Raw genomic sequence first — 122981 nt, forward strand, 5'->3', positions numbered from 1 at the left:
TTGAATGAAATGTATTCAGAGCGTGCAAGGTAGCCACACCTGCAGAGCGTGTTACACGACTGAATAAGGTAAGCCTGAATACCAAATACTGAGAAGTGCACAGCAATGACGTGCATAGGAAAGGCATACATTCCTATGTCGGAATCAGGCCCATGGTGAAGACTGTCAAAAAATCCATTAACAATAAGAACTATCTGGTTGAAAGGTCAGTTTACATTTTAGTTTATTGTTATCTGTTCATCTTATTAATAGTATAGTGTCAAGGACAGTGCAAATGCATTCACTCATTACTATACTTTTTTCCTTTATTGTAATGTATTTTTATGGAGATTACATATTTCCATTAGTGTTGAGGACAGCTCATACCTTGGGTTGATTGTTAAGGCTTAGCCCAGCTGCCTTACTTGGAAATGATCATGCATAATAATTATCTGCTGAACAATTTGATGGGGTCAGATGAACTGTGTTGAGGCACTAATAACATACTGTATATTCACAATGCACCTGACCTGAGGGCATGATGCCCCCACGCCTCAGGCTGTATAGTGATAGCATCCAGGTCAATCTAAAGTTACACCCATTATGGAACAGTTTATCTTTAATGTTACTGTGCACCCACAGGTCTAGATTGATCTTCATTGTAGTAAATAAAAATGGACAGACCACTCCAAAAGCGCCTTCCTTGGTTTTCTTTCACTTTTTTAATCCTATGTCTAATCATCCAGCAAAGTTTCATGTACAGCTAAAAAGTGTCAGTACCCCAAGCTTCATATTTAGTCCATTACAAAATAAAGAACACTAGCTATAACATTAAAACATAACAAAAATGCTTTGACTAAGTTATTTGAATGCAGCCATACATTGAAAATTGACAAAAAAACTGTAGTAAAATATAAAAATCTAGAAGTATAAATAGAAATTTGGTCCATTGTCTTGGTTGCTATAATATTATTTACATATTAGATGTATTATTTCATGCCATTGTGCATTTTTTACTTAAAAAGCTCACCGTTGCTACAAACAAAAATAGTATTTACATTGTCTAGATGGAAGAATGAGTTGCTCAATGCATTGACTCTACAAAAAATAGGCTAACATAATATGTTGTTTAATGTAAAAGTTGCGTTTTTTTTTATAGCTTCCTGCCAATAAATACGAAAGTTTAGGGAAAACAGTTAGTGAAGCAAATATCTCAAGACGGAAGTATCGACAAAACATCGGAAAGGTAATCTACAATTGTATGAACGCCGTTAGAAGTACAAGATGAATATACAAAGGCACACATTACAAGGTCGTACGGTATCATGTCCACCGGTCAGGAAACTGCCATTCAAAGACGGAGAACAGAAGAGGAGAAAAAAGGGAGGTGAAAAAGGCAAAGCTGCTGTCTTTAAAAACTGAACACAGTGAGACAGGCAAGAGTCCATACTGGCAAGTTAGGGGCCCCATTGCCATGGTTACACCAGGGACTCAAGGCTCTCGGCTGAGCTGACAGGGCCCCCTGGGACTGTTCCGTTGTTGTCAGAGGACTGGAGCGTCCTCTCGTCCTCCTGTGTGCCAACCAGGCTCAGCATGGCTTTGTACAGGAACTGGTACTGCTCCTGAATGACAGAGAAATAGAGAAACTGTGCTGTTGAAGAGAGAATGTTTCAACACAAAATGGCTGCTGTGCATCACTCAGGTACAGTCAGTCGGTGCTTCAGATTGACTTACTACATCAGTGAAGGTCCCGGGCCTCATGAGGTTGGTCATCTTGGCCACCTGGTACACGTCCATAGAGCTCTCCAACTCTAGTTGGAGCACCAGAGTAGACAGGGCACAGAAGGTTCCCGCAGTAACACCGCCAACCCTGCAAAATCAGACCGCCGCTGTGAAGTGCCTTTAAAACTGACCTCATTTCTGGACATATTAGCCAGGGGCTAAGCCAGCTTTAGATACTTTGGGCTAATTCCAAGACATATTTGGAAAATGTTACAAACTGGAGCATAGAGCACTAATCCTGTAAGTATTTACTGAACCTTTACAGTATTTACAGTAAAACCCAGGATTGAGCGCCATAAAATAGTATTGAGACAGGATTGTATAAATAGGCCTGGATCAGTGCAGCATTTTAGTTCCAAGAAATATTAAGAGTATTGGAAATGTGGACATATCTTCTTATCCTCTTAGGTTAAGGTCTCAGAGTGGATCATCTTGAATCTATTACCAGTGGCCAAAATAAAAAAGAGAAGGGAAAAAAGGGATTCAGGGGTTTTGAGCCTGGTTCCAGATGGGTGAGATTTTGACATTTGGGACTATTCCATTGGTTCCAGGTCTTGAAAATGGTTTAGAGTGGACATCATTACCTAATTTCACAGATAAATAATCAATCAGTAAATCAATAGGTCTTACTCGTCATGGACCACCATGGGGCCCTCCTTGGAGGAGCTCTCCTCCCTCACCAGACTGAGCAGTTCAAAGTTGCTGCTGATGGGGCTGTCTGGGTTGGGCCAGCGCGGCGCCCGGTAGTGCCTCACCTCCAGAACATAGTCATCCTGGCCCAGAGGGGGACAATAACACACAATCAGAGAGAGTGAGAGATAGAGAGAGTGTGTGAAAGAGAGAGCGAGAGTGTGTGTGTGTGTGTGTGTGTTGAAAGTGGTCCAGTGATTGGAGGTACAGATGGTTGAGTGAAAACTGTGTGAAAAATAACAGCTGTGCTCCATTGAGGTGTGGGGAACGTGTATTGAATTCTATTTTCACTCTTCATTTGGTTTCACCATGGGCCAAGATCCAGGGAAATATGAGCAGAACAACTCCTAAATGGAAAAATCAAGTTGCTATATATTCCCTCTGTGTAACAATAAACAGTGGTTTAATGTTTTTTGGGTATAGACACAGTGATAACATTTGCTGAGCACTAGCGACTGGTCCATAGCGACTGGTCCATAGCGACTGGTCTTTTCTATAAGGCTGTTATTTTGGGCTGATCGCACAGTGTGTGGCTGATCTTCCTCTCCAATGTAGTTAGTGTATTCTAAGTACACTACCAGTCAAAAGTTTGGACACACCTACTCATTCAAGGGTTTTTTCTTTATTTTTTACAATATTTTACATTGTAGAATAATAGTGAAGACATCAAAACTATGAAATAACACATATGGAATCATGTAGTAACCAAAAAAGTGTTAAACAAATCAAAACATATGTTGTATTTGAGATTCTTCAAATAGCCACCCTTTGCCTTGATGACAGCTTTGCACACTCTTGGCATTCTCTCAACCAGCTTCATGAGGTAGTCACCTGGAATGCATTTCAATTAACAGGTGTGCCTTCTTAAAAGTTAATTTGTGGAATTTATTTTGATCCAATCACTTGTGTTGTGACAAGGTAGGGGGGGTATACATAAGATAGCCCTATTTGGTAAAAGACCAAGTCCATATTATGGCAAGAAGACTTCAAATAAGCAAAGAGAAACGACAGTCCATCATTACTTTAAGACATGAAGGTCAGTCAATACGGAACATTTCAAGAACTTTGAAAGTTTCTTCAAGTGCAGTCGCAAAAACCATCAAGCGCTATGATGAAACTGGCTCTCATGAGGACCGCCACAGGAATGGAAGCTTCTGTGTAAGGGCTATTTGACCAAGAAGTAGAGTGATGGAGTGTTGCATCAGATGACCTGGCCTCCACAATCCCCCGACCTCAACCCAATTGTGATGGTTTGGGATGAGTTGGACGACAGAGTGAAGGAAAAGCAGCCAAAAAGTGCTCAGCATATGTGGGAACTCCTTCAAGACTGTTGGAAAAACATTCCAGGTGAAGCTGGTTGAGAGAATGCCAAGAGTGTGCAACGCTGTCTTCAAGGCTAAGGGTGGCTATTTGAAGAATCTCAAATCTGAAATATATTTTGATTTGTTTAACTGTTTTGGTTACTACATGATTCCATTTGTGTTATTTTATAGTTTTGATGTCTTCACTATTATTCTACAATGTAAAAAATATAAAAAATAAAGAAAAACCCTTGAATGAGTAGGTGTGTCTAAACTTTTGACTGGTAGTGTAGCTGATCATGCTATTGTGACTGATCTGTGTGAGATCAAGCTGATCTCCCTGGTCTTATTGATCTCCCTCAGCTGATCTCACCTGTGTAGCCTCCAGGACGTAGTCCTGCACCACCAGCATCTCCTCGTTGGCCAGACACACTTGGTTCTTGCTCCGCAGGGTCACTGTGAACGCCTCACAGCTGATTGGCTGCTCCTTGCGGGGCCAGTACACGTATGGCTCCTCCCCCTCTGCCTGAGAATACAGAAAGATGTGATAAGGACTTTCTATTTGAGGCACAAAATGGATGCCTGCACACATCAGCAGTTTTGTGTCCAGGACAGATAGATACCCACCAGGCTTGGTGTTCCCGGTGTTACTGGTGTTCCCGGCAGTGTGATGATGACCTGAGCGTTGTGATCCCAGATCATCCTCCAGAAGTCTGTCACCGTGCCGGCCAGTGGGTTCTGGGTCACGATGAACTCAGTGCTCTGCCGGTACCCCTGGGGAACACAACCGGTGGTATAAACAGTCAGACAATTTAGACAGGTAACCAAAAGTGGAATTTACTGAAAATGTGTTACTTCTATGTGGTAAGTATCTGCATCTTAGTGGAGGCTGCTGAGGGTAGGATGGCTCATAATAATGGCTGGAATGGAGTGTTATGACTGGAATGGAGTAAATGGAATGGTATGAAACACATAAAAAACATAAGTTTGATACCATTCCATTGACTTCATTCCAGCCATTATTATGAGCCGTCCTCCCGTTAGCAGCCTCCACTGCTGCATCTGATTATTTTATGTAGAATGGTTGGGTTCTTACCGTGAGGTATGAGGCGTTGATGTAATCTGATGTAGTTTCTCCCACCACCGTAGACAGACACACCCGCGACCTTTCAACTGGAGACAAAGCCACACAATGTTAAACTTCCTCATGAGGTATAGAGAATGTAATTTTGTATAATATTAATATTAGAATGATTAGCTTTATTAAAGCAGTATTACTTAACCATAACTACTGCTTATATACACAACATGATTTTGTCACACACATTTGCCTTACATCAAACAAGAGCAAAACGGTGCCCCAAGGTTTATGTTCTCAAATAACTTTTTTACTTCTTTTTTATAACAGTTTTAGTTGAGGGGTTCAAGTGTGGGGGAATTTTGCTAAATGTTCTATTGAAAGTGACAATGTTGAGGCCGGGTGCGGTCTCATTGTCTACACACTGTTAAAGGGATTTTACATTTTTATGTCTCTGCGTCCAGTATGAAGGAAGTTTGAGGTAGTTTCGTGAGCCAATGCTAACTAGCTTATCGCAAAAAACTGGAAGTCTTTGCGCTAACGCTAGCTAGCATTAGCTCGCAAAACTACCTCTAACTTCCTTCATACTGGATGCAGAAACATAAAAATGGTATCCACACATTCATCTGACTCTGGAGAAGTAGATACATTGCCAAAACTGTTCAATGTATGAACAAACCTGTCTGGAACTCACCAGGTATTAAAGAGGAGTTTCTGTTCTTCTCTCTGTTGCACTCTTTAAGGGCGGCCGAGTAGTCACACTGTTTGGCATTGGACTGGGATATCAGCTGTAATCACATTGAGTACGGTTACATGCACACAATAATCGGATTATTGTGAATAGTCAGATTCATATAATAGTTTGATTTAAACGTTTACATGTTTTCGAAGAAGAACGATTTCCCTAATAATCCTGTTTACATAAACACATATGAAATCAGACTACCTGATGTGACTTTGATAAATGCAGAAGATCGCCAATCTAAATAAATGTTCTACCACAGAGACCATGTTATTTTTGGGAAGCCTATTTGATTCTGAGTTCGGACATTTAAAGTTTGTATGTGAAAATTATTTCTAAGATGCATACTTTCGGTTTTTCAGAACTCACTTCACTCGTGCGAAAGAGGGAAGCTTCACTCACGCTGCTGGTGCTAGCACACGTGCAGATCAAATACACCAATGGAACTCCGATTAAGCTGCTTACATGTCCTAATCATTTGAAAGATTGCTCAGAAAACCAGGTGTTTTAATAGGCGTATACTTACTTCGATTATGACCTTACTCCGATTAAGATAAGCAGAGTAAGGTGTTTAATGCCATATTTGTCTTACTGCCATAATCTGTTTAATATTGAATTATTAGTATGCATGTAAATGTACTCAGTGGCACCAAGTGACAGATTAACTGTTAGTATTTAAACATCTGCCAGCGGTTGCAACTGCTCTTTTCAAAGGACAAAGAAAGACAATTGATGTGAAAAAAAAACTACAACTGTCTTTAAACCCCTTAGACACATTTTCCTTCAAATGTATGTTTTACTTTTAGTTACGCCCTTTATGTCCTACTGGAGTTCTTATGGAAAGTTTACCAGTTGTACATTTTTCTGTAATGCAAATACTTGCTCTATGACTTGTTATAAGCTGTTATAAGCATGTGTCTTTACCTTAAACTGTTTCTCCAGCTGTGTCCTGCCAGAGGGCCCTGGGGTCAGAAGGTCATTGACGTAGCTGTGGATGAGGCTGGAGGAAACCTCCGTCTCCTTGCCCAAGATGGCCTCCACCAGGGCGTCGTGGATGAACACATACTGCTCCTGAACGCACAGGGAAAGTAGGGGTTGAAGGCCTTAGCTGGGTGTTGTCATTCATACGGTTCTGGCAAGGTAACAGGACAACTGATCATAGTAGATCTACTGTTTTCTTGTTGGTATACATTTACGTATTTACGTCATTTATGTATCAGATCCCAGGTATCAGACCTGGGATCAAAAAGTATTCTTTCAAATACTTTAGAAGCATTTATTTGAGCTTTTCTGGCGCAATGGCACCAATGGAAAAGTCCCAAAAGTGCAACCCCCCCCCACCACCCATCTGGCTGAGCTCTCACCTCTGTCTGAACTAGGTAGTTCCTCTGTGTGCGGATGTGTTTGAGGAAGCCCATGATGTTGACAGTGCCCTCTTGTTTGATCTGCTTCAGCATGCTATCCAACACTATGTAGGTGCCAGTCCTGCCTACGCCCGCACTGGAAACACACGTAGAGGTACACAACTTAGTTTACATTTAAGTGCCACATTTCAATGGAGAATTGTGAAGAAGTTGGATAGAGCAATGTTCTTATATAGATTCTGAATCCTGGTATTTTGAAATAATGTTCCATGTTGACCTTCTCAGCTGGAATAGGTGAAAGCAGCCACGGAATGCATGTTAAGAGATTGCATTTAATGGAGGATAATGTCCATTCTATTCTATTGCTATGCCAGTAAGAATGTAAATGTACTTCCTAAATTGAATCATTCACATATAGTAGATGACCCATTTTTTCTTGACTGAATTGAATTAGTAATTTTGGTTTGAAAAAAGGGCATTGACCTCAAAGCTATTCTATACATTCTGCAAATCTATGGCTTCCTACCTGCAGTGTACTACGACAGGCCCCATGTCATTTGTCCTGGCTTTGGAGGACTTCTGGACGAAGGTGAGCACGGGGAGGGTGTACTCAGGCACACCCATGTCTGGCCACTGGGTGTAGTGGTACTGTGTCACGGTCCGCTCGTTAATCCGCCCCTTCAGTGAACCCTGGGGTTGATGGGAGGAAACAGGAAGTGGTGAACAGGATGAGACACAAAATGACTGTCAATTTGACACTTCGGATTTGTGAGTTCCATAAGAAATTTCCAGAAACTAAAGTTCTAATGATGTAGCGCTTCAACTGGCTTGTAGGGTAGGTGCAACCAAAGTAGATACATGTGAGGAAGTAGAGTTGAAACTATTACTGGTGAATGAGGTAAATAGTGTGGCCTCTAACCTTTTGGACCTTGGTGTTCCTGAGGGTGAAAGTTCTCTGGGTGTAGTGGGCCAGAACCTTGCTGCTCTTCACCGTCACCAGGAAACCACCATACTCATCCTGGCTCTCCAGGGGCCAGTACTGGTCACACTTCCTCTGAGAGACACAACGAAACACTTTAGAATACTTAGAATAAGCATGAATAAACTATTTATAAACTATTACTAAATATGTATAAGCATTACAACATTGCAATACTTCAGCATTTATAACATATATCATAAAGCACATGCATAAGCAGTTTTAATGTCCCCAGTCTCTCACCCGTCCCTTCTCCACCAGGTTGGTAATCATGATGATAACGCCCACGTTCTGCTCCCACACCATCCTCCAGAAGTCCTCGGTGCTGGACTTGAGAGGGCCCTGGGCCGCAATGTAGGCCCTGGACTTGTTGAAACCCTGCGGAGGGAAGGGAGGGAGGGGAAGGTAAAGAGAAAGAGAGTGAACAACAGATTAGCTACTGACACATCAACAAGACATTTGCCCTTCTAACACTACTAACATCTGATGTTATTGTGCAGATAGAAATGCAACAAAATGGATTACGTCAACGTAGTTTGCGTTAATGTAATCTCCACTCTTCCCATCTTTGTCAGCCTGGGTTGAGAGTCTTACTCGGCTGTGGTCATCTAGGAGTAGAGGAGGAAAGAGATAAGCTGGGTGCATTCAAGAATGTATGTGTGTGTACATGTGTTTGAAGGTGCATGTTTGACTTACAGGCCAGGATATTGATGTATCGGTTCTTGTTCTTGTTGTCTGGATGGTTGGAGCCGTCTGTGGTGATACCCAGGTCCACCGTGCACACTTGCACCTCCTAAAAAAACACATGACCTTTATCACTCCACCCCTAACATCCCACCATCCTCCATTACTACGCAGCCGAACACAAATGTGTCATCATGCATGACAAAAACGTCAACATGGGCAGCTGGAAATGTGACAAACATCTACACAAAATTACTACAGAAATAATCGACTCAAAAGAGAAAAGGGAGACACAGCTTACCTCGTAACACTCTTTCAATATCTAATGGGGGGGGGGGGGGTGAGAATGCAAAAAGCACAGCAATGAAATGTCATGACACACAGTGAGCAAAAAAGTCCAAATAAATAACAAGAAAACGGTTTATGGGCAAATCTCAACTTAAAGACACTGTTCATGCGATAAACAGGGCTTCGAAAGTGGCTTTCAGATTCACTCCATGTACCATGTTAATGTCCTTGTATCAGCTTTGACTTACAAACCTATTTTTGTGTTATTGACAACATCTACACATGTATGCATTTACACAGCACTGATAAAATGCCAAGCTGGATTTAATATGGTAAGCAATGGTAAATATCCAGTTTAACCTATCTTAACTTGAGCCAGAGAAACATCCAAATCCATGCATGCAGTGTAGAATATGATACATTTATAAGTCTCAGTGGTAAGGACAACAGACATGGCTCCTCAGAGGAATCTGGGCCTGTAGCATGTAGCATGAGAGAGAGTGTGAGTTTGAATGGCCATCACAGTGCATAGCCTACTGCCCCATAAGGTTTCTGCATGCTGACCTTAAAATAATGACAGCCACCGTGTAACATCGCAAACGACACATAACAGTTTCGCAAGATGGATACATACAGAAAATCTTAATTAACAACAGGTAGACAGCTGAATTGAAACATGTAACCAATAAATACTAGTTGTTTTTGTCATAAACTATATCCTGTGAGAGATCTGAGGGAGCAAAGGGTACAGAATGTGACAGCACACCTCAAACTCCCGGGAGAATGCGTTGGTGTCGTGGAGCTCCTTTACGTGCTTGACAAACTGCTTCAACGTAAGGGCTTCATGTTCATCTAAAAGCAGAGAGCAAAGGTTATTGATATGATCAACAAAAGTCCTTTATCAGAATGAAAGTTTGAAACTTCATACTCCGGCAGAAGCAGTTGTTGAGTGAGGTAGTGTTAATGACAGAGGTAGGCTTGATGAAAATGGAGAGCATAAACAGATGGAGAGGACACCTGTCCATGTGGCTCTGTGCTATTTAACACTTTTATCTCTGTGTGTTGCGTGAGAGTGTGCTCGTCTCAGAGGATGGTTACCTGTAGCTGTATGCATGGGTGTGGGTGGAACAGATATGACTCTGGGGGATGTGTTGTCCTCTATATAGAAATGGGCAGTCTGGAAACACTTTCTGTGGAAACAAATGTACGATGACATAAGTCAACAATACACTTGTAGAACTGCAAGTGTTGCCAGTTTCTTCTGTCTCTGTGACCAATTGCCATTGCTATTGCACTTTTTGTCCCAAAGATATATAGTTTTTTTCCATCTCATCTAACGCAAAAGAGGTATTTGTATGCGTTGTTCTCGTTTGGTGAAAATGTTGTAAAAGATTCTGTGACAAAAACAATAATAATATTGGTGTTATGATTGAGTAAAATGTAATAAAAAGACAATAACTGTAGATATATTTTTGAGATGTAAAAAGATCACGCTCAGAGACAAGAACAGCCTAAAAACACTTTTGTTGTTGTGTTTTTTAAGATACAAAGACAACCACAGATGTTGGAGAACACATGGTAATCTGTCCGTAACATAGAAAAAAAAATCCTTCTTATCTCGGACACGTTTTTAACAGGATCACGCATGCGTTTCTTTCTGATGAGCCTGTGTTCAGCTACCCCAAAATGGACATCACCACACAGATTACTCTGGACGACAAAACCAGCAAAGAGATGTCTCCAGTAGATAACATGTGTGCGTTTCTAAAAGACGTCCCCACTTTGCTAAACCCAAGTGCACAGCTGTGGGGTGGCCAAATGAACACCATGTCACCAGGGGAAGTACAAGGACGCGACACGGAGGGGATTACTGCAATTTAGCCTCGCGCCACTCATCTTACAAGACGCTGACACGACGCCTTCATGTCGGACATAATGAGGCGCAGGCCCTTTCCCCCTCCTACCCCACCCGAGGCCCTGTTCCCCAACCACTGGACGACCCTGAGCCACAAGCTCAACACTCTACACTCTGAGTGGGGTACATCTCTCAGCTTTAATCCCTCAGCAGCACCAAGATTACTACAGGTTTAACATGAAAATACAATAACAGGGCAGAAAACATGAACAATATGTCACGTCTCCAGCCCAGTGGATGAGAAATATACAGTCTTATGCGGCTAAAGTGTTTACATTTTTGAAAGCGTGTCCTTGATTGGATTGCAGAAGTTGGTTATTTTATTGTGCGACTGGTCAGTTTGCCACCACAGCGAAAATAAGTATTTTTCTATGATCTCACAGTATGGACAAAATGTATTCATACCTAGAGACGCGCAACTCTGAATGCTGGCAGTTATGTGTAAGTGAACCTACCCAAACACAGCAAAGCTCATGTGAAAAGTCAGACATCAAATCGAAGCCCTAGTGAAGATATTGGATGTGTCATGGGGAAGTGTGTGAGAGTGAGAATGAGATTGGGCCCGTGCCACAGAAGATTAGGCCTCCCAGTGAGACAGACAAATATGAGGTTCTTAAGGTCAACCCCCTCCCCCTTTGCCACCACCCGCTTCACTCCACCCGTGCCCCCTGATGTCTGGGGACCAACCAGACCCACTCCTCGGCGACAGATGAATAACAATATGACAGGTATCAGCCCTGGGGCAATTCCCCACAGCTGTCCCATAGGGAGGAGGCTTACTGGTGCCAGTGTGTGTGGAGCCTATCAATGCAGAAAGGAAGCTGTTGTTCATGTCGCTTAGCTGTCCGATTATACAGATGATGCTTGGGGTCAGGGGGGTCAGTGGGGAATCGATGGGAGAGGATTTCTCAACATTTTTAATTTTTTTATTTAACCTTTATTTAACTAGGCAAGTCAGTTAAGAACAAATTCTTATTTACAATGACGGCCTACACCGGCCAAACCTGGACGACGCTGGGCCAATTGTGCGCCGCCCTAAGGGACTCCCAATCACGGCCGGTTGTGATACAGCCTGGAATCAAACCAGGGGGTCTGTAGTGACGCCTCAAGCACTGAGATGCAGTAAACATCATCATAATACTCATCATCATCATTAGCTCTAATAATAATAATAATAATGGATCTAATAACAATCATTATGGATCTAATAATAATGGATTATGGATCTAATAATAATCATTAAGGATCTAATAATAATGGATTATGGCTCTAATAATAATCATTATGGCTCTAATAATAATCATTATGGATCTAATAATAATGGATTATGGCTCTAATAATAATCATTATGGATCTAATAATAATGGATTATGGATCTAATAATAATCATTATGGATCTAATAATAATGGATTATGGCTCTAATAATAATCATTATGGATCTAATAATAATCATTAAGGATCTAATAATAATGGATTATGGATCTAATAATAATGGATTATGGATCTAATAATAATCATCCTCCTTCTCCTCCACCTGCTCCACCTGGTCTTACCTCCAGTAGATGAGGATGCCCACCAGGATGATGAGTCCTATGAAGGTGAGGGTGGAGACCACCGCCAGAGGGACCACGGCCCTCCTCTCCCTATCCCTGGCCAGACCCACCCTGGACTCATGGCTGCTGTTACTGGCCTCTGTAAGTGGGTTGAGAATAGATAAGGAGGGGTCAATGGATGAGGAGTGAGCTAATGTTGACTATTGAGACACACGACACAACTCCCACAACAAATCATTCACTCAATCAACTACTACATATTGACTCACGAACACTTCAGTAGTAAATCAACACACGCACTCATCGACACTCAATACCCAAGAACAAACATTGCAAAGGTTGAGCAAGTATTGCAATATAAACATATGTCATTTCACATAGAGGTGAGACAGCACTTGGCAAGTGAAACTTGAGTTAGCATCAAACTACTCTAGCATTTGAACTACATGTATTATCATTTTCAAACCAGTGAAAGGATAGCTATGTTGATAAAAAAAACTGCACCTTTAAAGAATAGTCCAACGTACCTTTATGTTCTAATACATAGAATAATTCAGAGCTCCTGCTTGAACTACGTAGACTTGTTGACTTCAATTTGAAACGCTACAGTAGACCTGTGCTTTAACATCTTTATACCCATTCAGCTAACAAATCTAAACCTCTGGCAACCTCTCTAAACCTTATACAATGGCGACAATGGATGAAAGTGAATACAAATGCTTTCACAAAGTTAACATGCACTAAAAGGTTAGTTCATGAGTATGGCTCGAAGCTTAAAGCACACAATGGCTTACATCTATGGGATTCTCAATGCAGCAAAGGTATAAGAAGTGTGAATGAGTGGAGACCATAAAAACCTATTGGCAAAACTGTTTTCTACCCGCTTCTAATGCAAAGGCTTGAATGCAGATAGTCGTTTCTATTGATGAGCTGTTTTGTCTGGGGTCTGAATATTGATAAAGATATGGGATATTATAGAGGATCTTCAAGGTCAAAAATCTGAAAAGATTCTAAACAGGGGCCCTGAGACTGTCTTAAGTGTTTTGTGAACTACATAGACTGTTTAATGGGGAATTAGACCACTCGTGCTCTGCTAAGGCAAACAATCTATTTCGGTGCGAGTTGTGATTTGCAAGAGATCTGCTGCCCTCTACTGGAGATGAAGTGCTCTAACCAATGGTGTTCACATGATGTTAGAGCAAATAAACAGTGGAGACAAAGGCATGTGCATGTAAATAAATATAACAGAAAACATGTAACAAAGAACACTGAAATGATGATGAACATGGACTTGATTGTGAACTTTGACATGAACTTGACACAGTATAGCTGCCTGGATCTAAATGGTTAGGTCTACAAATCAGAATGTATAAAAAAGTGATGTCTTTCTTCTACAAATCAGAAAGGCCATGATGGTGAACACACACACAGGCACAAACACGCACACTCGCACACACACTTTCTTATTATGGGATTTTAGTTATCGTAGACAGGTGGTGTGTTAGGTGATGTGCCTCCTAAATTCCAGAGTATTTCCTGTTCCATTGGCATCATGGAAGCTGTAGTTTTCCCCCAATCCAACAGGTGCAGCACTGTGCTTTGCCTTGATGTACGGGGAGATGTTGCCCCCTTGTGGATGGTTCTTTACCTGCGACTGGCTCCTCCTCCTCAGAGTCTCTCTCTGTGCGCTCGGGGATACTGAAGTCTGAGGACATCTCGTTGTCGAATGGGCTCTCGTCCTGTCCCGAGCCACTCTGCTCCTCCCCACCTAGCGACCAGGCCACCGCCGCAGTTACCGTGAATACTGTTGCTGTGCTCCCTGCCATCTCCGTGGCGACGGCACTGCCGCTCTCACTCTCAAAGTAAAACGCAGAGGAGCGTTCTTCATTGTCGGCATCCGTAGAGGCGGCGACCTCAGAGGTGAATGGGGGGGGGACGGTGGGGATGTAAGGGAGCGTGCCCTCCCCCGAGGCTGAACTCTGAACCCTGTCCCATTCCTCATCTAGCTCGTCCTGGGCTTCTCCCAACAGGGTCGAGCCAGACGCACTACTGTCTACCGTCTGCAGATCAGGGGTGAGGGTGGGGGTGACGGGGGAGGCCGTGGAGGAGGAAGAGGAGGAGGGGGCGGAGGTTCGGATTGCCGAGACCCAGCGGTCCTTGGAGCGGGACGGCGTGGCTGTAACAGAAACGTGCAGGTCACTATGGGAACCAGAGAGAGGAGGATGAGGAGGAACAGGAGGAGAGGAGGAGGAAGAGAAGAAAGGCTGACCTCCAGACGGGTTGGTGGAGCCCGCCAGAGATGAATGGATGAGATGGTCTAAGTCGCTACCGGAGGAGTAGAGTGCTAGGCTAGCCGCCCCCCAGTCAGACGTGGGCAGGGGGAGGTGAGCAGAGGCATGCAACCAGGAAGAGGACGAGGAGCCATCCAGCGAGCAGGTACACAATGACTCCACACCATTGCTAGCTACCGTGAACCCAGCGCCACCATCAACGACCCCCGACAGAGAAGACTCTACTACACCGCCCGTAGCATAACTAGAGTCCCCCAGCCCGCCAGACACAGAGTCAGTGAGGCCCGGGGTGGCCCTGGACAGAGAGAAGTCACTAGAGAGGAGAAGAGAAGGCTGCAGGGAAAGAGAGGCTGCAGGGAGCGGTCTAGAGGCTAGCTCAGACAGGTCTCGCTCGGCGGGCGTGTCAGGTAGAGTTTGAAGGGGGGGAGTGTCACTAAATAGTGGGGGGTCACCCGAGGCCATGGACGAAGAACCAGACAACACATCGCCATCACCACTATCATCATCGCCATCATCACTAACACCACGAGAGACTACTGTCTCCCAACCAGACAGGGGGTGTGAGGGGTGAGGGAGGAGAGACAGGGTGGGGGAGGAGCGTGAGGAGGGAGTGAGGAATGAGTCACCACTAGACAACAGTGCGGTAGCAGCATGCGGGGAGTCCCGAGCAGGAGGGGTCACAGACGACACAGGTCTAGACGAAGGAGGGACATGCAGGCAGGCTGTGGGGGCGTTGCTAGGGGTGGAGCCGGGGTAACCAGGGGTCGTCGTGTCACACACAGGAAGGGTGGAGGGGAGGATCTCACCGTTGAACACCGGCTGCGTGGTCTGCGAGAGAACGCTGCCGAAGGAGGAGGCAGTGGACGAAAACAAGGGCATGCTGGGACTTGTAGGCTGTGGTGGTACCCCCTGAAAGAGGGAGGGGGAAGAAGTGGCCACGGTCCAGCTTTCCGGAAGAGGGGTGGCCATGGAAACACTGCTGCCTTTGCCGCTTGGGACGGTCACGGGGCGCCCCATCCCTCTGCCCTTCTCCTTTCTGCTTGAGGAAGTGGTGATGTCATCAGTGCGAGACAGCGGCATGGTCGCTGTAGTGGTATACTTCTGGGTACTCCCCCTCCCTCTGCTGCCTGGTAAGACAGCCCCCTCTGCTGGAGCGCTGGTCGTGGTGCGGTCCCTTACCCTCGGCTCCGTGGATGTATGGGATCGCTTGGGCTGAGTGGTCTTGAAAGGAGACCCTGGAGTGATGGTTCTCCTCTGGACAGAAGGAGTGGTTGTTCTGATACCAGGCAAGGGGAGGCTTGGTGGGCCAGTGGTTGTTTTGGGCCTGGTCCTCGTAGAGCTTGGGGTGGTCCAGTCCATGTCATTGTCCTGGTCTTCAACCGGTTCAACCGGGGGTCCATAGTCCTCCTGGTGGGGAAATACACACAGTCACACACTACATATACTGATGCCTTGTAATGAGACACTACTCCTTGTCCTATGTCCTACGTTTAAATGAATGTTTTTATTGCAGTGCGCTACAGACAGTATCACCACATTGCATTATGAAATAAGCAAAATGTATGTTATATTATACTTACTTCCTCTTCAAATCCAGTAGAATCTGGATCAGGGGTGTCCTCTGAAAATAATCACAGATGAGAGCGTTAGAAACATTTTGGAAACAATAAAGTACCTTCCCTATGAGCAAAATATGTTTTTGGGAGGTAGAAAATATGTTTTTTCAATGTCTTGTGCTCACTGGGTTACTGTACGTATGTTCATACAAATACCTAATTAAGACTGATACTTGATATCTCTCAACATATTATGGTCAACAGTCTGACAAGTTACGAAGATAACAGCCTAGACATTGTTTTGTGTGATTTTTTTGCTTCTGGCTTCAATTTAGGGCTCTAATCAATCTGTAAAACTGAAGCATTACAGATTCTGCGTTATAAATTGAAAGGTAATTTCCGATTGAGCCGACATATGCAGCGTTTACCGTGAATGCAGTCTCCGCTAAAGCAGGAACATTGCCTTTAAATTTCAATCATGCTGTAAAGCTTCCACGATGCGGATTGAAGAGAGCCCTTAGTTACAACTTTGACAATTAGTAACAATGACATTATAATCTGAGATACTGGTCCCATTGACAAACCCAACGACGTTCTTACAGACAGACACTTTACTTTAAACGTAAATTAAAATGTAACTGAAAGAATAACCATAAGGAGACACTCACACACACAAACAGGTTGAGTATATGTGAAAACCATTCTGTTTTTGATGGTAGGTTTTTGATGAATTGGGTGCAACACTGTATTTTAATTCACAGATTGGTCTTCAGGTCCAGGATAAAAGCTTGACAAAAATCTTCGGAAGCTTGATATCCACATCTTTCAATGGGTCCACAGTATATGAAGCGGCAAAAAATTAGATAGTATGAACCTATATTAGAAATCTTTGTGAATATGTTGCTGTCTCACCAGGTGAGGTGAGGTGAGGTGAGGTGAGAGAGAGAGAGAGAGAGAGAGAGAGAGAGAGAGAGAGAGAGAGAGAGAGAGAGAGAGAGAGAGAGAGAGAGAGAGAGAGAGAGAGAGAGAGAGAATGACAGGAGGGAGAAGTTATCCACAGGTAGTACTTCCGGGTCAGCACAAACTGAGTGTTAACACACCCATGCACATGCACACACAGGCCCACGCACACATCCTCTTACCTGGATGGGACTAAGTTACACATCATGGAGGCCTCAGGCCAGATCAGAGTGGGTTTGTAAAGCATGAGGTGGGTTTTTAAAAAGTTAAGTGGAGAGGGAAGGGATGAATGAATGAATTCACAAACGCGATTCACAAATGTGATGTTTTGTCACCACAATTGTCACAGCGCATTCGGTCACACAATTGTATCAAGTCATTTGGATGAGTGTACACAATTCATGCACATCGAAATATGATACAGAGGATTTTTAGCAAGACAAGATGTGTTTATTATAAACGTACAATTCAGCAGATACAGAGTACCCATCATTTCATACAAATGCTGCACATAAGCAAACATCCTCTTACTGTGACAGGAGGAAAAGATGCCATTTCAAAACAAAAGTGCAATTTTTTGTATTTTGTGTGACATAGAAGGGACACATGGAATCATCTTTGACCTTAACCAAACAGATTGAGGGGGTCATTCTTCGTCTTAGAAATCAAAGCACATTTGAAAAAGGTACAAAGAAAGGCGGACAGAAGATTTGACCAGAGACAGAGTACACTACACGCAGTACATTTACTGTGGCACATAGAGGAACTGTGTGCATGTTTAAAGGAACAGAACTGGACAGAGAGAGAAGACACAGTGAGACTGAGGGGTGGGGGGGGGGGTGCTTCAAATCACAAACAACATCATACAGGGAGCATGGCCAAGACGGCTGGGGAAACAGAAGTGTCTCTGGAAACCAGTGACAGTTCGGTGGGTGTGAAATGTGTGGTCATTTGTGGACATACGTGGACACCAATCTGAAACCACGACAGAACTATATCTTAACTTCTTCAGAATTCCCAATCTGTTAATTCTCTATCTGAGAAGCCTTCAGGGCATCTTATCTGCAAACTGACTGACTAGACTACACTAGTGGTAAGTGTGACTTTGCTGTTAAGACCTACCATTAAAGCGATACAGTAAAGGGAACTGGTTTGCAAATGATCAACCATCTATGTTTGGTCTCTACTCTCTATATCATCAGAACGCTACGGCAGAGTATACCCCCTATGTACGGTCTGTGTAGACGTATTGACGGTCGCGGTCGCTCTTACCGGGGTCGTCGATCGGCATGTCGACGGTCAGCTGCTCGCTCACGCGGCCGTACAGACCGTTGGTGCAGACCGCCATGACCTGAACCACGTAGCTGGTGTTGGCCATCAGGTCCTGCAATATGGCCCCCTGGGGAAAGACAGGGAGAGGGGAGTACATGGGATTTAGGGTGGTGGTGGTGATGGAGATGGAGATGTGGAGGGTTATACCTTTATAGCATCTGTTCTTGCATTCAATCATACTATGGTTCTTTAGTTTCTTTGTTTGTTTCTTCAGTCATTCATTCCTTAATTTGTTCATTCACACAAACCTTCCAAAATGTGATTGACAGGGTTTGGTTATCAGCGTGTGTTAGTTTGCTGAGCTCCAGCTCACAAGCATTAGTTCCGTGAACCACCCCCGCTACATACAGTTGAAGTCGGAAGTTTACATACACCTTAGCCAAATACATTTAAACTCAGTTTTTCACAATTCCTGAGATTTAATCCTAGTATAGATTCCCTGTCTTAGGTCAGTTAGGATCACCACTTCATTTTAAGAATGTGAAATGTCAGAATAATAATAGAGAGAATGATTTATTTCAGCTTTTATTTATTTCATCACATTCCCAGTGGGTCAGAAGTTTACATAAACTCAATTAGTATTTGGTAGCATTGCCGTTAATGTCACGAGTTACAAAGCCAGAACCCAGAAGCAGACCAGGACAAGGTAAGTTGAAACGAAGGTGAGTGTTTATTTACAAATTCAAGAGTGATGCTGAATAATCCAGGGAACAGAGCGGGCGGCGTTGATTAGTTGTTGGGGGTGCAGTGGTTGATCCAATCATGGCTCGGCAGCCGCCGACCACCAGGCAGAGGTTGGATGAAGGTTCCGGACGAGTGATGTTCATGGCTAACGATCCGGCAGGGAATGGATGTTAGGCCAGAGCCTAAGAAGGGTGATGATCAGGACCAGGTGTGCAGATTGCTGATGGGATGCAGGTGCGGAAATCAAGAGAGCTCCCCGGAGCGTTCCAGAACCCTCGGGAAACTGGAGATCCCGAGCAGAAAAAACTAGTCCACAGACAGGACCCGACTCAGACTGCCGGGATCGTTACAGTACCCCCCTCCGACGCAACGCCACCGGGCGGACTCCCGGAGCGCCAGGATGGAGGCGGTAGAAGTCACGGATGAGGTCAGCATCTAGGATCTGTCGCCGCGGAATCCAACTCCTCTCTTCAGGACCATACCCCTCCCAGTCCACGAGATACTGGAAACCCCGGCCCCGCCGTCTGGAATCCATGATGCGTCGCACCGTGTAGGCAGGACCACCTCCGATCATCCGAGGAGGAGGAGGAGGAGGCGGAGGAGGCAACAGAGGACTGAGGAAAACAGGCTTGAGGCAGGAGACATGAAAGGTGGGATGGACTCTGAGCGTCCTCGGGAGTTTGAGTCGAACTGCCACCGGGTTGATCACCTTCTCCACCACAAACGGACCAATGAACTTCGGTAACAACTTCCTAGACTCAGTCCGTAAAGGAAGATCCCGTGTGGCCAACCAGACCCTATCTCCGATGGTGTAGGTGGGAGCGGGGATCCGGCGACGATTCGCCTGGAGCTGATACCGGTCCGAAACTCTAAGGAGTGCCTTTCTGGCCCGATGCCAGGTCCGGTGGCAACGACGAATATGGGCCTGAACAGAAGGCACTGAGAGCTCCTTCTCCTGAGAAGGGAACAAGGGAGGTTGGTAGCCATACAGGCACTGGAAGGGAGACATCCCAGTGGCAGATGTAGGGAGAGTATTGTGGGCATACTCAACCCAAGGCAACTGAGAGACCCAGGAGGTGGGGTTGGAAGAGGCCAGGCAGCGTAGCGTGGATTCCATCTTCTGGTTGGCTCTCTCCGCCTGACCATTAGATTGGGGGTGAAAACCAGATGTGAGACTGACTGTAGCTCCAATGGCCAAACAGAAGGACTTCCAGACAGCAGAGGTAAACTGAGGGCCACGGTCGGAAACGAGATCACTGGGCAACCCGTGGACCCTGAAAACCTCCCTAACCAGGATCTCGGACGTCTCCGAGGCAGAGGGAAGCTTGGCAATTGGCACAAAGTGGGCGAACTTGCTGAATCTGTCCACGATAGTCAGAACGACCGTGTTCCCCTCAGAAGCGGGCAACCCAGTGACAAAGTCCAGGGGCCAGATGCGACCATGGTCGCGGGGAATAGGAAGGGGGTGAAGTAGTCCAGAGCTGGGCCGATTGGTACCCTTATTCTGCGCACACACTGGACAGGCAGCAACATAACCCCGAGTATCCTCGGCCATGGCAGGCCACCAAAAACGTCTGCGAAGAAACGCCATCGTCCGAGCCACGCCAGGGTGACAAGCCATCTTGCTGGCGTGGGACCATTTGAGGACCGCAGGACGAACCGACTCAGGCACAAACAACCGACCGGGTGGACCGTTACCGGGACCGGGCTGCGTCCGAAGAGCCGCCATCACCTCCTCCTCAATCTTCCACCTAACAGCTCCCACGACGCAGTTCCGGGGGAGAATTGTCTCGGTCTTGGACCCACCCTCCTCCGTCTTGGAGAACATCCGAGACAAGGCGTCCGCCTTGCCGTTCTTAGATCCAGGTCGGAACGTCAGGGAAAAATTGAATCGTCCGAAAAACAACGACCACCTGGCCTGACGGGAGTTGAGACGTCTAGCCGATTGCACGTAAGCAAGATTCTTGTGGTCAGTCCAGACAATAAACGGTTGCTCCGCCCTCCAACCAGTGGCGCCACTCCTCCAAGGCAAGTTTCACCGCGAGAAGCTCCCGGTTACCCACATCGTAATTCCTCTCCGCAGGCGAAAGGCGACGAGAGTAGTAGGCGCAGGGATGGAGTTTACTGTCCGTGGAGCATCGCTGCGACAGGATGGCGCCAACTCCCACATCAGACGCGTCCACTTCAACGACGAACTGACGGGCCGTGTCCGGTTGAGAGAGAATCGGTGCGTTGGTGAATCGCCTCTTCAAATCCAGAAACGCTCGATCCGCCTCCGGATTCCACTTGAAGTTCCTGATACTGGAAGTCAAGGCAGTTAACGGAGCGGCCACACGGCTGTAATCCCGGATGAATCTGCGGTAGAAATTCGCAAACCCCAAAAATCTCTGGAGCTGCAATCTCGTACCGGGCTGGGCCCATTCCAGAACCGCTCTAACCTTCTCCTGGTCCATCCTAATCTCTCCCCTGGAGATGATGTACCCGAGAAAGGATGTCGTGTGGGCGTGAAACTCGCACTTCTCGGCCTTCACGAACAGGCGATTCTCCAACAATCGCTGCAGAACCTGCCGGACATGCTGGACGTGGTCGGAAGGTTCCTTCGAGAAGATCAGAATGTCATCCAGGTAAACAAACACAAAGAGACCGATCATATCTCTCAGGACGTCGTTCACCATACTCTGGAATACCGCTGGAGCATTGGTCAGTCCAAACGGCATCACCTGATACTCGAAGTGACCCATCGGTGTATTGAAACCCGTCAACCACTCGTCTCCCTCTCTGATCCGGACCATGTGATACGCATTGCGTAGGTCTAGCTTGGTGAACACCGTAGCACCCTGTAAGGAGTCGAAGGCAGAACTCATCAAGGGCAGGGGATACTTGTTCTTGACCGTGATGTCATTCAACCCCCGATAATCAATACACGGTCGAAGAGAGCCATCCTTCTTACCCACAAAGAAGAATCCTGCCCCCCAGGGGTGATGACGAGGGACGAACGAGACCAGCAGCTAGGGACTCCTTGATGTAGGTCTCCAAAGCCTCACGTTCAGGGCGGGAGATACTGTATAACCTTCCCTTGGGGTAGACAGCTCCAGGGAACAGGTTGATGGCACAATCATATGGTCGGTGGGGAGGGAGTGACAGAGCCTTCTGCTTACTGAACACTTCCCCCAAATCGTGATATGTCTCGGGAACCAGGGACAAATCTGGGGGTTTAGCCTCAATCACCTGACTGGGAACCGAATGGGGACAGGCAGTCTTGAGACAGTTAGCATGACAATCAAGGCTCCAACTCGTTACCTTGCCCGTCACCCAATCGAACGTGGGATTGTGTTCCTTCAGCCAGGGGTATCCAAGGACCAGAGGAACATGGGAAGACGGCAGAATGAAGAATGAAATCATCTCCGAATGATTCCCCGACAACAGCATCTTAACCGGTTCAGTCCTCATCGTGATACGTGCCAGACTACTGCCGTTCAGAGTGGTCGCTTCAATGGCTTCCGGCAATTGCTCCTTGGAAAGCCCCAGCTGTTCCACCAACTCGGCATCAAGAAAGCTTCCATCGGCACCTGAATCGATAAAAGCGTTAATCGCTAAGCTCTGATTCCTGTTCACAAGGGTAGCCGGGAAACGGGGTCTGACAGAGGTACTGAGAGGTTGAAACTGGCTCGCTAAAAGTCCTCCCAACTTTAGCGAGCCGGGCAGTTTGACGACCGCCGGGAACAAGTGGAGATGTAATGTCCCGAGCTACCACAGTAGAGGCAGCAGTTGGTCTTACGTCTATGTTGACGCTCCTCCTTGGTTAACCCGTGCCGCCCCACTTGCATGGGTTCAGAATCGGGAGAGAGGACCTCTCCACTAATCCTTTGTGGTGGAGAATGATCGACGTGTTCTGGTCCACCACCCGACCCGACTGGGAACTGAGAAGCTGATCGACTGGACGGACCCCATTGCTTCTCCCTCCTTCGCTCTCGGACTCGATTATCCACCCGAATAGACAAGGCTACCAAGCTGTCCAGGTCACTAGGCTCCGGATAGGAGATCAGCTCATCCTTGAGCTGCTCCGACAGACCCTGGTAAAAGGCCGCTTGCAGAGACTCCTCATTCCACCCACTCTCCACAGCCAACGTCTTGAACTCGATCACGAAGTCGGCCACGCTGCGAGTTCCTTGGTGGAGCGAAAACAGGCGCCTAGCTGCGTCCCTCCCTCGGACGGAATGGTCGAAGAGCTTCCTCATCTCGGCCGTGAACCCCTGGTATGAAGCCATGCAGGGGTCTTGTCGTTCCCAAACGGCTGAAGCCCACTCCAGCGCTCGACCACGCAGCAACTCAATCACAAAGGCTATCCTAGCCTTGTCTGTGGCATAAGAGTAGGGCTGTAGATCGAACACTAACCCACACTGCATAAGGAAAGAACGGCATCTTCCCAGCTCCCCCTCATATTTATCCGGCGTCGGAACCTTGGGCTCACGGAAGGACACCGCTTCAGACGCGGCAGGCGAGATGGGTGAAACCGGTAGTGGATCCTCCACCGGAAACTTGCGCTGGTTCTGGACCTCCGTCAGACCGGTAGAAAGGTTCCGAACTGCCAACGCGATCTCCTGTAGCTCCGTGCTATGATGGCCCAACATCTTCTCCTGATGGGTAATGGCATGGCGAACAGAGTCCAGGTCCGCTGGGTTCATTACTGGCCGGATCGTTCTGTCACGAGTTACAAAGCCAGAACCCAGAAGCAGACCAGGACAAGGTAAGTTGAAACGAAGGTGAGTGTTTATTTACAAATTCAAGAGTGATGCTGAATAATCCAGGGAACAGAGCGGGCGGCGTTGATTAGTTGTTGGGGGTGCAGTGGTTGATCCAATCATGGCTCGGCAGCCGCCGACCACCAGGCAGAGGTTGGATGAAGGTTCCGGACGAGTGATGTTCATGGCTAACGATCCGGCAGGGAATGGATGTTAGGCCAGAGCCTAAGAAGGGTGATGATCAGGACCAGGTGTGCAGATTGCTGATGGGATGCAGGTGCGGAAATCAAGAGAGCTCCCCGGAGCGTTCCAGAACCCTCGGGAAACTGGAGATCCCGAGCAGAAAAAACTAGTCCACAGACAGGACCCGACTCAGACTGCCGGGATCGTTACAGTTAATTTTTTTTACTTGGGTCAAACGTTTCGGGTAGCCTTCCACAAGCTTCCCACAATAAGTTGGGTGAATTTTGGCCCATTCCTCCTGACAGAGCTGATGTAACTGAGTCAGGTTTGTAGGTCTCCTTGCTCGCACACACTTTTTCAGTTCTGCCCACAAATCTTCTATAGGATTGAGGTCAGGGCTTTGTGATGGCCACTCCAATACCTTGACTTTGGTGTCCTTAAGCCATTTTGCCACAACTTTGGAAGTATGCTTGGGGTCATTGTCCATTTGGAAGACCCATTTGCGACCAAGCTTTAACTTCCTGACTGATGTCTTGAGATGGTTCAATATATCCACATAATTTTCCTTCCTCATGATGCCATCTATTTTGTGAAGTGTACCAGTCCCTCCTGCAGCAAAGTACCCCCACAGCATGATGCTGCCACCTCCGTGCTTCATGGTTGGGATGGTGTTCTTCGGCCTGCAACCCACCCCATTTTTCCTCCAAACATAAAGATGGTCATTATGGCCAAACAGTTATATTTTTGTTTAATCAGACCAGAGGACATTTCTCCAAAAAGTACGATCTTTGTCCCGGTTTTGGAGCAGTGGCTTCTTCCTTGCTGAGCGGCCTTTCAGGTTATGTCGATATAGGACTCGTTTTACTGTGGATATAGATACTTTTGTAGCTGTTTCCTCCAGCATCTTCACAAGGTCCTTTGCTGTTGTTCTGGGATTGATTTGCACTTTTTGCACCAAAGTATGTTCATCTCTAGGAGACAGAACGCGTCTCCTTCCTGAGCGGTATGACGGCTGCGTGGTCCCATGGTGTTTATACTTGCTTACTATTGTTTGTACAGATGAACATGGTACCTTCAGGCGTTTGGAAATTGCTCCGAAGGATGAACCAGACTTGTGGAGGTCTTGGCTGATTTATTTTGATTTTCCCATGATGTCAAGCAAAGAGGCACTGAGTTTGAAAGTAGGCCTTGAAATACATCCACAGGTACACCTCCAATTGACTCAAATTATGTCAATTAGCCTATCAGAAGCTTCTAAAGCCATGACATCATTTTCTGGAATTTTCCAAGCTGTTTAAAGCCACAGTCAACATAGTGTATGTAAACCTCTGACCCACTGGAATTGTGATACAGTGAATTATAAATGAAATAATCTGTCTGTAAACAATTGTTTGAAAAATTACTTGTGTCATGCACAAAGTAGATGTCGTAACCGACTTGCTAAAACTATAGTTTGTTAACAAGAAATTTGTGGAGTGGTTGAAAAACAAGTTTTAATGACTCCAACCTAAGTGTATGTAAACCTCCGACTTCAACTGTAAATGTCCCTCACCACATCCTGGTCTCCATCGGTCAGGTACTCGAAGGCTGGAGGGTCCTCTCCCTGGGCCAGCTTGTAGGTAACTGAGTACTTCTCTATCCCGGCGTCGTACACCGCCCGTGGCCGCTCCCACATCACCAGCAGGCTGGTCAGGTTATGGGGGTCTGCCTGCACGTTCTCCGGCTCTGAACTGCAGACTGACAGAGAGAGAGAGAGAGAGAGAGAGAGAGAGAGAGAGAGAGAGAGAGAGAGAGAGAGAGAGAGAGAGAGAGAGAGAGAGAGAGAGAGAGAGAGAGAGAGAGAGAGAGAGAGAGAGAGAGAGAGAGAGAGAGAGAGAGAGAGAGAGAGAGAGAGAGAGAGAGAGAGAGAGAGAGAGAGAGAGAGAGAGAGAGAGAGAGAGAGAGAGAGAGAGAGAGAGAGAGAGAGAGAGAGAGAGAGAGAGAGAGAGAGAGAGAGAGAGAGAGAGAGAGAGAGAGAGAGAGAGAGAGAGAGAGAGAGAGAAATAAATCCAAATTATTTTAGATTCTTAAGAATTCAACGTAAAATAATCACTTGCAGTGGTACAAAGAAATGTGTAGAATAAATGTCAAACTTCATTCCTGGCACCAAAACCAGAATATTTGTTCTCAATTTTGCATGGGGGAATAATGGTCATCACAACTGGGTGTTTCTTCCGTTAAGAGGGATAAATCTGTGCCTCATGCCTGTGTCAAAGGTCACCATCAAAGATTAGTGCTCCGGCACTAATGCAGCTCACAGACACACTGAGACCCTGGGATTAACACAGATTAGAGGGGGGAGAAAGAGATTTAAATCAATTAAAATGAGACCTGAGACAATGGCCAGGGACAATAACTTAACTGTTGACACATTTCCTACACGATCTACGCTAAAGCCTGCACTTCAGTTGACTTAGTCACTTATCATCTTTGCCCAGAAGGGTCATAAGGGCGTCACAAGAGTAGACCATGGAAATCATTTGGGGTGTTTTTCATGTTTTTAATGATGCTGAGGGGCTTAAGAAAGAGAGACTCACATTTGTACTAACTCCTTTTGAGCACAAGAGGGCAGAGAGGAGCAAAGAAACAGCAGTCTTTTTCAGTCTTTATTTTATTTTGTTGTGACGTGCATCTCACACCTATTCATGTACATAATATATCATATTCAATGCGCTGTATCCATTTTCCAAAGACGTTTGGAAAGTGCTCTATGAAAGTGAGGGGCCAGCCACAGACTCTGAGCAGGTAACCTAGCAACACCTAGCGACCACCATAGGGGAGAGAACTTCAAACTGAGAGACTAATATCAATGCTGGCATGACACGTAAAGTAGGGAGAGAGATAGAGAGAGATGCGAGAGAGAGAGGGCTGTCCCTAGTGTATTAGCCTGGTGCCTAAGCAATTAAATTCCCCTTTCAAGGATATAAGGAGAGTCTGGGTATAATTAAGAGAGGCACACACACACAGATGCTGACACACATGCTGTCTTATATTGAATGCCTGCCAGCATGCCACATGCTAGTTAAAGTCCTGATTAATGCTGATGTCTAACCAGTCGAAAACACACATCAAACTGCCATCACGGCTTTAGAAGGGTCAGGAACCAGTATGATCCATTAAATGAGCTCTGTGAGACAGCCACAGTGTACAGTGTATGTGTCTGTATATATGTGTGTGTGTGTGTGTGTGTGTGTGTGTGTGTGTGTGTGTGTGTGTGTGTGTGTGTGTGTGTGTGTGTGTGTGTGTGTGTGTGTGTGTGTGTATGTGTGTGTGTGTGTGTGTGTGTGTGTGCGTGTGTGCATGTGTGTCACAGATTACATTTGCCCATAACAAGGTGCAGGTTCTCAGTTGGGTTACCAGTACTTGCCTCGTATGTATCAAAATCCACCTATGACATTTTAATAGGCCACCAAAAGTGTCACAAATATATTTGGGATGTTTGTTATTGGTATGATGCTACGTTCTGCTCAGAATTAAATATGCTATGCTCTGCTGCAATGACAATGTAGGCTTAATACATATTAATGCTCTATTTCTCTGTGAGTTACTTGACAGCCGACTTTTTTCCAGCCCAGCATTAACAAACCTGAATCTATTCATCACCTAATCATCAAGACCATGATTAGTTGAATCAGGTGTTAGTGCCAAGAACCAGGAGTGAATACGACAGATGGTTGGATGGTTTATTGGAGACAGACAAGACAGACAGACAGACAGACAGACAGACAGACAGACAGACAGGCAGGCAGACAGACAGGCAGACAGACAGGACAGACAGGTACATACTGGGAGTGAGGACCTCCTCTGTGCCGGTGTAGGAGGAGAAGGCCTGGCCCATGAACTGCTGCTGCTGCTCCCTGTAGTTGTTCTGCAGGTAGTCCATCAGCATCACGTAGCCCGCCTGCTGCATGGTCATCACCTCACAGAACATCTCCAGCTACAACACAATGCAATGAACAGTTATAACCTCTTATGACCCCTCATAGCATAACCTCAAAATAATGTCACAGAGGAAGTCTGCTACGTGGTCATCACCTCACAGAACATCTCCAGCGACAACACATGCATCCAACACATTCATAAACACATTATTACATAGCTATAACATGTCTTAATGTTATATAGCCTGCTATATGGTCATCACCTCACAGAACATCACCAGCTACAATACAATACAACCAACACATTCATACAGTACAATGCCTCTGTGACTTCTAGGAAGATTTTATCCCACTTAACCCCAACATTTATCCAGGTTTTAGCCATCATTGTAAAGCCCTAGTTATTTTGTTGCTTTGACAAAGTCATTTCTGAAGATTGTTATTTATTTTATGTGATTAGTGATTCCTTTACGTGTGTCCCTCAGTTTAAGGTCGACCCTGTACGTGAATTGAACTCTCCTTTAAATATGGTGAAACTTTTCCTTTTTAAATATTTATTTCAAAATATATATTGAACATCTAATAGTAAAATCATAGTGTAAAAGCAGGTGAGCTGGTTCTACTCTTTTTGGCCATTTTCTGGTGTTTTGTGGTGGAAAAATGAGAGGGTCGAAAATAACAGGTCAACCCTGTTACCTACCCATAGATAGATAGGCTAGAAATGTTTTAACAATGTAATTTTTTGGTGAAGCTCGCGTTCAATTGCCACTCCCTGTTGCACACAACAAGATTATATTCCCCCTGTCAGAAGGGGATTTATGGCTGATATAAGTTTAAATCGTCAATCCTCTTATGGTCAGCCCTGTTACTTTATTTGGCACTTAGTACGCACTTACTATAGTCTTTTTTTATTTATTTAACCTCTTGAGATTGGAAAACTAGTTTTTTATTAAATTGAATATGTGCTCTTTATGACAGAATGTTAAAATTAGGTGAAATAAAAATTATTATAATTTTTTTACCAAGTTACACTTCTCAAAAGGCACTGAATTGGAGGCACGACCCACATACTAGCAAATTACTATTATCATCAATTTTCACATAGACCTTCAAAACTACGGGTCATACAGTATTCAGTCCTCACACAGCCTAACACACAGGCCATCAGTAACAATTTGTTGTAAATAAGAACATTGTATATACAAATTTGATCTTAATTGACTGGTAAAAAAAAGGAAAAGGAAAAATAAATAAACACATGCTAGACACACGCATGGATGCATGTCATATACAGTGCATTCTGAAAGTATTCAGACCCCTTAACTTTTTTCACATTTTGTTGCGTTACAGCCTTATTCTAAAATGGATTAAATCATTTTTTTCCCTTAATCAATCTACACACAATACCCCATGATGACAAAGGAAAAACACGTTTTTAGAAATGTTTGCAAATGTATTAAAAATAAAATAAAAAAATATCACATTTACATAAGTATTCAGACCCTTTACTCAGTACTTTGTTGAAGCGAATACAGCCTTGGGTCTTCTTGGGTAGGATGCTACAAGCTTAGCACACCTGCATTTGGGGAGTTTCTCCCATTCTTGTCTGCAGATCCTCTCAAGCTCTGTCAGGTTGTATGGGAGCGTCGCTGCACAGCTATTTTCAGGTCTCTCCAGAGATGTTAGATCGGGTTAAAGTCCGGGCTCTGGCTGGGCCACTCAAGGACATTCAGAGAATTGTCCCGAAGCCACTTCTGCGTTGTCTGCGCTGTGTGCTTTGGGTCGTTGTTCTGTTGAAAGGTGAACCTTTGCCCCAGTCTGAGGTCCTGAGCGCTCTGGAGCAGGTTTTCATCATGGATCTCTCTTTACTTTGCTCTGTTCATCTTTCCCTCGATCCTGACTAGTCTCCCAATCCCTGCAGCTGAAAAACATCCCCACAGCATAATGCTGCCAATACCATGCTTCACCGTATGGATGGTGCTTGGTTTCCTCCAGACGTGACGCTTGACATTCAGGCCAAAGAGTTCAATCTTGGTATAATCAGGCCAGAGAATCTTGTTTCTCATGGTCTGAGAGTCTTTTAGGTGCCTTTTGGCAAACTCCAAGCGAGTGGCTTTCATCTGGCAAACCTTTGACTGGTACTGTACATACCTACATACACATACATACACACATATACAGTTGAAGTCGGAAGTTTACATACACTTACTCGTATTTCAACCACTCCACACATTTCTTCTTAACAAACTATAGTTTTGGCAAGTCGGTTAGGACATCTACTTTGTGCATGACACAAGTAATTTTTCCAACAATTGTTTACAGACAGATTATTTCACTTATAATTCACTGTATCACAATTCCAGTGGGTCAGAAGTTTACTTACACTTAGTTGACTGTGCCTTTAAACAGCTTGGAAAATTCCAGAAAAGGATGTCATGGCTTTAGAAGCTTCTGATAGGCTAATTGACATCATTTGAGTCAATTGGAGGTGTACCTGTGGATGTATTTCAAGGCCTACTTTCAAACTCAGTGCCTCTTTGCTTGACATCATGGGAAAATCAAAAGAAATCAGCCAAGACCTCAGAAAAAAAATTGTAGACCTCCACAAGTCTGGTTCATCCTTCGGAGCAATTTCCAAACGCCTGAAGGTACCACGTTCATCTGTACAAACAATCGAAAGCAAGTATGAACACCATAGGACCACGCAGCCGTCATACCGCTTAGGAAGGAGACGCGTTCTGTCCGCTAGAGATGAACGTACTTTGGTGCGAAAACTGCAAATCATTCCCAGAACAACAGCAAAGGACCTTGTGAAGATATTGGAGGAAACAGGTACAAAAGTATCTATATCCACAGTAAAACAAGTCCTATATCGACATAACCTGAAAGGCCGCTTAGCAAGGAAGAAGCCACTGCTCCAAAACCGCCATAAAAAAGCCAGACTACGGTTTGCAATTGCACATGGGGACAAAGATCACACTTTTTGGAGAAATGTCCTCTTGTCTGATGAAACAAAAATAGAACTGTTTGGCCATAATGACCATCATTATGTTTGGAGGAAAAAGGGGGCTGCTTGCAAGCCAAAGAACACCACACCAACCGTGAAGCACAGGGGTGGCAGCATCATGCTGTGGGGGTGCTTTGCTGCAGGAGGGACTGGTGCACTTCACAAAATAGATGGCATCATGTGGAAGGAAAATTATGTGGATATATTGAAGCAACATCTCGAGACATTCGTCAGGAAGTTAAAGCTTGGTCGCAAATGAGTCTTCCAAATGGACAATTACCCCAAGCATACTTCCAAAGTTGTGGCAAAATGGCTTAAGGACAACAAAGTCAAGGTATTGGAGTGGCCATCACAAAGCCCTGACCTCAATCCTATAGAAAATGTGTGGGCAGAACTGAAAAAGCGTGTGTGAGCAAGCAGGCCTATGAAAACCTGACTCAGTTACACCAGCTCTGTCAGGAGGAATGGGCCATTGTCCATTTGGAAGACCCATTTGCGACCAAGCTTTAACTTCCTAACTGATGTCTTGAGATGTGGCCAAACAGTTTTGTTTCATCAGACCAGAGGACATTTCTCCAAAAAGTACGATCTTTGTCCCCATGTGCAGTTGCAAACTGAAGTTTGGCTTTTATATGGTGGTTTTGGAGCAGTGGCTTCTTCCTTGCTGAGCAGCCTTTCAGGTTATGTGGATATAGGACTCATTTTACTGTGGATATAGATACTTTTGTACCTGTTTCTCCAGCATCTTAACAAGGTCCTTTGCTGTTGTTCTGGGATTGATTTGCACTTTTCGCACCGAAGTACGTTCATCTCTAGGAGACAGAACGCGTCTCCTTCCTGAGCAGTATGATGGCTGCGTGGTCCCATGGTGTTTATACTTGCGTACTATTATTTGTACAGATGAACGTGGTACCTTCAGGCATTTGGAAATTGCTCCCAAGGATGAACCAGACTTGTGGAGGTCTACAACTTTTTTCTGAGGTCTTGGCTGATTTCTTTAGATTTTCCCATGATGTCAAGCAAAGAGGCACTGAGTTTGAAGGTAGGCCTTGAAATACATCCACAGGAACACCTCCAATTGACTCAAATGATGTCAATTAGCCTATCAAAAGCTTTTAAAGCCTCCAAACGAGCTTCAATGCCATACAACAATCCTTCAGTAGCCTCCAACTGCTCTTAAACACTAGTAAAACTAAATGCATGCTTTTCAATCGAACGCTGCTGGCACCCGCCCACCCGACTAGAATCACCACTCTCGACGGGTCTGACCTAGAGTATGTGGACAACTACAAATACCTAGGTGTCTGGTTAGACTGTAAACTCAACTTCCAGACTCACATAAAGAATCTCCAATCCAAAGTTAAATCTAGAATCGGCTTCCTATTTCGCAACAAAGCCTCCTTCACTCATGCTGCCAAACATGCCCTCGTAAAACTGACTATCCTACCGATCCTTGACTTCGGCGATGTCATTTACAAAATAGCCTCCAACACTCTACTCAGCAAATTGGATGTAGTCTATCACAGTGCCATCCGTTTTGTCTCCAAAGCCCCATACACTACCCACCACTGTGACCTGTACGCTCTTGTTGGCTGGTCCTCACTACATGTTCGTCGTCAAACCCACTGGCTCCAGGCCATCTATAAATCACTGCTAGGCAAATCCCCGCCTTATCTTAGCTCATTGGTCACCATGTTACGGTTCGGCACTGTTGGTCCGGTTCCCGCTTGTTTCCCTTTTCCTTTTTCCCCTGTGTGTGTGTGTTGTCTGTGTCTGTCTCCCCCTGCTGTGCAGCCCAGTCAGAGGATCTAGGTCAGGGGGCGTGGCCATTCTCTCTCATGCTCCGTTACTTCCAGCTGCGGCTCATTGTCATCAATCAACCAGCAGTTATCTACCCGGGCTGGACACCTCTCCAGCGCCAGTTCGTTCCTACACTACCTGTGGTAACTTGGCCCCGTACAGCAATCTCAGTCTAGTTGTTACTATCTCAGCATTATAGTTGTTTCTGCCACGTTTTGTAACCTGTCTCTCCTTCGACCAGATCCCGTCTGTTCCTGCTGCCTGCCTACCTGCCATTCCCACGCCGCAACCTGCTCATCTGTTGTCTGATATCCTCGTCATCCAGCTCTCCGGACTACTGGCTCTCCCCCCACTCAGCTCCTACCCCGGTCTGAAGCTATTCCACCCTGAACTGTTTCTCTCTGCCAATTCACGCTGAATAAACGACATCCTAATTCACCCTCTGTTGTCCGTGTGTCCGTCTCTGCACCTGAGTCCCCCACCAAGCCTAATAGAACGAACTGGCCAAACATGGACTCAGCAGAGATGCCACATGAAACAACGGGTGATGGCGCATAACGCGCCCTCCATTCACAGGGAATGTTATTGGGACAACACGACCAACTCATCCGGACTCTTGTGGATAACAACCAGCAGTTGTTGGATCAAGTATCTCATCTCACCTCTCAGGTAGCTAACCTGGTAACACTCACTACCCTTCCTCCCTCTGCTTCTCCTCCGCCTGTTCCTCCTACAGTGGCTCCAGGCTCGGCTTCCGCTCCTGCCCTTCGGGAACCCCCTACAACCTCACCCGAACCTTTCACCGGGGACCTGAACAAATGCCGTGGTTTCCTGCTTCAGTGCCGCTTGGTGTTCCAACAGAAGCCCCTGTCTTTCTCCACGGAATCCTCAAAGGTACATTACGCACTGGGGTTAATGAGGGGCAAAGCTTTGATTTGGGCAGAAGCGGCTTGTTCTACTCAGCAGATTGCCAGCCTGTCGTTTGACGATTTTTCCTCTCAATTGAAAGTTGTGTTTGATCACCCGGACCATGCCGGGACCGCCACAAAGAGACTATTGAAGCTACGACAGGGCACGGGTAGCGTGGCTGAATACGCCATTGATTTTTGGACCTTGGCAGCCGATTCCAAGTGGAATGACGAAGCTCTTCAGGGAGCGTTTGTTAACGGTCTAAGTGACACGATTAAGAATGAACTAGCTGTTCGTGATGAGCCTGCTAACCTTCATGTTCTCGTTTCCCTTGCTACACGAATAGACAACAGGCTACGGGAGAGGAGACAGGAGAGGGGCGGTCGGGTCCACACCGCAGGCGGGGGGCCCCTCGCTTTCTGCAGCCCGAGCTACACCACCACTCGGACACCGCCCACACACCGCAGCGGATCCCTCCACGGAACTAGACGAGCCCATGCAGCTGGGCCGTGCTCGTCTGTCCCCTGCCGAAAAGGAACGGGCGCATGCGGGCTGGTGAGTGCATGTACTGTGGGGACCGCACTCATTTCCTGGTTAACTGTCCGGTTCGCCCAAAAGACCAAGCTCGCAGGTAAAAGTGGGCATACTTGCGAGTGCTACACCTGACTCAATGCCCACAGCACCCCGTCTAGTTATCCCAGCTACAGTCCAGTTCAGGAATCTATCTCTCCCACTAGCTGCTCTCATCGACTCTGGTGCTGAGGATAGTTTCCTTGACGTTAACCTGGTCACTCAGGCTGAGATCCCTGTTAAGCCCCTGCCTAAGCCTATAACAGTAACCGCTATTGACGGCCATCAGTTTGCCAACATCACCCATCAAACTGTCCCCGTTTCTCTCATGCTGTCCGGCAATCACAAAGAAACCATCCAGTTTAAAGTAGTCTCCTCCTCGGCCTCCCCCCTTATCCTCGGTTTCCCTTGGCTTAGCATTCACAACCCCCATATTGACTGGCAAAACCACAAAATACACAGTTGGAGCACTCACTGCCATTCTGTTTGCCTTGGGTCGGCTATTCCGCCCTCGGTAGGTTCCCCTGCTTCCCCTGTCAAAACCCCAGACCTCTCTTCAGTCCCTGAGGAGTACCTGGACCTGGCCGAGGTATTCAGTAAGTCCAAGGCACTTTCATTACCACCTCATAGGCCATACGATTGCGCTATTGAGTTACTGCCTGGAGCCCCTTTGCCGTCCAGTCGGCTTTTCAATCTGTCCCGTCCTGAGAGAGAAGCTATGGAAACCTACATAGGCGACTCCCTAGCCTCTGGCATCATTCGTCCCTCATCTTCCGCTGTTGGTGCTGGGTTCTTTTTGTAGAGAAGAAGGACAAAACATTACGCCCCTGCATTGACTACAGAGGACTTAATAACATCACAGTCAGAAATACGTACCCCCTGCCTCTCATCAACTCAGCATTTGAACCCCTTCATGGTGCCACCGTGTTTACCAAACTCGACCTACGTAACGCTTACCACCTCGTTAGGATCAGGCCGGGAGACGAATGGAAGACTGGGTTCAATACCCCTCTCGGACACTTTGAATACCTAGTCATGCCATTCGGTCTCACTAACGCCCCAGCAGTGTTTCAGGCCATGGTTAACGATGTGTTGAGGGATTTTCTACACCGTTTGTGTTTGTCTATTTGGATGACATTCTAATATTCTCTAAGTCACAGGATGAACACGTCTCCCACGTCCGTCTGGTTCTCCAACGCCTCATGGAAAATAAACTGTATGTGAAAGCAGAAAAATGTGAGTTCCACCGGCAGTCCGTCCCCCTTTTTGGGCTTTATTATCGAGCGGGGACAAGTGTCACCAGACCCTGACAAGATCAGAGCGGTTGTGGAGTGGCCCACACCCACGTCTCGGAAGCAGCTACAACGCTTCCTGGGCTTCGCCAACTTCTACCGCCGCTTCATCAGGGGTTTCAGCCGAGTGGTTGCCCCCCTGACCAAGCTCACCTCCCCTAAGGTGCCATTCCTGTGGACGCCTGAGGCCGAGTCAGCTGTGAGTACATTGAAGGAACTGTTCACCACCTCACCTGTTCTTATTCATCCAGACACTAGTTTGCAGTTTATTGTGGAAGTGGACGCCTCTGATTCGGGGTGGGGGCAGTCCTGTCACAACGTTCCCCACGGACCAGAAGCTCCATCCTGTGGCCTTTTTCTCCAGGAGATTGACCCCTGCTGAGAAGAACTACGACGTGGGTAACCGGGAGTTGCTTGCTGTCAAGTTGGCGTTGGAGGAGTGGAGGCACTGGCTAGACGGAGCAGAGCAACCCTTCATAGTCTGGACAGACCACAAGAACCTGGCTTACATCCAGTCATCCAAGAGGCTGAACTCCCGTCAGGCCAGATGGGCTCTGTTCTTCAGCAGGTTCAAGTTTATTTTAACATATCGTCCTGGCACACGTAATGTCAAGCCTGATGCTCTCTCTCGCCAGTTTACAGACAATGAAGACTTCAGCAATCCTGAACCTGTTCTGCCCGCTTCCTGTTTGGTGGCGGCTGTTCACTGGGAAATCGAGTCCCTCGTCCGATCGGCACAAGAGTTGGAACCTGGACCGGCCGATGGCCCCCCGACCTTCTCTATGTTCCCGCAGCCGTGCGGCCGCAAGTGCTCAACTGGATCCACACCTCACGATTCTCCTGCCACCCTGGTATGAACCGTACACTGTCGCTACTTAAGAGGCACTTTTGGTGGCCATCCGCCGAGGCTGACGTCCGGGAGTACGTGGCGGCCTGTTCCATCTGTGCCCAAAATAAGGCTTCCCACAGGGCTCCTTCGGGCCTGCTGCGGCCTCTCCCAGTCCCGAGTCGTCCTTGGTCTCACGTGGCCTTGGACTTCGTCACTGGACTTCCTAGGTCTGAGGGTAATGACACCATACTCACCATCGTGGACAGATTCTCTAAATCTGCCCATTTTGTTGCATTACCAAAATTACCGTCTGCCAGTGAGACAGCCGACCTCTTTGTCCTACATGTATTCCGTCCCCATGGAATACCTGTGGACATAGTGTCCGATAGAGGTCCACAGTTCATTTCTCGGGTATGGAAGGAGTTTTGTTCGGCTCTGGGTGCCTCTGTCAGTCTCTCATCAGGTTTCCATCCCCAGTCCAATGGCCAGACTGAGAGGACCAATCAGGACCTGGAGGCTGCTCTACGCTGTGTGACATCCCAGAACCCGTCCACCTGGGCCAAACATCTCCCGTGGGTCGAATATGCCCACAATTCCCTCACCTCATCTGCCACCGGCCTCTCACCTTTGAGGCGGCTTTGGGGTACCAACCGCCATTGTTCCCGTCTCAAGAAAAGGAGTTAGCCGTCCCGTCAGTTCAGGATAACCTTCCGCCGCTGCCGCAAGGTGTGGGTGGACACCCGTGAGGCCCTTCTACGGACAGCAGAGCGTAACAAGAGGGTGGCGGACAGGCACAGGGTAGTCGCTCCCCCAGTTCCAGCCTGGTCAGCGAGTCTGGCTCTCCTCCAGCAACATCCCCCTGCGCACTGACTCCCGTAAGCTGTCGCCCCGGTATTTGGGTCCTTTCGAGATCGACTCCATCATCAACCCTTCGGCTGTTCGGTTGAAGCTTCCCCAGGCCATGAGAGTCCATCCTACATTTCACGTGTCCCAGCTGAAGCTGGTCTCCTCCAGCCCTTTGTGTCCGCCTGTGGATCCTCCGCCACCGCAGATATGTGATCGACCATCCAGCCTACACGGTGCGGAGACTGCTGGACGTCCGGAGGCGTGGTAGAGGGCTTCAGTACCTGGTGGACTGGGAGGGATACGGTCCCGAGGAGAGGTCCTGGATTCCCGACGATTTATACTGGATCCGCAGCTGGTGGCTGACTTCCATAGGGACCACCCTGACAAGCCGGGTGGGTCGCCGGGTGGCGCCCGTTGAGGGGGGTACTGTTACGGTTCGGCACTGTTGGTCCGGTTCCCGCTTGTTTCCCTTTTCCTTTTTCCCCTGTGTGTGTGTGTTGTCTGTGTCTGTCTCCCCCTGCTGTGCAGCCCAGTCAGAGGATCTAGGTCAGGGGCGTGGCCATTCTCTCTCATGCTCCGTTACTTCCAGCTGCGGCTCATTGTCATCAATCAACCAGCAGTTATCTACCCGGGCTGGACACCTCTCCAGCGCCAGTTCGTTCCTACACTACCTGTGGTAACTTGGCCCCGTACAGCAATCTCAGTCTAGTTGTTACTATCTCAGCATTATAGTTGTTTCTGCCACGTTTTGTAACCTGTCTCTCATTCGACCAGATCCCGTCTGTTCCTGCTGCCTGCCTACCTGCCATTCCCACGCCGCAACCTGCTCATCTGTTGTCTGATATCCTCATCATCCAGCTCTCCGGACTACTGGCTCTCCCCCCCACTCAGCTCCTACCCCGGTCTGAAGCTATTCCACCCTGAACTGTTTCTCTCTGCCAATTCACGCTGAATAAACGACATCCTAATTCACCCTCTGTTGTCCGTGTGTCCGTCTCTGCACCTGAGTCCCCCACCAAGCCGAATAGAACGAACTGGCCAAACATGCCCTCGTAAAACTGACTATCCTACCGATCCTTGACTTCGGCGATGTCATTTACAAAATAGCCTCCAACACTCTACTCAGCAAATTGGATGTAGTCTATCACAGTGCCATCCGTTTTGTCTCCAAAGCCCCATACACTACCCACCACTGTGACCTGTACGCTCTTGTTGGCTGGTCCTCACTACATGTTCGTCGTCAAACCCACTGGCTCCAGGCCATCTATAAATCACTGCTAGGCAAATCCCCGCCTTATCTTAGCTCATTGGTCACCATAGCAGCACCCACCCGTAGTCTGCGCTCCAGCAGGTATATCTCACTGGTCATATCCCAAAGCAAACACCTCCTTTGGCCGCCATTCCTTCCAGTTCTCTGCTGCCAATGACTGGAACGAATTGCAAAAATCTCTGAAGCTGGAGACTCTTATCTTCCTCAATAACTTTAAGCATCAGTTGTCAGAGCACCTTACCGATCACTGCACCTGTACACAGCCCATCTGAAATTAGCCCACCCAACTACCTCATCCCTATATTGTTATTTATTTTGCTCTTTTGCACCCCAGTATCTCTATTTGCACATAATCTCTTGCACATCTAGCATTCCAGTGTTAATACTATTGTAATTATTCTGCACTATAGCCTATTTATTGCCTTACCTCCATAACTTGCTACATTTGCACACACTGTATATATATTTTCTGTTGTATTTCTGACTTTATGTTTTTTACCCCATATGTAACTCTGTGTTGTTTTTTATTGCACTACTTTGCTTTATCTTGGCCAGGTCGCAGTTGTAAATGAGAACCTGTTCTCAACTGGCTTACCTGGTTAAATAAAGGTGAAATAAAAATAAAAAAATTTTTTTAAAGGCACAGTCAACTTAGTGTAACTTCTGACCCACTGGAATTGTGTTACAGTGAATTATAAGTGAAATAATCTGTCTGTAAACAATTCTTGGAAAAATTACTTGTGTCATGCACAAATTAGATGTCCTAACCAACTTGCCAAAACTATAGTTTGTTAACAAGAAATTTGTGGAGTGGTTGAAAAACGAGTTTTAATGATTCCAACCTAAGTGTATGTAAACTTCCGACTTACAGTACCAATCAAAAGTTTGGACACACCTGCTCATTCCAGGGTTTTTCTTTATTTTTACTATTTTATACATTGTAGAATAATAGTGACTACAGTCATGGTCAAAAGTTTTGAGAATGACACAAATATATATATTTTTTCAGTTTTTATGATGGCAATTTGCATATACTCCAGAATGTTATGAAGAGTAATCAGATGAATTGCAATTAATTTCAAAGTCCCTCTTTGCCATGAAAATGAACTTAATCCCCAAAAAACATTTCCACTGCATTTCAGCCCTGCTACAAAAGGACCAGCTGGAGCTGGAGATCACTCTGTCATGCTGATTGAGTTAGAATAACAGACTGGAAGCTTTAAAAGGAGGGTGGTGCTTGAACTCATTGTTCTTCCTCTGTTAACCATGGTTACCTGCAAGGAAACACGTGCCGTCATCATTGCTTTGCACAAAAAGGACTTCACAGGCAAGGATATTGCTGCTAGTAAGATTTCACCTAAATCAACCATTTATCGGATCATCAAGAACTTCAAGGAGAGAGGTTAAATTGTTGTGAAGAAGGCTTCAGGGCGCCCAAGAAAGTCCAGCAAGCGCCAGGACGTCTCCTAAGGTTGATTCAGCTGCGGGATCGGGGCACCACCAGTGCAGAGCTTGCTCAGGAATGGCAGAAGGCAGGTGTGAGTGCATCTGCACGCACGGTGAGGCGAAGACTTTTGGAGGATGGCCTGGTGTCAAGAAGGGCAGCGAGGAAGTCACTTCTCTCCAGGAAAAACATCAGGGACAAACTGATATTCTGCGAAAGGTACAGAGATTGGACTGCTGAGGACTGGGGTAAAGTCATTTTCTCTGATGAATCCCCTTTCCGATTGTTTGGGGCATCCGGAAAAAAGCTTTTCTGGAGAAGACAAGGTGAGCGCTACCATCAGTCCTGTGTCATGCCAACAGTAAAGCATCCTGAGACCATTCATGTGTGGGGTTGTTTCTCAGCCAAGGGAGTGGGCTCACTCACAATTTTGTTAAATAAAATGCACATTAATTACTTAAAAATCATACAATGTGATTTTCTGGATTTTTGTTTTAGATTCCGTCTCTCACAGTTGAAGTGTACCTATGATAAAAATGACAGACCTCTACATGCTTTGTAAGTAGGAAAACCTGCAAAATCGGCAGTGTATCAAATACTTGTTCTCCCCACTGTATATATGTTGTACTGACACAGTATGTTTTACATTAGTTATCTTATTGTTATTAGTTGTTATTAGTCCCAACCTTCAGCTCCATTCAACCCCTCCCATCTATCTCTTAACACCATCCATATTGGATTTGTATTTGCCATATATCTTTCAACTGTGCTGTGATGTTTCACAAAAGTAACGTAACAAAATGTGGAAAAAGTGAAGGAGTCTGAATACTTTCCGAATGCACTTTCCACCTCTTCTGCAGTTGATTGTGTAACACTGTACAGAACACTGGTCCTCTGACTCACACAGCATTCCAACCACAGTGGCTGTGAGTGTGACCAGGGGCCAAAACCGTGACTCAGGCAACCTCTGTAACAGCCATTGGTATGTACAAATGTAATGATAGGTGTGGTGTTGTTTAGAAACACACAGTAGTATTCATGATGATTATGGCGCTCTTATGGTAACATTTTTTACAAATACTTTTGCATATGCACTGTAAATGCATCAACTGCTTTTAAATGCTTACACATGAATAGTTATTAGTTAGTTATTGTAAAGTGTTATCAAAACAACAAATATGTGGATAATGTCGTTTGAAAATATAGTCTGCTGTATGCACGACTGGCAATATGGTAATGCTATCACATAAAAGCTAGTATATGCCTTGAGGGAGTGTTTGAAAAGCTACCAAGCTACACAAGAGGAACAATTCTCCCAAAATGGCCTTTCAAAGTGTTTTGAAACATGAGACGTGACATTACCATACCATACATAACCGAAAATAGGCAGACTGAAAGCCAGTGTAAATGGAAAAAGGGTGTGTGAGGCTTGTGTCAGACAACAGGATGTCAACAGTTAAAGACTTAAAAGGATTTGTGATTTGTGATTGACAGATATACACAAGCTGTCATTAAAACAAAACAAATAAAGGCGCAGAGGCCTTTACTCTGCTTAAACTGAAACGCATGATGCTGACACACACACACACACACACACACACACACACACACACATACACACACACACACACACACACACACACACACACACACACACACACACACACACTCAGAGAGCCACAACCAATTATAGACATAAATCAAAAGCAAAGGACTGGCACAAAGTCAGACACAAAAACAAAAAGATACAGGCACTGGCATAATGAAACAGACTAGCAGTGACTTGTGAAAATAACCTTATGCAATGCCCTTTACTATACAGATGAAGCAGTGTATGTTAAGGCCCCACCCAACCCATTCACACTCTAAAAGACAGCTGTCAACAGACAGTGGATGAACAGTGAGAAAAGGCGGTGCTCCCACTCTCCCTCTCTCTCTTTCTGTCTCTCACGCTCTCTTCTTCTGTACTGACAAAAACAATATTTCCACACACTCTCTGATTTCATACATGCACACAGGCACACACACGTGCACATGGATGCACACACACACTCACACACAGACCCACCTGCGTGTCGGAAATGGACACAGTGTTCTTGAAGACGATCCACTCCACGGTCTCAGTGCAGGGTGGGGTGGTGAGGGAGCCGTTGTAGATGAAGTACTTCTCTGTGGAGTTGGGCAGGAGGCCCCGGAGAGAGAAGGGACCCACCATCCCACTCTTACCTAGAGAGGGGGAAAGTGTAGGGAAGGCAGACAGAGAAGCAAAGGTGAAATAGAGGAACAGATCAAAAGGAAGAGAGAATGACAGACAACGATAGAGGATAAACGATAGAGGGTAAACATAAAGAAAAAAGTGTGTATGTGTGTTTGTGCATGCGTGCATGCCTGGGTGTTACATTATGGCACAGTGAGGTAGTGGGTGTATGATTGTGGGGGATAGTGGCCCTTGAATTGACATAAAATGAGTTGATGCACTCTGTAATGCCTACCTGCATGGCAAACTTCAACCTCCATTAGCATTAACTATCTTCTGTACAACAAACATTTACTGAAACTTAGGAACAGTGCTGTGCAGTAATACATTGATAATGAAATGCAAGGGAGATAATTATGGTTGTGCTCACAGCAGATTATTATATATATTTTTTTAAGTTGATTGGTTGAGGTTAGAGTTATTAGGGTTAAGCCAGGTTGACATACCGAATCGGCTGACACTGTTGATTCCATCGATAATGGCTATGTATTTGTCATTGTCTTCGACACTCGTCTGTAAAGAGCGAAAGGCAGCAGGTTAGTCAGGCATCTCAAAAGTCTACAGTGGCTTCCTCTACTCATCTCCTCCCCCTTACCTTTTTGTATCCCTACATTTCTTAGGCTGCTTTAAAGGGGCAATCTGCAGTTGCTTCATCCATTTTAGGACATAAATTAATGATATGTACCCATTGATTCTTGAAGAATATAACTTATAAAGGCCTCATGAGCTTAGTTCAACTGTCGTACCCAATCAGAACCCAAAATATAAGCGTGTTTTACTATATTGTTTGTAAACAAAGTAAATATAAATAAACCCAATGTAGCCTCATAATAATGGCTAAAACTATAATCTTGATATAATGCATGGCCAGTCCTTGTATACATAGCTTTGTCTATGAATTTGAGAGTGGTTACATTTCTCCAGCCCCATCCCTCAGCTTTTTACTGAAACAGGGGCTCCTGAGTGGCGCAGTGGTCTAAGGCACTGCATCGCAGTGCTAACTGTGCCACTAGAGATCCTGGTTCGAATCCAGGCTCTGTCGCAGCCGGCCGCGACCGGGAGACTCATGGGCGGCGCACAATTGGCCCAGCGTCGTCTAGGGTAGGGGAGGGAATGGCCGGCAGGGATGTAGCTCAGTTGATAGAGCATGGCGTTTGCAACGCCAGGGTTGTGGGTTCGATTCCCACGGGGGGCCAGTATAAAAAAAATATGTAATCACTAACTGTAAGTCGCTCTGGATAAGAGCGTCTGCTAAATGACGTAAATGTAAAATGAGTCCACTTTGTTATTGTTTCAACTGCTGAATGCCCCTTTAAAGATGTGACCCGCTTAGCTGAAGCTAACACTGATGCTAAGCTGAAGCTAACACTGATGCTAAGCTAAAGCCAACACTGATGTTAAGCTAATAGCTAAAGACTTGATATTCCACAGCTGACCATCTATGTAGCATGTCTAATCTCTGCTCAGTCTGATGCTTTAGTGGGTAATCCGTTCCACTATCCTGTCCCCTTTGATTTCCCAGGTGGGCAGCGGAGTGTAGCCTAACATGTGTGGGTTAATCTCCTCAACACACGCTCACACACACAGTATTGACCTGCTGGTATTCTACACTGTCAGTTACTGCCAGGCTGTTTATTCAGTAAAGGTACTGTTTAGACTAGTCAAGTAGATACAGTAAGTCATCCCTCATTGACTATGAAAAGCGTTGCTGGTATGGATGCAAAATTATCCACCAAACACTCTTGACACAGGTCACAAACACACGCGCGCGCGCACACACACACACACACATCCACACAAAATCAAATGCATCGGCACACTCCGCTTCCTGTCAGTGTCAACAGATGACATACTTGTCAAGAACACCCACTCCCGCCAATCTACAGTACCTACCTACCTGAACTCACACACACACCCACCCACACCCACACCCACACACACACACACACACACACACACACACACACACACACACACACACACACACACACACACACACAGGGGAAAGCCTCTGGCTTGAGCTACACTTAACACTCCATATACTCCAGACATTCATTATATGGCCATAGTAGGTCAAAACATACAGACCAGTGGTGGAAAAAGTACCCATTGTCATACTTGAGTAAAAGTAAAGATACCTTAATAGAAAGTGACTCAAGTAAAAGTGAAAGTTACCCAATAAAATACTACTTGAGTAAAAGTCTAAAAGTATTTGGTTTTAAATATATATCAGTATCAAAAAAGTATCAAAAGTAAACGTAATTGCTAAAATATAATTTGAAAGTAAATGTAAAAGTATAAATCATTTCAAATTCCTTATATTAATTTTACATTTACATTTACATCATTTAGCAGACGCTCTTATCCAGAGCGACTTACAAATTGGTGCATTCAACTTATGATAGCCAGTGGGACTTTTTTTTTTATGGGGGAGTGGGGTGGAAGGATTACTTTTATACTATTCCAGGTATTCCTTAAAGAGGTAGGGTTTCAAGTGTCTCCGGAAGGTGGTCAGTGACTCCGCTGTCCTGGCGTCATGGGGGAGCTTGTTCCACCATTGGGGTGCCAGAGCAGCGAATAGCTTTGCAGTACTGGGCTGAGCGGGAACTGTGCTTCCGTAGAGGTAGGGGGTGGATGATCATAGTGCCCTCGTTTGGGTGTAGGTTCTGATCAGAGCCTGAAGGTAAGGAGGTGCCGTTCCCCTCACAGCTTAATCAAACCAGACAGCACCATTTCCTAGTTTTTATTTATTTACGGATAGCCAGGGGCACACTTCAACATTCAGACATAATTTACAAACAAAGTATTTGTGTTTAGTGAGTCCACCAGATCAGAGGCAGTAGGGATGTTCTCTTGATAAGTGTGAATTGGACCATCTTCCTGTTCTGCTAAGCATTCAAAATGTAACGAGTACTTTTGCGTGTCAGGGAAAATGTATGGAGTAAAAAGTACATGATTTTCTTTAGGAATGTAGTGAAGTAAAAGTAAAAGTAGTCAAAAAAATAAGTAGTAAAGTAAAGTACAGATACCCCAAAAAACTACTTAAGTAGTGCTTATTAGTATTTTTACTTAAGTACTTTACACCACTGATACAGACACACTCAGAAAATGACCACACACTCATGCCCACCTCAAACAGCACAGAGAGAGCTGTGATCCTGCCCCCGTCCTTGATGGCATGGTCTAAGGACTCAAAGCGATGCGCTTCATAACAGTAGATCTGCATCTGGAACAGACAGATACAAGGTACAGGAGATGGTTGATATCCCTTGTACTGTCCTTGGGAGTAGGGCTGAGTGATATATCGTATTTTAAGGTATACCGGTATGGATCCACATACCGGTTTGGATTTTAACAATACTGTCTATAGCAATATTTTGATACAATGCTAAACAAATTGGATTACTTCACTGTCAGTTTTTTCCTAGTTTGGTTGAGTATAAAACAATCAGAATGGAGAAAGACAATTAAAACCACTTAGAATTCCTACGGTCATGTACAACGCATAAAACATATTTAGAACTCTTCAGAAACTTAACCTTTTCAAGTGTGAGTTCCAAATACCTGTAACGGTCGCCCCAGCGTGAGTTTTTTTATGCGTGTGATGTCAGAATGCACTCACTGTTCCAAAATGTGATTGTTATGCAACAGGACAGTTAAACCATGCTGCCCTCAAACCAAGGCACACTGCCTGCTAATTATCTATAGGATTTGTTTCAATTTGTCAATTTCAGATTCGTTTTTATTTTCTAACAACGGTTTGAATTAAGTTGTGTTCCGCCTCCTCATTAATTCACATAGAAGTAGCCCATTTCACCATTGCGGACAATTTATGTTTGAGGCTTTACTGAGCCGGACAATCTCTCTTCGAAGAGAGCACAAGCACTTTTTCGGTTTAAGCGTACACTGCAGGGACCACTGTAGAATGATCACACCCTTGTGCTGGTACGTGTCAAAGGAATAAATACTGTAAAATACAGCCAATCAGTCAAAAATTTGAAAGATATTGTGCCATGATATTTTGGCCATACTGCCCTACTTGGGAGGTTACAATGAAGTCATACTCTGTCATATGGAGGTTATAACAAGGTTATCCTCTGTCATAGTGATGTTATAATGGGCGAATGTCAGGTCTTACCTCCAGGGGGTACTTCACCCCATTGAGGCTGTGTTCAGAGCCCTCTGAGGAGGCGTTACAGCGGCCCCAGTGGAAGGTGATTCTCCCCACCTTAAACCTGCCCCTCAGCCCCCCTCCACTCACATAGAAGTCCCCCTCTGGGTTCACCGCCACTGGAGAGAACACACACAGGGTGTTAGTTGACCCCATCAAACAACACACACATACACTCACATACACTATATTGATGTGGCCTGAAGCTTGCCAATGGAAAACACAAAAAGTCACGTACACAAACATCCCTCAGCTTTAAAAGTGCCATAAGTATACACTACAACAATGCCCAGTCTTTCAGTAGCTAACAATATATAATAATTTCCACATCATCACATTGTATTGCATTCCTCTTTCCCCTCTTCTTTCTTCTTCTACACTTCCTCCTTCTACTACGACACTGTAGTATTAAAACCCAGACCATAAGGCTCTAAGACAGTTTCTACCCACAGGCAGTGGATCCTGAATAGCTGACTGAATGGCTGATTGCAGATAGGCCTGTTTTACTGTATTACTGTAGCTTTACAGTTTCATTACTGGCTGCTGTAATGCTGTTTTTATTGTGAGACTGAGTGACGTGAGAGCGCATACCTGTCTTGCCGTCGTTCTTGATGGTGGTCCTATCAGACGTCGCCTCCTCCCAGCCCTCAAACCTCAGCTTTTGGAACTGAACTTTGACCTGTGTCAGCTCCTCCTCGATGTTGATGGGCGACTGTCTGGCATTGTTACATGATGGGTACTTCTTGGCCCAGTTGTTCTGGTTTAGAGTCCCTGCCAAGAGACAGTTGAAATGTGTTTAATGCATGGTAGAGATAGATAGCCAACATATTGTTGGTGCGTCAGCTACATTCATTTGCCCAAAAATTGTACAATGCTGTTTTCCATTTTAAAACACAACTCAGTTGTTTTCTCTGTTTCGGAAGTGTACTTTGGTTTCTTCCTCTCTAATTAGTGACCAACTGGTTGCAGGTGTGCTCCTTCGGGGAGCTAACGAGCTAACCACCTTCAGGTGTGTCTGCTTTGACGGGATTTCACTGGGGTGTAACATGCAGAACTGTGAAATTTCTCAAGGTCCCCAGGGTGTGATATATATAAAAACTTTATCCCAGCACTAATACCTGATTCAAGTAATCATGGGTTGGGTGATATGTTGAGTAGTTGAATCAAGTTCAATCTACATGAATTGCTTGGGGCAAAGGGTTGATATGGGGCTGTGCAGAGAGCTGACGTGCCTATTCCACACGATAGAACAATTTAATGTCATGCTTTCGTTCAACAACTGCTCCTGCTCATTCATTGCTGTACATTTTCCAGTTTAACTGGAGTCAACTAAGGGCCTCGTAGTATCATTTTCAGTGTATTGGTTGCATGGGAGGCCTAAATTGCCTTCCTGAGTTTTGTTTAATTGCTTCTCCTGTAACCTAACTCATCCTGTCAAACCTGGTTGCCAGTCTGTTTCTGTTTTAGCCGACACCTGTCTCACATGACATAGACAACAACAAATGCTGGCTAAAACACAGCACCCACACGCTCACCCACACATCAATGACATGAGTATGGGTAGTGTTTATTTCACTTGTCTTGAAGTTTCCACCAGATAGATTTGGGATGCATTGCTTAGGCTATATACTGTGAGCATGTAATCGCACACACGCACACACGCACACACGCACACACACACACACACACACACACACACACACACACACACACACACACACACACACACACACACACACACACACACACACACACACACACACACAGACACACACACACACACACACACACACACACACACACACTACTACTACTACTCGTTACAATTTCCTTTTCTAACTGAATTTTAGTCCTGGGGTCCACATACTGTCGAAAACCATCTGAGCCAGAGGACAATGAGGCTGAATGAGGTCATTCTGGGTTCTGGGTCAGCTCATTAGCATGTCAATGGCTGCACACACACAGCAGAGAGGATATGATGCAACAGTATATTCTTCATCATCTGTCTGTTGTGGGCAATTGTAACTGCTGGTGTGTGTGTGTGTGTGTGTGTGCGTGCCAGTGTCGTACACTCAGGGTAGGCAGTGCTTACCCTGTGATAATTGTATAAGAAAAAGCTATTATGAAAAGCCACATAAAAAAAAAAATCATTGTTTTATGTTATCTAATGTTTTTTCTCAATGGTTCTGGTGGGTTTTATGCTCAAAATCTCAACATTTGCTAAAACTGCATCAAAACCTCAGGAAAGGCACCTGGGTATTCATGCTTTCCTTTCCATCCATTCAAATTGCTGACGCGTGCGGCTGTTCCTGATTCCAGTCACTGTTACAGTTTTTTACGATTGCTTACACACTAAAATTAAACTTTTCCCACAATTAGCAAAACCTTACACTCAAGGAGCAAAACACAAGGCTAGATTTGCACAACTGTAAGCACATTGTCAGCTTCACACTATTGGCAAAACATTACACACAGTGATTTGCAAAACACTAAACACACTTGTATACATCAGACACAGAAGTATATCATGATGTCACTTCCTTGCAATTCCAAAGCACTGACTGTCAAATTACCACACCTATGAGCCAATCTGTTAAACACAGCCATCAGGTGCACAAACACATGATTGCTAAATTGTAGACACACCAATCAGGTTTAAGCACTATAAAAATGCAGCAGGTAGGTTCACCTGCCTTCAACCAAAATGGAAGGAGTCAGAAGAAGAGTGGGTGAGAGGAGGAGTACACAGAGGAGGAGAAGGAGGTAGAGGAAGAGGCAGAGGCCGAGCCAGAGGTCGAGGAAGACCTGAAGCAGGAGGAGAACGTGCACAAAGAAGAAGAGCACCAAACTTATCAAATGACATTCGTGCAACACTAGTGGACCATGTTGTGAACCACGGATTGACGCTGAGGGAGGCTGGACTGAGAGTTCAGCCAAATCTTAGCAGATATACAGTGGCATCTGTCATAAGGACTTTTCGACAGGAAAACAGGTAAAAGATCTGTCTACAGTTACAGTAATCAGCCGCTTATTGTATGCACCATATCAGCACTTGTGATACCCCTTCCTGTGACATTGTACAGTAAGTTACATGTATTATTCTCTACATAGGATTGAGGGTCAGGAATGACAAGGAGGAAGGGGGCCCATATTCACGCAAGAACAAGAGAGAGAGATAATAAACATGGTTTTGGCCAATAATGCTATCAGGCTCAGAGAACTACAAGCCAACATTATCGGTGACCATGCCATTTTCAATAATGTCCATCAGGTCTCTCAGTCAACACTGGCACGCATCCTGAAAAGACATCAGGTTCAAATGAAACAACTTTATCGAGTGCCTTTTGAGCGGAATTCAGAGAGGGTCAAACGGCTGCGGCATGAGAATGTGGAGGTTTGTATTGTTCACTTTAGCACTGTGATGTTGCATACTGCACACATGACTTTATTACATTGACTGTATACTAGACCTATCCTGAACTACACAATCTTGTCTTTCACTGTATTTCAGAGAGTTTTGCAGATGGATGCTGAGGAAATCCTGCATGAATTCATATATATTGATGAGGCCGGGTTCAACCTCACAAAAGCAAGAAGGAGAGGCAGAAATATCATTGGCCACAGGGCTATAATCAATGTCCCAGGGCAACGTGGGGGTAACATCACCCTTTGCGCTGCCATTTCACAGCATGGGGTTCTCCTCCGTCATGCCAAAATGGGCCCTAACAACACACCTCACATTCTCACATTTTTGGCCCGATTGCACCACATCGTCACAGCAGGTAATGAAAAAAATGAAATGCACCAGATGCAATACACTGTCATCTGGGACAATGTGTCATTCCACCGCTCTGCTTTGGTCCAGAACTGGTTTCAACACCATCCACAGTTGACAGTACTATACCTTCCACCATACTCTCCGTTTCTAAACCCTATCGAAGAGTTTTTCTCTGCATGGCGGTGGAAGGTTTACGATCTCCAGCCCCAGGCTCAGGTACCCCTCATTCAGGCCATGGAGGACGCCTGTGACCAAGTCGATGCCGCAGGATGGATTCGACATTCAAGACGGTTGTTCCCGCGTTGTCTTGCTAATGAGGATATTGCTTGTGATGTTGATGAAATTCTCTGGCCAGATCCAGCTAAGCGAAGGGATAATGTATAGTATGTTTACTGTAGTATTTTCTGTACAATATTGTCAGTTTTTTCAGATTATTTTTTATGTTTGTTGTTGTTATTTACTGTAATTGTAAACTGTACTGGATACAGTATTTTACGTTTGTCTGTTGTTTGCTGAGCTAACAGTGTTATGCACACTACTGTAGTAGCATGAAAACTGGGACATGTTTTGTTGTGATTCTCCATGTTGACATGTTGACTGATTTGGGTATATGGAGAGAAATAAATGATATTTTCCTCAGTCTGCAGCATTGGTCTTGTGTAGTGTTTGTATAGTTGCACTTTCTCTGTGTACTTCATTTACAGTACTCTAATCACTGAGAATTAGACTTGCTAAAGGTGTTTTAGGTTAGCAAAAGCAGTGTGTAACTGGTTCAAAAAGATTGAAGTCATATGAAATGTGTGTGTTTCGTATGGTAACAAAATATTGTTTTTATGAAGTTGTGCATAATTTTGACAAAAGTGTTCCATTTTGCAAAATATCTGAAGTGTTGTGCTACTTTGGTGTAGGGTTGTGCTAATTGTATGTAGTGTTTTGACAAACCGGGCCCTGTTTTCAAAATTGTGCTTAAACAATTGAAAGAAACTGTAATGGACAGGGTCAGCGCTGCTTTGCTTAGCTTCATTCGTTGCATTCAGCCGATTTCATAAAATAGATACAGTTACATATCGCAATATTATACTTTGACTCCAAGTATGGATTTGTAAAAAACAAACACTTTTTTTCTAGCGGCACCTGAGACAGTGTTTTCCACCACCATCAACAAAACACCAAATGATGGAATTTTTCATGGAATAATGGTGTCGCATCCCTCCAATAGAGTTCCAGACACTTGTAGAATCTATGACAAGGCGCACTGAAGCGCCTTGGCATAGATTTTTTTGCAAATGTACTGAAAAATGTATACAGAAATATCTTATTTACATACACTACCAGTCAAAAGTTTGGACACACCTACTCATTCAAGGGTTTTTCATTTTTTCCCACTATTTTTTACATTGTAGAATACTAGTGAATACATCAAAACTATGAAATACACATATGGAATCATGTAGTAAGTTAAACAACACAAAATATATTTAATATTTGAGATTCTTCAAATAGCCACCCTTTGCCTTGATGACAGCTTTTCATACTCTTGGCATTCTCTCAACCAGCTTCATGAGATAGACCTGGAATGAACAAGTTTATCTGAACATTGATCTCTCTCAACTGCTTTTCTATTTCTAATATATCTTCAAGCCTCCAACAAAAACGTACTCAAGCACAGGGTAGCCATTGGGCCATTGGACCAGGGCTGTTTCTCTGTTGATGCTAGTTATGCAATAGGCCTATAGACGGGGGAGGTTATCGAGGACAGGGAAGTGGGGGAGGGACAGGGGCATGTTTAGGGTGGCATTGGCAGTCGGAATGCAGGGTGTCCCCCCATCTGGCTGACTGTGCCCACTTGTCTGTGCCCTGACCCAATAATGTCCCCATTGTTGTGCCAGTCTCCCAATTGTCACCCAGATTCAGTTTGTTGTGACGCCGACCGGTATGGGAAGGCTGTGTGGTAAAGAGAGAGAGAGGGAGCAAAGGGAAGAGGGAGAGAGAGTGTTTAGAAGGGGTTGGGGTAGACTAGACAGTGAGAAGAAGAGGGAGAGAGAGTGTTTAGAAGGGGTTGGGGTAGACTAGACAGTGAGAAGAAGAGGGAGAGAGAGTGTTTAGAAGGGGTTGGGGTAGACTAGACAGTGAGAAGAAGAGGGAGAGAGAGTGTTTAGAGAGGGGTTGGGGTAGACTAGACAGTGAGAAGAAGAGGGAGAGAGAGTGTTGAGAGAGGGGTAGGGGTAGACTAGACAGTGAGAAGAAGAGGGGAGAGAGAGAGAGAGAGAGAGAGAGAGAGAGAGAGAGAGAGAGAGAGAGAGAGAGAGAGGTGAGAGGGAAGAGAGGAGAACACAACGATAGCAAGAGGTGTAAGTCGCTCTGGATAAGAGCGTCTGCTAAATGACTAAAATGTCAATGTAAATGGGTAGAGAGGGGTGCAAGGGGGGAAAGATAATATATTTTTTTCTTGTCATGTCTAGTGAAAGCAAAGATTGACAGAGAGATGGGGGGAATGGGGGGGGTGATTATTGTGTGCTACTGCCTGAGGGTCATAGTAAATATTCATAGTACATTTCCATGCCAAATTATGCATCTATTTAGTAGAATATGCTGTATTACTGACTGTTTGGCAACTGTACAAAATATAACCATGCTAATAATATAAACTGTATCAAAGTCAATGTTGAGAATAGAAATACACACATGTTTGCTACACATCATACAGTCTATGCCGTATTGGCTAGTCATTACCCATGTCATGTCTCATCTAACACAGATCAGACAAGCTAGGCTAAACAGCCGCTCCAAACCAGGAGCTGAATGTGCCCTACTTTCCAAATATGGGTCCCAGAGCCTAACACAGGGAATTCTCTCACCACCAGGGAATTCTCCATGGCTAAAAAAATAAATAAAGCTTAGTTCCTGAGAAGAGAGTCCCTAGTGTTGTGTGTGTGTGTGAACAGGGGTGTTTTTTGTGTGTGAATGTGTATGTGTGTATGTGTATGTGTGTGTGTGTGTATAAACCTCTTTGACAATTTGTCACTGTCAAATGAGGCTACACCAACACACTATAGCTCTTGCACAGTTTAACAGCATGTGTGACTGTCACGTTCGTTCAAGGACGGGTCAGACCAAGGCGCAGCGTGATATGCGTACATGTTTATTAACTGATAAACACACGACAAAACAACAAACCAAACGAAACGTGAAGTCCTAAGGCTAACAACAATACAAGCCTCCAACATGGAACAAGATCCCACAACTAACTAGTGCCCATAGGCTGCCTAAGTATGATCCACAATCAGAGACAACGAGCGACAGCTGCCTCTGATTGGGAACCACACCGGCCAACATAGATCTAAACATACTAGAACACTAACATAGAAAATACAACATAGAATATCCACACCCTGACTCAACATATAAGAGTCCCCTGAGTCAGGGCGTGACAGTTACAATATTGTGCATATTTGGATGTTGTCAACATTAGTTGAAAAGAGATTGCGGGCCATATTCTGACCTGAACTTTAGTGTAAATAGGTCTTCCTTTCTCATCTCCCCACCTGATAACCCAAGCATAGGCCAATTCTTCATTGAAAACATTTCAGTTGAAACTTGTCAGTGGTCATTGAGTAAAGGGGAGAGAGAAGGCCATGCCATTTACTATTGGAACAAGGCCCCAAATGACCCCCAATGATTACCAATCCATTTCCTGGTTGATCTCTCTCCACACACAATACCAAACCACTTTGCCAAACGTCAGGAGAATTCATGAAGATCAAATTAATTTCTAAGGGAATACGTATTCAAATGCAAATCTCAAAATGAGACCAAGGGGGAAAATTGGAATGGGTTCAGATGATCTTCAAGAGAAGGGGAGAGAATGCATGAATGTTTTATCAAATTATATTTTCAAATAGGACATTAATTCCCAGGTCTCTTTGGCATCCCCGTTTCAGAAGACGTGAATGAAACCAAGCTATTCATTATGACCTGCATTGTAGACACTTAGAAAAAATATTATTGCTGGTGAGTATATTCTGCAAATGGCCTACTCTTAAGATGTCTGCCGCACACACATCCTTGTGCTTCCTCTCAAATAATGGCTGATATAGAGATGCCAGGAGTGGCCATTCCTAAGTAAATCTCAGTCTACTCCAGGGTACAAGCTTTGTGAGGAGAACAAGCTTTGTGACTAGGCTACTCCATTCTTCTCTAACCAGTCACTAGGCAAGACCAGTATAGTCTAATAGGTTTATTGGAAGCCATAACAGCTCTGTTTAAGGATGAGTCAAACAGATAAAGACAAAGTTAATCCCTTCTGATATTTTACACATGCCCAGACTAGACAATCTCTGTGGTTATCTGTTATTGCATTACTCACGCACACACACAGTATTCAAGTCACAAGCAACTAGTAGTCTATGACTGCAAGTCTGATATTGTCTGTCACTACCAGCTCAAAATACTAGCGTATCCCAGTCATCTCTTTGAAGCACACTACTTATCAATCACATACTCACTCACTGTGTGCCTGCGCACCCGCACAGCCGTGGACGCACGCATACACACACACACACCGACACACCAACACACTCACACACCAACACACACACACACACACACCAACACACACACACACACACACACATCATAAGAGGAGCTTTGAGGACACAGCGTGGCAGTCCAGCAGACATCAAAGTCTTATCTCCACCAGAGTGCCACTCCACTCCTGACCACCTGTGGATTCATGGCTAAGGAACCCATTCAATATACAGGGTAACACTTCAACTGGTCTTTGGTATTACAATGCACCAAAATCACTTAACTTCAATATATCAATAATTTATCCCAATGTATCCCACTGAGATAGACATTGAAAATGTAACCAAACTCATATGGTCCACTCCACACTCACCCGCATAGGACCAGTCGATGTCTTCTGAGAATTTGCGCTGGGCCCGGTATCCGTATCCTTGCACCAGTTCAGCTGCAACAGAAAGAAAATAGTTCTCAAAAACAGCTCTGTTTATGTCCAAGTATGTCATTTCATTAAATCAGCCTGGATTATTGTCATCATGGCACCAGAATTATTATACGTTCACACAGCCTCTCAATCATCCTGAGTTGGTCTGTTTTTATTTGAGATCAACTCACGATACCCTCATTCCAAAAGATCATGGCAAAAAAACTAAGAATAATGTGTTATTACACATAACAATATTGCATATAGGCCATTATGTGCAGTGCAACATTGAGAACCACTCATTTAGAGTTATATATGAGAAAATATCAGCAAAAGAGGGAGGTCTGAGATTATACAATAAAAACAATCTGTTATCTTTTCCATCTGAAGACATTTGCTCCATTTTGAGAATAATGAGTAAGATTTACAGTGCCTTCAGAAGGTATTCACACCCCTTGACTTATTCCACATTTTGTTGTGTTACAAGGTAGGATTAAAATTGATTTAATTGTAATTTCTTGTCAAAGATCTACACAAAAAACTCTGTAATGTCAAAGTGGAAGAAAAATTCTAACATTTGTAAAAATAAAACACACTTTTAAAAATTCTTCAAATTGGTTGTTGATCATTGCTAGACAGACATTTTTAAGTCTTGCCATAGATTTTCAAGCCAATTTAAGTTAAAACTGTAACTAGGCCACTCAGGAACATTCAATGACGTCTTGGTAACAACTCCAGTGTATATTTGGCCTTGTGTTTTAGGTTATTGTCCTGCTGAAAGGTGAATTTGTCTCTGTGTCTGTTGTAAAGCAGACTGAACCAGATTTTCTTCTAGGATTTTGCCTGTGCTTAGCTCTATTCAGTTCTTTTTTATACTCTTTAGTCCTTGCCGATGACAAGCATACCCATAACATGATGCAGACATCACCATGCTTGAAAATATAAAGAGTGGTACACAGTGATGTGTTGTGTTGGATTTGACCCAAACATAACTCTTTGTATTCAGGACATAAAGTTAATTTCTTGCCACATTTTTTGCAGTTTTACTTTAGTGCCTTATTGCAAACAGGATGCATGTTTTTGAATATTTGTATTCTGTACAGGCTTCCTTCTTTTCACTCTGTCATTTAGGTTAATATTGTGGAGTAACTACAATGTTGTTGATCCATCCTCAGTTTTCTCCTATCACAGCCATTAAACTCTGTAACTGTTTTAAAGTCACCGTTGGCCTCATGGTGAAATCCCTAAGCGGTTTCCTTCCTCTCCGGCAACTGAGTTAGGAAGGACGCCTGTATCTTTGTAGTGACTGGCTGTATTGATACACCATCCAAAGTGTAATTAATAACTTCACCATGCTCAAAGGGATATTCAATGTTTTTTTTTACCCATTTACCAATAGGTGCCCTTCTTTGCGAGGCATTATAAAACCTCCCTGGTCTTTGTGGTTGAATCTGTGTTTGAAATTCACTGCTCGACTGAGGGACCTTACAGATAATTGTATGTGTGGGGTACAGAGATGAGGTATTCATTCAAAAATCATGTTAACCTTTTCATGCATGAGTTCCAAATATCTCTAACGGTCGGCCCCAATGTGAGTTTTCTTATGCGCGTGATGTCACAATGCACTCATTGTTCCAAAATGTGATTGTTACGCAACAAGACAGTTAACCATCGCTTCCCTCAAACCAAGACATGCTGCCTGCTAATTATCTATAGGATATGTTTCAACTTGGCAAATTCAAATTATTTTCGAACAAGTTTTATTTTCTAACAACAGTTTGAATTGAGGTGCGTTCAACCTCCTCATTAATTCACATAAGAAGGAGCCCATTTCACTGTTGCGGACAATTTATGTTTGAGGCTTTACTAAGCCGGACAAACTTCTCTCTTCAAGGAGAGCCCAAGCACTTCCCCAGTGTTCATCCAGATCAAAAATGGCCGTCTCCCTGGCACATTTTCTGGCTGTTGCTCGCATTGCCTTCATTGCTGTTTTCCTTACAAATAATAACTTTGGACATGTGTGCGTTCCTATCAAAGTAAGTGCCTTATTTTCTGTATATTGTGTTGTCATTTCTACTGTAGCATAGCGTATGTATGTATGGAGCATAATGTATTTACTGTTTTATTCACATGTTTTCAAGTACTGGTGACAAATAATGCATTCTGATTCTTGCATAGATCGTAATGGACACATATGATGTGTGTAAAATACTTTTTTGAAGGTTGTACTGATTATGATGAGCTAATGCTAAGCTATTTTCCAGCTATGTGTGGCGCCATGTTTGTTGACATCATACAATGCATTCTGGGTGTCACGTAAACGTCTGTCAGATCCAAGATGTTATAACAAGGGATAGTTCACTCGATTGACTTATGGTGCTTTCAAGACAACTGGGAACTCAAATCATGACGTCAGTGATCTTCAGTTCGGAAGGTCGGAGCTCTAGAAAGATTTCAGAGTTCCCAAGTTGAAATTCCGAGTTGGATGACCGTTCAAAATTATTTTCCCCAAGCAGAGCTCGTTTTTTTCCGAGTTCCCAGTTGTCTTGAACGCACTGAAGTGGAAGTCGGAGATTTCCGAGTTCCCAGTTCCCAGTTCCCAGTTGTTTTCAACATGGCATCAGATTGTAAGTATGATACATCAGGGTTGCCAGCTCAGACCCCCCTTTCCAGGGGTTTTATTTGTATTTAGCGTATAAACTTCTCCTGTGTTTGCCCCCCATTTATTGATAACTCCACCATCATATTAATATTTCCTTCATCATATCCCCCCATGATACCTTCCCCAATATCTATCCCCCATGGACAAAAAAACTACATAATAATAATAATAATGGCCAAACCCCCCTAACCTGGTTTCATCCCTGTTTAGCTTTCGCACTACAGTTAGGCTAGGCAGTAGGCTTGTATTTGGGGTGATGATCTGTGAGGTGATAACACTTGATTTGCTTTGTGATTTGTCAAAAACTGTAAACGACTTGTCAAGTCATGTGCTCCAGTTCTTGTATACACTGTAACAAGTACATTGAAGATTTGTAATATGCTGAAAAGTGGCCAAACTAAGTTCATATTTTTCAGGCAATGGGCGCAGCCCTCTTTGACTTTGACTTTGTTTATGTGCGTCTTATAGTGAATGACATTCTGGGATTAGAGAGTTTTCGCTTGTCAAACATAAACCATCATAAAGAATGTAGCTGCTGTTATCTTAGCTGACACCCATCTCTTTTCTAAACAATATTACATTTCTCACTTGTGCTCACCAGAGATGAGGTACATTGTAAACAAGTCTAGCTGTTAGGTCGCTAACTTATGTTTTGTTTTTTTGTCAGCGCAACCTGTTATTTAGACTTGTTTGGCAGTGTTCCGTGTGATGTTTGGATGATGAAGTTCGCATTTATCTTTTACAATAAAAGGTGAAATTGAGGAATAAAGTTGTGAAGACCTTTATTTCCCAGCAGTACAAAACATTGTTAAGATGCTTTTCAGACAACAATGCTGTTTAGACGCGTTTGTTGCATCATACGTTCTGTTGCTTCTGTTCCAATCACATATTTGTGATGGTACTAGTCAACAATGATCACAATATGTGATCGTACGTGTCAAAGGGTTCAACACTATTATTGCACACAGAGTGAGTCCATGCAAATTATTATGTGACTTGTTAAGCACATTTTTACTCCTGAACTTATTTAGGCTTGCCATAACAAAGGGGTTGAATACTTATTGATTCATGACATTTCAGCTTTTCATTTTCTTTAAATGTATAACAATTTATAAAAACATAATTCCACTTTGACATTATGGGGTATTGTGTGTAGGCCAGTGACACAACATCTCAATTTAATATATTTTAAATTCAGCCATTAACATAATGCATTCTGGGGGTTGTCTGTGGAATATATCCATGCGTGTTTGTTTACTTGTCTCTAGAAAACCATCCATACATGCACGCAAGCACACACACACCTCACCAGCAGACATAATTATACTTGCATTTTGCTGTACCAGTGCTGCAGAATGATTAGGAGGTGATATTTTATCATTATAATGCCCTAATAGTCCTGCTGGATAATTAATTGGAGCCAGATCCCTCAGGGCTACACTGCCAGGTCATTACGGAAGAGTTACTGTCAGAACCAACATGCCTCATTAGCATAGCTTGCACAAAGCACCTGCTCACTAAAGCATAGGGAAACCGATTACACCAAATGTTCTTGAAATGTTACTGAAACCAAGTGATGTCCAAGAATGGGGAATTTTCTACATTTCCGCAACGTTAATAACTCCAAAGGTTTTCAAAAAGCGTGGACATGAGGGACCCACGCAGAGCGACTGAAGTAGCACCAAACGTTTTGGGAACATCACTGTGAATGTGCACGAAAGGTGCTGTTTGAAAGCAGGAGGAACTGAATAGAAGAGAGGGTTGGAGTACCGGTTTGACCTTTCCAAACGTCCAACCTTTAAACAGCATTCCTCCATAGTTGAGCATTTTGTCTACAAAAGATTGTCATCTGGGGGATGAAAGAAGCTTGTTTTCCTTTATAAAAAACAAATTCACTTACAAATGCATAGGCCCCAAATTCCATCAGTACTGGAAACGTGCTGGAAGGGTCAATGTAAAAAGAGTCTACACAGTATGGTTCGGGTTGGCACAATATTGTGAAAAGGGTCTTAAACCATGTCCAAATCTTGACCTGACTTGACTCTGGTTGGAAGAAGATGAGGATGGGGCCTCATGCTCTCCTGGGCTGTTTTCATGTTTGCCTGGGATATAATTTATTTGTCTAATCCTGGATTAAATGTCTTCGACCAAGCAAAAGTCCACTTTTCTCACAATCTTCCCAAAGCAGTATACCAGTAACTCTTCTGGGGAGTTCAAAGAATGCCGCTGCATAGCCTTCGCTACGTGTTGTATACTGAGCTGGTTTAGATAGTCATTGAGGATATCATCTAAAAGGTGCAAAGGGATATAGTCCCGCAACTACTAAAATAATTATTAGGAAACTAAATAGATCTATTTTTCCCCTTTTCTCATTCTCTTCATTCTCACCTCTATCCTGTGGTCTTCCTCACATTGTTGGACTTCACTGGTCTGTGCCGTCTAACACTGGGGTCAGCCAAGGGTCGTGACCCCTTGTTAAAAGGTCAAGGGCTGGAAGTTCACTCACTCACACACAAAACGTTGTCTTCTTTGGCCTTAAACCAACGCGTCTCTTTCCAAGACAGGGACATCTCTACAAGGGCTTCCTATCCTCCTCTCCTCTCCCTCGCTGATCCGAGAGATATGATTGCCTACAAGAGTATTTGGCTTTCACCAGTCCTATTCTTTCCGTTCAGTGCAGATGAGGGAATGGTACAAGGAGAGGAAGCCTTTTATGATTATTGAGATACATCCTCAGTGTCCCTGTCTCCCTTGTCTGACCTTCTGATGCACCATACTGAGACCATACAGAATGGAACGCTAGCCGGCAATGATGTTTTCTACTCATGACATGAAACACCTGTCCATTTCCAGCACCGGTTCATTCAATAGGCTTCATTATATTACACTGTGTGTGTGTGTGCATACATGCATGTCTGCTTGACTACGTATGTGTTTGTGTGTGTTGTACATGTGCATTTGTGTATGTGTTGTGTTTGCATGTGTGTGAGGTCAAGGGCACCATGAATATATCCCTATTTAGCATCAACAGAGGATTACAATCTGGGCTCGTCTTGCTTTGTCTGGTGATCGTCCATGACCATGATGAATGGCATTACCTTTCCTCTTTAAGGATCAGTGGTGCACCTGTGACTGAAAGGGAACAAGAAGCTTTCCTTAAATTACAATCTGGGGTGCTTAACTCATTGTGGCCCAGCGCCTACATTTGTGGTGGTTACGAATGGAAACTACAATTGTCTCGACCAACATTGAATATCTTTCAAAAATGTATTGAGTGAAAATATTCAAGGAACTAAAAAGGACATTTGACAGTGCACATTTATTTTACATGGCTTGTACAGTGCTACCATCTCATGTAGTTATCACAAGAGGTCATGCCAAGTAACTGAGAGCTACACTCCCAGACAGGTACTTCTTGTGCCATTGTCTTGTCGAGTTGTCTCCTTGATTGCCTGACCCTGTCTGAATGGCCCCCGGTTCGGTTTCACTCAATCAACAGAGGTTTTTATTTCACCAAGGGGTTAGCCTCATAGCCTATGTCCAGACACCAGGTTTCAATTTCCTGTTGTAACGTTGTATGAATGGAGTTGGACAAACAAAAACCAGTCTTCATGGCACATCGCTCATACATGCACAGATCAAACAGCCCATAGGTTCAGTTACAGAGCACCGTGTTCATGTGACAAAGGAGGACACAGGAGAGAAGTCCGTCTGCCATTGTGGCGTTAGACTACAAAGAGCAAATCTGTATCATTCATGGGGGACGACAAGTTTACTGTTGCCTTGTTTATTACTTGTTTTATTCAAGGGAATAATGTTGGTAAATAACTAATTTAAAGCCCCAAAAAACATTGACTGTCGAAAGCTTTGTTGAACTCCTGCTATCAAACTCTACTACCTCATTATCTTCATCAGAATGCAAAAAGTGCTGCTGGTGGGTTTGATGACTCAGCCATATAGTGTGTAGAACAATGGCGGAAAGAATGTGCGGTCTCATTGTACAGTGCTCATGAATAATGAAGAAGGTTGAACACACACATCATTACTGATAGTTTTACCTCCTCCTCCATCATTCACCCTGACTAGGTAAAACGATCAGTAACAATGGGGCAGACAGATTCATTCTGCATTTCTCTGAATGATAATACTGTAGTCAACTGAATAAAATGATAAGAGTGATTTTCTGAAGAGTTTTTATCACACCTTTTGCCATTACAATATCCTTCGAGTGATAATTGAATCTGAATCCTGATTGACGCTCAACATCGATGTCACGCCCTGGCTCTGGGGACGCTTGTATGTTGAGCCAGGGTGTGAGTTTTCTTTGTTTGTTCTAGTTTTGTATTTCTATGTTGGCCAGGGTGGCTCCCAATCGGAGACGGCTGTAGCTCATTGTCTCTGACTGGGAGCCATACTTAGGTAGCCGTTTGGCATTGTTTTATGTGGGATCTTGTTCCAGTGTAGGTTTGTGTTTGAACCGAGGACGTCACGTATCGATTTGTTGTTTTGTTCGAGTGATTATTCTAATAAATAAAAGTATGTTCGCCTTCCACGCTGCGCCTTGGTCCTCTATATCCGACGATCGTGACAGAAGATCCCACCATAACTGGACCAAGCAGCGTGTCCAGGAGCCAACGCCAGAGGTGACTCTGATGAATATCAACCTCGACTGGGTCAAGCAGCGTGAGGAGGAGAGAGGCTGGACTTTGGAGCAGAGGAGCGAAAGTCTGGCGAGAGCTATGGAGGCCTGGCCCACGGGGAGGAGAGACGCCCAGAATATTTTTAGGGGGGGGCTCACGCCGTGGACGACGGGGCAGCAGGAGGCCACCAGGTTACGGGAGTCACTGGTCACCAGGGGGAAGGAGGATGTAGAGGCACGGCGAGAGGTACTGGGGTGTGTTGCCAGTCCGGTCCGGCCCGTTCCTGATCCCCGCGTAGGGCCAGTGGTGTGTGTTCCCAGTACGGTCCGGCTTGTTCCTGTCCCTCGCACCGAGCCTGTGCTGCGCGTCGCCAGCCCGGTCCGGCCTGTTCCTGCCCCTCGCACCAAACCAGTGGTGCGCTTCGTCAGCCCGGTCCGGCCCGTTCCTGCTCCCCGCACCAAGTCAGTGGTGCGCTTCGTCAACCGGTCCGGCCCGTTCCTGCTCCCCGCACCAAGTCAGTGGTGCGCCCGTCAGCCCGGTCCGGCCCGTTCCTGCTCCCCGCACCAAGTCAGTGGTGCGCCCGTCAGCCGGTCGGCCCGATCCTGCTCCCCGCACCAAGACAGTGGTGCGCGTCGTCAGCCCGGTCGGCCCGCTCCTGCTCCCCGCACCAAGTCAGTGGTGCGCCCGTCAGCCCGGTCCGGCCCGTTCCTGCTCCCCGCACCAAGCCGGTGGTGCGCTTCGTCAGCCCGGTCCGGCCCGTTCCTGCTCCCCACACCAAGCCAGTGGTGTGCGTCGTCAGTCCGGCACAGCCCGTGCCTGTTCCACCGGTGCCTGGTCCGGCACCGGTCAGCTGCTCCACGCCGGAGCTAGAGCAATCCGCTCCACCAGTGTTCAGTCCAGCTCCGGCCAGCAGGGCCAGACCGGACCAGGGGTACTTTGGGGGGTTAGAGAGGGAGTGGGGATCATGCCCGGAGCCGGATCCGCCGCCAAGGCGGAGTGCCCACCCGGTCCCTCCCCTGTGGTGTTTGGTTGGCGCGGTCGGAGTCCGTGCCTTTGGGGGGGGGGGTACTGTCACACCCTGGCTCTGGGGACGCTTGTATGTTGAGCCAGGGTGTGAGTTTTCTTTGTTTGTTCTAGTTTTGTATTTCTATGTTGGCCAGGGTGGCTCCCAATCGGAGACGGCTGTAGCTCGTTGTCTCTGATTGGGAGCCATACTTAGGTAGCCGTTTGGCATTGTTTTATGTGGGATCTTGTTCCAGTGTAGGTTTGTGTTTGAACCGAGGACGTCACGTATCGATTTGTTGTTTTGTTCGAGTGATTATTCTGATAAATAAAAGTATGTTCGCCTTCCACGCTGCGCCTTGGTCCTCTGTATCCGACGATCGTGACAATCGAGGACGGGAATTATGCAGTCCTGCAACTCAAGAGAGGGACTGAATAGTTCCCCCAAAAAATGCTTGTCCAGTGAGGGGAGATACTTTATTGTATGAGTAATCCTGAGCTTACTAGTTAGAGAGAGAGAGAGAGAGAGAGAGAGAGAGAGAGAGAGAGAGAGAGAGAGAGAGAGAGAGAGAGAGAGAGAGAGAGAGAGAGAGAGAGAGAGAGAGAGAGAGAGACCACAACCACATCAGTGTGTTTCTCCAACAGAGAGTGGCCAGCCAGCCTTGTGTGTGTATGTAGCCTATATATTAAGAGGGCTGTGGGTCTGTGAAACAACCAGCATGCTGCTGCATGGTGAATAAGAGGATTAACCAGACCCTGGGAGACACTGGCTAGCCCACAGGGCAGGAGCACAGAATTCTACCATAGCCAGAATGGTTGAGTAAGGCAGCCTCTGGCAATGGGGACCCCTTGAACCCCAACAAATGTTTGGTTCCTCTCCAGAGGTCACTGAGAAAGTTACAGCAGAAGACCCTGTTTGACATAAAGAAGTGTCCTGCTAAGTGTGGCTGTCTTCCGTTATAAACCAACAGACAGGCAAAGGTAGTAAGTAGTCAAAGCGGTCACGGGTTTAAACCTGTGCCAATAATTTCATTGGCAATAGCCAATGTCATATCTCAGTTCCCAGGTTGCATCGAGACAGTAGGGTAGAGGTGCAAATCCTCCATGGAGTGATGCCACCAAACACACAAAGGCAGCCTGTCATTCATTCAGTAAGGATTACCATACATATATAAACTAGCCAGTTCCCCAATGCATCATCTTGCTTGGGTGGGAAAGCATGACTGATGGTCTTTTGGGATTCCTGTTGGATGGTGTGTATATGTGTGTGTTTGTGTGTGTGTGTTTGCGTATGGTGTGAGTCCAGCTGCTGATCTGAGATCTGTAACGTGCCACACTTATTAGCCCAGGGCTGTCTGCTCTCTAAAATGATAATGTGGCTGAACAGCTGGAGCATTAGGGACAGGGAAGGAAAAGGGGATACCTAGTCAGTAGCACAAGTGAATGCATTCAACCAAAATATGTCTTCCGCATTTAACCCAACCCCTCTGAATCAGAGAGGTGCGGGGGTGGCAATAACATTAAATGCATCATCAATTAGACATAATAGATTAGCCAAACCTTTTTACAAAGTATTACACCAGATCCTGAGGGCCATCATTATTTTAAAAAAAATTGGTTGGGGCCCCTGGGCATGTGATCCGGGCATGGCTCCACACAAGGACACAGAAACATCACTTTACTACATGGAATTTGCACACAAGGAAAAAGTAAATGGTTCACTGGTTCAAACCAACAAAGGGAGCTGTAATAGAATAGATTAAACGTCCTTGTTGGATGTTGAATACTTCAAATAAACCATATGCAGGCACATCAATATAGAGTTGATGATAAACATCTATAACTCAAAAGATAATATTTGACTACGGGCCGGGTTTAATCAAACCTGCCTTAGCAATGTTTATGCAATATAATTATTTACGTAACTAGACACACACTGATTCCAGCCCCTCAGTAAAACACACCAGACCGAAGACCATGAAAAGTTGATTATTTGATTACTGTGTTAGTAATGGGCAGGGAAAAAAGCATGCACACACCCAGTATTTCTCCAGGACTGGAGTTGGAGAATCCTGGTTTAATTGCGTATTGAACTGAATTGCTCCTTGTCTATACATGGCTGTACAGTTCTGGCTCTTGTCCAGACTGTGGAGGATTCTAGAAAGATTCCACATTCTATAGAGTACAAGCTCATGTCACTGTGAGATGGGTCAATTGGCATTGTGGGACCGTGTGGGCACAGGTCGTGTGACAGGCATGCTGTTGGGACTGGCACCCTCTCATTGTGCCTCGTTTAAGTGACTCTGGAGAGTGTCTGTCGATGCCCAGGTGGCATGAGGACATGTCACAGTGTGTGCCCGACGGGAGGAGTGTGAAATGAGTTGGAGTGTAAATGTGTGGTCACACTTTTAATTGCACTCTAATCTCTCCGGCCTGTATTCTCCAACACCAGGTCCCCTGTACTGGGGTGATAAGACTGAGTGGCTCAAAGTGTGTGTCTGTGTATGTGTGCCAAGTGCGTAGGGCTGGGAATTGCCAGGGACCTCACGATACAATATTATCACAATAGTCAGGTGCCGATACGATATGTATTGCGATTCTCACGATTCTATATGTATTGCGATTCGATACTGTGATTTTATAGCAATTCGATGTTCGGAACATATTGCTCACCCTATGTCTGCTGCAGAGGGACAAGAGAGAGCCATAAGAAAACTAGTTTTGATCAGTCATGGAAATAAAAGTGCTGAAAACAAATTGGCTCCCTATTTAAAAAGAAGATGGAGAACAAGCTATGAAGGAAAAATACTGGCGTTTTGATGCAGGTACAGCCAACTAGCGCAAAAATAACATTGCGATATTGTCAAAACAATACGATACGATATATTGTCAAAAATTATATCCCGGTATGTACCTGTATCGATAATTTCCCCAATCACAATACATGCATACAATTAGGAGTATGTGTGCATGTGATAAAGAACAGATGAGGGAAAGAAATAGAGTATCTCTGTGTGTGCATGCATGAGTGCGAGCGTCCGTGCATGCGTATGCTCCTTCCTGTACATAATGGCCCATCCAGAGAGTCTGTCTAATTGAGGACTCTGTCTAATGGCTCCAGCCGTTTAAGGTTTCCATCATTATCCTCCCTGGACTCAGGCCAAACACACAGTGCAGGGATGTTTGTTTATCCAGCATTTTCTAATGCGTCATCCTAACGTTCCCCTGCAGAATTGAACTGCAATAGGATAAGGAAGGCCTGGTCCAGTAGCCAGCCATATTCACAGCAGCTGATCTAGCTCTTGAGGTCATCTGGCCAGAGCAAATCAGCATGCAGGATACGTGGGGCCCAACTCCCTGGAAAACAAGTGGACCTCCTTATGGCCCCCGGGCACAGTGACTTCCCCTGGTCTCCCACACATTGCCATGGCCACAGATTCAGCCTGTTTCCTCTCACTGCCTGTCTTGGTGAGGATGTATCATTTTACACCACAGAGAAACTACGATTTTGCAATCTGTATCTCTGTCTCTCTATCACCTCTGTCTCGATCACTCTCTGGGTGGTGTGAAAAAAATGATAATGTTGTGTCATTCAGACAGTCTTCCTGCATGGGAGAAATACTGTCTCTTTCTTTTTTCCGCTTTGTCATTAGTTTCTCGCCCAAACGTCTCTAACGTCTCTAGAGTGGGATAGTGAATGTTTTAAACAAGGTTCCACTTAGCCCGGCTTGTTTAGAGGAAAAGAGAGAGATTTACTGGAATCAAAAGGGGAGAGTTCCATCATAATGATCTCAGAGGACTTATTTATTTTTAAAAAAAAACTTTGGGTAAAACGCACTAGCATACATTGAAGTCTGGGAGCGTCTACAGAAAAGACCACTCTGATTTATGGACCAATAGCCATTTGAAAGCATTTTAAAATGTAGTATTTGGTAAATTGCTCCTTCAGGAACAACGGTGTGCATTCGGTCTCCATATGGTACTCTGTGCCAATAATGAAAGTATTCACACACACCATTCTCTGATTGTTCCCTGTCCCCACACCTTGAAGCTCTCACCAATTAGAGCTACCAACTTTCATGTTCCTGTCCAGTCAACTTGATTAGCTGTCTGTCACTTCATTAAAAATGAAGGGAACATGAGTAATGACAGCTTCTAGGCTAATTTGCCATCATTGTTATGGAAAAGGTCGAGATCATGCTTGTTAGGAGGCACAGAGGGCGGTTACACAATCTTCCTGATTCTTTACACTGTCCCATTTATTGACGGTATCGCAATACAAGGAGAGTGTTGAACATGATAGCCTCAGTTGTCTGGCTTGGGAGATGAAATCTGTGTGTGTGTGTGTACGTGTGTGTGTTTGATGAAATGCAGGATAGATGCCAACCCTTACATAAACATTCTATCCTGAATACAGTCATCAATCTGTACCATCTCTGTCCTCACGGATCGGAATAGCATAGGATAGAAGACTGGACTCCTGTCATTATTCACAAAGTAACATGCCTGTGACGAAGACTTAAATAGGAGTTGAAAGCTAAGCACACTAAGCATACAGCTAAGTAAATTAGTGAGGAGGGGGGACGTCATTGACGTTCAATGAAATTAAATATGTTTCCCCAACACACACAAACACGCAAACACACACACACATGCACACACACAGTTGCCTCTATAAAAAGCAGTTGACAAGACAGACACTCTCTTCCCAATTCCACCGGAACCCATGACAGAGATAAAAAGTTGATGAGGCTGTCCTACTCCACAGAAGAGATGCTTTTGGCAACTGTGGCAAATCGTTTTAACCAGATTTCCACATGCATAAAGGATTTGTTCTGATCATGAAGCCTGGTGAGGCTGTTTTGGCATGGACTCGTCTAGACATGGACCTAATCTAATTGGTCCCATGGAGCCTGACCAACGTTTTCCAAAAAAAGGGGACAACAGACATAGAAGAGCAACTAAACCACATCTGAGCCGGACGGGTGCATCTTCTGCCAACGTTGTCTCCAGATTGTCCCGGGAGTGTGGGTGGCTGGGACGGTGTGTGAATGGTAGTAGGGGGACTCCCCTCCACTGCTTACTTTCATGGTATTTCTAATAAGCTGATTGGATTTTGTTATAGGAGGGAAGGATAAATATATTTTATGGTTAAGTTCAAGGAAGCACCTGATCATAGGATGAATAGTGATTGCTAAAACTATGATGCAAATATGATAATATAAATGCTCTCAAAGAAATACCAGAAATAGAAATTCAAATAAATGCTCTCACTAAGAGCAATTCATGTTTCCTTCTCTGAGTTGTGTTATTATAAGCAGTGACAATTGAAGAAACTGACAACTGACACAAAGGCTTTGAAGGGAAACTACAGCACTCCCATTGAGTTCCCTACCTTCCACTGAACATGCGGACACAAGAGGTTGCACAGCCGGACGCAGTCAACCTCATCCGAGCGTGACTGTGCTATACTTCCCAGAAACACCATTTCTCCTTGTACCCTGACGGTGGAAACATGGACCGACACGGATGACCAATAGACCAGAGAGGATATCACAGTGCTACAACATGCTGCTTGCTCCTCCAAGCTCTGGGCCAACTCATCCTCTTTAATCTCTCTGAACCCTCTCTCTGGCCTCCAACACAACCATATTTCTCAGTAGTGAGTGATCCTTTAGTCTTTGCGCAATATCCGTCTTTATGAGCTAGTAGCATTTTATTTTTATGTCATAAAGCTCAAGGATTCTTGTATTGGAACATCTCTAAGGAACAAAAGTCCTCCCACATTTTTCATTGTCAGCAGGGTCACATAAAGAAGATGACACAATATCATAAACCACTAGCCTGAAGGAGCTCAGTAGGAACCACTAAGCAGGGCTCAGGGGTTAGCCTACGCACTAATTGCTTTTCATGTAGATTAATCCACTGTGTCTGTCCCTTGACCATCCATCAAGGTCAGGTGAGAAAAATTACCAACTCATTAACAATCACCCAGTATTTCCATGGTGGCCTGTGGGATCTACGCCTGTAGCCATTTTGAGTGATACGCTAATTGAAAATGGAGGGGCTCAGGGATGGGGGAAGACTTACACTTCAGCCATCAATGTGCCGTCAATGTGACGTTCTACCTGCTACACAGAAACCAACCAAAATCGTTTTTTATTTGTATTATTTCCATTCACAAGTCAGCCATTGAGAATTGAACCTCTGCGATTCTTGAGCTTGGACGATGTCATTGGACACGACGCAACACGGGCAGTATAGCAGCTTTCATTGATTTCAAAGGAAGCATTCCCTCAATGCCGGACGCCCGATGGCTGTAGTGTAGCAGGGCCATTACAATGACGGCGCAGCAGAGGGACATGGATAACTCTTTGGATAGGCTTTGTCCTTGATTGACCCTGACCCACTTTATAAGGTGTAGACTAGAGGTCTTCATGGGTCCAAAAAGTTTGACCCGTTCCGAAATGGACCTGGGGCTTTCTCACCCGGACCCGATATGCATAATATTTGTATTTATATATAGAGACCCGTTCCGAAGGAACACCGAGGACAACTAGACATGTTCCGTATAGACCAAGTCGGATACAGAAACGATCTGAGTGAGGAAAGCAGCAAAGTAATTTTTTAAGCTACTTTATTAATATAATAATATAATAAGCCATTTAGCAGACGCTTTTATCCAAAGCGACTTACAGTCATGCGTGCATACATTTTTGTGTATGGGTGGTCCCGGGGATCGAACCCACTACCTTGGCGTTTCAAGTGCCGTGCTCTACCAGCTGAGCTACAGAGGACCACTATTAACCAGAGCTGATAAAGCGCGAGAGGAGGGAGAGAGGTGCAGCTCTAGAAGGGGGAGGGGCCGTACTGTGAGCGAGTGACAGGAGCAGGGAGGGAGGAAGAGACTAGAGATAGAAACCAACCAAGCCGACTCGCGCTATAGAAGACTAATAGCTGCCATAGCTAGGTCATTTATCATCAAATATGATTACATAGTATCTGTCTTGACTGCATCAAACCGGGAGAAGCTAGTTAACTTTAGCTAGCTAGGCTAATTGAGGCTACAGTGCAGCTCCACAATACTTTTGAGCTAATATTCTATAAGAGGAACAGGAGTTCTAGCAGTAGAACATTTGAGGTGCCAGTACTCAGCTCCAGTGACCTCCTGCCCAAGTCAAGCACTGCCTACAGTTACAAATACAGTTACAGTTACAACAACTCCATTCAGAATATTAAGTAGCAGCCTACCTGTTGGCTCTTAGTCGTTGTAGCCTATCCTTCTCCTTTAACTTTTAATTCCGTCATTCCACCATCTTCCGTTGATTAGATATCTCTATGACTGTACCTATTGCCGCTTTTATGACTTACGATTGGCCAACAACAACAACACGCTCCACTCTCGTGAAAAGCAAAGAGCAGCAGCATAAATCATAAAATGTCTCTCTCTCTCTTTACTGCAGCAGTCGCGTTCGGATCTGTAGGGTCCTTCTGGACAAGTCAGTTATAATTACACATATCCGAGACCTGTGACAATCATATCAGATCCGACCCAGACCTGTGACATTATTTTGAATTCTGGATCCAGACCCACTCGGGTCCCGGATCGGGTCTCGGGAATTCGGGTACAGGTGGATCTGTGAAGATCTCTAGTGCAGACAACCAACTTTTTGTCTCTGATAGTCTTTTCTTTTCAGGTGTGATTTCTCAGTAACCAGAGGTGTCATTCGCCAAAGCTTTCTGAGGTTCCACTGATGGCCTACTTTTGAGTGGTATCATTCATTACCAATACATTTCTGTCACAGAGGATGAAAGTTCTATTTCAATGGGCATGACATGTCTGTCATTAACCTCCTTCAATACGGGGCTGCAGCACAGATTGGTCTCTCCACATGTACCCAGACATGGCTCCGGACCCCTGATGGGAGTATTAGTATTGGCCACCCGCTGTCTAGTGTCCACCACCAGCTGGGGCCAGCTGCCACCCTCCACCAAAGACTGTGCTAGTCTGCCAATCAGCAAATTTGGGAATCATGGTGGGGTACAGAGTAGGATACTTTACTCATTTTGTTCTAGTACAGTAGTGGTCCTATAAATATGATGCCAACATTGAAATACTTGCAAGCTAACCATGAGGGGACATGTTTTAATGAAGACAGCACAATCAGCACTGAGGTCTCGGATCTCCTCCATTGGTGGTGGTGTGTAAATAATTATATTGGTTTTGAGCAGGATTTTTTACGTAGCTGCTGCCCATTTGAGCCAGTTTGCTACAGCAGGAAAATAATCCCACAGTAACAATTATTATGTGGATTATAATTAATGGACATTTTTGTAGGGGTTGATAAATTTTTCGTAAGGGAAAATCAAGTCTGAAATTTCAAAAACACTATACGTTTAAAATTTCCTGCATTGCAGGAAAGTTCTCCTGCAACAGGGTGATTAAATTAAGATCCTATATCTGTATGTAGAAAAAATGTGTGCGTAAAATAATACATACGCAGAACGTATTCCAGATCCGTAGCTTTGAGAAAGAGGTTTCTCAAAACTACGGGGCTCTAACTCCTCTAGCTCCACAATGAGATACGGTGGAGGCCAGGCAGCAGGCTGTTAGCCAGCCTGCCAGCTTAGTGGAGTCTGCCACTAGCATAGTCAGTATAGTCAGCTCTGCTTTCCCCATTGAGACCCGTGTCTGTGCCTTGATGTAGGTCGGGCAAAACTAAACACGGCGGTGTTCGCCTTAGCAATCTCACTGGAATAAAGACCTCCTCCATTCCTGTCATTATTGAAAGAGATTGTGATAATATCTTACATCTCAAAATAGGACTACTCAATGTTAGATCCCTCACTTCCAAGACAGTCATAGTCGATGAACTAATCACTGATAATAACCTTGATGTGATTGGCCTGACTGAAACATGGCTCAAGCCTGATGAATTTACTGTGTTAAATGAGGCCTCTCCTCCTGGTTACACTAGTGACCATATCCCCTGCGCATCTCACAAAGGCGGAGGTGTTGCTAACATTTACAACAGCAAATTCAACAAAAATAAAAACAATAAATGATTGCGTTTTCGTATTTTGAGCTTCTAGTCATTAAATCTATGCAGCCTACTCCATCACTTTTTATCGCTACTGTTTACAGGCCTCCTGGGCCGTATACAGCGTTCCTCACTGAGTTCGTATCGGACCTTGTAGTCATGGCAGATAATATTCAAACTTTTGGTGACTTCAATATTCACATGGAAAGCGTGGCCTTTTATTGTCCCCAGTTCAAGGTGCACCTGTGTAATGATTATGCTGATGAACATTTCTGGGATCTTTTATTTCAGCTCACTAAACATAGGACCAACACTTTTCATGTTGCGTTTATATTTTTGTTCAGTGTAGCTCCCTAGTATACAGAAAATACCAGAGCCCTGAAGCAAGCTTCCAGAAAATTGGAACAGAAATGGCGCTCCTCCAAACTGGAAGTCTTCCGACTAGCTTTGAAAGACAGTACCGTGCAATATCGAAGAGCCCACACTGCTGCTCGATCAGCCTACTTTTCCAACCTAATTGAGGAGAATAAAAAAAATCATGTTGCAAAGCTAATTAAAAAGCAGCATTCCCCAAGAGAGGATGGCCTTCACTTCAGCAGTGATGAATTCATGAACTTCTTCGACGAAAGGATCATGATCATTAGAAAGCAAATTACGGACTCCTCTTTGAATCTACGTATTTCTCCAAACCTCAGTTGTCCTGAGTCTGCACAGAACTGCCAGGACCTAGGATCAATTGAGACACTTAAGTTTTTTAATAATGTATCTCTTGACACATACACACAAATATTCATGGCCTCTAAACCTTCCAGCTGCCAACTGGACCCTATTCCAACTAAACTACTGAAAGATCTACTTCCTGTGCTTGGTCCTCCTATGTTGAACATAATAAACGGCACTGTATCCTCCGGATGTGTAACAAACTCACAAAAAATGGCAGTTATAAAGCCTCTCCTGATTCCTCTCAAAAATGTTGGGAAAAGCTGTTGCACAGCAACTCACTGCCTTCCTGAAGACAAATAATGTATACGAAACGCTCCAGTCTGGTTTTAGACCCCTTCATAGTACTGAGACTGCACTCCTGAAGGTGGTAAATGGCGTCAGACCAAGGCTCTGCATCTGTCCTCGTACTCCTTAATACCGCTTTTGACACCATCGATCACCACATTCTTTTGGATATTGGAAACCCTAATTGGTCTACACGGACAAGCTCTTGCCTGGTTTAGATTTTATCTGTCGGAAAGATATCAGTTAGTCCCTGTGGATGGTTTGTCCTCTGACAAACCAATTGTAAGTTTTGGTGTTCCTCAAGGTTCCATTTTAGGACCACTATTGTTTTCACTACATATTCTACCTCTTGGTGATGTCATTCGGAAACGCAATGTCAACTTTCACTGCTATGCGGACGACACATTTCGATGAAACATGGTGAAGCCCAAAAATATCTGCTGTTTGATCTGACAATTAATATTGATGGTTTGAATGCACCAATTCTAAGTTGAATGCACCAATTCTAAATTGAATGCACCAATTTGTAAGTCGCTCTGGATAAGAGCGTCTGCTAAATGACTTAAATGTAAATGGTTGTACAGTCATCTCAAATAAAACTGTGAAGGACCTTTGTGTTACTCTGGACCCTGATCTCTCTTTTGACGAACATATAAAGTATATTTCAACGGCAGCTTCTTTCCCAAATCTGAAATGTTTTGTCAAAAATTATGCAGAAAGCTAATCCATGCTTTTGTCACTTCTAGATTAGACTACTGCAATACTCTACTCTCCGGCTACCCGGATAAAGCACTAAATAAACTTCATTTAGTGCTAAATACGGCTGCTAGAATCTTGACTAGAACCAAAAAACATTATCATATTACTCCAGTAATAGTCTCTCTACACTGGCTTCCTGTTAAGGCTAGGGCTGATTTCAAGGTTTTACTGCTAACTGACAAAGCATTACATGGACTTGCTCCCTATCTCTCAGATTTGGTCCTGCCGTCCATACCTACACGTACGCTACGGTCACAAGACGCAGGCCTCCTTATTGTCCTTAGAATTTCTCCAGAAAACCGCTGGAGGCAGGGCTTTCTCCTATAGAGCTCCATTGTTATGGAATGGTCTGCCTATCCATGTTAGAGACGCAGACTCAGTCTCGATCTTTAAGTCTTTACTGAAGACTCATCTCATCTCTTCAGTAGGTCCTAAGATTGAGTGTAGTCTGGCCCCGGGGTGCGAAGGTGAACGGCAAGGCACTGGAGTGACAAACCGCCCTTGCTGTCTCTGCCTGTCTGCCTCCCCTCTCTCCACTGGGATTCTCTGCCTCTGACCCTATTACGGATTACTAGTGCTCTTCCATGCCGTCCCTAGGAGGAGTGCGTCACGTCGTGCCAGGCTTTTTTCACTATACTTGACTTGAGTGGATTCAGTCACTGACGTGATCTTCTTGTCCGGTCATGCGCCCCCTCGGGCTCGTGCGGTGGAGGAGAACTTTGTGGGCTCTACTCAGCCTTGTCTCAGGGTAGTAAGTTTGTTGTCTGTTGATATCCCTCTAGTGGTGTGGGGGCTGTGCATTGGCAAAGTGGGTGGGGTTATATCCTGCCTGGTTGGCCCTGTCCGGGGGTATCGTCGGACAGGGCCACAGTGTCCCCCGACCCCCCCGTCTCAGCCTACAGTATCTATGCTGTAGGTAGCTTAGTGGTTAAGAGCGTTGTGCCAGTAACCGAAAGGTCGCTGGTTCTAATCCCCGAGCCGACTAGGTGAAAAATCTGTCGATGTGCCCTTGAGCAAGGCACTTAACCCTAATTGCTCCTGTAAGTCGCTCTGGATAAGAGCGTCTGCTAAATGACCAATTATTATTTTTATTAATTATTATAGTCTATGTGCCAGGGGGCTAGGGTCAGTCTGTCCTATCTGGTGAAATTCTCCTCTCTTATCTGGTGTCCTATGTGAACTTAAGTACGCTGTCTCTCTCTCTATCTCTTTCTCTCTCTCTAGGACCATGCCTCAGGACTACCTGGCCTGATGACTCCTGGCTGTCCCCAGTCCACCTGGTCGTGCTGCTGCTCCAGCTTCTGCTGTTTTGCCTGTGGCTATGGAACCCTGACCTGTTCACCAGACATGCTACCTTGTCATGCTGCTGCTCCAGTTTCAAATGTTCTGCCTGCGGCTATGGAACCCCGACCTATTCACCGGACGTACTACCTTGTCCCGGACCTGCTGTTTTCGACCCTTTTTCTCCCGCCCTCCCCCTCTCTCTCTACCGCACCTGCTACCTCGATCTCTGAATGCTCGGCTATGAAAAGCCAACTGACACTTACTCCTGAGGTGCTGACCTGTTGCACCCTCTACAACCACTGTGATTATTATTTAATCCCTGCTGGTCATTAATGGCCATGTACTCTTATAATCTCCACTCGGCACAGCCAGAAGAGGACTGGCCACCCCTCAGAGTCTGGTTCCTCTCTAGGTTTCTTCCTAGGTTCCTGCCTTTCTAGGGAGTTTTTCCTAGCCACCGTGCTTCTACATCTGCATTGCTTGCTGTTTAGGGTTTTAGGCTGGGTTTCTGTATAACACTTTGTGACATCTTCTGATGTTAAAAGGGCTTTATATATACATTTGATTTGATTTGATTTCCAAAGGGACGGGGTGGAGCTGAAAACTCTGTATTCACAGCCACGGCCTACAAATAAATACTGTCAAACACTTGACCAACTTGAAGCTTGGCTTGAGTAAAATATCTGCCCGTACAGTCTTACGCTTAGCACTGCCAAAAGATTCTTAAATTGTTCAAAGTCCCAGTTATTTGCATAACTACACAGGCATGTCATGCTACACAGGTTTTTTAATTGTTCACATTATGAATTCTGTCAGTGCCCAGTCTGCATTCTATGCAAATTTCAACTTTGTTGCAAAACGATTCGTTACCATCCTGTCAAAATGTTACTCCTGTAAGCAATTACATTTCATTTGTACCTTACTGATATTTAATGTACATGAAAGAGCATGAGCCTTTTCGGGACTGGTATGTACAGTCATTTAAGTCCCAACACATCTACAAATTCCATTACTTGTGTCCCATTGAGAATTAGAACTAAAAGGAAGATTAAAAAAGAGAAGGGGGGATACACCCCCAATCCCCCCGAGCAAAATGCACCTTGACCAACAGTGTTGTTCCCACAAGCTCGCTGGCCTTTATCTTAGTAACTTTGGGATTTGTATTCAGTGTCAGGACAAGAGCCATCGATATACAGGACAATTAAGAGACCACACACTAACAGGCAGCTGAAGAGAAGAAGAGGGGGAGAAATCAATGGCTCTCTACCAGCCACTCTATGGGACTCCTCTTGTTCTCCCCAATGGCCCCGGTGTGAGAAGCCCTCTTTCAGTTGCAAGATGGGCCACCCGGATCTGCCCTGTCATCCATTAAGCAGCCAGTGGTGGTCATCGAGGACCCGGCTGGCAGAACGCCAGGGGGACACCAGCAGAACCTGGCTGTTTATGAGACAAACGAGGAGAAGGAGACTAGGTAGAGGGTAGAGATGGTGGGAGGGAGACAAGAAGAGGACAAACGGGGGGTGAGATTGGGGGAGTGAGAGGAGAATGAGACAGGAAGGACAAAATGATGAGAGGAGGAGAAAATCACAGATTGACGATGATGAGGGACAGAAATAGTTTAACAAATATATGGGACAAAAAGGAGGAGAGAAGAATGCATGTGAAAGTGTGAGATAAAGACAGTGAGAGTAAGCATGAAAAGGGGAAAGGTCTGGAACAAAGTAATGAAATTAAAAGTGCGGTTGAAGCCTCAACTCCATCGCTCTCCTAGCTTGGGGGCACCGCTGAGGTGTCAAGGAGGGGGAGCCTGGGAGCCAGATCGTTGGAGCATTGCCATGACACTCCTGTGACGGTCGCAACACGCTGCGCTCTCACACTTCCCCCCCAGTCTCGCAGCATGAGATCCTCCTGCTCAAGCGCCACCACTGCCTCTGGGACAAATTGGTGCTCCATCTAGCGTCACGCTTACAATGGTCCCCCCTCGCTGTGTCGCTGCGCACCCCTGAACACCGTTGCCCTCTGCCAGCTTCTCCCCCACCTACACAAAACAAATCTCTCTTCTGACAGCATAATTCACGGGGGAGACCTTGGGAAGACGGAGGATATGGAGGAGAACCTGTGTCCTGGGCTCCGCTATGGTGGCTTGGCTGGGCTGTACCCCCACGTAACCCCAGTCCTATTCAGCCATGGCCGGGGAGAGAGAAAGGGGTGACTCAGACGATTCAGTGTGGCCCCTGTGCAAACTTGAGTGAATGCCGTTGAGCCTAATACCGACTAATCTGGTCATCAAATACCCCTCCTGCCACCGATTGGAAATCTGCTCTGCTTTTTACCAGCAACCATGCAGGGATGGCAAAGAGGACCAGTGTGCCAAGCTGCTCTGGGTAGGGTGTCCCGCAGCTCCCTCAGAGAAAGAGGGAGAGGAGAAAGAAGGATGGGAGAAGGTAGGAGGGGAAATGAGAAGAAAGAGTAGAGAGGGGGCAGAAAGAACAAGGGAGAGGTGGCATAGAGAAAACGCTATTTGTCTTTGCATCAAAGGAGCTGAGAAGCTGAGTTTCAACTTCTGTTGGTAATAAGTGTGATTTTGCACAGTTAACAACAGTCATACTCAGACTAAAGTAGACAATGCTTGACTCATACAAAGTAATTGTTTTCCAGATTATGCAAATACACTCTATGCAAATAAACTCTTGAGTTGTGTACTCTGCAAGTGTAGTTTATTGTGTTCCTCAGTGTGATAACAGCTGCATGGGCAACCTGAAGGTATGAACTAGCACACTTTCCTCATTATACCAGTAAGCTACATCTGAAACTGGATTAAGCATTGGACCAACAGCTTGTGACACACCCCTCTAAAGTGGACTTCCAAGAGGCATGAGCATAGGATATGGCATCTGGAACCCCACCAACCAACCATCCACCTGAATGACTGACTGACAAACTATGACTGCCATCTGTCACGAGTCACGACCACCCTGCTCCAAAACAACAGGCACAGAGACTTCCTCATCCGAGAGAGAGCGGGGCAATGTGGGTGATGCCCAGTGTAAATGCCCCATCTATAGCCAACCACATTGGGAAGACAGATGGTGCAGGGTCTGCGTTGCATTCATTCACTTTGTGTCTTTTTTCTGCCATCAATCCCTATGCTGCCTTCCCAACAAACGACCGCTTCCTTTGTGCTCCACGTTTCATCAAAGCGTCATTTAAAGCACTCTACTGAAAGGGGCAAAAAGAAGGGAGAAGAGGAGGGGAGTGGTGGCGGTGGGGTGCATGAGGTAAAGCATTCAGCATGTACCAACACATTTGATATCCCAGTTCACAAGGCCTGTCACAAAAGGCTTCTAGCTCTTAAGCAAACTAGCTTTAGCCAGCTTTTTTCAAATCTTTGTCTAATGCCTCACCCAAAAGATTAAACCAAGCATATCAGTCTCCTCCTTGACACTTTTGCACTGTATGTGTGTGCCATAATGACGCTGAACGGCTGAGACCAACTGGGCTAATTAAGAAAACACTCCTTTCACTCAGTTCTGAGGGGATATGTAAAATGATCAGTTTATTCAAATATTTGCCTTTATTGTCCTGTAACCAATGGTGGCTGGAACAGCAACCCCATTTATAGGCCTATTTTAATTCTGTCAAAATAACAAGATAACTATTAAAATATGTGCAATTAAACGTGCTTGTAACACATCAATAACACATTATTTATAGGCTACATACAGTACCAAATAAAGTATAACCAAAGGCTATCTGTTTGAACTTTTCAGGATAGCTTTAGTTGAATATCAGGAGCGAAATACAGTTGTGGAATGTGACCTAAAACGCAGTTGGTTAATGGCTCTGCATGGCTTTTGCTGGGGTAGCAGTAGCACCAGTTTTCAGGCAGCTTGAGACTGCCATACCATTCATTTCAGTAGCACCATTCAACCAATCACTACTAGCCCCCCTTGCCAAAAAATAGCGTTTTACTTACTAATAACATAGTTCGACAGCCGTGGCAGACACCCGATTAATGGGAATGCACATTCTGATGGGCTACTTTACATTTGGCCCCTTCATCCACAACATAGAAACAATTTTGAATGTTGAACTTTCTGTGCTTAGCTACACCCAAGTGATAGTCTATAGATGTTCCTCTGTGCTCTTCTGACAATAGTCTGTGTCCTACGGTTGCACAACAAATATTGGTAATACCAATTATATATAAGCATACGACTGTATTTTAATAAGGCTTACAATACGTTATGTATTTTCTCATTATGTGATATAATATGATAATATGACATTATAATGCGGTAATGCATGATTATAACAAGTCTTACATTGCATTATAACCGCATTATGTTGCCACTTCAACATGATGTTCAACAACATGGAGCCTACTTCTCCAAAGACGCACAACAATTGTGCATAATCATTCGAGAGAATTGAAATAGACCGAAAGGCGATTATTATCTTTAGGTTTATAAATCAAATCAGCTAAAAATAATCCTTGAAACATAAAATGAAGGTGTACAAAGCAGGCTAGTGAAGCGAACCGAGTTCATTTGAACCTGAACTTCACGCGCATTGCATTCTCCAAGAGAAACAGGTAGGCTACCTTGGCAGAATCAACAATAACCATCAAGTGAAAAAACAACAAAAAAGCTTTAAAAATATATAATGACATAATATAATAATAATAATTAATAATGAGAAAAACTAAATTAAATGTCAAGTTCTTACCTAATTGACAGACGAGCAAGAGCTGAGCGAGCAATAAGCCTCTTGAAGCAGCCGTTTCCATATTTCACCAACCTCACAAACCTTGGTGGAGACAATAAAAAGGTAATGTATGGTTCTTGGGAAAGATACTCCCGGTAAGCGTGACGGTTTCACATTTGTTTCATGCTGGGAGTTGTTATGTTGTCCGGTTCCCGTTTATCCTCAATCCTTTCTTTTCGGTATCTCCGGTGAGGCTGTTCGTATGCTACTCGGAGATGAACGGTGAGCGAGAGGAGGGAAAGTGTATGAGATCGTGCGCCTCCCACAGACAATAACAATGCACGAGCTCTATCTTGTTTAAGGGAGTTGATCCTACTTTTTTTTTTAAGGAAATAGCCTGCATTCATTGATTTATTGATTTAATTAATTCAATATGAATAGTGATAATTCCATGTAACTCAGTTGCAACAGTCACTTTGTAACTTTTTTTTATGAATATGACATTTTCTTTTAAACACAAACCATTAGACTATTTGCATAGCCGGGGGAAGTAGTTTGGGGGTGGGGTGCTGCAAACACCAATGTTGGATTTTTTTTTGTTGCCCAGTGCTACATCTATATCAGTCAGCTCATACAGGACTAGTAAAGGCCTAGTGCACTACTTTATTGTATTTGTATTTAAGTGTTTACCAGCATTTGTACCTTGAGTCTGTTAATTATCTGTACAAAACAGTTAATCGGTTAATACTTGTGGAACATAAAAATACTGGCATATATGTTTTCCAGTTTCTTGAAATACTTTGCAAATGCAACTTATTTCTATGTGAAACCTAAAATGGTCTGTTCATTCCTTTTACATTTTAGTAGACGCTCTTATCCAGAGCAACATACAGTAGTGAGTGCATACATTTTCGTACTGGTCCCCCATTGGAATCAAACCCACAACCCTAGTGATGCAAGCGCCATGCTCAACCAACAGAGCCACATCATCACAAACCACTCAATGTACTCAATCAATTACTGTATTGTGCATTGTTTTTCTTTATGGTGATGGAAAGTCTACAGGTACAAACCTAGATGACCAGCATATGTACAATACAGTAATGTACATTTACATGAAGTGGCTTATAAGGATGGTAAATTAAAACTGCACAAAAAGTGGTTGTTTTCCATGTTATTTTATCAAGAAAAATATTTAATTTGATGTGGATGTTTTGGGTGTTTGCCCATAACTTTGCACCTTTTAATGTAAATGTTTGAGGACAGGGTTTTGTTCTTTCTGGATTCCATTAGAATGACGATCACAGAGAAAGGGACAGGGCAACAACTCTTTCAATTCCAACTATTGAATCCTGCAAGATACTGTTCTTAATTATACAACTATCTTTTTTGCCAAAGCAGCTATGCAGAATTTTTTGGGGGGCCAACAACTCTTTCAATTCCAACTATTGAATCCTGCAAGATACTGTTTTTAATTATACAACTATATTTTTTGCCAAAGCAGCTATGCAGAATTTTTTGGGGGGCCCGTACTACAGACATCTACACTACCTTCAGAAAGTATTCAGACCCCTTTACTTTTTCCACATTTTGTTACGTTACAGTCTTATTCCAAAATGGATTAAATAAATACAAATCCTCAGCAATCTACACACAATACCCCATAATGACAAAGCGAAAACAGGTTTTTAGAAATGTTTGCAAATCTGTTAAAAATAAAAAACAGAAATACCTTATTTACATACGTTTTCAGACCCTTTGCTATGAGACTCTAAATTTAGCTCAGGTGCATGTCACACCCTGAACTGTTTCACATGTCTTTGTGCTTGTCTCCACCCCCCACCAGGTGTCTCCCATCTTCCCCCATTATCCCCTGTGTATTTATACCTGCGTTTTCTGTTTGTCTGTTGCCAGTTCGTCTTGTCTCGTCAAGCCTATCAGAGTGTTTTTTCCGTACTCCTGTTTCTCTAGTCCCTGTTTTCTAGTCCTCCCGGTTCCGACCATTTCTGCCTGCCCTGACCCTGAGCCCGTCTGCCATACCATTCTGCCTGCCCTGACCCCGAGCTTGCCTGCCGTCCTGTACCTATCTGACTCTGACCTGGTTTACGAACATCTGCCTGCCCTGAGCTTGCTTGCCTGCCGCCCTGTACCTGTCGGACTCTGACCTGGTTACGAACCTCTGCCTGTCCTCAACCTGCGCTTTGCCTGCCTCCTTTGGTTTAATAAACTGCTCTGTGTATTGAACCTTCCATCTCCTGTGTCTGCATCTGGGTCATATCCTGAGTTGTGTTTGTGCATCCTGTTTCCATTGATCATCCTTGAGATGTTTCTACAACTTGATTGGAGTCCACCTGTGGTAAATTCAATTGATTGGACATGATTTGGAAAGGTATACACCTGTCTATATAAGGTCCCACAGTTGACAGTGCATGTCAGAGCAGAAACCAAGCCATGAGGTCGAAGGAATTGTCCGTAGAGCTCCGAGACAGATCTGGGGAAGGGTACCAAAACATTTCTGCAGCATTGAAGGTCCCCAAGAACACTGTGGCCTCCATCATTCTTAAATGGAAGAAGTTTGGAACCACCAAGACTCTTCCTAGAGCTGGCCGCCTGGCCAAACTGAGCAATCGGGGGAGAAGGGCCTTGGTCAGGGAGGTGACCAAGAACCCGATGGTCACTCTGACAGAGCTCTAGAGTTCCTCTGTGGAGATGGGAGAACCTTCCAGAAGGACAACCATCTCTGCAGCACTCCACCAATCAGGCCTTTATGGTGGAGTGGCCAGACAGAAGTCACTCCTCAGTAAAAGGCACATGGCAGCCCACTTGGAGTTTGCCAAAAGGCACCTAAACACTCTCAGACCATGAGAAACACGATTCTCTGGTCTGATGAAACCAAGATTGAACTCTTTGTCTGTGAACTTTATTCCTCAATTTCACCTTTTATTGTAAAAGATAAATGCGAACTTCATCATCCAAACATCACACGGAACACATCCACAGCCAAACTCATTCCATAAACCAGTCTAAATAACAGGTTGCGCTGACAAAAAAAAACAACATAAGTTAGCGACCTAACAGCTAGACTTGTTTACAATGTACTTCATCTCTGGGGAGAAATGTAATATTGTTTAGAAAAGAGATGTGTGTCAGCTAAGCTAACAGTAGCTACATTCTTTCAAATCAAATCAAATTTTATTGGCCACATGCGCCGAATAAAACAGGTGCAGACATTACAGTGAAATGCTTACTTACAGCCCTTAACCAACAGTGCATTTATTTTTAATAAAAAGTAAAATAAAACAACAAAAAAGTGTTGAGAAAAAAAGAGCAGAAGTAAAATAAAATAACAGTAGGGAGGCTATATATACAGGGGGGTACCGGTGCAGAGTCAATGTGCGGGGGCACCGGCTAGTTGAGGTAGTTGAAGTAATATGAACATGTGGGTAGAGTTAAAGTGACTATGCATAAATAATTAACAGAGTAGCAGCAGCGTAAAAAGATCGGGTGGGGGGGGGGGAAGTGCAAATAGTCCGGGTAGCCATGATTAGCTGTTCAGGAGTCTTATGGCTTGGGGGTAGAAGCTGTTGAGAAGTCTTTTGGACCTAGACTTGGTACTCCGGTACCGCTTGCCGTGCGGTATCAGAGAGAACAGTCTATGACTAGGGTGGCTGGAGTCTTTGACAATTTTGAGGGCCTTCCTCTGATACCGCCTGGTATAGAGGTCCTGGATGGCAGGAAGCTTGGCCCCAGTGATGTACTGGGCCGTACGCACTACCCTTTGTAGTGCCTTGCGGTCGGAGGCCAAGCAGTTGCCATACCAGGCGGTGATGCAACCAGTCAGGATGCTCTCGATGGTGCAGCTGTATAATTTTTTGAGGATCTGAGGACCCATGCCAAATCTTTTCAGTCTCCTGAGGGGGAATAGGCTTTGTCGTGCCCTCTTCACGACTGTCTTGGTGTGTTTGGACCATGATAGTTCATTGGTGATGTGGACACCAAGGAACTTGAAGCTCTCAACCTGTTCCACTACAGCCCTGTCGATGAGAATGGGGGCGTGCTCAGTCCCCTTTTTTTTCCTGTAGTCCACAATCATCTCCTATGTCTTGGTCACGTTGAGGGAGAGGTTGTTATCCTGGCACCACACGGCCAGGTCTCTGACCTCCTCCCTATAGGCTGTCTCATCGTTGTCGGTGATCAGGCCTACCACTGTTGTGTCATCGGCAAACTTAATGATGGTGTTGGAGTCGTGCCTGGCCATGCAGTCATGGGTGAACAGGGAGTACAGGAGGGGACTGAGCACGCACCCCTGAGGGGCCCCCGTGTTGAGGATCAGTGTGGCAGATGTGTTGTTACCTACCCTTACCACCTGGGGGCGGCCCGTCAGGAAGTCCAGGATCCAGTTGCAGAGGGAGGTGTTTAGTCCCAGGATCCTTAGCTTAGTGATGAGCTTTGAGGGCACTATGGTGTTGAATGCTGAGCTGTAGTCAATGAATAGCATTCTCACGTAGGTGTTCCTCTTGTCCAGGTGGGAAAGGGCAGTGTGGAGTGCAATAGAGATTGCATCATCTGTGGATCTGTTGGGGCGGTATGCAAATTGGAGTGGGTCTAGGGTTTCTGGGATAATGGTGTTGATGTGAGCCATGACCAGCCTTTCAAAGCACTTCTTGGCTACAGACGTCAGTGCTACGGGTCGGTAGTCATTTAGGCAGGTTATCTTAGAGTCCTTGGGCACGGGGACTATGGTGGTCTGCTTGAAACATGTTGGTATTACAGACTCAGCCAGGGACATGTTGAAAATGTCAGTGAAGACACTTGCCAGTTGGTCAGCACATGCTCGGAGTACATGTCCTGGTAATCCGTCTGGCCCTGTGGCCTTGTGAATGTTGACCTGCTTAAAAGTCTTACTCACATCGGCTACGGAGAGCGTGATCACATATTCATCCGGAACAGCTGGTGCTCTCATGCATGCTTCAGTGTTGCTTGCCTCGAAGCGAGCATAGAAGTGGTTTAGCTCGTCTGGAAGTCTTGTGTCACTGGGCAGCTCATGGCTGTGCTTCCCTTTGTAGTCTGTAATAGTTTTCAAGCCCTGCCACATCCGACGAGCGTCAGAGCCGGTGTAGTACGATTCAATCTTAGTCCTGTATTGACTCTTTGCCTGTTTGATGGTTCGTCGGAGGGCATAGCGGGATTTCTTATAAGCGTCCGGGTTAGAGTCCCGCTCCTTGAAAGCGGCAGCTCTACCCTTTAGCTCAGTGCGGATGTTTCCTGTAATCCATGGCTTCTGGTTGTGGTATGTACGTACGGTCACTGTGGGGACGACATCATCGATGCACTTATTGATGAAGCCAGTGACTGATGTGGTGTACTCCTCAATGCTATCTGAAGAATCCAGGAACATGTTCCAGTCTGTGCTAGCAAAACAGTCCTGTAGCTTAACATCTGCGTCATCTGACCACTTTTTTATTAACCGAGTCACTGGTGCTTACTGCTTTAGTTTTTGCTTATAAGCAGGAATCAGGAGGATAGAGTTATGGTCAGATTTGCCAAATGGAGGGCGATGGAGAGTTTTTTTCCTCTGGTTGCACATTTCACATGCTGGTAGAAATTCGGTAGAACGGATTTAAGTTTCCCTGCATTAAATTCCCCAGCCACTAGGAGCGCTGCCTCTGGTTGACCGTTTTCCTGTTGATTTATGGCCTTATACAGCTCATTCAGTGCAATCTTAATGCCAGCATTGGTTTGTGGTGGTAAATAGACAGCTATGAAAAATATAGATGAAAACTCTCTTGGTTAATAGTGTGGTCTACAGCTTATCATAAGATACTCTACCTCAGGCGAGCAAAACCTCGAGACTTCCTTAGTATTTGATTTTGTGCACCAGCTGTTGTTTACAAATATACACAGACCACCACCCCTTGTCTTACCGGAGTCAGCCGTTCTATCCTGCTGATGTAGCGTATAGCCCGCTAGCTGTATGTTGTCCATGTCGTCGTTCAGCCACGACTTGGTGAAACATAAGATATTACAGTTTTTAATGTCCCGTTGGTAGGATAACCGTAATCTTAAGTCATCCAATTTATTCTCAAATGATTGAAGATTGGCTAATAGGATTGATGGGAGCAGCAGTTTACTCGCTCGCCGTCGGATCCTTACAAGGCACCCCGACCTACGTCCACGATATCTCTGTCTCTTTCTCATGCGAATGACGGGGATTTGGGCCTTGTCGGGTGTCTGTAGGATATCCTTCGCGGCCGCCTCGTTGAAGAAAAAAATCTTTGTCCAATACGAGGTGAGTAATCGCTGTCCTGATATCCAGAAGCTCTTTTTGGTTATAAGAGACGATGGCAGAAACATTATGTACAAAATAAATTACAAATAACGCGGAAAAACACACATAATAGTACAATTGGTTAGAGGGCTGTAAAACGGCAGCCATCTTCTCCGGCGCCATTAAGGTGATAAGATGGCAGCCATGTTTGTTCATGTTTGACAAGCGAAAACTCCCAAATTCCAGAATGCCATTCACTATAAAACACAAATAAACAATGTCAAAGTCAAAGATGGCTGCGCCCATTGCCTGAAAAATATGAACTTAGTTTGGCCACTTTTCAGCATATTACAAATCTTCAATGTACTTGTTACAGTGTATACAAGAACTGGAGCACATGACTTGACAAGTCGTTTATCGTTTTTGACAAATGAAATGTTATCACCTCATAAATCATCCCAAATACAAGCCTACTGCCTAGCCTAACTGTAGTGCGAAAGCTAAACAGGGATGAAACCATTTTAGTGGGGTTTCTGGGGGGTTAATTTTTATTTGTGGGGGGTTTTCAAGTCTATGGGTGGTAGAAATGGGGGAAGGTATCATGGGGGGATATGATGCAGGAAATATTAATATGATGGGGGATTTATCAATAAATGGGGGGCAAACACAGGAGAAGTGTATACGCTAAATAAAAATTAAACCCCTGGAAAGGGGGGTCTGAGCTGGCAACCATGAGGTACCATACTTACAATCTGATACTGTGTTGAAAACAACTGGGAACTGGAAACTCGGAAATCTCCGACTTCCACTTCAGTGCGTTCAAGACAACTGGGAACTCGGGAAAAAACTAGCTCCGCCTGGGGAAAATCATTTTGAACGGTCATCCAACTCGGAATTCCAACTCGGGAACTCGTTCCTCTTTCTAGAGCTATGACATTCCGACCTGAAGATCACTGATGTCATGATTTGACCTTGTAATTTTCAGAGTTCCCAGTTGTCTTGAAAGCACCAGTCGAGTGAACTGTCCCTTGTTATAAAATCTTTGGTCTGACAGACGTTTACATGACACCCAGAATGCATTGTATGGTGTCAACAAACATGGCGCCGCACATAGCTGGCAAATAGCTTAGCATTAGCTCATCATAATCAGTACAACCTTCAAAAAAGTATTTTACACACATCATATGCAAGAATCGGAATGCATGATTTGTCACCAGTACTTGAAAACATGTAAATAAAACAGTAAATACATTATGCTCCATACATGTATACGCTATGCTACAGTAGAAACGACAACACGATATACAGAAAATAAGGCACTTACTTTGATAGGAACGCACACATTTATTATTTGTAAGGAAAACAACAATGACGGCAATGCGAGCACCAGCCAGAAAATGTGCCAGGGGGAAAAAGTTTGTGCAAGTTCTGTTATGACTAGAGATGCACAATGTCTTCATACTTGATCTTGGTGAACACTGGGTAAGTGCTTGGGCTCTCCTTGAAGAGAGAAGTTTGTCCGGCTTAGTAAAGCCTCAAACATAAATGTCCGCAACAGTGAAATGGGCTACTTCTATGAGAATTAATGAGGAGGCGGAACACACCTCAATTCAAAATAATTTGAAATTGACAAGTTAAAACATAGCCTATAGATAATTAGCAGGCAGTGTGCCTTGGTTTGAGGGCAGCGAGGGGTAAACTGTCCTGTTGCATAACAATCCATTTTTGGAACAGTGAGTGCATTCTGACATCACAAGCATGAAAAAACTCACGCTGGGGTGACCGTTAGAGATATTTGGAACTCACCCGTGAAAAGTTGAATTCTGATTTTTAAGGGGGTGCTGCAGCACCCTCAACACATATACTTCCCGCGGCTATGGCTACTTGTCAGGGCACCAGATTGAAGTGGAATGGTTGACTATGAGTTGACCAAACTCCACTTCTCAATATGAAACAGCAATGTATTGAAAACTTTTGGTTCACGCATAATTTCACAGGGATAGGTTTATTCTGAGGAGCTATATGGCTAGTAAGAAAAGAAATGCAAAAGAGCAGCATGGACACAAACCATAGACTAAGTAACAGAGATGCTGGGGGAGGACTACTTTTTGTGAAGTGCCAATGACCTCTTGACTTGGAGGGGTGGGTTAAACTCTGGTGAAATGGAGACTAGCACATCACCAGTGACCCTGAAAGCACAATTCAGTCAGGGAATGTGGGACAAGTGCGTGTGGGTGTTGGGAGGTGGGGTGGGGGTGATGGAGGGGATCAAGCTTGCATGTTTCAACAAAATGGCTAACATACCCTCAAGGTTGTGAGGGTGGGGAGGGGAGGGGAGGGGTGGTCAATCACAACTCAAGTGACACTTAACTCTGTCTACTAGCTCACAGAGCCGGTTCACACATTTTTTAATAGATTAGGCCTAAGGGAGTTTGAAACTAAACATACAGGCAGAAGATGTTGGAAAGCACCAGATAAGACTTGACAGACAGGTACTCTGAGTCTGGACCCATGATACACATACAGTATTTGTTTAAACAGGATAGGATGACCATACAAATCAAAATACTTATAAACCATATGATATGCTCGAATTTTCCCCAAACAGATCATTACCATCATTCAATCAAATGTGTTTTATTGATGGATTTGTTGGTAATGATCTGTTTGCCGGAAATACCACAATAAGATCATAAAGTGAATGTATTTTGTTGAGTTTGGCGTCGTATTTCCCCAGGCCTGAGACATAACAAAGAGCTATAATTTAAAGGGCAACCCCAAGCCTTTGGGTTTCCTTCAGTTTCAACCACTGGCAACAAGATTCTCTACTTCAATATAATGCTTCCATGTTCCCCCCTTTTACCCCTGTGAATACATTTGCATAATTTAGCCAGGATTATCTTTAATTTATGCAGAGGCTGCTCTTCACTTGTTAGATTGTATGTTTCCAGGGAGCCTAATAAAATTACTTTTACACCCAGAGAGCAGGCATTGTGTGTGTGTATGTGTGTGTGTGTGTGTGTGTGGGGGGGGGGGGTTTCTAAATGCTTTGGCGCTTATCACAAGTACTACTACACTCTTAGAAGAAAAGGTGCTCTCTCTGTGAAAGACCAATTAAGAAAACATTTGGACACTTACACTACTTCTATCACAATATAATTTTTTGATGCCGATGGATCTATCATTTTTCCTCTAATGCATTTTAGACAGAACCAGAAGATAACGCATTCCCAATTTGTAAGTCGCTCTGGATAAGAGCATCTGCTAAATGATGTAAATGTAAATGTAATTCCCAAGAAAAATCATGCCATCCAGAAAAAGTAAGAAAACAACTTACAGAAGCTTTCCCCCCAACTAGGCATCATCGATCTTGGGCCTGGCCAGGTCAGCAGAGAACAACCATCGAGTGACCATCTCCACTGATCAATAAAGGAAGTGAAGTGGATAACACAAACTCATTAGGGCCTGTGGAAATAGCGCTGTCTGCAGTAGCAATGGAGAGGACGATTAAGAGATGAATGGTAGGCCTATTGTTAGGAGAGCACTAAGCAAAACCATTGCAATGAGAAATAATAGAGAAATAATCAAAAGAAAAACATTTTTGTTCAGTTTACTGGTCAGTACTGCTAACAAACATCCGTTTCAGACTCCTTAGTTCCCCCCATGGATAATGTTACATGGGAAAATGCAACGGGCATAGAAACCCGGGCATAGCAACAATTTCCCAAGGTGTTTAGCTGGGAATTTTGCAGGACATCAGATAAGCCTCCATTACAGCCAAAATTGAATTGTCTAATGCTCATGCTGTATAATTGGATTTTCATGAGTCAGGCAATGGAGAGCTGTCACAACTTCCTCCGAAACTGCCTCCGAAACTGCCTCCTCTCCTTGTTCTGACAGGCTTCGGCATTCGTCGTCACCGGCCTTCTCGCCACTGCCGCTCCTCATCTCATCATTCCATTTGTTTTGTCTTGTTTATTACACACACCTGGTTCATATCCCCTCATCAGTACCTGTATAAGTGTTCCCTCTGCCCCCTTGTCTTTGTGTGTGATTGTTTATTGTGGAGGTTAGAGAAGCTGGATGGCGCTCCTTGTATTTTGTATCGGCGGAATATTTCCCCGTGTGCATTGTTGTTTCCAGTGCACCTGTTTTGCGCAATGGAGTGTTTTGACGCATTACTGCGTAACTCTGTGTTTCGGAATAAATCCTGTTATTCTGTGATTTACCCTCCTGCTCCTGACTTCTTCGAAATCACTCATCACAAGAGCCTAAAAAACTGCTAGAAAAAGGACACAAATCGATGAGAATTTTACAAATGTCCAATGAGTATTTAGAGTTTCTATTTGTAAACATTTTGTTCAGTCCAGCTCAAGTAGTAGGAAATAAGTGTCTGTCTTCAAAGGGAAAGTCAAGAGGACAGGGGAGAAAGAGAGAGGAAGGGGTGGAGGGGGGGATGATTTTGGGGACAGACCAGTTCCAGAGTCCTCCTGCCCCAGATTCAACTATCCCACAAACGAAAGGAAAATTTAGAAGCTCTGAAGTTGCCAGGAAAGGCTTGTCCACAGAAGACAGTGATTAGATTTTTATTCGGATACCCATTAGCTTTCGAAGAAGCAACAGCTATTCTTCCTGGGGTCCACACAAAACATAGAACATTACAAAATACAGAACACTAATGGACAAGAACAGCAACACAAATTTCAACTAATACCAGTACGACTAAAGAACAGTACGACTAAAGTCTCTTAGGCTTCCATTGAGGCAAGTTTCCAGAGAAGTAACACAACACTGTGTGATGTAAACAGTCAGTTCCTCCGTGTCCAATCTGCTCACAGGGAGCTTCAACTGCGGCAAATCAGACGCCCTTTGGCCAAAAGGGAAGAGAGAGAGGGGAATTTGAAGCACAGGAATTACCACTTTGAGGGATGATTCTTTAAAAGAGGTCACACTACTCTCAGAAGTGGATAATTGATTATCTCTAATTATTCTTCCATTAATTTCTCTTGCACTGAACATAATTACAATAAATATAGAAGCATATACAGTACATATATATATATATATATATATATATATATATATATATATATATATATACTACCGTTCAAAAGTTTGGGGTCACGTAGAGATTTCCTTGTTTTCTAAAGAAAAGCAATTTTTTTGTCCATTCAAATAACATCAAATTGATCGGAAACAGAGTGCAGACATTGTTATTGTTGTAAATGTCTATTGTAGCTGGAAACGACTGATTCTTAATGTAATATCTACATAGGCGTATAGAGGCCCATTATCAGCAACCATCAGTCCTGTGTTCCAATGGCACGTTGTGTTTGCTAATCCAAGTGTATCATTTTAAAAGGCTAATTGATCATTAGAAAACCCTTTTGCAATTATGTTAGCACAGCTGAAAACTGTTGTGCTGATTAAAGAAGCAATTAAATTGGCCAGTCTCAAAATGGCCAGAAACAAATAACTTTCTTCTGAAACTCGTCAAAGTTGCAAAGAAAAAGCCATATCTCAGACTGTCCATGTTAATCTTTTATTTATATTGGCCAGTCTGAGATATGGCTTTTTCTTTGCAACTCTGCCTAGAAGGTCAGCATCCCGGAGTCGCCTCTTCACTGTTGACGTTGAGACTGGTGTTTTGCGGGTACTATTTAATGAAGCTGCCAGTTGAGGACCTGTGAGGCGTCTGTTTCTCAAACTAGACACTCTAATGTATTTGTCCTCTTGCTCAGTTGTGCACTGGGGCCTCCCACTCCTCTTTCTATTCTGGTTAGAGCCAGTTTGTGCTGTTCTGTGAAGGGAGTAGTACACAGCGTTGTATGAGATCTTCAGTTTATTGGCAATTTCTCGCATGGAATAGCCTTCATTTATCAGAACAAGAATAGACTGAATTGCTTTTCTTTCAAAAACAAGGACATTTCTAAGTGACCCCAAACTATTGAACGGTAGTGTATATATATACAGTACCAGTCAAAAGTTTGGAAACACCTACTCATTCCAGGGTTTGTCTTTATTTTTACTATTATTCTACATTGTAGAATAATAATGAAGATATCAAAACTATGAAATAACACATATGGAATCATGTAGTAACCAAAAAAGTGTTAAATAAATCAAAATATATTTCATATTTGAGATTCTTCAAATAGCCATCCTTTGCCTTGATGACAGCTTTGCACACTCTTGGCATTCTTTCAACCAGCTTCATGAGGTAGTCACCTGGAATGCATTTCAATTAACAGGTGTGCCATCTTAAAAGTTAATTAATGCGTTTGAGCCAATTAGTTGTGTTGTGACAAGGAGGGGTGTATACAGAAGATAGCCCTATTTGGTAAAATACCAAGTCAATATTATGGCAAGAACAGCTCAAACAAGCAAAGATAAATGACAGTCCATCATTACTTTAAGACATGAATGTCAGTCAATCCAGAAACATTCCAGAACATTTAAAGTTTCTTCAAGTGCAGTCACAAAAACCATCAAGCGCTATGATGAAACTGGCTCTCATGAGGACCGCGACAGGAAAGGAAGACCCAGAGTTAACTCTGCTGCAGAGGATAAGTTCATTAGAGTTACCAGCCTCAGAAATTGCAGCCCAAATAAATGCTTCACAGAGTTCAAGTAACAGACACATCTCAACATCAACTGTTCAGAGTGGACTGTGTGAATCAGGCCTTCATGGTCAAATTGCTGCAAAGAAACCACTACCAAAGGAAGAGACTAGCTTGGGCCAAGAAACACGAGCAATGGACATTAGACCGGTGGAAATGTGTCCTATTGGAGATTTTTGGATCCAACCGCTGCGTCTTTCTGAGACACGGTGTGGGTGTTATGGTGTGGGGGTGCTTTGCGGGTGACACTGCATTCTACAGAGGAAATTGTTTCATTTAATCCATTTTAGAATAAGGCTGTAACGTAACAAAATGTTGAAAAAGTGAAGGGGTCTGAATACTTTCCGAATGCACTGTAGAAAATATATATATATATATATATATATATATATATATATATATATATATATATATATATATACAGTACCAGTAAAAAGTTTGGACACACCTATTATTATTCTACAATGTAGAAAATAGTACAAATAAATAAAAACCCTTAAATGAGTAGGTGTGTCCAAACATTTAACTGGTACTGTATATATATATATTTATTTATTTATTTATTTATTTTTAAGTAGTGGAACATTTCAAATGCCATTCCAAACAAGAGAGAACTAAGGCCATGGAATAGAAGGTTCTAGACTTACACCCAATAACGAATAACTCTGTAAATACGTTCAACTGTAGAATAAAAAATAGCATAACCCTCACTACATGACACAGTTCTACAAATTTCTCCAATATCCTCTGCCGTTGCTTTTACACTGTACTCCCCATAGGGATTATAGTAATGAGGTCACATTGCGAAAAACAGACAGGGTTTAAGATATCATCATCTCCCCCCCTGCCCCCATCCACCTGATTTATTTGGTTCACTGCCTTGGCACGTGGTTTCCATGACACCAGGGGTTTGTGGCACGACACCAGCATTGTTATCGACAACCGAGTGCCAATAACGCAGGCCGGGAACTGAGAGACTGAGGATCGATGACTGTCACTGTTGATCATGGTGGGTGATGTAAGTGCAGCACACCACTAGGCCTGGTCGTATCCACATCACCATTTTTCATAATCTTTCCTCTCTAAAGCCAGGGTTCCATTGAGCCATTGAGTCGTTCATCTGGACACTCCCATAAAATTTTTATTTATATTTTTTTACTTTTATTATCAAGTTGTGGTTTTAGTTGTTCATCCCTTTCCCTCATACACCATGGCCTCAAGCATGACTTAATTAAAAAAGCTTTTAGCAGTTTGATGTAGACAAGCTGAATGTTACCTCTACGAATCCTATGTTTTTAACAACTGTTTATAATGGTATTAAAATCCTATCATATTTAATTTACAACTAATGTTGACATATTTTTGTAGACTTTTAGTTATAAAATTGGAGATGTGATCTTGGAATGTTATTCCTTTCAAGAAACAATTGAATTGTAGGCCATGGTAACCATTAACGTTTTTATGAAGATTAACTATTATTATGGAGTTCTTTGTGTGATTCTTCAGCTCAGGTTCAAGGCCTGGGAGCTGTGGCTACTGCATCGAGGAGCTTTCTGCATACCAGAGCAGAACAGAATGCTCCTTCAGCCACTCAAATGGAGGGCTTTAAATCAAAAGGAGTTCAGGTTCATGCTCTCTCTCTCTCTCTCACACACACACACACACACACACACACACACACACACACACACACACACACACACACACACACACACACACACACACACACACACACACACACACACACACACACACACACACACAGACAGATTTGCACCCAGTGTCCAGAAACACACACACTTACTCAAACTCACAAACTCACACACGCCTGGGTTCCCTGAATCCAAAGAGAAAATAGTAGAAGGGTACTCAGTGGGCTCTCAACTGAACCTCCCAACTCCCAACCCTTGTCTCTGCTACTCTCAGACTCTGTAAAGGGAGAGATGACATGCACACACACACACACACATATTCAATGTGCAAACATACTTTTTTAGGACGGACAAGCCGCAGATAATCTTAATAAAGAGACTGGAATGTGCCGAGGCTCCTCAATGAGCTGGCATTCAAATTATTTATTGCTGTGATGCACACAGACACACACAGACACACAACACACACTTGTTCTCTCTCAGAAACTCGCAGACCGCTTACTTACTCTGCTAATGAGCTGGTATTCATGTTCTGTATGAGTTGTTTGTATTTTTAAATGTGCCTTTTACACAACTGCAAGCACATGCATATCTGTACAGTATGTCCATGGTCCACATAACAGTCACATCAGAATAACTCCTGAAATGCAACCCATGTAAAGTAGTGAAGAATCCATGGAGTATACTCTCCAGGACTGCACTGTGTTTCACATAAAAAATTAGGGCACAGAAGTGTGTGAAAGATCACTGCGCTCCATTTTCCTGGTTATGAAACAGATTGAAGCTCTAATGATCTTTATGCGATCCACCTTAGGCAGTAGGCACAGACTGTACACTCCAGCTAATTAGTGAATATTGATTGTTGATCTTTTTCTGCACCGCCACACAGATGCCTAGTTAATTACATTGGTATGTGGGCCCTGTTCAAATATAAGATACATCTTTCATTCTTTCTCAACACGGATGAAAGGTTAATGAGGTAGCGGTTGTTCCTGCAAAATGGTTTGTACTGAGTGGGTAGCGCGTGACATCAAGGAGCCAAAAATGTTGCACTATAAAGTAGTTCTTAATTAGATGAATTGTCCAATTCAATCAATGTGGATGTTGGCTTTTCTGAAACATTCACAGTAGATTAAAGAGATGTTTGCTTGGTACTTAAAGCACAACAGAAACACCAGACATTGCTGCCAGCAAGCAGAAATGCCCTGACTCCTAACTGCTTACACAGTCTTCAGAAAGCTGGTTGGCTAGTCATGTTTCTTTTATACATGCTGCCTCCAACAAGAAGTGAACGTTAGCCAGGCTAGTCCAGAAAGAAAGCGCCAGTGCAACTTCAATAGTGCCCCAGGGTTTCCTAGCAACACTGAGTAAGCGAGATACTGGGCTGAGACTAAAATTAACCAAGAAGTTCTGAGTTCAGTGAAGTACATTGCTTGGGATTCAGAGAGCAGTTTCTTTAAGTGTAAAGTCATTATTTAACTTATTTTTAAATCTAAATTTAGAAGGTTTTATTACTCTTTGGGGTCTCTAGATGTGGTTCGGCATGTGTGTGAGTGCTCAACTGACACACATTTCTATACTCCACAAGGTGTAAAGTAATGCTGTGTTTTTGAGTGCCTGGGGTAGCATCTGTATCAATTCTGTTGTTTTCACTCTCGCTCTCTCTGTAACCTGTTGAATGTAACGATAACAACACAACTCACACGTCTTTTCTTCTCACGGCCACCCTCTCTAAAAACGAAACAAAATAATGTATGCATAATTAATACAGTGAAGCTGCATTTTTAATTATTGTTCATCTTTAAAGTTGCCCAGTGGTATTGTCCCAGGGTTGGGCTGGCTGCTTCCAATGGCATTCACTCATTCTGAGGAGAAGCAGCCACAGACAACAGCTCCAATACTCTCTTTCTCAGGGTGTCTGCACTCACAATGGACTTCCTCAGCCTTCATACAAAAGAGCCCGGCGCATAAAAAAGGCCAATTTCAATGGCATTCCTCCCCACAATCCACCTCTAGAATATGAGCTTTTCTCTCTTCTCTACCCCCCCTTTCAGCGTTCTGTAATATATTACGATTATTTGGAATAAAATACCTTTCAACACTCGAATAAAACAAGCTGCAAGGTTAGATTGTGTGTGGAAGTAACTAGAAATGTGTAAAACAACAACAAGAACAATGCAGTAACGCCAGCGTCATTCTAATTTCATGGAAATAATATTTTACAGTAACAAACAAGGATTCGATGATGGATTGTCAAATCAGGGCCTACTCCCTCTCCTCCACAAACACACACTCACGCCTCCTGCCCTCCTAACCACCCCACCCCGTACCTCGCGTGGTGCGACATTAGCTCCCCTATCACATCCTCAGTCTGGGCTGGGGGGGGGGGGGTGAACCATTGTCACGCTGTATAACGGGCCGCATTGGCAAGCCGGCAGCTTACCACCACAAGGCTGCCCGGAGACAATGAGGGGGTTTGGAAAGGGTGAAAAGGAGAGTCGCTGTACGTCACATAGACCCAGGGCCTAATCCCCTTGCCCCGTATATCTGCACAGAGCGGTTTTGCGCCGCGAATCAAAAGGCACCCCCTTTTAATCAGGCCCATTTTCTCTTTCACTTTTATTCTGTCTCAGAGAAAAGGCTTTTGTAGAATAGGGCCCTTTAGTGTAAGCAAGACACAAGGCACAGCCTTTTGCCAAATGGATGCCTCTGGAAGGCTCATTTTGCTCATGTCGTGTTGGAAGTGGACTTATTTCGGGCTAGGTAGCTGTTTTTTTAGAGCACGTGAAAAGACTTGAGACGGGACATGAAAGCTGGCTCTTGAAATCTACACAATTGACTTTGAAAGCAGCCTTCTCTGTGTGTTCGGGTGTGTCTTGGAGGGTGTTGTTGGTGTTTTTTAATCTAATTTGTCTGTCCCTGCATCTAGAAGAGCACAAAACAACCTCTATTTCAGATGATAAATGCACAGCATTTGCTAAATGTCTTTTAGCAGCATTATTAACATTTATTGTGATGACAGCTGGTTAAAAAGTATTAAAAACACTCACTTAAATGAGAACTTTGGCTTTGGGTGTCATGTGTGTTGGTAAGAGCATGATGCTGGCAAGGCCAAGGTTGTTGGTTCAAGACCACATGAGGTAGATTTAGTTGGCATTCCATTCAAGTGTCACTTTTCAGGAGCTGCGAATTATAACCAACACACTAACAGCACATGGTTTTTAATAATACAATTTTGGAACTAAACGCCTGCAGAATTTATACTTTTGGCAAAGGGAAGTGAAAAATTGATAGTTGAGGAGGTGATTCGGTCAGATTTGACTTAGGTATTACTGCTTTTTAGACACTATTTTTAGAGAAAACTGCAGTATATTGGTTGCCTATGTTCGCTACATACTTCAGTATGAGACTGCATCACTGAAGTTGTTTGTGTGACGTCAAAATGATGGGTCTATAGACAATCAGAGTATTAAAGCCATTTGTGTAAGTAGGTGCCCCAATTTTTTTCAAAACGGTTGAAAACCCTTTCCCCCAACTCTCCTTGGGGTCCATGAGTTGAATTATAAGAAAATGTTTTTTCCCCATCATGTCAAGAGAAATTGTACACCGGTTTTAGAAATTGTACCTCTATGTATACAAGTAGTGCCCTCTAGTGTTCACTTTGTAGCAAAATACAACTTGAGGCCAATCAAGGACACGATACCCAGGCCAACACATACTGTATCACTATTGCAATGTTCAAAACCACCTAAAGACCAATAATACATAAGTATCTAGATATAACCCTGGTACATTATCATACAGCATTGTGGCCCAAACATTATAATCAATGGATAACTCAATTAGGCTACAAATCTAGTTTTACAAAGATGGTGTCTTGTATGGTAGCGAATGGCAGAATCAAAATGAGTAGCATGCATCAGTATGAGATCTTCTGACAGTGGCACAGAGTGTAACTGGATCCATGGCAACAGAACCTCAGGCCCATTCACTGTCAACCCACATATAGCCTACTTTTACACACACACACACACACACACACACACACACACACACACACACAATCACCACGACCACTGCTGGGCCCATCATGCCACCCAATAAAACAGGTTCAGTCGAGTTCAGCCGAGTTTGGCGAGTACTCGTGCTGCGCCCCATTCAGGCCTAGTCAGTACCCCCCTAGATGGACCTTTTCTCTGGACACACAATCGGTGAGTTCAGGCAGAAACAGAGCAGCTCGCAGCAGCAGTGACCATTCAAACCGGTGAGCTGATGTCAAACGGTGTGTGATGTCAGACGGACATGGGCCAATGCTGAGTGACTACATGGTTTGGGCACCTGGGGGAATTCAAAAGGCAGCTCTTTTTTGTTCTGTTACTTTCAGACTTGCCTCTTCAGCAGTCAATCACAATACCCGGCTTGTTGTTATTACAAAGGGATCTTTTGGGTTAGTGCTTGAGAAGTCTGTACAAATAAATACACACAAAGCTCTACAAAGAATATCTGAAGATCAGTGCCTGTCTTTGTAGGCCTTGCCAGCTCAGAGCTTAGGGAAAATGTCCTTTGTATTATTATGAAAAGGAAAGACTCCTCCCAGCACTTCTATTTAATATCTAATGGACAAATCAATGACAAGTCATTTGTAATCTCATATGCTCATCATCTGTGTTCATGCATTAACTGAAAACTTAATCCCAACATTCCTCCAAGTTTCACCATCACCATCATTTCTGAAGATTATTATTGTCCCCCATAATGAAATCGGGCAGGGGACTGTGGATCTGTCTCCATCCGTCCATCCGTTTGTTCGTATGGGCTCCTGAGTGGCGCAGTGGTCTAAGGCGGTTCGATTCCAGGCTGTATCACAACCGGCCGTGATTGGGAGTCCCATAGGGCGGTGCACAATTGGCCCAGCGTCGTCCGGGTTTGGCCGGTGTAGGCCATCATTGTAAATAAGAATTTGTTCTTAACTGAATTGCCTAGTTAAATAAAGATACATTTAAAAATGTTCGTCACGTGATGTCTCAGACAGCACTGGGTCGATTTTGACGAAACTTCGGTGAATGATGCGTCTTGCCATAGAGATCCAGCATTTAAGGCCTCCCGAGTGGCGCAGCGGTCTAAGCGTTACTACAGCCCTGGGTTCGATCCCAGGCTGTGTCTCAGCTGGCCGTGACTGGAAGACCCATACATTTTACAGACGCTCTTATCCAGAGTGACTTACAGGAGCAATTAGGGTTAAGTGCCTTGCTCAAGGGCACATCGACAGATTTTTCACCTATTCGGCTCGGGGATTAGAACAAGCGACATTTCGGTTACTGGCACAACACTCTTAACCACTAAGCTACCTGCCGCCCCATGAGGCCGCGCACAATTGGCCCAGTGATGGGACAAGAATGTAACTACCAATTGGGGAGAAAATGAGTAAAAGTATAAAAAGAGATCTGACATTCAGAAAATTACACTGATTGACCCAAGGCGGGAGCTATAGTAGGCAATTGAAATTTGTTAGTCACACACTGTATCTCAATTGGCCCAAGGGGGGGCGCTGCCTCATTTGTGCGGGATGACATGTTCACTGTTGCCTTGTTTATTTAATGTGATTAGTGATTCATTTACTTATGTCCCTCATTTTAAGGTCAACCCTGTTACGTGAACTGAACTCTCCTTTTAATATTCTAAATGGTGAAACTATTCCTTTTTACATATTTTCCTCAAAAGAAACATTAAACATCTAATAGTCAAATCATAGAGTAAAAGCAGGTGAGCTGGTTCTACTCTTTTGGGCCATTTTCTGGTGTTTTGTGGTGGAAAACTGGACAGGTTGAGAATAACACATCAACCCTGTTACCCACAGGCTAGAAATGTTTTAACAAGTTAATTTATTTTGTGAAGCTTGCATTCAATTGCCACTCCCTGTTGGCAATTGAACAGGCTTCCATTCCCCCTGTCACAAGAGGATTTATGGGTGATTTAAGAAGAACTCTTCAACCCTGTTATGTTCAACCCAGTTACTTTATTTGGCACTTAATAGGCACTTACTATGTTTTTTGTTTTTTTAACCTCTTGAGATGGGAAAACATGTTTTTTATGAAGTTGAACAAGTGCTTGTGTGTTTATGGGTGTGTGTGTGTGTGTGTGTGTGTGTGTGTGTGTGTGTGTGTGTGTGTGTGTGTGTGTGTGTGTGTGTGTGTGTGTGTGTGTGAAATCAGTGCAAATCATTTCTAAGGTGCATAACAGTCTCTCCGGTGCAAATAGTCTCTAAGGTGCAGGAAGACAGCTAGGTTGAGCTTTTCAGCAGTCTGATGGCCTGGTGGTAGAAGCTGTCTCGGAGCCTGTTGGTCCGAGACCCGATACTCCGATACCGCTTGACAGATGGTAACAGAGTGAACAGTCCATGTATCGGGAGACTGGAGTCCTAAACGATCAGGGAATGATGTATTGGGCCGTCCACACCACCACCACCCTCTGTCGAGCTTTCCAGTTGCGAGACAAATGGTCACCCAAAGGGTTGGTGCACTGGCCATCCGCGTAGTGTACAAAACACATGCATAAGTATTACAAATGTGTCTTGATTTTAGGATTAAAGAGACAGGAGTAGGATCGCACACACACACACACACACACAGTCTTGTACAACTAACCTTGTGGGGACACACAATTCAGTCCCATTCAAAATCCTATTTTCCCTAACCCCAAACCTAACCCTAACCCTAACCCATACCCTTACCCTAACCTTAACCCTAGCTCCTAACCCTAACCCTAAAACGAACCCTAGCCCCTAAACCTAATTCTAACCCTAACACTAACACTAATTCTAACCTTAACCCTAAACCCCCTAGAAATAGCATTTGACCTTGTAGGGACTAACAACATTTTTGTTTGTTTACTATTCTTTTATAGTTCGTTTATAGTTAAACACGTCCACTCACACACACACACACACACACACAGGGTTATCACTTAAGCCAAAGATTGTTACATTGAGATGCTTCATGAACCACTGTGGAAATAATGATTGCAAAACAAGGTATTTTGTCTAAAATACTATCTTGGATAGACACAATATATTGTGTGAGGTAAAAACTCAGCCTACAGCAAAGGTATCACATTGAGACTCTGATGTATAAGTTATATTAATGTTTTAGACGCAAATAACCGTCCTATTTTCTAAATAGATTTCTAGAACACCTGTTTGGATCAGATGACATCAAAGATGTTTTACATTTTACATCATAGGGAGGCGACAGACAGTATTTCTGTTTCCTGGATTGTTACTGCGCAAGCTCAATTTCGTGAGTCCTTGGATGATCCGCCTGCTGTAGGTTACGCAGCCTGTAAAGGGACACATACAAAATGCAGAGCTGGAATCAAGTATATCGCACTCTGGCAACGGTAAGGAAAAACAATTACATCAGTAGTTCAAGTTGTCTGGAATAAATATGCGTAAAAGCGACATACGTTGGAGAGTTATCTCGGCTGTTAATCAACGTGATTTATGAAGTCTAGGCCTTGCTAGCCACCTAGACTAGCTATGCTGTTAAGGCCCTCCAACATTACTCATTAGCTAGCTAGCTAGCTATATACTATCAGCTAGCTAGCTAACTAACTGTTAGTTGGCTCTTCCTATATTATATGTCCTCCCAAGCTAGCCTTACTAACTGCGTGAATAATTAATTAATAATGTCATTATTGCTTTGTAAGATAAATTAGTGAACGTTAATGTCATTACGAAATAATCCATTTTAAATTAAGCTAAATGAGCTAGCTAGCTACCACAGTCAACAAGCATCCCATGCCTTGCCAATGACGAAGATGACATCAAGCCCGACCTACTGACAGCTGTCAAGCACGCGAACTTGTTTATGTGGATGTAAAGAGGACCATCTTGCGCTCTGCGTGGACCGCTACCAATGTTACATAATTGACTGACAAACTCAAGCACTCAACTTGATTTGTAAAGTTATTTGATTCATCATAAAACACCGTTGTTAGCCAACAGCGTATATGTAGGTAAGCTAGATACATCTTCGAGCACTTTCACCAGTACTTGATAGCTAGTAAGTTAACTAAGCTAGTACTGTAACTAGCTCAGCTTTCAACGACCTTAGAATCATCACATACTCACTCACTGTAATACTTGTAATCCTGTTAAAGTTCAGATTGTATTGGCCTTTGCAGGATTTTGTCTCGCATTCTAGAGTATTGAATAAAAAACTAAACATGAACTGACTTCTTGACATGGATGACTACAACATCACACAGCAGAACCATATACAACACAAGCTGACATTAAAGTCCAAATCTGTCTGCTCACTGTCCCAATTTGTGTCCTCTCCTAACATACAGCGGAGCCACCAACTCCCGAATAGGCTTCAGGGTGCAACTGTTCTCTCCGTCAGAACATACGCTGACAAAGCACAGAGTAAGGCAACATTTCACTCCAACGTCCAATTAGCTAATCAGAGGTGCTGCTCTTATGAAACTGAATTCCAACATATACACAATGTGAATACAATATCAACTTGTTGCCCTTCTGATAAACATGTTCTTTGCTCTCCTACAGTTGATGCTGATGTCACAGTGGTGGGCTCTGGTCCTGGTGGATATGTTGCTGCAATCAAAGCAGCCCAGCTTGGTTTCAAGGTAAAATTAAGCCTCAATGTATACCTTCTGCTTCAATCGAATGTTCGCTCCCGTCCGCACAGGGCTCTGCGTCCATGTCTGTGCACCTCCCTCGAAAAGTGAGATTTCGGAGTATGTGCAGAGGTGCCGTCAAGTGCGGACGTTTTGCTATTGCATGATTTTGTTCAAGCGGACCTAGCGCAAGGTGTAAATAAGGCTTATCCCTTATTGAAAGTGATGCCCATCTTGTCATAATTGTTCACCAACTTCGTTTTCTACTACAGACGGTGTGTGTGGAAAAGAATCCCACCCTAGGCGGGACTTGTTTGAATGTCGGCTGTATCCCCTCAAAGGTAAACATTGGGAATGAGGAGTTCATAGAACTTTTGCTGGATCTTATTGCGCAACACTGTGACTGTGCAACTTCATCTTTGCGAGTTGTTGAATAATGTAACATGTCTGTTGTTTCCCTTGTCACCTTGTATAGGCCCTGCTGAACAACTCCTATCTGTACCACCAGGCCCATGGCAAAGACTTCGAAAGCAGGGGCATTGAAAGTAAGAGTCCACATCAGTTAGAGCAGTGGTCACCAACAGCCCTGGTCCTAGAGAGCTGAAAGGTGTGCACAGGCTTTCGCTCCAGTCAAGTCTTTGGGCATGCCAGTAACAAACATTTACTTGAGACTCTCGCTCTCTCTCTCTGTGCCAGTCTCGGGGATCACATTGAACCTGGAGAAGATGATGTCACAGAAGAGCGGGGCAGTCAAAGCACTGACAGGAGGCATTGCACATTTATTCAAACAGAACAAGGTGAGGTCTCAACTATATAGTTCCTCCGTACATTGGAAGAGAGAGGCCTAGTTCATAGCCTCTACCAGGCTTTCACCTCACCTTCTATATACAAGCCTGTGGAAGTTCTTGTCAGAAAGAGGCTAAAGAAAGATGGATGGTATCCAAGCCGTTAGCCCCTCCCAACAATTGGAATAGGCATGTTCAAACAGAGGCAGAGATTCTAAACCGAAAGCCAATCATGGCAATGGTGCCCATGTGGGGTAGTCTCATTACAACCAAAAAATAAATAAAAAAAATCCATAAAAAATAAATAAAGCATGCTAGCACTGTAAATGAGCTACATTCTGGATAATTTGCGCTTCTGAAGAGGGATGGAAGGGGTGGTTGTTTTTGAAAAATCACATATTTTCACAGCCAATCAGCGCTCCACTCATACCTATTTTTACAATATGAACTTCCCCAGGCTCTGGAGAACAATGTGAGCGAGGCCTGGAGCCGAGCGGAGGCTAAGTTCACACAAATTACACATTTGGGTCACTTTATGGATAAATGGCAACTCATCTAGGCAGCATCCTAAAATATGGGTTAGTTAGTGAGATTTCACTTCAGCAGGATTATAAGCTTGAAACATCAGTAGCCTGTTTTGACTGTCTGTCTATCTTTAAATGGAGGTGACCTTCTATGGATATTACATTGTCAATGGACTTGGCCTTTTTCATGAACCTCCTTGCAATTTGAATCAATCACTAAGTTTGATACCAAAGCAAGCTGTTTTGAGGCTTCCCCCTGGATTCTTTGTTAGAGTTTGCAATGAACTTGACCCTGTCTTTAATTGATGATGTAATGTGGCGGTTTCCCCTCAGGTGACGCACGTGAACGGCTATGGGAGGATTACAGGCAAGAACCAGGTGACGGCCACGGCCGAGGACGGCAGCGAGCAGGTCATCAACAGCAATAATATCCTCATAGCCACTGGCTCCGAGGTCACGCCATTCCCCGGGATCGAGGTACGTTACTGTACTACAGTACTCTTTAGTACTAGTTGGTAGCAGATGACCAGATGTTATTTGTCATGTATCAAAGCCGAGTCCTAACTCTCCTAACCCCTGTGTGGTCAGGTTGATGAGGACACCGTGGTGTCCTCCACGGGAGCCCTGGATCTGAAGAAGGTCCCTGAGCAGCTCATCGTCATCGGCGCCGGAGTCATCGGGGTGGAGCTGGTGAGGGACGACACACACACATACACACGATTACAGCATGGTCTGTAAAGAGTAGGTGGCAGTATGAGAATTCCAACTCTTGGGGGATATCTAGTGTCCACTGTAACATCCTGTTTGGCCTCTCGTTCTCCAGGGGTCAGTGTGGCAGCGTCTGGGCTCCAATGTGACAGCGGTGGAGTTCCTGGGCCACGTGGGCGGCATGGGCATCGACATGGAGATCTCCAAGAACTTCCAGCGCATCCTGCAGAAGCAGGGTATTAAGTTCAAGCTGGGCACCAAGGTCATAGGCGCCATCAAGAGGCCCGACGGCAAGATCGATGTGGCGTGAGTTCCATCCCCCGGTGGAGTGTGTGTATAGGGTGGCTCTAGCTGTGGATGGAAAAAAAAATCACTAAGATGAATGTTTAGTTAAAAATAAGTATGTATGACCTAGCCCAAACGTAACCGTGTGTTCTTGTTTCCAGTGTGGAGGCGGCTGCCGGCGGGAAGAACGAGACTCTGACGTGTGACGTGCTGCTGGTGTGTATCGGCAGACGGCCCTTCACCAGGAACTTGGGCCTGGAGAACGTGGGCCTGGAGCTGGACAACAGGGGACGCATCCCTGTCAACAACCGCTTCCAGACCAAAGTACCCAGGTAGACCTAAACTATCACACCCCTCTATGTAATATACAACATACCCCAGGTGGACCCAAACTACCATTACACCCCTCTGTTATATTCAACACCTGCTTTTTCAATACACACCTACTATGTTCCAACCACCTCACCCAGGTCTCTTTCAAAAGTAAGGAAAGCTTGTTACCTCAAGCTTTCCTTACCCATTTACCATTCTATTTATTCTATCTCCCTCTGTAGTATCTATGCCATTGGTGATGTGATTGCCGGGCCCATGCTGGCACACAAGGCGGAGGACGAGGGCATCATCTGCGTGGAGGGCATGGCTGGGGGCGGCGTGCACATCGACTACAACTGTGTCCCCTCTGTCGTTTACACACACCCCGAGGTGGCATGGGTGGGGAAGACGGAGGAGCAGCTCAAAGAGGAGGTGATACACACATCTCCCCAAACCCCTCACACAAACACCCATAGTTTTGACCAAATTAAGTAGCGGATATGGCTTTTATATATAATATAATCACTGGATCAATGCCTTTGTTTGGATTTCAGCTGCTAAAATATTGATTTGTGATTTTAAAACTACACTGAACAAAAATATAAACGCAACATGTGAAGTGTTGGTCCCATGTTTCATGAGCTGAAATAAAAGATCCCAGGAATTTTTCATATGCACAAAAAGCTTATTTCTCTCAAATGTTGTGCACAAATTAGTTTACATCCCTGTTAGTGAGCATTTCCCCTTTGCCAAGATAATCCATTCACCTGACAGGTGTGGCATCAAGAAGCTGATTTAAAAAGCATGATCATTACACAAGTGCACCTTGTGCTGGGGACAATAAAAGGCCACTCTAAAATGTGCAGTTTTGTCACACAACACAATGCCACAGATGTCTCAAGTTTTGAGGGAGTGTGCAATTGGCATGCTAACTGCAGGAATGTCCACCAGAACTGTTGCCAGATAATTTAATGTTAATTTCTCAGCCATAACCCACCTCCAACGTTGTTTTAGAGAATTTGGCAGTACGTCCAACCGGCCTCACAACCGCAGACCACGTGTATGGCGTTGTGTGGGCGAGCGGTTTGCTATTGTCAATGTTGTGAACAGAGTGTCCTATGGTGGAGGTGGGGTTATGGTATGGGCAGGCATAACCTATGGACAACAAACACAATTGCATTTTATCAATGGCAAGATGACGAGATCCTGAGGCCCATTGTCGTGCCATTCATCCGCCGCTATCACCTCATGTTTCAACATGATAACGCATGGCCCCATGTCGCAAGGACCTGTACACAATTCCTTGAAGCTGAAAATGTCCCAGTTCTTCCATGGCCTGCATATTCACCAGACATGTCACCCATTGAGCATGTTTGGGATGTTCTGGATCAACTTGTACGACAGCGTGTTCCAGTTCCCGCCAATATCCAGCATCTTCGCCCAGCCATTGAAGAGGCGTGGGACAACAGGCCACAATCAACAGCCTGATCAATTCTATGCAAAGGAGATGTGTCCCGCTGCATGAGGCAAACGGTGGTCACACCAGATACTGACTGGTTTTCTGATCCGCGCTCCTATGTGAAATCTATAGATTAGGGCCTAATTAATTTATTTCAATTGACTGATGTCCTTATATGAACTATAACTTGTTGCGTTTTATATTTTTGTTCAGTATATATTGAAATCTCCCCAAATTGTTGACTTTCCAAAGGAGCCAAAGTATCGCATATGTATTATCAACACGGAAGAGTGACAGTAAAGCATAACGGTAACCTCAACTCTATTTCGCAGGGCATCCCATACAAGGTGGGCAAGTTCCCCTTTGCCGCCAATAGCCGAGCCAAGACCAACGCAGACACTGATGGCCTGGTGAAGATCCTCGGCCACAAGGAGACAGACAGGATATTGGGCGCTCACATCCTGGGCGCTGTGAGTCATGCTACCTCTCACCTCGGGCTCCTTAGCAGAGAGAATTTGGGCTATAACGTATGAAGTTGTATGCTAACTATGGCGACCTTTGACCCTTGTGCCTAGGGGGCAGGAGAGATTATCAACGAGGCGACGCTCGCCATGGAGTACGGAGCGTCCTGCGAGGACGTCGCCAGAGTTTGCCACGCCCATCCCGTGAGTTAAACACACAAACACGACAGGGGCAGGAACAAATACACTCATACATACAGTACCAGTCAAAAGTTTGGACACACCTACTCATTCAAGGGTAGAATAATAGTGAAGACATCAACTATGAAATAACACATGGAATCATGTAGTAACCAGAAAAGTGTTAAACAAATCAAAATATATTTTAGATTTTAGATTCTTCAAATAGCCACCCTTTGCCTTGATGACAGCTTTGCACACTCTTGGCATTCTCTCAACCAGCTTCACCTAGAATGCTTTTCCAACAGTCTTGAAGGAGTTCCCACATATGCTGAGCACTTGTTGGCTGCTTTTCCTTAACTCTGTGGTCAAACTCATCTCAATTGGGTTGAGGTCGGGTGATTGTGGAGGCCAGGTCATCTGATGCAACACTCCATTACTCTCCTTCTTGGTCAAATAGCCCTTACATTTACATTTTAGTCATTTAGCAGACGCTCTTATCCAGAGCGACTTACACACAGCCTGAAGGTATGCTGGGTCATTGTCCTGTTGAAAAACAAATGATAGTCTCACTAAGCGCAAATCAGATGGGATGGCGTATTGCTGCAGAATGCTGTGGTAGCCATGCTGGTTAAGTGTGCCTTGAATTCTAAATAAATCACTGACAGTGTCACCAGTAAAGCACCATCACACCTCCTACTCCATGCTTCATGGTGGGAACCACACATGCGGAGATCATCCGTTCACCTACTCTGCATCTCACAAAGACACGGCGGTTGGAACCAAAAATCTCACATTTGGACTCATCAGACCAAAGGACAGATTTCCACCGGTCAAATGTCCATTGCTCGTGTTTCTGGCCCAAGCAAGTCTCTTCTTCTTATTGGTGTCCTTTAGTAGTGGTTTCTTTGCAGCAATTCGTCCATGAAGGCCTGATTCACGGAGTCTCCTCTGAACAGTTGATGTTGAGATGTGTCTGTTACTTGAACTCCGTGAAGCATTTATTTGGGCTGCAATCTGAGGTGCAGTTAACTCAAATTAACTTATCCTCTGCAGCAGAGGTAACTCTGGGTCTTCCTTTCCTGTGGCGGTCCTCATGAGAGCCAGTTTTATCATAGCGCTTGATGGTTTTTGCGACTGCACTTGAAGAAACTTTCAAAGTTCTTGAAATGTTCCGTATTGACTGACCTTCATGTCTTAAAGTAATGATGGACTGTCGTTTCTCTTTGCTTATTTGAGCTGTTCTTGTCATAATATGGACTTGGTATTTTACCAAATAGGGCTATCTTCTGTATACCCCCCCTACCTTGTCACAACACAAGTGATTGGATCAAACGCATTAAGAACGAAATAAATTCCACAAATTTAACTTTTAACAAGGCACACCTGTTAATTGAAATGCATTCCAGGTGACTACCTCATGAAGCTGGTGTAGAGAATGCCAAGAGAGTGCACATGATTCCATGTGTTATTTCATAGTTTTGATGTCTTCACTATTTAATCTTTTTTTGTTTTTAATAATGTGATGACTCTCTAGAATCTGACCTTATTGCCATGATCTCAATAAGTTATAGCACAAGATATTTCAAATCAGGTAATGGCAAATTTCAGTCTGAAGGAAGTACATGTTCCATAGTCTTAGTTTTCAGGGATGGGGTCATTGTCGGTAATAGATTCAACCGTTCAAAATCTAGAGGTAAATTTGTAGGAAGAAAATTATTTGAAGATGTGCTAGAATCGCTTTTACTGCTCCGTTTGTCCCAGCCCCTAGTAAGGTTATTCAAGGAACCACGGTTCTGAAGTAAGCGGCGCATTCAGCTGACTGAGGAAGACGCAACACATTCTTTCAGTCATTGCGCGGATCTCGCGGCAATAATATAAGGCTGTTATAGGGCCTAGCCACTATCATTCAAATGCACACACATCCACATTTGTGGAACCACACCACCCACCTGTCAATCTAACCTCCTTTTCTTCCATCCATCCCTCTTTTCCAGACTGTGTCCGAGGCCTTCAGAGAAGCAAACCTCGCAGCCTCCTTCGGGAAAGCTATCAACTTTTAACTGCCGTCTTCGCTCTCACAGCTGTGTACATAACCGTTCTGTCCACGACGTCCCCAACCAAGAAATATCTGTCCACAAGCAACGCACACACTCTAGGAGGGGGACACGGAATGTACCGTGACCCCCTCTGCTCCGATTAGGGGGCTCCTCTGTATACATAGAAAACAAAGACAAACCTTGTACCACATTAAGTATGTTATTTAAATGTTCTCAATAAACAGGTTTGGGTGGTAAAAATGGACCGGAGATCAGTCTTTTTGACTTTCTACATTGGAGGTGTCTTGGATGTTGTACACTGCAAAGGTTCGCTGCTATATCAAATAACAAACTATATATAGTCGCAGTATATCTAGAGTTTTTCCAACACCACTTTCTTATTAGTACAGTGCTCAGATATATATATAAAATAGGTTGGTTTGGGTGGAATACTGCTGTTTTTAACAATAAGAGATGAGTCATGACTGAGTTTTAACACCGAAGCAAAACAACTTTTCAGACGGTGTAAAGAGGAGGTTGGAAAGGCCAATGCAGCAACTTGCTTGTATGAATTGCAATACTTATTCAAATATGGCTGTGTTCTGTCCTTCTATGTGTGTGTGTATACATATATATATATATATATATATATCTTGCTTAACTCAGAGCTCCTCAAAACCAATAAATGCGGTAACGATTAAAGTCTAGTGATGTGTGATGCATTGAAGTGGTGTTCAGTGCAATGTGTGGAACAGCAGAGGGACCAACACCAAATCAAATTTTATTTGTCACATGCGCCGAATACAACAGGTGTAGATCTTACAGTGAAATGCTTACTTACAAGCCCTTAACCAACAATGCAGTTTTAAGAAAAATAAGTTAAGTAAAAAATAGATACAGTGAAGGAAAAAAGTATTTGATCCCCTGTTGATTTTGTACGTTTGCCCACTGACAAAGAAATGATCAGTCTATAATTTTAATGGTAGGTTTATTTGAACAGTGAGACAGAATAACAAAAATATCCAGAAAAACGCATGTCAAAAATGTTATAAATTGATTTGCATTTTAATGAGGGAAATAAATATTTGACCCCCTCTTAATCAGAAATATTTCTGGCTCCCAGGTGTCTTTTATACAGATAACGAGCTGAGATTAGGAGCACACTCTTAAAGGGAGTGCTCCTAATCTCAGTTTGTTACCTGTATAAAAGACACCTGTCCACAGAAGCAATCAATCAATCAGATTCCAAACTCTCCACCATGGCCAAGACAAAAGAGCTCTCCAAGGATGTCAGGGACAAGATTGTAGACCTACACAAGGCTGGAATGGGCTACAAGACCATCGCCAAGCAGCTTGGTGAGAAGGTGACAACAGTTGGTGCTATTATTCGCAAATGGAAGAAACACAAAATAACTGTAAATCTCCCTCGGCCTGGGGCTCCATGCAATATCTCACCTCGTGGAGTTGCAATGATCATGAGAACGGTGAGGAATCAGCCCAGAACTACACGGGAGGGTCTTGTCAATGATCTCTGCTTCATCTGTCTAGTAAAGGGCATTGCATAAGGTTATTTTCACAAGTCACTGCTAGTCTGTTTCATTATGCCAGCGCCTGTATCTTTTTGTTTTTGTGTCTGACTTTGTGCCAGTCCTTTGCTTTTGATTTATGTATGTAATTGGTTGTGGCTCTCTGAGTGTGTGTGTGTGTGTGTGTGTGTGTGTCAGCACCATGCGTTTCAGTTTAAGCAGAGTAAAGGCCTCTGCGCCATTATTTGTTTGATTTAATGACAGCTTGTGTATATCTGTCAATCACAAATCCTTTTAAGTCTTTAACTGTTGACATCCTGTTGTCTGACACAAGCCTCACACACACTTTTTCCATTTACACTGGCTTTCAGTCTGCCTATTTTCGGTTATGTATGGTATGGTAATGTCACGTCTCATGTTTCAAAACACTTTGAAAGGCCATTTTGGGAGAATTGTTCCTCTTGTGTAGCTTTTCAAACACTCCCTCAAGGCATATACTAGCTTTTATGTGATAGCATTACCATATTGCCAGTCGTGCATACAGCAGCCTATATATTCAAACGACATTATCCACATATTTGTTGTTTTGATAACACTTTACAATAACTAACTAATAACTATTCATGTGTAAGCATTTAAAAGCAGTTGATGCATTTACAGTGCATATGCAAAAGTATTTGTAAAAAATGTTACCATAAGAGCGCCATAATCATCATGAATACTACTGTGTGTTTCTAAACAACACCACACCTATCATTACATTTGTACATACCAATGGCTGTTACAGAGGTTGCCTGAGTCACGGTTTTGGCCCCTGGTCACACTCACAGCCACTGTGGTTGGAATGCTGTGTGAGTCAGAGGACCAGTGTTCTGTACAGTGTTACACAATCAACTGCAGAAGAGGTGTACAGTGCATTCGGAAAGTATTCAGACCCCTTCACTTTTTATTTTGTTACGTTACAGCCTTATTCTAAAATGGATTACATAATTTTTTGCCCTCATCAATCTACACACAATACCTCATGATGACAAAGCAAAAAGAGGTTTTTAGAAATGTTTGCAAATGTATTAAAAATAACAAACAAAAATAGCTTATTTACATAAGTATTCAGACCCTTTACTCAGTACCTTGTTGAAGCACCTTTGACAGCGTTAAATAATACTTTTAGCAAAAAATAATTATTTTCAATTTAGGTTCAGAACTTTTGTGAAACATCACAGCACAGTTGAAAGATATATGGCAAATACAAGAGTGTTAAGAGATAGATGGGAGGGGTTGAATGGAGCTGAAGGTTGGGACTAATAACAACTAATACCAACAAGATAACTAATGTAAAACATACTGTGTCCGTACAACATATATACAGTGGGGAGAACAAGTATTTGATACACTGCCGATTTTGCAGGTTTTCCTACTTACAAAGCATGTAGAGGTCTGTCATTTTTATCATAGGTACACTTCAACTGTGAGAGACGGAATCTAAAACAAAAATCCAGAAAATCACATTGTATGATTTTTAAGTAATTAATTTGCATTTTATTGCATGATATAAGTATTTGATACATCAGAAAAGCAGAACTTAATATTTAGGTACAGAAACCTTTGTTTGCAATAATAGAGATCATACGTTTCCTGTAGGTCTTGACCAGGTTTGCACACACTGCAGCAGGGATTTTGGCCCACTCCTCCATACAGACCTTCTCCAGGTCCTTCAGGTTTCGGGGCTGTCGCTGGGCAATACGGACTGTCAGCTCCTTCCAAAGATTTTCTATTGGGTTCAGGTCTGGAGACTGGCTAGCCCACTCCAGGACGTTGAGATGCTCCTTAGTTGCCCTGGCTGTGTGTTTCGGGTCGTTGTCATGCTGGAAGACCAGCCACGACCCATCTTCAATGCTCTTACTGACGGAAGGAGGTTGTTGGCCAAGATCTCGCGATACATGGCCCCATCCATCCTCCCCTCAATACGGCGCAGTCGTCCTGTCCCCTTTGCAGAAAAGCATCCCCAAAGAATGATGTTTCCACCTCCATGCTTCACGGTTGGGATGGTGTTCTTGGGGTTGTACTCATCCTTCTTCTTCCTCCAAACACGGCGAGTGGAGTTTAGATCAAAAAGCTCTATTTTTGTCTCATCAGACCACATGACCTTCTCCCATTCCTCCTCTGGATCATCCAGATGGTCATTGGCAAACTTCAGACGGGCCTGGACATGCGCTGGCTTGAGCAGGGGGACCTTGCGTGCGCTGCAGGATTTTTAATCCATGACGGCGTAGTGTGTTACTAATGGTTTTCTTTGAGACTGTGGTCCCAGCTCTCTTCAGGTCATTGACCAGGTCCTGCCGTGTAGTTCTGGGCTGATCCCTCACCTTACTCATGATCATTGATGCCCCACAAGGTGAGATCTTGCGTGGAGCCCCAGACCGAGGGTGATTGACCGTCATCTTGAACTTCTTCCATTTTCTAATAATTGCGCCAACAGTTGTTGCCTTCTCACCAAGCTTCTTGCCTATTGTCCTGTAGCCCATCCCAGCCTTGTGCAGGTCTACAATTTTATCCCTGATGTCCTTACACAGCTCTCTGGTCTTGGCCATTGTGGAGAGGTTGGAGTCTGTTTGAGTGTGTGGACAGGTGTCTTTTATACAGGTAACGAGTTCAAACAGGTGCAGTTAATACAGGTAATGAGTGGAGAACAGGAGGGCTTCTTAAAGAAAAACTAACAGGTCTGTGAGAGCCGGAATTCTTACTGGTTGGTAGGTGATCAAATACTTATGTCATGCAATAAAATGCAAATTAATTGCTTAAAAATCATACAATGTGATTTTCTGGATTTTTGTTTTAGATTCCGTCTCTCACAATTGAAGTGTACCTATGATAAAAATTACAGACCTCTACATGCTTTGCAAGTAGGAAAACCTGCAAAATCGGCAGTGTATCAAATACTTGTTCTCCCCACTGTACATGTAGTTTAGTATAGTTATAGTGACTATGCATATATAATAAACAGAGAGTAGCAGCAGCGTAAAAGAGGGGGTGGTGGGGGGACAATGCAAATTGTCTGGGTAGCCATTTCATTAGCTGTTCAGGAGTCTTATGGATTGGGGGTTGAAGCTGTTAAGAAGCCTTTTGGACCTAGACTTGGCGCTCCGGTACCGCTTGCTGTGCGGGAGCAGAGAGAACAGTCTATGACTAGGGTGGCTGGAGTCTTTGACCATTTTTAGGGCCTTCCTCTGACACCGCCTGGTAGAGAGGTCCTGGATGGCAGGAAGCTTGGCCCCAGTGATGTACTGGGCCGTACACACTACCCTCTGTAGTGCCTTGAGGTCGGAGGACGAGAAGTTGCCATACCAGGCGGTGATGCAACCAGTCAGGATGCTCTCGATGGTGCAGCTGTAGAACTTTTTGAGGATCTGAGGACCCATGCCAAACCAACTACTTACTTGAGTAACATGTGACTTCCTCTCCATCCTCATGCATTTGGAGTCACTATTTTTAAAAACTAATTGGTATTTTGACCGATCCGATCTAATTTTCCAATTAGTGGAAAAAAAATATCAGAATTGGGCTGCTTGTGTAAATGCAGCCTTAGCTCATTGATCCGAACTCATTGATCCAGCTTTGTTGTATACCCACCCCTCAGGACTAGGATTTTTTTATATACCATTTAACCCATTTTAATTATTATTATTATTATTTTTTTTTTTTGGGGGGGTAATTTTCTGCATCATTTCCAGTCCATAAATGTTTTGGTAAATATATATTTTGAATATTTTCCCCTAACCCTATCATCCCTCCCCTAATTGGAGTAAACTAATGGACAACAATACTTAGGCTTCTACTTCCAGCTTATACATCCTATATACATTTTGCAGACACTATATTTTACATTAGTTCTCTTTTCTTTTTTTCCCCTTCAGCTCCCCTCAACCCCTCCCATCTATCTCTGAACACCATCCAGTTTGGATTTCTATTAGCCATATACTTTTCAACTGTGGTGAACCTTTCTATTCTCATAGTTTCTACAGATTGTAAAGTAAAGAAAATGTTTAGCTAAGAGTATTATTATATTATTGATCGATTGACTATGACTTTTCAAATCAGCCAGCAGTGCTATTTGCAGAGATAGCACCAGGTAAATGTTGTAATTCTTCAGCCATTCCTGAATCTGCGACCAAAAACAAGCTACTTATGGTCAGTACCAAAACAAGTGATCTAATGATTGTCTCTTCGCAGCAATATCTGCAGAGCTGGGATGGTTGTATCCCCCATATATACTGAACAAAAATATAAACGCAACATGTAAAGTGTTGGTCCCATGTTTCATGAGCTGAAATAAAAGATCCCAGAAATGTTCCATACGCACAAAAAGTATATCTCCAATTTTGCGCACAAATTTGTTTACATCCCTGTTAGTGAGCATTTCTCCTTTGCCAAGATAATTCATTCACCTGACAGGTGTGGCTTATCAAGAAGCTGATTAAACAGCATGATCATTACACAAGTGCACCTTGTGCTGGGGACAATAAAAGGCCACGCTAAAATGTGCAGTTTTGTCAGACGACACAATGCCACAGACGTCTCAAGTTTTGAGGGACCGTGCAATTGGAATGCTGACTGCACAAATCAGGCGCTGCCACACCTGATTGAAAAGTGCTGGGGCCATTGGCAGCCATAACAGGTGTGATTCATTTTGTTATGGGTATGCTTGTGACCGGCAAGCGGCTGTGGAGTATGTTAAGGTCAAAATAAATATGAGAGGAGCAAAGGACAGGTAAAAAGTTAGAGGAAAACCTGCCATAGTCTTCTGAAAACCTAACCCTGTGATAGTTTTATTTTTCAGTGGAACAATTACACAAATTCTAATGCCAAAGAAACACCAGAATGGCTTTGCAAGAGGTGTTGAGTGTTCCTGAATGGTCTAGTAGTCTCAGTCCTGACCTAAATCTGCTTGAAAATCTGTGACAAGCATTGAATATTGTTGCCCATCAATAATTCCCTACCAAATTTCCTGAGCTTGACTAATTTTGACAAAAACAATGGATATGTTGCCCTAAGAGGTTAGTAGAATCTTATTCAAAATGTTTTTTCAGCTATAATGGCTGCCAAAGGTGCTTCCACCAAGTGTTAACTCTGGGGTGTGAAGACATATGCAATCAATACATTTTAATTTCTTTTTTAAATTAATTTGGAAAATGTTCTATAATTTCTCTTTCACTTTGAAAGAGGAGTAAGTTATGTAGACTATAAGAAAACAAATGAATGTAATCCTTTTCAATTTAATTTCAAGGCAGCAAAAGCTGAAGACTGTGCAAGGGGTGTGTAGACTTTCACTAGTGACTGTATGTATGAGGATGCAAATGTAATTCTATGATAATGAAGGTCATTATCATAGAATTTATATAAAAACTTCAATTATCGATATCAACAAATCGAATTATTGATATCGCTAATTTAATTGTTACACATTTTTAAAATTTTTTTGATATTGATACAAAAAATATAATTTGATATCGATAAATCATTTTATATAAAAAATACAATTATTGATATCAACATTTCAATGAATATATGTTAAAACAGCTTTCCATAGTATGTCATAGTAGGAATTTCAGAACAGATCTTGCGCGACAACAATCAATTGAGCTAGCTCACAAGTAACAAACGATCCTATTATTATGGTGGGAGACTAACACCGTTTTAAGTACTTCAATGGACCATAAAGGAAAATCACACTACAAACTATCACCCTCATGCACTTAAGGAGATCATGAATATTATGGACACATTAGAACTAGTGCCCTCCACTAATATTTTTTTCTTTATTGTTTATCCTCTTGGTCTTTCATTCAAAATATTCACAAAAATCTAACCTTTAATTAAAGAATCAATTCTTATTATAAAACAAATATTTTTCTCTACGTGTGCAACAATTATTGGCACACCTTCATTCAATACTTTGTGCCACCTCCCTTTGCCAAGATAACAGCTCTGAGTCTTCTCCTATAATGCGTAATGAGCTTGGAGAACACATAGCAAGGGATCTGAGACCATTACTCCATACAGCATCTCTCCAGATCCTTCAGATTCCAAGGTCTCCTCTTCAGCTCATCCCACAGGTTTTCTATGGGGTTTACATCAGGGGACTGGGATGGCCATGCCAAAATCTTGATTCTGTGGTCAGTGAACCATTTTTGTGTTGATTTTGAGGTGTGCTTTGGATCATTGTCCTGCTGGAAGATCCAACCACGGCCCAGTTTAAGCTTCCTAGCAGAGGCAGTCAAGTTTTGATTTAATATCTGCTGGTGCTTGCAGTCCATGATACCATGTTTCCTAACAAGTTGTCCAGGGCCTTTGGAAGAAAAACTGCCCCACAACATCAAAGATCCACCACCATACTTCACAGTGGGGATGAGGTACTTTTCTGCATGGCTATCTTTCTGTCTAGGCCAGGGGTGTCAAACTCATTTTAGCTCAGGGGCCACATGGAGGAAAATCTATTCCCAAGTGGGCCGGACCGGAAAAATCATGGTATATATAACTTAAAAACAACAACTTCAGATTGTTTTCTTTGTTTTAATACGATCAACATACAACATAAAGCTGGAGCCTGAGGACAGTGTGTCCAAAATAGTACAAGCACAACATCACTATTAATCATAAAACACGTCAAGTTTATTTGAAAATTCTAAAGAAAAAGAACACACAAACACACAATGCCTCAGTGATTAACAGAACTGTTTCACAGATCACAGAACTATATCAGGGTGTCATTTCTCAGGCAGAAATGTAGATAAAAATAATGAAATCCTGTTCCCCAAACAAGTGCAAGAACCACAGAGTCAAGAATAGGTTAAATATACAAATAAAATAAAATCAATTAAAAACAATAGCACATCAACATAAAAACATATAAACATAAATCTGAAAGCATTGCTCAAACTCCCGTAACAGTCCCGTTATTTTATCTTTGAACCGCTTCATGTCTGCCACATGTTGGGTCGCGCACAATTTTTCAGACAGGGGAAGTGAGCTGCATCACCACCGGCAAGTTGCGTCTCCCACAATGACAGCTTCAACTTGAAAGAACGTATGCTGTCATAATACTGCGTGACAACTTTGTTGCGCCCTTGCAGCTGTTTGTTCAAGTTATTCAGGTGCTCTGTAACATCCACCATAAATGCAAGGTCCTGCATCCATTCTGCGGAATGAAATTCTAACACTGGTTTGCCCTTTTCTTCCATGAACTGTTCGATTTCTTCTCGTAAATCAAAGAAACGCCTCAGCACAGCACCTCGGCTTAACCATCTTACCTCAGTGTGGTATGGCAGGCCATAGATGTGGTCTTTCTCTCTGAGAAGGATGTCAAACTGACGGTGATTCAGGCTTCTGGATCGGATGAAATTAACAGTTTGGATGACCACCTTCATGACGTTATCCATCTTTAATGACTTGCAACACAAAGCCTCCTGGTGCAAAATACAGTGAAAAGTCAAAAAATCACGTCCTCCATTTGCAGATTGCACTTTCTCTCTGAACTTTGTCACAACGCCTGCTTTTTTCCCGATCATTGAGGGCGCACCATCTGTAGCCAGGCTGACAGCGCGGGACCAGTCCACTCCGACCCTGTCCAGCGCGCCGACGAGTGCGGTAAAAATATCAGCTGCTGTAGTTGTATCTGTCATCGGCACCAACTCCACGAACTCCTCGGTGACGGTCAATGTGTCATCAACTCCGCGGATGGCCAGTTGTGCAACATCTGTAATGTCCGTGCTTTCATCAATTGCAACCGAAAACGCAATAAATGACTTTACTTTTTGCTTCAACTGGCTGTCCAAATCCACTGAAAGATCGGAAATCCTGTCTGCAACTGTGCTTCTTGTCAGGCTGATATTTGCAAAAGCCTGCCGCTTTTCAGGGCACACAATCTCCGCTGCCTTCATCATGCATGTTTTTACAAATTCACCCTCACTAAATGGTTTTGAAGCCACTGCGATTTCATTAGCAATGAGGTAGCTAGCTTTCACTGCAGCGTCACTGATGTCTCGGCTGTGAGTAAACACAGACTGCTGTTTCTTCAGACCCGCCAACAGTTCATTCACCGCTGTCCTTGAAAGTTGTCATATTTGTCGGCATGAAGACTCACATAGTGGCGACGAAGGTTATATTCTTTCAGCACTGTAACATGCTCTGAACACACCAAACATACAGCTTTCCCATTCAATTCCGTGAATAAATAGGATGACCATTTTTCTTGGAACACTCTGCGTCCACTTTTCTCTTTTTTGACAGAGACATATTGGGGCAATGAGGGTGCCAAAGCACATAATGTTAAAAGTAGAAGCCGTAATAAATATCGCGGGCAAAACAAAGTAGCTCATTGGCTGCACGTGCTTGACCTACTTGCTCTGCCCCGGTATAAACAGTTTGCTTGCTTAACACAATTGCTATTGCGCCATCCAGTGGACACAATTGGAACAGCAGTTTATTTTATTGAAAAATTGCAGCTCATTTTTATACTTTACAAAATCATCTCGCGGGCCGGATTAAACCCGTTTGCGGGCCTGAACCGGCCCGCGGGCCAGACGTTTGACACCCCTGCTCTACGTTTTTCTGAATCTCTCCACATTGCTTCACAGGCTAAATGTTCTTTTGAAGCTGCATGCTTATTTAAGCCCTTGCCTGTTCCAATTGCATGCTTCCAATCATTAAATCCCTTAATGGAGAAGTTCGCGTCCGATGATACAGATTTGAATTTCCTGCACGCATAACAAAATGCGGAGTCCTTTTCCACCAAGTACTCAAGCCAGTCCCTGTTCAAATACCAGCTAGAGGAAAATGATCGTTTTTTTTAACCAAACATTTTGACTGAATATTTCCTCAACACAACCTGTTTGGGTTTGTCCATGCCGAGGTCACTCATACCCACTGATTCAACAGGCAGTTGTGGCCCAAATGCTGCCCCGGACTCCACGGAGCTACTAGCATCAGGCTCAGACTGTCGTCCAGGGTCTCCTTCTCCAACTACAACATCAGGAGGCGTCGGTGTCGTATCCAATTTGGCAGAGGAGACTGTTGGTGGGCTTTTCAACCACTTACGGATATATATGACGAACTGAAGCGAGTAAGCCGGCGAAAACTCATCCAGCTTTCAAAAAATGCGCGGTAACTGTTGAGCGGCTACACTGACGTAGGATACGTCACGTACGTAGCCTAACTTTCTTTTTATTAAGGCCGTGATAGGCTGTTGCAGTGTAGATTCCCATCAATCAAACAAAATCACACCATTGTTTCTTAATATTTTTAATGTTTTAATGATAAAGAATGCAACATTAATGCAACACAAAATTAGCAACTATTATAATATATATATATATATTTTTTTGTTGTTGTTGTTGACATTTACATTTACATTTACGTCATTTAGCAGACGCTCTTATCCAGAGCGACTTACACAATTGGTGCATTCACCTTACAGCCAGTGGGATAACCACTTTACAACACATTTTTATTTTTTTGTGGGGTGAGGTAAGGGGGTAGAAGGATTACTTTATCCTATCCCAGGTATTCCTTAAAGAGGTGGGGTTTCAAGTGTCTCCGGAAGGTGGTGAGTGACTCCGCCGTCCTGGCGTCGTGAGGGAGATTGTTCCACCATTGGGGTGCCAGAGCAGCGGACAGTTTTGACTGGGCTGAGCGGGAACAATGCTTCCGCAGAGGTAGGGGAGCCAGCAGGCCAGAGGTGGATGAACGCAATGCCCTCGTTTGGGTGTAGGGACTGATCAGAGCCTGAAGGTACAGAGTTGCCGTTCCCCTCACAGCTCCGTAGGTAAGCACCATGGTCTTGTAGCAGATGCGAGCTTCAACTGGAAGCCAGTGGAGTGTGCGGAGGAGCGGGGTGACGTGAGAGAACTTGGGAAGGTTGAACACCAGATGGGCTGCGGCATTCTGGATGAGTTGTAGGGGTTTAATGGCACAGGCAGGGAGCCCAGCCAACAGCGAGTTGCAGTAATCCAGACGAGAGATGACAAGTGCCTGGATTAGGATCTGTGCCGCTTCCTGTGTAAGGCAGGGTCGTTCTCTCCGAATGTAGTAGAGCATGAACCTACAGGATCTGGTCACCGCCTTGATGTTAGCGGAGAACGACAGGGTGTTGTCCAGGGTCACGCCAAGGCTTTTTGCACTCTGGGAGGAGGACACAACGGAGTTGTCAACCGTGATGGCGAGATCATGGAACAGGCAGTCCTTCCCCGGGAGGTTCAGCTTGAGGTGGTGATCCGTCATCCACACTGATATGTCTGCCAGACATGCAGAGATGCGATTCGCAACCTGGTTATCAGAAGGGGGAAAGGAGAAGATTAGTTTTGTGTCAGTCTGCGTAGCAATGATAGGAGAGGCCATGTGAGGATATGACAGAGCCAAGTGACTTGGTGTATAGCGAGAATAGAAGAGGGCCTAGAACTGAGCCCTGGGGGACACCAGTGGTGAGAGCACGTGGTGCGGAGACAGATTCTCGCCACGCCACTTGGTAGGAGCGACCTGTCAGGTAGGACGCAATCCAAGAGTGAGCCGCAGGGATTCAGCAGGGAGGAGAATGTGGCAAAGAGCTTCCTAGGGTTAGAGGCAGATGCTTGGATTTTAGAGTGGTAGAAAGTGGCCTTAGCAGCAGAAACAGATGAAGAAAATGTAGAGAGGAGGGAGTGAAAAGATGCCAGGTCCGCAGGGAGTCTAGTTTTCCTCCATTTCCGCTCAGCTGCCCGGAGCTCTGTTCTGTGAGCTCGCAATGAGTCATCAAGCCACGGAGCTGGAGGGGAGGACCGAGCCGGCCGGGAGGATAGGGGACATAGAGAGTCAAAGGATGCAGAAAGGGAGGAGAGGAGGGTTGAGGAGGCAGAATCAGGAGATTGGAGGGAGAAGGATTGAGCAGAGGGAAGAGATGATAGGATGGAGGAGGAGAGAGTAGCGGAAGAGAGAGAGCGAAGGTTGCGACGGCGCATTACCATCTGAGTAGGGGCAGAGTGAGTAGTGTTGGAGGAGAGCGAGAGAGAAAAGGATACAAAGTAGTGGTCGGAGACATGGAGGGGAGTTGCAGTGAGATTAGTAGAAGAACAGCATCTAGTAAAGATGAGGTCAAGCGTATTGCCTGCCTTGTGAGTAGGGGGACGGTGAGAGGGTGAGGTCAAAAGAGGAGAGGAGTGGAAAGAAGGAGGCAGAGAGAAATGCGTCAAAGGTTGACGTAGGGAGGTTAAAGTCACCCAGAACTGTGAGGGGTGAGCCATCCTCAGG

The 122981-nt window shown here is 44.2% G+C and overlaps 2 protein-coding genes across 8 annotated transcripts; one reads left to right on the forward strand and one right to left on the reverse strand.

Annotated features, from left to right (window-relative positions):
* Positions 1 to 682: 682 nt before the first annotated feature.
* Positions 683 to 80566, reverse strand: LOC121532032 (receptor-type tyrosine-protein phosphatase zeta). Of its 7 annotated transcripts, none has more exons than XM_041837675.2 (31): positions 80270 to 80566; positions 55098 to 55169; positions 47011 to 47190; positions 46387 to 46538; positions 45379 to 45474; positions 42695 to 42761; positions 42060 to 42217; positions 27930 to 28080; positions 25657 to 25841; positions 18436 to 18562; positions 16228 to 16268; positions 15454 to 16054; positions 14005 to 14532; positions 12357 to 12495; positions 9986 to 10077; positions 9654 to 9739; positions 8901 to 8921; positions 8612 to 8708; positions 8441 to 8523; positions 8159 to 8293; positions 7856 to 7990; positions 7463 to 7626; positions 6937 to 7072; positions 6497 to 6643; positions 5525 to 5618; positions 4849 to 4925; positions 4380 to 4526; positions 4126 to 4278; positions 2392 to 2534; positions 1714 to 1849; positions 683 to 1601 (listed from the first exon to the last, which is right to left on the reverse strand). In XM_041837675.2, exons 1-31 carry the CDS (start codon positions 80328 to 80330, stop codon positions 1458 to 1460), a joined length of 4548 nt encoding a protein of 1515 aa, XP_041693609.1. In that variant the 5' UTR covers positions 80331 to 80566; the 3' UTR covers positions 683 to 1457. The 7 variants fall into 7 exon arrangements, with proteins under 7 accessions (XP_041693609.1, XP_041693608.1, XP_041693610.1 ...); XM_041837674.2 differs by having other exon boundaries at positions 14626 to 16054; XM_041837676.2 differs by lacking the exon at positions 14005 to 14532.
* A 21507-nt stretch (positions 80567 to 102073) lies between these two features.
* On the forward strand, positions 102074 to 110443 carry LOC121532031 (dihydrolipoyl dehydrogenase, mitochondrial). Its single transcript, XM_041837671.2, has 14 exons — positions 102074 to 102183; positions 103138 to 103213; positions 103355 to 103434; positions 103698 to 103766; positions 103901 to 103970; positions 104122 to 104222; positions 105068 to 105211; positions 105323 to 105424; positions 105558 to 105748; positions 105889 to 106059; positions 106282 to 106471; positions 107831 to 107968; positions 108074 to 108163; positions 110137 to 110443. The coding sequence occupies exons 1-14, from the start codon at positions 102145 to 102147 to the stop codon at positions 110200 to 110202; spliced, it is 1527 nt and encodes a 508-aa protein (XP_041693605.1). The 5' UTR covers positions 102074 to 102144; the 3' UTR covers positions 110203 to 110443.
* The last annotated feature ends 12538 nt before the right edge of the window (positions 110444 to 122981 follow it).

This window comes from Coregonus clupeaformis, unplaced genomic scaffold, assembly GCF_020615455.1.
Source record: "Coregonus clupeaformis isolate EN_2021a unplaced genomic scaffold, ASM2061545v1 scaf0073, whole genome shotgun sequence".
NCBI lineage: Eukaryota > Metazoa > Chordata > Actinopteri > Salmoniformes > Salmonidae > Coregonus > Coregonus clupeaformis.

Coding starts and splice junctions, on each gene's coding strand:
- LOC121532032 (XM_041837672.2), bottom strand. CDS start 80,330: ATGGAAACGGCTGCTTCAAGAGGCTTATTGCTCGCTCAGCTCTTGCTC. Junction 12,496..14,004: donor GGAGGAGGAGCCAGTCGCAG/GTAAAGAACCAT, acceptor ACCCACTTACAG/AGGCCAGTAACAGCAGCCAT. Junction 8,294..8,440: donor TTAACGCAAACTACGTTGAC/GTAATCCATTTT, acceptor TTCCCTCCGCAG/GGTTTCAACAAGTCCAGGGC.
- LOC121532031 (XM_041837671.2), top strand. CDS start 102,145: ATGCAGAGCTGGAATCAAGTATATCGCACTCTGGCAACG. Junction 103,767..103,900: donor TCGGCTGTATCCCCTCAAAG/GTAAACATTGGG, acceptor CACCTTGTATAG/GCCCTGCTGAACAACTCCTA. Junction 105,212..105,322: donor CGCCATTCCCCGGGATCGAG/GTACGTTACTGT, acceptor CTGTGTGGTCAG/GTTGATGAGGACACCGTGGT.